Source organism: Polypterus senegalus, chromosome 1 (assembly GCF_016835505.1).
Source record: "Polypterus senegalus isolate Bchr_013 chromosome 1, ASM1683550v1, whole genome shotgun sequence".
Classification (NCBI taxonomy): domain Eukaryota; kingdom Metazoa; phylum Chordata; class Cladistia; order Polypteriformes; family Polypteridae; genus Polypterus; species Polypterus senegalus.
The window spans coordinates 247,920,516-248,064,694 of NC_053154.1; the positions used below are offsets into that span (position 1 = coordinate 247,920,516).

Genomic DNA, 144,179 nt, shown 5'->3' on the forward strand with positions numbered 1-144,179 from the left:
TTTTTTATTATTATTAATATTTCTGATTTTTTGTGGGCATACTGACTGCACTAGGCAGCAGCAGTTTGGAGAGAGAAATGGAATCAGGAAATGGTTATGGTAAAGTAAACTAGCAAAGGTAAAAAATTGGGAGAGCAAGAATGGAGTACCACGACCACGAGTGCCCAGAATGTGAGACAAAAATTATAGCTGATATTTGAGAAAAGTCAAAATCAAATATTTACATGTAAACTGAGCTAAAACATAAGTCGTAGATCATGGACAAACAGAAAAAAAAGTTCATAACAAGAATTCAAACTAAAATTAAAAGAAAAAATAGTGCTACACGTTTTAGATTGTATCCACAAACATGGACAAACTAGGAAGTGTTCAATGCTGACCTTTATACCTACGGTCCTGTGATATCACCCATCTCACATTTCCTGTAGACCCTGCCCAGACAACATTGAGCACAAAATGTCAGCCCTCATAATAAATACAAAATGGCCCTGAGGGAGGAATTAATTCATTTCACTTCACTTCACACTTCAAATCCAAAAAAAATGTAAGCATTATATTCCTTGACCTCTCATATTCCCAAAACAATATATCAGATACACCACATAGCCACAACTTTGGGGACACCTGACCATCTCACCCATATGAGCTTGTTGGAGATCCCATTCAAAACCATGGACATTAATACGGAGTTGTTTGTGGCTAAATTAGCCTCCACACTTCTGGGAAGGCTTTCCACAAAATTTTGGAGTGTGTCTGTGAGAATTTGTGCCCTTTTGTGAGGTCACATACTGATGTTGGATGAGAAGAACTGGCTCATAATTGTTGTTCCAGTTCATTCCAAAGGTGTTCAATAGGTTTGAAGTCAGGGGACTCCACGGGCCACTTCAGTTGCTCCAGATTAAACTCTCCAAACTGCATCTTTATAGAGCTGGCTTTGTGCACAGGGCCACAATAATGCTGGAAAAGGACAAACTGTTACCACACAGTTGGAATCAAATAGTTGTCTAAAATGTCTTTCACAAATGCTTATTGTTTTGTAACTAGTAGACTGGATCTGTCTACTTAGATTCTCAGACTTTGATTCTTTGATCTTGTATTGGGCTTCTTTCATGATAGTTTGACTTTCTGGTAACAAATCTCATTAGTATTTGAGTAAAGATTAATCTTCTGGTTCTTTTTCCCTTTGCACCTGTGGCCTGCCAATATTCCAATAAATATGTTGGAACAGTAACAGTTCAAGGTTATGGGAGGCCAGAGCCCTTTCTGGCAGCCCTTGATACATGGTAGGAAGTAAACATGATGCCTATCTATTTCAAGGCCTACTCATGCACACACTCAAACAGGGCCTATTTGGAATTGACAATTAACCTTTTTTTTGAGGAAAACTGGAGTACCTGGAGGGAAACCGCAGAGACACAGGGAGAACTTACAAACCCCACCTGGACAAATGACTCAATGGGATTCAAACACAGAATAGTTACAGTATGTGAAAGGTCAGTGCTACACACTGTCCCACTTTAATTACAATGTTCAGAATGATTTGCCTATGGTAGTTCAACATTTCCACAGTGAATAAAAATATTAACATATGCAAAATAATCCTTCATGATCTGATTGCCCTGTTAGCCTGGGCCTACCTGTACTTTTGCGCTAGAGGAGTGTAGCACAGACTTCTGTTTCTCCAGAAAAGGCCTTTAGTTCTCTCTAATAGAACATATTCTCTGGTTTCCCTTTTGGAAAAGGGTTTTTCACACTAATCTGCCTGTCCAGAGCTGTTGCCCCCATGTTTCTTGCAGAAGTGAAGAAGTACATTAGACAAGACAACCAAGAATATCCAGCACCTTCTATATTTCCAGCTAGCTCTCCCTCAGCATTGCCACCGCACCAGCATGGTACATTTCCATCAGTATAATAACCTCTGTCACTGAAACATCTAAAGTGCCTCATATTAATTTTGGTATGCATGTCTTCCTCTTCGCAGTGGTACCACAGCTGCCACATAGTTCATGTCCCAAGTCCTCCCCGTGTCTTGTTTCCATGTTCTCCCAGTGTCTGCATGGGTTTCCTCCGGATGCTCCGGTTTCCACCCATAGTCCAAAGGTATGCAGGTTAGGTGGGTTGGCACCACTAAATTGGCCCTAGTGTGCATGTGCGTGTGTGTGTGTGATGTGTGCACGTGTTTGAGTGTGTTCACCCTGCATTGGACTGCTACCCTGTCCAGGAGATTTTACCTGCTTTGTGCCATATGCTTGCTGGGAAAGACTCCAGCCCTCCTCGACCCTACTCAGGATTAGGAGGGCATAGAAAATAGTATGGTATGGTATATCCACCTCATTAACTTTGCCTCTTTCCCTAGTTTTGGTGTCATAAGACAGTTCTCCGATCTTCTGTGTGGAGACAAGAGTCAAACTATATTCTACACTGCTTAATATCCTGCAAAAACTTCACTTCTCCTGTTTTTGTGAAGTTACATTCCATGTTCCTGGAGCCATGTGTTCTCTGCTCTTTTGCATGGCTCACTTAACTCTTAAACCTGGCTCCATGGGTCAATATCATTTTTTGTTTGAACCATTATGGGAGTGCATTTGTATTTACTTTTAAAGATGTTTTTTCCTTTTGACTGATTTACCAAGGGTAACTCCACCAGAAGCACATGACTCCCTGCAGGAAAACTGTAAGAATCCCACAGTGAAAGTAGGCACTTACTATGTTCAGTTATGAAGTTGCCAATTTTTCAAAGCAATCAAGTTACTCCTACAGTATTCATCTACAAAAAGGGCACAGTTTGCTTTAATTACCTAAATGATTGTTTTATAGACAGAGCATCTAATTCATTAAGAAATGTGTTCACTTCATTAGACAGAATAAAGTCAAGTTGACAAAAGAGAACAAAATAACTCCTGGACTCTTACATTGCAGTTAAATTCTCAGAGTTGTTTTCTTTTCCTGCCATCTATAAACATGATAATGAAAACAGAGTTTGACAGCATGCTGACTGCACAGATGACAATCTTTCACAATATATGTGCTCTAGCTTTAAAACGTCTGTCACAGGTTTTTTTTTTTAATTTGTCAGCATTAGAATATTTACTGGGATTATGCCATACTAAACATTGTTGTATTATTAACCTCACAGTTTGCATCAAACAATGAATGTTGTGTAGAATATAAATATTTTAAATGTCACTGACTGACTTTACAAAGCCTTTTTTGCCTTTGGTAATAGAAAATGCATGTTGTACAGCAGGTTTCTAAACTGTGTGGTGCAGGAACATCAACAACAACAACAACATTTATTTATATAGCACATTTTCATACAAACAGTAGCTCAAAGTGCTTTACATATTAAAGAATAGAAAAATGAAAGACACAATTATAAAACAAAATAAATCAACATTAACATCGAATAAGAGTAAGGTTCAATGGCCAGGGGACAGAAAAACAAAAACTCCAGACGGCTGGAGAAAAATAAAATCTGTAGGGATTCCAGACCATGAGACCGCCCAGTCCCCTCTGGGCATTCTACCTAACATAAATGAAACAGTCCTCTTTGAATTTAGGATTCTCACGGAAGGGCTTGATGATGATGATGGTCACGTAGACTTCTTCCTTTTAATCCGTCCATCATTGTTGGAGCATCATGAAGCTTTGAGTAGGTGGAGGTGGCGCAGGCCACCACCACAAAGAAACCGGAAAAAGAAACAGAAAAGAGAGTAGGGGTCAGTACCGATTTTAGAGCCACCATGAATAGTTATTATGATGAATTGAACATACAGAGTATCAGGATTAAGTTAAATTACGATTAAAATGAAGTTATAAAAAGGCCATGTTAAAGTAATATGTTTTCAGCAGTGTTTTAAAGTGCTCTACTGTATCAGCCTGGCGAATTCCTATTGGCAGGCTATTCCAGATTTTAGGTGCATAGCAGCAGAAGGCCGCCTCACCACTTCTTTTAAGTTTTGTTCTTGGAATTCTAAGGAGACACTCATTTGAGGATCTGAGGTTACGATTTGGAATATAAGGTGTCAGACATTCCGATATATAAGATGGGGCGAGATTATTTAAGGCTTTATAAACCATAAGCAGAATTTTAAAGTCAATTCTGAATGACACAGGTAACCAGTGTAGTGACATAAAACTGGAGAAATGTGTTCTGATTTTCTTTTCCTAGTTAGGATTCTAGCAGCTGCATTCTGCACTAGTTGCAAACGATTTATATCTTTTGGGTAGTCCTGAGAGGAGTGCATTACAGTAATCTAGTCGACTGAAAACAAACGTGAACTAATTTCTCAGCATCTTTCAGTGATATAAGAGGTCTAACTTTACTTATGTTTCTTAAGTGAAAAATGCTGTCCTAATGATCTGATTAATATGTGATTTAAAATTCAGATTACAGTCAACAATCACCCCTAAGCTTTTTACCTCCGTCTTGACTTTTAATCCTAATGTATCCAGTTTATTTCTAATAGCCTCATTGTATCCATTATTGCTGATCACTAAAATTTCAGTTTTCTTTATTTAACTTGAGAAAATTACTATTCATCCATTCTGAGATACTAGTCAGACATTGTGTTAGTGAATCAATAGAATCAGGGTCATCAGGTGCTATTGATAAGTACAGCTGTGTGTCATCAGCATAGCTGTGGTAGCTCACGTTGTGCCCTGAGATAATCTGACCTAACGGAAGCATGTAGATTGAGAATAACAGCGGACCCAGGATAGAGCCTTGTGGAACACCATATTGGATATCATGTGTCTTCGAGTTGTAATTCCCACAACTAACAAAATATTTTCTCCCTGTCAGGTAGGATTCAAACCAATTTAAGACACTGCCAGAGAGGCCCACCCATTGACTAAGGCGATTTCTAAGAATGTTGTGATCAATGGTGTCAAATGCAGCACTCAGATCTAAGAGGATGAGAACAGATAAATGGCCTCTGTCTGCATTTTCATTTACTACTTTAACGAGTGCAGTTTCTGTGCTGTGATTTGTTCTAAAACCCGACTGAAATTTATCAAGAATAGCATGTTTATTTAGGTGGTCATTTAACTGCATAATGACTGCCTTCTCCAGAACTTTACTTAAGGAAGGCAGGTTAGAGATGGGTCTAAAATTTTCAAGAGCTGAGGGGTCAAGATTATGTTTCTTAAGTAGGGGTTTAACTACAGCAGTCTTAAGACAGTCTGGGAAGACCCCAGTATCTAGTGACGAATTTACTATGTCAAGAACATTATCAATTAGCACGCCTGATACTTCTTTGAAAAACCTTGTTGGTATCGGGTCAAGGACAGGTGGAGGGTTTTAATTGAGATTATTTTTTTGTAAATCAGGTAAATCTATCCTAGTGAAAGAGTTTAATTTGTTTATAACAGGATGTTGGGGTTTAGGGGATCCTTAGTGTTGGGGAGATATACTATGTTATTTCTAATATCATTAATTTTTGATTGAAAATACAGCGACAGCCTCACAGGTTTCACTGGAAGCACTTAGGAGGCATTCCTTTGAGCTACCTGGGTTTAGTAGGCGATCAATTGTTGAAAATAAGACTCTGGGATTACTAGCATTGTTATTTATAATCTTGAGAAATAGCAGCGTCTCTCAAGACGGACAGTGTTATTGTATTCTGTTATTTTGACTTTTAATATTTCGTGGTGGATAGTAAGTTTAGTCTTCCTCCATTGACGCTCAGCTCTACGGCATGTTCTCTTTAAATCAGACACTCTTTGGGTCTTCCATGGTATAACAATGCTAGAAGATTTTTTCACTGTCTTTTCAGGTGCAACTATGTCAACAGCAGCTCTCACTTTAGAATTAAATCTTTCCACCTTACTATTTACATTGTCCTCGCTATTATAGCTGGCACTATAAACGGACTGATTGCTTAAAATGTTTGTAAGTTTTAAAGCTGCTGCCGAATCAAAGAAGCGTTTTTTAACAATATGCTTCTCATGAGTGTTTTTATCATTATTTCTATATTAAAAGTAGAAGAAAATGGTCTGATAGACCAATATCAATGATCTGTTTTATATCAACTTTCAGTCCTTTAGTAATCACTAAGTCTAATGTATGACCTGCTTTATGTGTAGGCTGATTTATGAGTTGTCTCAAATCAAAAGAATCCAGGAGGTTCATAAATTCTTTTACTTTTAGATCACACTGATTATCTATATGAAAATTAAAGTCGCCAACTATTAGGAGTGTGTCATAGTTAGTAATTAAAATTGACATTAAGTCAGAGAATTCCTCAAAAAACGACGCGTTATATTTAGGAGGTCTATACACGGATAGTACTAGAACTTGAGAATCTCCATGAATAACAACGGCGAGATACTCAAAGGACTTGAACTTACCAAAACTGACATCTTTACATTTTAATCAGCTCGAGTAAATGTTAGCCAATCCGCCCCCCCTTTTTCCCTGGCGGTTTGCATGAGTAAAACTGTAATCCGGAGGCGCAGATTCGATTAAAACTGCCGCGGCATCTGAATTCAGCCACGTTTCATTTAGTGCAATAAATTGCAGGAAATTGATAAGTAGTGTGCATAGGTAGAGGTGCAGCAAGACACCTAGAAGGGGAGAACATCATTTAGTATTAAGTAGCCCCACTGACAAAAGAAGGACTCATAGTCATGGAGAAACATAGTAACTTTAGGATTCAGCAAACCCATCTTATATAATTTATCCCACAATAATATGGTAGAAAATAAAATTATCTTAGATCTTAATACATTAAGGCTAGAACAGAGATACCTGTTGTGCTGTGAACAAAATTCAAAAAGAAGACTCAAATTAAAAAAATAACATCAGGCTGTACAAGGAGGAAAACTCTGAATAGTAGAAGAGACTGGGAAAAGAAACAAAAAACAATACAAACAAAATTATGGTAACCAAGAATCAATCTTATATGTTGTTAAAGACTAACTGAAAATCAAAAATCAAAGTTGAAGGCAAAATGGCGTCTAATAATACTAATAAAGGACAAAACATCAGCTACACAGAAATAATTATCTGCAGACTGATGAGGAAAGATCATCACAGGTGACCTTTTAACTTGGTGCATCAATGGCATTAGGTCCTGCAACCTCCAAGGCCTTCAACACCTCCAATGAAGAATAAAAACTGTGGACTAGGTTTTCCCTTGCCCGGACGCGGGTCACTGGGGCCCCCCCCTCTGGAGCCAGGCCTGGGGGTGGGGCTCTATGGCGAGCGCCTGGTGGCCAGGCCTGCACCCATGGGGCTCGGCCGGGCACAGCCCGAAGAGGTAACGTGGGTCCTCCTTCCCATGGGCTCACCACATATGGGAGGGGCCTAGGAGGTCAGATGCAGTGTGAGTGTGAGTTGGGTGGTGGCCGGAGGCGGGGACCTTGGCGGTCTGATCCTCAGCTACAGAAACTGGCTCTTGGGACGTGGAATGTCACCTCTCTGAATGGGAAGGAGCCTGAGGTAGTGCGCGAGGTCGAGAGGTTCTGGCTAGATATAGTCGGACTCACCTCGACGCACAGCTTGGACTCTGGAACCAATTACTAAAATGAAGCCCACTACTTGTTCCCTAGATCCAGTGCCAACAAAACTAGTAAAAAGTGCAATGGATGTTCTTGCAGCGCCTATTTTAACCATTATCAATAGTTCATTACTGCATGGCACCGTACCTGATGCACTAAAAGTGTCAGTCATTAAACCTTTACTTAAAAAGTCAGACCTAGACCCACACATACTAAATAACTATAGGCCTATTTCAAATTTACAATTTCTCTCTAAAATACTAGAGAAAGTAGTCGCCAGTCAGCTTCAGTCACACCTTACGCGTTACAATTTATTTAAAAAATTCCAGTCTGGCTTTCGCACTGGTCATAGTACAGAAACGGCACTAACACGGGTTGTAAATGACATTCTGATATCCTCTGATGAAGGAAATTCCACTGTAATTATGTTGTTGGAATTAAGTGCAGCATTTGACACCATTGACCATTCTATTTTACTGCACAGGCTAGAAAACGATGTTGGGCTTACAGGCCCCGTGCTCGCTTGGTTCAATTCTTATTTATCAAATCGATTCCAGTATGTACAGAAATGTGCAGACAGTACTCCATCATTATACACAGAAGTTCAATATGGTGTCCCAGGGCTCAGTACTGGGACCTTTACTGTTTTCACTTTACATGCTTCCAATGGGATCTCTCATTAGGAAACATCATGTTAATTTTCACTCATATGCAGATGACACCCAGTTATACCTTTCATTTAAAACAAATGAAGTTTCTCCGATGTTGTCTTTAATTAGTTGTGTTAGTGAATTAAAGGAATGGATGAATGAGAACTACTTGTCTTTAAATACAGTGTCACACACGTGTGCATGGGAAGCAGCTGAAGGGCTTAGGAAATACTGTTTATACATCTGCCAAGGGGGGGCGGGGTGCACTGACGCTCTTTCTGAGTTCTCTGCAGGTCTTACCCGGGAAATCCCACCAGGAGCCGCCATTTCCAGGAAGGACACATCACTTCCGGTTCCGGCCCCCAAGAATGAGGTCACTTCCGGTTCCGGCCCCAAGGATGATGTCACTTCCAGTTCTGGCCCAGAGGACGACATCATTTCCGCCCTCTGTGCTATAAAGCTCACTGCCTTTGCTTAGGCAGGCAGTTCTGTTTTGGACTCTGTTGTGTAACAATGCCTCAAAGACTTTTGCAGCCGGGAAACCGTAATAAACGGGTGGCTGCCCCAAACCTTTCCACGTCTCTGGTCTCCACTTATTACAACAGATAAAACAGAGATGTTAATTGTTGGAGGGAATGACGCTGATCACAGCAATATTTTGTCATCATTTAACTCAGTTGGAATCCCAATTAATTTTACTGAATCAGCCCGCAATCTAGGAGTTATCTTTGACTCTAGCATGTCATTTAAAGCGCATATTACAAAGTCGTCCAAAACATCTTAAAAATGTTAGGAAATTAAGGCGCTTTCTAAATAAACAGGATTGTGAGAAATTAATTCATGCATTTATCTCTAGTAGGATTGACTACTGCAATGCGGTGTTCACTGGATGTTCAAACTGTTCTCTATACAGCCTCCAGTTAATCCAAAATGCGGCTGCAAGAATTATTACAAGAACAAGAAAATATGAACACATAACTCCAGTTCTTAAATCTTTACACTGGCTCCCAGTTAAGTTCAGGGCAGATTTCAAAATCCTCCTTTTAACATATAAAGCATTACATGGCCAAGGTCCGGCTTACTTGTCTGAACTTATCATGACTTACAAACCTGAGTGCACATTAAGATCTCAAGATGCCGGTCTGCTTAGGATTCCAAGGATTAATAAAATAACAGTGGGAGGTCGAGCTTTTAGTTACAGGGCTCCTAAACTGTGGAATGGTCTTCCTGCTTCCATAAGAGATGCCCCTTCAATCTCAGCCTTTAAATCCTGGCTGAAGACTCACTACTTAAGTTTAGCATATCCTGACTAGAGCTGCTGATTAACTGTACAGACTACATCTCTGTTGTTAGTCATTAGCACTATAACATAAGTAATATGATAATTATATTTGAATACTAACCCTCACCTATTCTGTTTCTTTTCTCGGTACCCAAATGTGGCCATTGGTGCCACGGCCCACCTGCCAAGTTGTTTGCCTGCCTATGGTAAAGTAATCCCTGATGGAGGATCACAGGAATCATGGGAAAGAGGGGTCCTTTCATCGGAGCAACGTTTCAGCCGTGGCATGGCCAAATGGGGAGGCAGCTAGATGGATGAGGTCTCCAGGACTCTAAAAATATCCAAACCTAATTATGTCATATTATCTACTGTTAAACCGTACTTCTAAAATTTTTATTATTATGCTGTCTTAAGGAATTGTTCTGTTCTGTATATTGTATTGTATTGACCCCCTACTTTTGACACCCACTGCACGCCCAACCTACCTGGAAAGGGGTCTCTCTTTGAACTGCCTTTCCCGAGGTTTCTTCCATTTTTCCTACAAGGTTTTTATTGGGAGTTTTTCCTTGTCTTCTCAGAGAGTCAAGGCTGGGGGGCTGTCAAAAGGCAGGGCCTGTTAAAGCCCATTGCGGCACTTCCTGTGTGATTTTGGGCTATACAAAAATAGACTGTATTGTATTGTATTGTAATCTCCTTGAGAGGGGCTGGACTCTCTACCACTCTGGAGTTGCCCCCGGTGAGAGGCGCCGAGCAGGTGTGGGCATACTTATTGCCCCCCGATTTGGAGCCTGTGCGTTGGGGTTTACCCCGGTGGACGAGAGAGTGGCCTCCCTCCGCCTTCGGGTGGGGGGAAGGGTCCTGACTGTTGTTTGTGCGTATGCGCCGAACAGCAGTTTGGAGTATCCACCCTTTTTGGAGTCTCTGGAGGGAGTGCTAGAGGGCATACCTTCTGGGGATTCCCTCGTTTTGCTGGGAGACTTCAATGCCCACGGGCAATGACAGTGAGACCTGGAAGGGCGTGATTGGGAGGAATGGCCCCCCCGATCTGAACCCGAGCGGTGTTTTGTTATTGGACTTCTGTGCTCGCCATGGATTGTCCATAACGAACACCATGTTCAAGCATAAGGGTGTTCATATGTGCACTTGGCACCAGGACACCCTAGGCCTCAGTTCGATGATCGACTTTGTGGTTGTGTCGTCGGACTTGCGGCCATATGTCTTGGACACTCGGGTGAAGAGAGGGGCGGAGCTGTCAACTGATCACCACCTGGTGGTGAGTTGGCTTCGATGGTGGGGGAAGATGCCGGTCAGACCTGGTAGGCCCAAACGTGTTGTGAGGGTCTGCTGGGAACGGCTGCAGAAGTAGCTTCAACTCCCACCTTCGGCAGAACTTTGACCACATCCCGAGGGAGGTGGGGGACATTGAGTCGGAATGGGCCATGTTCCGTGCCTCTATTGTTGAGGCGGCTGACCGGAGCTGTGGTCGGTGCCTGTCGCAGCGGCAATCCCCAAACCCGTTGGTGGACACCGGCGTGAGGGATGCCGTCAAGCTGAAGAAGGAGTCCTATAGGACCTTTTTGTCCTGTGGGTCTCTGGAGGCAGCTGATAGGTACCGCAGGTCAAGCGAACGCGCTTCGGTTGTTGCTGAGGCAAAACTCGGGCATGGGAGGAGTTTGAGAGGCCATGGAGAACGACTTCGGACGGCTTCGAGGAGATTCTGGTCCACCGTCCGCGCCTCAGGAAGGGGAAGCAGTGCAGTGTCAACACCGTATATGGTGGGATGGTGCGCTGCTGACCTCACTCGACGTTGTGGGTCGGTGGGGGGAGTACTTTGAAGACCTCCTCAATCCCACTAACATGCCTTCCAATGAGGAAGCAGAGCCTGGAGACTGAAGTCACCGAGGTTGTCAAAAAACTCCTTGGTGGCAGGGACCCGGGGGGTGGATGAGATACCGGAGTTCCTTAAGGCTCTGGATGTTGTAGGACTGTATTGGTTGACACGCCTCTGCAACATCGCATGGACATCGGGGACAGTGCCTCTGGATTGGCAGACTGGGATGGTGATCCTCCTCTTTAAAAAGGGGGACCGGAGGGTGTGTTCCAACTATAGAGGGATCACACTCCTCAGCCTCCCTGGAAAAGTCTATTCGGGGGTTCTGGAGAGGAGGGTCCATCGGATAGTCGAACCTCGGATTCAGGAGGAACAGTGTGGTTTTCGTCCGGGTCGCTGAACAGTGGACCAGCTCTACACCCTTAGCAGGATCCTGAGGGTGCATGGGAGTTTGCCCAACCAGTCTACATGTGTTTTGTGGACTTGGAAAAGGCGTTCGACCGTGTCCCTCGGGAATCCTGTGGGGGGTGCTCCGGGAGTATGGGGTACCGGACCCCCTGATAAGAGCTGTTCGGTCCCTGTACAACCAGTGTCAGAGCTTGGTCCGCATTGCCGGCAGTAAGTCGAGCCCGCTTCCAGTGAGAGTTGGACTCCGCCAGGGCTGCCCTTTGTCACCGATTCTATTCATAACTTTTATGGACAGAATTTCCAGGCACAGCCAGGGTGTTGAAGGGGTCCAGTTTGGTGGATTCAGGATTGGGTCACTGCTTTTTGCAGATGATATTGTTCTGTTTGCTTCATCAGGCCGTGATCTTCAGCTCTCTGGAGCGGTTCGCAGCTGAGTGTGAAGCGGCTGGGATGAGAATCAGCACCTCCAAATCTGAGACCATGGTCCTCAGCCGGAAAATGGTGGAGTGCCCTCTCAGGGTTGGGGGCGAGATCCTGCCCCAGGGGAGGAGTTTAAGTATCTCGGGGTCTTGTTCACGAGTGAGGGAAGAATGGATCGTGAGATTGACAGGCGGATTGGTGCGGCTTCCGCAGTGATGCGGGCTCTGCATCAGTGTGTCGTGGTGAAAAAAGAGCTGAGCCGTAAGGCAAAGCTCTCAATTTACCAGTCGATCTACGTTCCTACCCTCACCTATGGTCTTGAGCTATGGGTAGTGACCGAAAGAATAAGATTGCGACTACAAGCGGCTGAAATGAGTTTCCTCGGCAGGGTGTCTGGGCTTTCCCTTAAAGATAGGGTGAGGAGCACAGTCATCCGGGAGAGGCTCAGAGTAGAGCCGCTGCTCCTCCACATCGAGAGGAGTCAGATGAGGTGGCTCAGGCATCTGATCAGGATGCCTCCTGGACGCCTCCCTGGTGAGGTGTTCCGGGCACGTCCAACCGGGAGGAGGCCCCGGGAAAGACCCAGGACACGCTGGAGGGACTATGTCTCCCAGCTGGCCTGGGAATGCCTTGGGATTCTCCCAGAAGAGCTGGAAGAAGTGGCCAGGGAGAGGGAAGTCTGGGCTTCTGCTTGCTGCTACCCCCGCGACCCGACCTCGGATAAACGGAAGAGGATGGATGGATGGATGGAACCTCCAAGGCCACTAGGTGTGTCTCCTAACAATGGGACTAGTAAAATGGTGACATGCATGAAAACCAAGATGGCATTGAAAGAAGATAAAAATAATAACTCTCTAAAACTAAATTTTAAAAAGTAAACAATTTCAGAAACAAATTATTTGACAAGCAAAAAAAACTATAGTTCTATATAAAGATCAGCAAAATAGGTTCTGAAAACTTGTAAAAAATAATAAAGAATGTTTTTCATAATACTAGCCTCACACGTTCAAAGTAAGACTGGCCCTCAATACTCAAGAAGCAAGCTTTATGATCCATACACCCCAATTGGAGCTAAAGCTTATAAATCTCAAAAAAGAGCGGGAAACCTTAAAACCTCTGGGACAAAAAGACAAAACACTTCTTCCTATAATAAAGATGTTTATTCAGAAAAAAGGAAGATTCCAAAAAAGCGAAAAAAGTAAGTTGGAAAAAGGAGAAAATGAATTATAAAAATGTTACCTCAACAAGGCAACACCAGGTAAATTAATCCAAAATTTATGACTAAATCTTACATAAACTAGATCCAAGCAGAAGAAAACAGAAAATCAAATAGTAAATATACAAAACCTGAATGGTAAAATACAAAATGAGCCAAACAACATATGTGAAAAGCTAATGTCTCAGTGATCATGTTGAAATTTCCTAGCTCTTAAATAGGGCTATTTCATAGCTGCAGCATAAGGGGGCCCTGTCTCCTTAGGTTTCATAGGAGATGACCGTGGATTTTAGGAGAGATCCCACAATACTATCCCCTCTCTCCATACTAAATAATGCTGTGAAAGTTGTGGAAACCTTCATGATTCTGGGATCTATAATCTCCCAAGACTTGAAATAGGAGACCAATGTAGTATCCATCATTAAAAGGGTGCAACAGCAAATGTACTTCCTGCAACAGCTGATGAAGTTCAACCTTCGTCAGGAGCTGCTGATTCAGTTTTACACAGTAGTCGTTGAGTCTGTTCTCAGCTCATACATAACAGTGTGGTTTGGATCAGTAACTAAATATGACAAAAACATTGAATAATCAGGTCTGCCAAAAATATCATTGGTACCAGTCTGCCCACCTTACAGGACCCGTATTATTCCAGAATCATGAAACAAACTAAAAAAATCATTACTGACCCTTCACACTCAAATACATTTATATATGTCAAAACAAAAAGATATAAGAACAGTTTTTTTCCTACATGCCATCATCCTCACAAATGGTTACTTTCATCTCCCCCCCGGCCTCACAGGGTCTTGTAAACACAAATACTGTTCACATTTTGTTAATACTTGTTTTTTCCCCAGTGTTTATTTCAGCATTTCTTGTACTGTGTTACAACAACAACAACAACAACATTTATTTATATAGCACATTTTCATACAAAAAATGTAGCTCAAAGTGCTTTACATAATGAAGAATAGAAAAATAAGAGACACAGTAAGAAAATAAAATAAAATAAAATAAGATACACTCTACACTTTGTAGTATATTAATATATTTTTACATTCTCTGGCTTTTTTATCTAAGGTGTGTGATTAACTGTTGTGTGTATGTCGATTATGTAACTTGCAATTGGAGAGTCACCAAAACCAGAGTCAAATTCTTTGAATGCATTCATACTTGGCCAATAAATCTGATTCTGATTCGGATATGCATAGAACATAGATAATGCAAGAGAAATAAATATTCACAAAAGAATTTAACTACAGAAAATTACTTAATAAAAAAAAACAAAAATGAAAAAAATGAAAGTAACAAAACTACATTTACTAATAAATACACTAAGTTAAAATAATACATACTGTGATGGATGGCCAGGGCCATTACCCAGCCGGGATGCTGGCTGGGTGGAAGGACCGAGGGAGAGACTATACTGGAGTCACTGTCTTCCCCAAGACACTAGAGGGCAGCCCCACAGATCCCCGCAGGGCATGTCGGGAGTTGTAGTTTGGAGCAGCCATGTTGGGCTCTGTGGGTGCCGCCAGTGGGTGCTGCAGGTGCAGCTGAGTCATTGGAGGAACCACGGTTTCAGAGCAAATTGTTTAAATGCGTATCAATAGACTATGCTGAAACAGTTGGTGGTGTTGGTGTGGAAGATGAAAACATGAACTTACAATATCCCATAGAATATCTACAACCATTAACACCATCCGGTCTTCCAAATTACTGTTGAAAGAATGATGTATCGTAATATTATTGCGTAATTTATGTATGAGTGATGGTCTACACAATAGGACAAGATTAGTTGTATTCAAAATTGGTTGAACAATTCTGACGTAATATTTTAACAGGAGACAAGATGGGTAATGTAGTACATCTTCCGTGGATAACATTAGACACCAAAGGAGATCTTGATCTGCCATTCATATAAAAATGTTTACAGTTTCCCGTTAGAATAGCTTTTGCTATGACAATTAACAAATCACAGGGACAAACATTAGAAAAAGTTAGTTTATACATTATATGTTGCGTTGTCACGATGTAAGTCCAAACACGGAATCAAAATTCAATACGATATTGACAAAAAGTTAATTCCAAATATAGTTTTTATTGAAGTTTTACAATAAAAGTGTAAGTTTAAAAAGTATTTGCGTGTTAATTTTAAAGCCAAACAGAACAAAAATGTATAATGCAACGAATACCTCTAACGCAACATGAAACATAATTTTCTTTCAATATATTACATTTTACTATTTTTTACTATGGTTAATTACTCCATCCATCCTCTTCCGCTTATCCGGGGTCAGGTCGCAGGGGCAGCAGCTTAAGCAGAGAGGCCCAGACTTTCGCCTCCCCGGCCACTTCTTCCAGCTCTTCCGGGAGAATCCCAAGGCGTTCCCAGGCCAGCTGGGAGACATAGTCCCTCCAGCGTGTCCTGGGTCTTCCCCGGGGCCTCCTCCCAGTTGGACGTGCCCGGAACACCTCACCAGGGAGGCGTCCAGGAGGCATTCTGATCAGATGCCCAAGCCTCCTCATCTGACTCCTCTCGATGTGGAGGAGTAGCGGCTCTACTCTGAGCCCCTCCCGGATGACTGAGTTTCTCACCCTATCTTTAAGGGAAAGCCCAGATACCCGGCGGAGAAAACTCATATTCGCGTTCTCGTTCTTTCGGTCACTACCCATAGCTCATGACCATAGGTGAGGGTAGGAACGTAGATCGACTGGTAAATTGAGAGCTTTGCCTTACGGCTCAGCTCTTTTTTCACCACGACAGATTACTCACCTATTACTCACTGTAATGTAAAATAGTTAGTTCTATTATGCATACGTAACAATTCCCATGAAAATAACAATCTGTTTAAATTGTACATCCGCTTCCCCATACGCGAGCGGCAGAGCCATGAACTGGCTAGTGCATAGCACCTGCCCAGGGTTTGGTGAGCGAAACGAGCAGGGAGCAATACCCCCAGTCTTCAAAAACAAGATCTTCAAAACCATCCTAAATCAAAACCTTTAAATCCCTTGACCACTATAATCCCCAAAATGACATCTCCATTATTTTCAGAGGCCAACAAATAGGCTATAAAAATATAAAACAAAGTCCAGATCATGACAATGCCTTAGTGGCCTGCCATGTAAAATTTTGGCAGAACACTAGGAATAACATTAAGCCAAAATACCAAAACCCAATTTAAAAAAACAAAAATTGGAATCAAGAAACACATACAAAGTCCAAACAGAATGTTGGACACTGAGACGGGTGTGTTGCTATCTTATACAACTGCAGGACAATGTCACAATATGTTATATTGCAATCTTAGACAATATGGTTATGGCCACACAAAAACACAGAAAATTGCAGTACCCACAATGCAAACTTACAATCCAAAATAGCCACTCTGTAATTTAATAGGACAAAATGACAAAAAAAAATTCAAAAGATGAAATACACAACAAATAAGGACAGAACTGAAATCTGCACATGACAACATTGACAAAAGTTGAAATCATGACAAAATGTAGTTAAAAAATGGAAACAGTAAAACGTACAAGAGGAAATTATACTCAAGTTGAAGTAAAGCCTGAAGATGTGGTCCTTGTGAAGGACTGGCTCTCTGTCTGGGGTTGGTTTCTGCCTTGTGCCCAATGTTGCTGAATCACACTCTGGGCACAATGAATATTAGAACATTAGAATATATTAACAGGTTTGTGAATATGAAATGGATTAAAAGGGTTTGAGACCTTTTATGGGGTGTTGATGTCACCAGTGGGGTACAAAGTGATGTAACCAGAAGTCAGGGTCTTCAGGAGCACAAGGACAAAGAATGGAAAAAAATGAAGGAAGACAAGGTAAAATACCACAACATGACAGGCACACTGGGCCAGCTAGGTACAGTATTTTATGCTTTTTTGTGTTAAATCAAAGCACTATACCGTATTACATTTTGTTTCGTCTATGCATTGTATCCATAGCACCAGATCACACAAGTTATTATACAGTTTTGCCTGCTTTTGACATAAATTAAAATTTGGTACATGTATCATAACACTGACACTGCAATCAAATTTGCCAAATTGTCAAGAGAGAAAAAATGTTTATTACCTTATTTTATTGCTCATTACTAAATTATTATGCAGTAGAGACTAGAACTTAGACAATTATTTTTCATTTTTGCAATTAGCCGTACCATGGTGCACAAGTAGGTAACATAAGAAAGAAACTACCTATTTGTCCCACACTAAGGATTATTGAGAGAGAATATTACAGAAGTCCATCTTCTCTGATTAATGTCTAGAACAAAATAAAATTAAAAAAAATTTGATTTCTTGTGCTCTTGAGCCAAGATTTTTTATATGAGCTGGGTATTCTGTGGTGCAAACTTAATAAACTACTCTACCAAAAGATGCCCCTCCGGCTGCTCAGACTGCTTCATATTGAGTAAACAGTTTTCTTTTTACTTCTTGCTTGTCCTTCATTCAGAGAGCACTTGACATAATAGCTAGTCATTACCAGTTCAACGAATATTACAGTTTAGATATTATAAATCATATAGGGGTATGGGACAGCATGATGGAGCAATAGTAAGTGCTGCTGCCTGAAGGATCAAGTGGTTTGGCTTGTAATCTTATGCTAGGTTGTTGTCTCTGTGGGGCTTCTTCATTCTTCTAAATTGGTCTATTGTGAGTGCATTTAAGAATGGAACCTGTAATGGACTGGTGCCCATTTCAGGGCTATTTCCTGTCTTGAACTCAGTGCCTCCAGGACAGGCTTCAGGCCACTGTGACCTTTACTTGGATTAAAAAGGTTTGAGGATGTTAGGTTATAAAAAGGATATGTCTTTCAGATGAATCAGATGAATTTGCCCTTTTCTTTTTAAAAATTAAAATCATTATTACATATGCTTCAGACAATAATGACAAATGAAAGGCTTTGGGCTTCTTCATATCAGTTAAAAATAACATTTGAGAAATAGGGTAGAAGTAGGGTGGAACAATGGGGCAGTGTAAGAAGCTTCTTCTGGGTGCTTCAGTTTCTTACCACAGTCCAAAAAAAATCTACTAAAGTCAAAATTGGCCCTACTTTTTGGTTCTGTGTGTGTGTTTGACCTGCAGAGGACTGGTGGCCTGTCCAGGCATTGTTCCTGCCTTGTAGTCTATGCTTTCTGGGACAGGATTTAGCTTCCCTGCGAACATGCCCTAGATAAATGGGTCAAGAAAAGAGATGGATCTGAAAAGTGGAGCAGCACAACTAATTCGTTTGGGAAGTATATACTTTCTGATTTATTTGACTTTCCAGGCCATTGAATATAACAATAAGATAACATTTACAAACAAAGAGAGACCACTCAGTCCAAATTTCTAATGGCTAGATAATACAATTACAACAACAACATGCATTCATTAACTTTCTGTAACTGCATGTTCTGACAAATGTCTTACTTTCCTAGAGAAACATTTTTTTTCAATTTATTAGGGAATTCTGATACACTCCCAAAAATAATCTCCTCAGAAAATCCATGTCTGCTCATGGGACTGTTAATCGGAGTCAGGAATGGCCTCCTAAAAGCCCCTTCTTTGTCTCCAGGTGTTTTTGCTGTCCTGTGTCCAAGCTCCTGGTGAAAGCACCAGTCTACCCCAGTGAGACTTGCTCATTATAATGGATTGCAGGGAGCGTGCGTAATGCGGTGGACTTCCCAAATGTTTTTATAACACTTGCCACATTCAGAAGGGATAGCACCTCCTGGATTAGCGTCACTATCAAGGCCAGAGTACTAGGGTGTTTGTACCGTGTTACCCATTATGGATGTAATGAGAAGTCAAGCAAAATGACACCTTTTATTGGCTAACTAAAAAGATTACAATATGTAACCTTTTGAGGCCTGAGTTGCCTTGAAAGCTTGCATATTGTAATTTTTTTAATTAGCCAATTAAAGGTGTCATTTTACTTGACTTCTCATTATATTAAGGCCACACAAATTGCAACTGCCAGTGCACACACCACTAGGTTTACTAAAAACACGAATTGTAAAATATGAATATACAGTACTTGCATCTCTTGTCATATGGTAAGCCAAATTAACATTTAGAGATATTTCAAAATGAATTTCAGACATTTTAAAATGTAATTTACCTTTCATGCATTTTAAGATATCTTAAATGCATTTCAAGATATCTCAAAAACATTTCCTGTAAAACTGCCTATTATTTCAATGGGACTCCCTGTTTATTATAAGATATCTTAAAATGTATTTGAGATATCTGGAAATGTATTTCAGATATCTTAAATTGTATTTTAGATATCTGAAAATACTATTGAGATATCTTGAAATAATTGAGTGTCTTTTTAAAGATATCTTAAAATGCATTTTTGATATCTTGAAATACAATTTGAGATCTCTTGAAATACATTGTTAGATATACTAACCAGAGTCCTGTGTCATACTGTACCAACATCAGTATGAACTCTTTTTTTAATTTTAAGGATTACATTAGCATCACACCTTATTTATATCAGAAAAAATATAAGACTGTACGATAAAAAAATAATTTTAAGCTAATAAAATCTGTGTTGAGAACAACCCCAAAACATGGGTCCCATCAATTGAAACTCTTAATAGTAAACATTCAGGTAAAGCATGGTTGTGTTGCTTCATCATTTTGCCTTGTGTTTAACTTATTCTCTATAACAAAGACCAGTAACAATTGTGTTGGCTAATGTTCTAGCTTTTACAAGCTTTTCGAATCGAAGCTGCATAATGTACTTTATTGTCTCTCTCACAGTCTGGTGACAGTGGTGTCATGTGAGATTCTCTAAAAAAAGAAAAACACCTTTGTGAAAAAGTTTGTAAAATCAAATAGGAAACCAGATCCCTCTGTTCTTCGTTGAAAACCAAAAAACCTCTAGAAGAACTTTAAACAAGCTGATTCCATTTTTTTTTTGCCTTATTTACCTTGCATTAAATATTTTTGCCTCTATATATAGCGATAATTCAAGCAAAATGACACCTTTTATTGGCTAATTAAAAAGATTACAATATGCAGGCTTTCGAGGCGACTCAGGCCCCTTCTTCAAACAAGATGAGTTGGGGCCTGAGTTGCCTTGAAAGCTTGCATGTTTTAATCTTTTTAATTAGCCAATAAAAGGTGTCATTTTGCTTGACTTCTCACTAAATCCCTAACACCCTTGCCTATGTATAAAAAATTACCGTTTTTTATTTTTAGTATTTTTAAGAAAAAAAATATATTATTCGGTTTCTTTTATCAGTGTCATTACTATGAATTAATCTTAACAGTCAAGAGTCCTTAGCCATATTGACAGGTAAGCAAATGTAAAATTGGAGTCTTACAGAAACTCTGATTAACTATTGGCTTCATTAAATATGAAGAAGAAAAAATAAATAAAAATAAAATTCAGTTTCCATAGTCCCTACACTAATAAATAAAGATTCTCTTCTTGGAGTCAGTTGTGACATGCCAGTTATGCTCTTCCAGGTATCTTTGTCATTCATCTCAAGAGTGATTTCTGCAAGGAGGACATGATAGTAAATATTTGGTAATTCTTTGGCTATTACACCAGTTGCCTCAAGAAAGATGAACTCCTTCAAACAGTGGAGTACATACAAAGAAACTGAAATAACTGTTTTCCACTAGCACAGACTTCAGCTGTACAGGAGGCTTGTGAGTAAACCCACATCCACTTGGAATGTCCCTGACAAAGCAACATGGCAACATTAGCACATGGCAAGATAACCTTCATCAAGGAATTTGGTTGCAGAGTATAATGAATTAATTACAAATCTGCATGTTGTATCATTTCTTTAATAAATCATTTTTAGTATTACTGTTTACTGTTATATTTCTGACATCATTATAGCTGTGTTTTTAACATTTCCCAAGACTGTAGCCATTTTGTGTATTCTTTCATGGGCACCACTTTATTCTTCACAGCAACCTGAACCCAGTGTTATTGCATGCAGGAAGAGTTATTTTAAAATCATGACTTTATGGTGTTTCACAAACATGATACCATCTAGTTATGGTTATTTACTGTATGTAGCATGTTGTGGATCTAAATAATTAAAGGTTGTTTCTGGAACCTTCAAGTCTTTTGGGCATTGCTCTGAAGAGCTATTCTGGTAGCTTTATTTTCAAGAGTGTAGACACATAGGCTGAAGGTGATGCATCATCACACCATCATTATTTATAAATGATGGTGTACAAACACCAGCTTCCAAATTTTGGATTGAACACAAAGGATAGACCTTGTATTAGTCTAAACTAAAGCAATTCTACAAAGCAGCAAACAATTAGGGTAGAATGTATGAAACTACAAGGGTGTCCATAAAGTCCTTGTGCAATTTAAAATAGTTGTAACTTTGTAAGTATATGTGATAGAAAGAATTCGTAAAAAGGATTAGAAAGCTTGATGTATCTAGTTTTTGTTTGTCTTTAAAAGTTTTATTTTTGCTTTATTTGGAGAACTGAAAATCCACATGAGTCTGTTGAACATGAAAGAGATTCTCCCAAAGTTAATGTGTGGTGTGCTTTGGGAAAAAAATCAAGTCATAGTGCCATTCTTTTTGAAGGGTGTGTTGTTAATGATGATAGCTATTTAGAAATGCTGCAAATTACTTTATTCCTCAAATTGAACAATTAGGAATAATAGAGAATACAGTGTTTCAACAAGATGGTGCTCCTTGTCACTTTGCTTTGCATGTTAGACTGTTTCTACATGAGAAATTCCCTAACAGATGGATTGGAAGAAGTCGACCATTTTCTTGGCCTTCACATTTGCCAGATTTGACTCCATTGGATTTCTTTTTATGTGGACATGTGAAAAGTAATGTTTATTCAACCAAACCTCGATCTTTAGAAGACTTGCAAGTTAGGATAACTGATGTGATTGCTGGTATTACTGAAAATCAGCTTGAAAATGTTTTCCGAGAACTACAGAATTGTATTACTCTTTGTATTAGTAATGATGGTGGACATGTTGAAAATTAACAAGAACAATAAAAAATATAAGTGTTTCTTCTTTCTAATCCTTTTTACAGATCCTTTCTATCACATATACTTATAAAGTTACAACTATTTTAAATTGCACATGGATTTTATGGACACCCTGTACTTTATATTTTGTATTTCAACTTTGAATATGATTTTTGCATTGGTTTTGGTAGTCTGATGGTCCTTTTTAATTTGTATTGATCTCAACCTGTCCTTCAGTTATTCTACTTGTTTTCTCATACATAAAGACCTTAATCTGCCTAAAATCCTAAAGCCTGTATGGGTCTGTTAACTTCTAGGACAAACTACTCCAGTAGGGAGCCAATGCTATACTTCCTGATAGGACGTTTCATAGGCTCTGGCTCCTGCTTTGTCAAAGACATGACATTCCACATGTTAAGAGCCAGATTTCATTGCCAAGTTTTAGCCCATCTGGATTTGTTCGGCTCATATCTGTAAATCAACAGGAGTAGAATCAACGCCACACCCCCAACTTTTTCCCCTGTAACTGGTGAGCTCACACAACAGCTGTATCATGGCTACACAATTGGGGTCATCAGCCACAAGGTGTTTGTGAGCAAACTTTATACTACAGAGTGCATCTAGGAAATGTGTCTGGTATCCCTGTGTTGAGTTGCACTTTGTATGGCTCATTCTGTTAGGCCAGCTTTTCAAGCGTAACACTGCCTGGAACAGATGTCTACTAACCTCGTAGCCCTAAGGATTCCCAGTACACGAAAGACTCTTCATCAAGGTAATTTTATTTAATTGCAAGTGACTTTCAACTCATAAACCAAACTGAAAGTGTGGTCATACAGTAATTTCTGTTACTGTTCTCTTTGACATAATTTTGTATGAATTATATCATTTATTGATTTTTTTAGCCTATTGAAAAAAATATGTAATATAATTTGCTAAGGTGCTTTATTCTGGCTGAGCTCCTCAAAGGTTTCAAATAGACTAAATCTGCCTCTACTTGCTGAGCTAAACTAACTGATGTGATGCCTTGCATGATAAAAACAAAATTTCAATATCTGTGTTAACTGAAATGATAGCTTTTTACAAGATAAAAGTATACTGTTTTTAATACGTTTTAAAGGTGTTTTTTAAGCAGTCATTACAGAAAAATGGTTTATCTAGTAACTTACCTATAACTGCAGCAGATGAAAAGAGGTGCTACTCAGGAATGCAAATTTGTGAGAAGACATGAACCAAACTGAAAATGTGTTTGCTCCCTATAGAGCTTAACTCTGATTTATCATGAAGTTTTAGGCTTATCTTTTTTATATCACCTGTGTTCCTAATTCAATTATAATTTCGACTAAATGTAAATTCCACATCTGCAGGTTCAACATCATAACTGCAGTAGCATGACTTATTTGCATTTTGCTAAATTAACAGTGAGAAAACATTCTGTATATCTAAGTTAACAGATAATTAGCTCAATTATGCTAATCGGGAGATAAAATGTGGCATGCAAACTAGCAAACAGTGTGATCCACGCGGACAGCAGTTGTCAGACCTGTTCTAGGTAATTTGAAATTACATTGGGATGAGCATATTATAGAATCACCCAAAACACAACCTGTCAAATGTTTCTCCTACAAGGTATTGAAAATAAACAAGCACATCTGCCTAAAGTTTCATCCACTACAGGCAAACATAACTCTGTTAATATATTTTTCTTACACTGTTTACTTTGATGACATAGTAATTTTGTGGGATGCAAAAGTTTGGGCAACCTTGTTAATAGTCATTATTTTCCTGTATAAATCGTTGGTTGTTACAATAAAAAATGTCAGTTAAATATATCATATAGGAGACACACACAGTGATATTTGAGAAGTGAAATGAAGTTTATTGGATTTACAGAAAGTTTGCAATAATTGTTCAAACAAAATCAGGCAGGTGCATAAATTTGGGCACCACAAAAAAGAAATGAAATCAATATTTAGTAGATCCACCTTTTGCAGAAATTACAGCCTCTAAACGCTTCCTGTAGGTTCCAATGAGAGTCTGGATTGTGGTTGAAGGTATTTTGGACCATTCCTCTTTACAAAACATCTCTAGTTCATTCAGGTTTGATGGCTTCCGAGCATGGACAGCTCTCTTTAACTCACACCACAGATTTTCAATTATATTCAGGTCTGGGGACTGAGATGGCCATTCCAGAACATTGTACTTGTTCCTCTGCATGAATGCCTTAGTGGATTTTGAGCAGTGTTTCGGGTCGTTGTCTTGTTGAATGAATGAAGCTTTGTCACTGATTCCTGGACATTGGTCTCCAGAATCTGCTGATACTGAGTGGAATCCATGCGTCCCTCAACTTTGACAAGATTCCCAGTCCCTGCACTGGCCACACAGCCCCACAGTATGATGGAACCACCACCATGTTTTACTGTAGGTAGCAGGTGTTTTTCTTGGAATGCTGTGTTCTTTTTCCTCCATGCATAACGCCCCTTGTTATGCTAAAATAACTCAATTTTAGTTTCATCAGTCCACAACACCTTATTCCAAAATGAAGCTGGCTTGTCCAAATGTGCTTGAGCAGACCTCAAGCGGCTCTGTTTGTGCTGTGGACGGAGAAAAGGCTTCCTCTGCATCACTCTCGCATACAGCATCTCCTTGTGTAAAGTGCGCAGAATGGTTGAACGATGCACAGTGACTCCATCTGCTGCAAGATGAGGTTGTAGGTCTTTGGTGCTGGTCTGTGGGTTGACTCTGACTGTTCTCACCATTCGTTGCTTCTGTCTATCCGAAATCTTTCTTGGTCTGCCACTTCGAGCCTTAACTTGAAGTGAGCCTGTGGTCTTCCATTTCCTCAATATGTTCCTAACTGTGGAAACAGACAGCTTAAATCTCTGGGACAGCTTTCTGTATCCTTCCCCTAAACCATGATGGTGAACAATCTTTGTCTTCAGGTCATTTGAGAGTTGTTTTGTGACCTCCATGTTGCTACTCTTCAGAGAAAATTAAAGGAGGACGGAAACTTACAATTGACCCCCTTAAATACTCTTTCTCATTATAGGATTCACCTGTGTATGTAGGTCAGGGGTCACTGAGCTTACCAAGCCAATTTGAGTTCCAATAATTAGTTCTAAAAGTTTTGGAATCAATAAAATGACAACGGTGCCCAAATTTATGCACCTGCCTGATTTTGTTTGAGCAATTATTGCACACTTTCTGTAAATCCAATAAACTTCATTTCATTTCTCAAATATCACTGTGTGTGTCTCCTATATGATATATTTAACTGACATTTTTTATCGTAACAACCAACGGTTTATACAGGAAAATAATGACTATTAACAAGGTTGCCCAAACTTTTGCATCCCACTGTAGTTCTTGGCCTCTAAGTATGATCAAATTGACTTCACTTTTCAAAAATAAAATTGTGCCAGCTGTGTTGTCTAATATAAGCATAAGCTTAGTGTTCATACAACTGAAAACTGCTCAGGGCTTCTTATTCAGATTTTGATTGAGGACATGTTGGGTTTAAATACAAAAAAAAAAAACAGCTCCATGGCCATAAGTAATTTACTTGGACTTTTAAAACAAAATGAAATAAGGTAATTGTTGCAGCCTAAAAATGAGACTGGTCATGTTGGTTGGAAAATCTGTCCTCTAACAACTGTCACTCAAAGGAATTAACAGACAGAGTCACCCTAAGGAGCAGAGTACAGGCCATCCTGTTTTGCTGCTATATATTTACTAATACTGATGTCCATCCACTCTTTTACTGAACCCTTTAAGTCCAATTCAGTTTCATGGGGACTTTTAGCCTGTAGTAGAAAAACTGATACAGAAACCAACCCTGGGCAGAACAACAGAAATACATACAGGAATAATTTCAGATAGCTAAATTAACCTAACATGCAAGAGAGAAAATGGGGATACCCAGGAAAAAAATCAAGATAAAACACAGGGTGAATATACACATTTCACAAAGGCAGCAGTTGGGCTTTGTTTTGAACCTGGTTCATTTGAGCTCAGAAAGCATTAGTGCTAAAACACCGTGCCATCATGCTGCACCATAACAACAGGTGCTTTGTAATTTGACTTCTCTCTGTTAATGTCTTCTCTTTATATTGCCTGTAGGTCACAGTGTTTTATGTTAATTGATGTATTGTATTTCCAGCAGACTGCCAGCAAAATTCCCTACATTGATTGGCTTTCACACTTCCTCAAACTGCATGAAACGTGTTGATTTCTTTTTCCCCTAATACCTATAAAAAGTATTCACCGCCTTGGACGTTTTCACACTTTATTGTTATATAACTTTGAATCACGCTGGATTTAATTTGACTTTTTTGATAATTATCATCTGAAAAAGACTATTTAATGTCAACGGAAAAACAGATCTTAGCAATATAATTTAAATCAATTACAAATCTCTCTATTATAATAAAAAAATCCTGGGACGAGACGAGACTTTTTAACCTGGGACGAGATGAGACTTTTTAGCCTGCAACGAGACATGACTTTTTCAGGAGATACTTTCACGTCCACGAGATGAGACTTTGTGCCAAGAGATTTAACCATGCCCGGGACCAGAGGTAAAAGACAAAGAGTAGATGACAAAGTAGAACGTTGTAAAGAATTCAAAACTGTTGGCACAATACACATGCAGAGCAGGTTAGAGATAACAAAACTACAAAAACTCAAAAGTCTCAAACAAATGATAGTAAAGATCGCATTAGCACAAACAAACGGAAATTATTACTCGGTGAAATAACGGAACAGTGAAAAGAGATTGAATATATTGTTCAGATTTAAACTTTAAGTCGGAGAGTTGTAGATTATCTAATTCACGTTGCCATCAGGGAAATGTAGTGTTTCTTCCCAATGAAGAGGCATATCCGCGAGAATTAAGATTTGTTGTTTGTGAAAGTGAAATCCACATACGCGAGTAGCAGAGATGCGAAGTGGCTGGCGTGTAGCGCAGGCCTTTGGAGTTTGGCAAGCAGAACAAGTAAGGGGCAAAGCCACCTAGTATAAAACACAAAATAATTGATTGCATAAGTGATTATGCAAGAAAAAGACTAGTGAGGGAGGCCATCAAGAGACCTATGATAGCTCTAAATGGGTTACAAGCTACAGTGGTTGAAACTGGAGAGACTACATACAGCAGTTCCTGTCTGCATGATTTACCAGTTGCAACTTTATGGGAGAATGGCAATGGGAAAGTCACTGTTAAAAAAAAAATTGCATGGATAGTCTACCAGAAGGTACATGGGAAACTCTGAACTCAGCCTGAAGAAAGTTCTGTTGTTTGATGTGTCAAAAATGTAGATTTTTGATTATTAGACTAAACACCATATTTGTCTTAAGCCAAACACTGCACCAAAAACACACCATCACTACTGTGAAGCATGGTGGGGCAGCATCATACTGTGGGGGTGCTTCTCTGTAGCAGACCTTGGAAAGTTTGTGAGGGTAGAGGGAAAATTAAATATAGCAAAATACAGGTAAATCCTGGAGGTAAACCTGATGCTGTCTGCAAGAAACATGCTCCATGAGAGAAAATTTGTTTTCCAGCAAGACAATGTTCCCAAGCATAAAGCCAAAGATACAAAGGAATGGCATAAAACTAAAAATAGGAATGTCCTGGAGTGTCTGAATTGAGAAAAAGTAGTTGGACTTGAAAAAAGCTGCTCACTCATGATCCCCATGCAACCTGACAAAGTTTAAGTAGTTTTGCAAAGAACACTAGGCAACTGTCTAGGTGTGCAAAGCTGAGAGAGACCTACAGTATACACACAGAGTCAAGGCAGACATGGCTGCTACTACAATAACAATAACATTTATTTATTTATATAGCACATTTTCATACTAATAGTGATTTGAATGAGTGCATACTTGTAATTAATTTAGATAACTTTGCAGAGATCTGTTTTCACTTTAACATAAACATTTTTCTGTTGATTAATGTAAAAGAAAACACATTAGATCTCCTGTGTTTCAATGCAGTGCAATAATAAAATGTGAAAACATCCAAGAGAGGTGAATACTTTTTACAGACACTGCATCTACATTAAAATACAGACTATTTTTATTCAAGACCTATGCATGCTAGAATTAAGGACTTCATTGTCTTTCCATCCATCCATCCATCCACAACCATTGTTTGAGCCTTTTTAAATGTTTTTTGGGGCCTTGAAGCACTGGTATCTACTTTGGCAGCATCAGGTGTAAGGCAACAACCAGTGGTCCGTGCACTGCTGGGCTCATACACACACCTACACTCACTCATGTCTTTGGAATATGGAAGGGGGAATTACTAAAGAAGAATCTGCACAGGTATGGGCAGAATGTGCAAATGCTACACAGAAGATTGTTTCAGGGCTCTGGGGTGGTCGGGCTGTAGGGTTAACTAGTGCAGTACTGTTTTTATTTTATTAATATAGTTATCATTGTGCATTAAATAAAACAAACAATAGATCTGGTGAAGCAGTTTGTGAATTATGAAGGATGTATATGGTTTGTTGTATATGTATCTATTGTTACTTTAATTCAGATGTTTTACCTGAATTCATATAAATTATTAACCTTTAATGGTGGTGCAATGCTTAGTGTAGGTCCAAGAGCCTGAATTTGATTTCTGGCCCTAATCACTGTCTATACAGAATTCACACATTCTGTGCATCCGTTTTCTCTAGGTACTCCAAGTCTTCTTCTATAATACAATGACATGTTAGATTAGTGGTGTCTTTAAATTGAGTGTACATGAATGTGCCCTGCATTTTTTTTCCATGAATGATTTCTGGCTTGTACTCAGTGCCACCAGGATAGGCTTCCTACCCTCCTGCTATTAAACTAAGTCAGTTGAGACACTGGATGGATAATTATCATTTTCGTTTTGCTTATCCTGTCATCCATAACAATAAAAACAGCCTGAGGAGCCAACAGCTGTGGGTGCCCCGGGGTCTAATAGCCTAGCTTTGTACCAGTATGGTGTGTAGCTAAGACACAGGACATTAAACCTCAATTTTGCAGGTTAAAGGTCACCCTATGACTCACCGTGTGTCCCTGAGCAAGTCACTTAATCTGCCTGTGTTCCCATTGTAAGAATGTATGTAAACAATCATACTATGTTCACATTTTGTACATAGCCCTGGATAATGACTGTAGTGCTTTACTGGCCAATTATATGAGTCATCTAATTAGGAAATGGCAACTGTTATATTCAGACTGAGCTCTCTGGGATCTAAAAGTTGAAGCAATGAAGCTTACTGTTGAGATTTTAACATTCTACTTGGATTTATTATCATGGTTTTATTGCACTGTAATGTTTTTTTTTTCTTTAATTCCTGCAAACTATGAAATGCATTATATAAAATGAATGATGATAAATCTAAAGGACGGGTTTGACGTTTATTAAGTCGTTTTCCAATGGTATTCTCCTGTCTTGTCTTGCATGACACTTCAATACCATATATAACAATCTCCACCTGAACAGCAATAATCCCAGATATTTTAGGCAATTATTTAGGTAGCATACATTGCAAAGGCCAGCAGTGCTGACGTTCTTTGTCTACATTAAATCTCTTAGCATGTCTGTCGTCTCTGACTTCTATTAACACTTAAAACAGTAATCTGTTAACACGGATTGACGGAAACCAGGAATGGAAACTACTGTCAGCGGCTCAGTCTGTTGCTCGCGTCGTACTCGAACTAAACAGAGCCGGGCACGTTTGACCTTATTGTGGGAAAAGTGGTCCTTCAACACTTAAGTGTATTTCGAATTCATCTTGTTTATTTTTTAGAACTGAAATAAAAATCCTATCATTTCACCCTGTAATAAACTATTTAAAAGTAAGGCATCATGCAACCAATGTAAACCCAATCAGTTTAAGACATCATGCAACCAATGTAAACTCAATCAGTTTTGCGTTTCTTAGGGCTGTCCAAGCTAAACATTAAGACTTTGCATACGTCTTGCACAACACTTTTACGAAGCCCTCTGTTGCGCCGTTCGGCTCACTCATTACGACAGTAAGGGAAACAGTGATACGGCTTCTGGCTTCAGAGGGTGGCTACGTGAAGAGGCGGGGCTTTACGACACTGGTGGAAGTTCCGGAAGTGTTGCTGATACTAAGTGGGAGAAAGTCATATGTAATATCTTGCATTGACTGGAAATTTGTGGAAAGAGCAGAAACGCTGTAAATTCTGGAGCAGCCGCGGATGTAACATCTTTGCGAAATGCTAAGATTCAGATTTAAAGCCAGCATATTGCGTAGCGGAGTTTAAAAATGGTATTTGTTTTAACTGGAAAGAAACGAAACACTAACGCCATCGATAGGATTAAATATCGCAGTAGCGCGATTACTGGATAATATCTATGAATTTCGTTGCAGCGGGAAAGCGAACATAATTCTTAATTTTAATGTTAATCTTACTCATCTGAGACGGAATGTAATTTCGTAATGCACTGCATCTCATATTACCATTATTTCGGGTACAGAGCGGGTGTTGCAACAAGAAGACTATATAGGTACTGACGTTGCGTGGCGACAAAGTGGGATGTGGCCGGACTGGATTTCGTGTAGGTGTGTAAAATGTAAGTGTCATTTAAGTTGTGAAGCTGAGAGGGGACTTTGTCACACTGCTGTGACGTTGTGCCGGCAGACTAGCAAGTGAATGATTACCAGGATGAACAAGCCCTTTGGCGATCCTGTGACTCGAGGTGCACGCGCGTCACCGGGCATTTAAAACGGGAAGAAGGGGAGGGGGGGATTTAAAAAATTATACATTAATATATACAGGAGAAGCACATCATCTGAAGGAACTTTTATTTTAACATCTGCTTTCGCAAAGAAGTACCAATATGACCACCACGCATCCCATTAACGACTCGTCGCGAGCCCTGGGAAGACTGGAAATAAGCCATCAAGTTGTCAGCTGCGAGAAAGACGGTGAAAATGAAACGCGGAAAAGCCAGGAAGCCTCTCGGAAGCGCCTGAATGGATGTGTGCCCCTCTCTCATCAAGTGGCCGGACACAAGTACGGAGTGGATAAAGTAGGTTAGTAGCCAGCAGCCGTCACCCTCCCTGCTGCACGTAACGAAGGTATTCTTCTAATTACGGAGATGCCTCTTGCTAGCGCTTGTGCAGCTATTGATTTGCTTTGCAAACTTTGCCCAGTTGGTAACTAATCACACAAACTTGTGTGTATATGCTTAGATTCAGAGTCTTATTTAATGTCTTTCATAGAACGTTTTCTCATGTACATATAATATTTGTGAGTTTTGAGGCACAGGTAGCTTGAGTGTCTTTTGGTGGGTTCACACAGTGCATTTAGTTTTGAGACTTGAGCGAGCACTGAATCACAGTTCTTGCTGAGGTGACTTTTCCTTCTGTTAGTTACTAAGAACCACTGTGGGTAATATTCTCTATTGACTTTGGAGTTGCTTTAAACGAAAGTTCATAGTCCAGTGATAATGGTGCCCATGACTCACTAGGCAGAGTATGCCCACTCCCCTCTGATAATAATAATTCAGTATTGTATTCATCACTAGTGGACAGGGCACTAATTGGTGGGTGGGGTGGCTCCTTAGGCTCTTTTATAGAGCATCACATATTTTTAGATTCAAGGAGTGTCTTCAAAATTAATGTTGGTATTCACATAGTATCATTTGCAACTATCAAATGATAAAAATGTCGGAGTTTACCTGCCACCCTTAGTGACCAAGTACGTATATACTTTAGTTGTTATGGTGAAGACTAGACATTTGTAATTAAGTGATTGCTAGGTATACTTATAGCAAGATCAGAATAAGTGTTGACTTTACTTGATTCTGTAATGGTAAAAGGGATATGGTAATGCTATGGTGTTTGGTGCTTTGTTTGCAAGACATGAGTTATTACAAGATAATGGAAACATTTTAATATTTCACAGAGGTTTCTGTTGACTTAATAGGTAGGGTTGGTACTTTGTTTTTACAGTTCATTGTCTTGGTAAGCTGCTAGAAGCAGTACAGAAGTATGGATTTTTCTGTGCTGCTTGACTTTGTAAAATTCGCCCAAATAGTTTTTTGCAAATAATTTTATAATCTTCTAATCATCTGGATATTTTCAGAGTGCATCACAGAGTTGGGCAAGGACCAACTTTGAATGAGACACCACCACATTTCTGAACGTGATTACAAGCATTGGCTCATTTGTAAAGTCAGTCTGCACAGGTCAGGGTTATTGGAGAAAACTGTAATATCTAGAGATAACCAGGGAGAATGCACACTCCCATTTGGACAGTGAAAAGACTAGGCGTTGCCTATGGAACAGGCTAGGCTAGGCGTGGTCTCTGAATTGGCCTTGTCCCTGGTGCTTCCATGGTTGGGTTCTGGTCACTGCAACCTTGAACTTGATCATGCACGTTCAGTGGTACATACATGGCAATTTTAATCTAAGAATAACAATCCTTAATTGTCACTAGCTTCTCAAAGTGCCCTACTTCACGTGAGCTGAATTATTCTGGTGCATGGGTTGAACAAACTGTGTTGTTGACAGATTTATTGGCCAAACTTTTAATGCATTTTTCAATTTATGCCTTTAAAAGGAGTGTTTACTGAATTATAATTTTGTGTACCTTTAATGCATTCATATGTACCTGGCAGTTTATAACATATTTGTGTAGGGTGTTTCAACATGGATTCATATGGCTTATAAGTAGTGATACACCAAAATGAAAATTTTAGAAGTTTTAGAATCCACTGGGCAGAATACCAAATAACTTTTTTCTAATTATTTTTTGCGCATTGTTTTTATGCCATTGCTCAAGGTCTTAATGAAATAAGTTTTACATTTTTGTTTTTAAATAAAACTGAATTATAAAACTGCAAGTTGATAAAAACTTATTGTATTATTATTGAACAACAACAACAACTTTTATTTATATAGCACATTTTCATGCAAGAAAAAATGTAGCTCAAAGTGCTTTACAAAATGAAGAATAGAAAAATAGAAGACACAATAAAAAATAAAAATAAATCAACATTAATTAACATAGAATAAGAGTAAGGTCCGATGGCCAGGGTGGACAGAAAAAACAAAAAAAACTCCAGACGGCTGGAGAAAAAATAAAATCTGTAGGGATTCCAGACCAAGAGACCGCCCAGTCCACTCTGGGCAATCTACCTAACATAAATCAAACAGTCCTCTTTGTATTTAGGGTTTTCATGGAAGGACTTGATGATGATGGTCACGTAGACTTCTGGCTTTCAGTCCATCAATGTTGGTGCATCATGATGCTTTGAGTAGGTGGTGGTGGTGCAGGCCGCCACCACAAAGAAACCGGAAAAAGAAAACAGAAGAGATTGTTGGGGTCAGTACGGATTTTAGAGCCACCATGAATAGTTATTATGATGAATTGAACATAGAGTATCAGGATTAAGTTAAAGTGAAATTAGGAGAAAGCCATGTTAAAGTAATGTGTTTTTAGCAGTTTTTTAAAGTGCTCCACTGTATCAGCCTGGTGAATTCCTATTGGCAGGCTTTTCCAGATTTTAGGTGCATAACAGCAGAAGGCCGCCTCACCACTTCTTTTAAGTTTAGCTTTTGGAATTCTAAGGAGACACTCATTTGAGGATCTAAGGTTACGATTTGGAATATAGGGTGTCAGACATTCCGATATATAAGATGGAGCGAGATTATTTAAGGCTTTATAAACCATAAGCAGAATTTTAAAGTCAATCCTGAATGACACAGGTAACCAGTGTAGTGACATCAAAACTGGAGAAATGTGTTCAGATTTTCTTTTCCTAGTTAGGATTCTAGCAGCTGCATTCTGCACTCATTGCAAATGATTTATGTCTTTTTTGGGTAGTCCTGAGAGGAGTGCGTTACAGTAATCTAGTCGACTGAAAACAAAAGCGTGAATTAATTTCTCAGCATCTTTCAATGATATAAGAGGTCTAACTTTTGCTATGTTTCTTAAGTGAAAAAATGCTGTCCTAGTGGTCTGATTAATATGCGATTTAAAATTCAGATTACAGTCAACAGTTACCCCTAAGTTTTTTACTTCCGTCTTAACTTTTAATCCTAGTGCATCAAGTTTATTTCTGATAACCTCATTGAATCCATTAATACCAATTACTAAAATTTCAGTTTTCTCGTTATTTAGTTTGAGAAAATTACTATTCATCCATTCAGAAATACCAGTAAGACAGTAAGACATTGTATTAGTGAATCGAGAGAGTCGGTGTCATCAGGTGCTATTGATAAGTACAGCTGTGTGTCATCAGCATAGCTGTGGTAGCTCACGTTGTAACCTGAGATAATCTGACCTAACGGAAGCATATAGATTGAGAAGAGCAGCAGACCCAGGATAGAGCCTTGTGGCACACCATATTGGATATCATGTGTCTTTGAGTTGTAATTACCACAACTCACAAAGAATTTTCTCCCTGCCAGGTAGGATTCAAACCAATTTAAGACACTGCCAGAGAGGCCCACCCATTGACTAAGGTGATTTCTAAGAATATTGTGATCAGTGGTGTCAAATGCGGCACTCAGATCTAAGAGGATGAGAACAGATAAATGGCCTCTGTCCACAAATCATTTACTACTTTAACGAGTGCAGTTTCTGTGCTGTGATTTGTTCTGAAACCCGACTGAAATTTATCAAGAATAGCATGTTTATTGAGGTGGTCATTTAATTGCAAAATGACTGCCTTCTCTAGAATTTTACTTAAGAAGGGCAGGTTAGAGATGGGTCTAAAATTTTCAAAAGCAGAGGGGTCAAGATTATTTTTCTTAAGTAGGGGTTTAACTACAGCAGTCTTAAGACAGTCTGGGAAGACCCCCGTATCTAATGACAAATTTACTATGTCAAGAGTATTTTCATTTAGCACGCCTGATACTTCTTTGAAAAATCTTGTTGGTATTGGGTCAAGGACGCAGGTGAAGGGTTTCAGTTGAGAGATTATTTAATTTAAATCAGGAAAATCTATCCTGGTGAAAGAATTTAATTTGTTTATAATGGAGTACCGGGGCTTTGGAGGTTCTGCAATGTTGGGGAGATATACTATGTTATCTCTAATATCATTAATTTTTTGATTGAAAAATACAGCAATGTTCTCACAGGTTTCACTGGAAGTATTCTGGGGGCATTCTTTTGTGTTACCTGGGTTTATCAGATGATCAGTTGTAGAAAATTAGACTCTGGATTACTAGCATTGTTATTTATAATCAGAGAAATAGCAGCGCCTCTCAAGACGGACTGTGTTATTGTATTCTGTTATTTTAACCATCAATATCTCATAATGGATAGTTAATTTAGTTTTCCTCCATTTACGCTCAGCTCTACAACATGTTCTTTTTAAATCAAACACTCTTTGGGTCTTCCATGGAATAACAATGCTAGAAGATTTTTTAACTGTCTTTTCAGGTGCAACTATGTCAACAGCAGCTCTTACTTTAGAATTAAAGTTTTCCACTTTACTATTTACATTATCCTCGCTATTATAGTTGGCACTATAAACGGACTGATTGCTTGAAGGTAGTCTTTTCAAATAGACATAGTTTTAAAAAGCTAAAATCAAAGTAGACACAAATGTACAAGTACAATAGAAATACAATATGAAAAGAGTAAGCTGTGTCTATTTGTTGTCTGACAGGTCATATATGATCCTCACTGTTTGTCGAACTCAACTTGTGTACACAGAGTTCTTTTGGTATGATCCCTTTTTCTTCTTCCTTCCTTTGTCCATTTGCTTTTGCTTTTGTAAAAGCATTGCAGTTTCTTGCAATGTGTCATGACTGTGGGAGTTCCTTGTTTTGAACCAGCCTAGTACAGTCCTTCGTAGATGATGTTCATACTCTCCACAATACAGTGTACGTGATGTATCACCTATTTCCTTTAGAATTGGAAGCAATGTTTGAAAGCATCCTCAATAACCAGTGCAGAAGTGCAATAGAAGAGCACTACATATTCAGTAGACAAAAATCAGTGCATCCCTACATCCATTTCCATTTTGGAACTTATTATTTCTAGAGTTATTTGTAGAGTTATCTTTCACTTGTAAGATTGACAAGCAGTGACACACTCCATTTTAAAAGTTTTACACAAGGTTTCACAATGATTAGTTGGTGTTTGGGTGTGGTCAGAATTGTAAGGTATCTCTAAAATTTTAGTCACGAGAGTTGATTTTTTTAATTTCTAGGTTAGTTAGAACATGGGAAAGTGTAAATATTCTTCATAAAAACAGAACTGTATTCTCTTGATCATCTTATTGTGTTTTTTTTCCAGTATGCACAGAGTAACAATGGATATTTATACTATTATCATTCTGTTTCATTTCCAGAGGAAGTAAATTGCTTGTAATTTAAGGTTGAAAACATTTGAAACAGCATCTCTGTACCATTTTGGTTAATTATTTTCCTGACGACTACCTATATTTTTAAAGTGATATTCAGCATAACCTCTAATAAATGAATAAATTTAATGTGTATATATTCTCCATCAATAAACATCCATTGAAGTATCTGTAATAGAGATTACTTATTGATGCACTGATTTATTAATAAAATGGATAGGCCTGATTTGCTTCTGTGATTTTTCTTTTTCAGTGTGGTTTGAAGAATGAGACAGCAACACATATATTTGATCAAGTGTTAAAATAGATTCATGTGCCTTATTTTCATCTTTGTTGAAACATAAAATCTGGCATTACTCATGTACAATATATTGTTGTGAAGGACAACAGCAGAAGCATACTGGTTTTACTCAGCACTGGGTTCTGCTGGGACAGGATGACCCAGTATGTTGAAAACCTCCCAAGCTTCTGGTGTGTCTTCATCGTACTGTCACAGGTTATCTGCAGCAGCTTAGGCTCCTCACCTGGAGGTTTAAATTAATCATGGAATCTGCTCTTTCAAACTTAAATAGATTTCTCACTCACCTCTTTTCTCACAAAATAATTAATTTTTTATCTGGAATAAGTGTGTAATAAATGCCATGGTGCATTGAAGTGTCTTTCAGTAAACTGCATCAAACTAACAAGTATTCATATGAGCATCTGATTCCTCGGTATGTTTTATCATTGTGTTTAACATAGTAAAGACAAATGGGTGTTATTTGTATTTTCCATATTTTAGTTGACTTAATAAAGGCAATTAATTTGTCCATATTTTCCAAAAAAAGTGATGTCTTTTTTTATAGATTCAAGTTAGAGTTTTGGCAATATGTGAGAGGCTTAGGAGTCAACTTTTATCAGTGAATAAGTTAGCCAGAGGACACTCTTTTACTTGAAAGAATATGTGTATTATATTTCTTGATACACTCTGCCTGTACTGTAGTCTTTACCCTTCAACGGCTACTGCACATCTGATTGAGAAGAGCAAGTGCAGGTTTTCTGACCACATTTTGGAACACAGGACCCCAAAAATGTGTTGGTTGAGGGTGCTGCCTTTTTTACATCACTTTGTTTGGCTCAGACGGCATGTGTTTCAAAGCCAGGGCTTCATAGTGAGTAAAGCAGTGAGTCCAAGCTACTTCCAGATTTGCTGCCTCCTTAATCCTTTTCATAATGCTTCTGTTGTTCCCTGACATGTTGGCTACCCCGTGGTCACTCATTATGCTTTGCAGCTTGACCAGTCTAGCCTGCATTTTACCAGAGTTATTTAAATCCTCAAAAATCTGTGCTCATGACATGCTGGTAAGTAATATCAAACAGCCGTGAAGGTCCTCGTGCAACTGTCTCACCCAGACATGCTAAACATATTTAAAGAAATCAGCAAGCAATGCAGTGTTTGTGTTTTTATCCATTTATATCGCAAAATGTCCTGCTGATTTTGTGCAAGATAAAATCTGTTGCTCCAACTTCTGAGCAGTGTTGCTAATCTAATGAGACACCATGTAATTGCTCATTGGAACTTGTCTCATTTATTTTTTTTCCTTTTATCTGCAAACTTTTTGTCTAAGATGCTTTTTACCATGTCTGCTGCTAAAGGCAGAATTAATCCCTCTGCAATAGTGTATGCAGCTTTCTGCTTAGCTGCACTGGAACAAGAAATATAGGAGGCTAACTGCAGTTTGTCATTGAAATTAAGATTTCTGCTGAGCTCCTGAGATGTCATTTCAAGTCTTTCTTTGAAAAATGGACAGTGGCTTGTGTTTCAGACAATATGGAGGAGTCAGTAGATGTCTTTCTAACGTATTTGTTTTTATACTATCATTTGCCAGATTTATGTGACATGTAATATATAAATGGGTATAAATGACAAGCCAAATGTTATTAAATAGTTATGGTAAACTCTAGCTAGTTACCTAACATGGCTGTTCCACTGGAAAGCTAGCAGTCTCAATATCATTGTTGCATTTGTCTGGGCACTTTTTTTTTTTTTTTCTTGTAAAAGAACAATTATTTGTCTTTGGCCTATTTAATTTCTTTTAGATAGATAGATAGATACTTTATTAATCCCAAGGGGAAATTTATTTTCAATAAAGATAAAGTATGAGATTGTTTTACCAAGTCAATTTGTATTGAATTAAATATGCTTGGTTATTTGTGCAGTTATGGCATTCAGTTGCATTTGGTGTTGGGAAAGCCATTGCATAATTTAATGGGCTAAACTGATGATAACATGTTGCAAGAATATACACCACTACGGTTTTTCTTTTTTTTTCTTCATCATGCAAGCCCAGAAAAACATTAGATTAACCTGAATGATACTGTCTCCATGAAAAAAACTACTTTAATTCCTTCCTGACTCACCTAAGGGTAAAAACCAAGGGTTTTATGAGCTTAAAAAATTATATATATAAAATTAAAATGATAGTTTTACTGTAGGTAAAACACAAAAAACACTTGAAGCAGTTAAATATCTTTGGGAACAATTTTTGATTCTACACATTGTCCAGGCCTGTGTGAACAAGCTTAAAAACTAATTTCTGAACACCTTGACATTTAATTTTTAATGCTCACATAGATCCTCAGGGAAGCAAACACTTTTTTTTTTGGTATACTGTATTAATCCCGATGAGGAAGTTCTCTTTTCACATAACCTTTGGGGGTCAGAGCACAGGGTCAGCCATTCTATAGTGCCCCTGGAGTAATTTTCAGGTTAAGGGGTACATATCAACACAAGATAGCATTTTCAAAGCAGTTTAACCCAGTCCAGGGTTGTTAGGGTCTAGAGCATATTCTGGGAACATCGTCCTCAAGGGAACTGCAAGCCCTGGACACAGTCCCAGTCCATCAAAGGGGCCCACTTACACATATTCTTTAACAATTTAGAATAGCCAATTAACCTAACATTTAAGTGTTTGAAGATATGGGAGGAAAACTAGAGCTCCTGAAGAAAAACACAAACCAAAAAGAGAAAATTGTACAGACAATAATGGGTCATGTGATTTGCACCTGATCTGTGAGGTGTCTGTGCCATCCATTGTGCCATCATGTCACTCCCAAGTAAATACAGTATATGAATAAGCATTTCTCACTGTATCGAAAATTGTGCTGCCAACTTAAAGAAAGTTTTCAAACACTGTCACAGCAGAGAAATGTGATAGACCATACAGCACATCAGAGTGTAGCATTTAATAGTGTTTTTATTTGTTATGGTATCCCCCTGCCCCTTTGCAAATACTGATGGGGTACTTTTATTCTGCAGAAAAGTAAATCATAGTTTAATAACTACTACATTTTAGAGTCCCATTTATAATTGTATCTACAGTATATACAAGTCTGGCAAAAGTTTTTTAGCTTAACTGATTAATTGAATGTTAGTGTCAATTGAATGGGAGATGACTAGAAAGCATGCAAGAAAACTACTTGGGTAATCTTAGCTATGGTCTGGATTTGCAATGTTTATAACAGATAGTGGTCCTTTTATTTAGGAACAGAACATAACATAATAACAAAGCACAACCCTGTCAAGCATATAAAAAATAACATAGCAAGTACAATACAGTAGAATGCTCTGAAGACAATCCAGAACTCGACCCCCATTTAAAAATGGGAGGTGTGCAGTTCCTGATAAGTATCTTTAGGGGAGCCTAATGATTTGCTTCACTTACGGTGAGAGGATTGTCATTTATGCTTCTGTTTTTTTGTCATCAAAATTTTCTATAAAATGAGTCATCATCTATGAAATGTTCTGAATATACTTCTGCAATTTGACATTAGTCCATATCTTGCTGCTCTTTGCCAGATATTGTTAGATGCTGAAGTAGTACAAGAAAAAATGGAATTTGAGTGGAGTGTTCAGTTTTTTCTTCCTTATAAAACCTTTGCTACAAATGTTTACATCTATAAGAGCAAAGGATGACTAAAGTTATCAGCACCCATTTTAGTTTTTAATAAATGTTAAGTTCAAATTATATTTACTATTTACTTTTTATTTTGAAATATTGCATATATTATGATATACTCTATGTATCACTCTGTATAAATTAAAAAATGATTGATATGGTCTAAAAGGTAAATAACATGTTATTATGATTTTTCTACGTTTCTTACCAAATTGTAAAATGGATTATTTTTCATGATTTTTATGAATAGATTGTAAAGCAGCAAATTCAGTCACACTTACACCATTAGACAGATTTTACATACTTAATGAAGTTATAGCTCATCATATATTTGAGTCTAAACAGAAGAACAAAAAGCAGATTAATGTGGCCTATTTTTATTTTGCACTTTCCATTGACAAACTATAAAACTAAATATGCATTAAGTTATTTTAAATATTTAGGGAAGGAAGGGTTATCTTTGCTGGTTGAAATCTCTGAAACCCCTAAAAAATAAAAATCTTTTGAGTAGTCACTCAGCCAGTTAGTTAATCAGTCACATGGTGTTTGAGTGTGATTGTGTTTTAAACAGCCATGTGGAGATTTTTATAGTATATAATATCACCTCTCATCAGTTCAAAGCAATTAACCTCCTTAGCATTATGTGTACCTCAGGAAAAACTAGTCAAAAGTTTTTAATTTTTTAACAACAAAAATGTTGTGTAACAGAAACATACAAGTACAAAACAGCAGCATAATTACAGTAGGAAAGATAATGTCTAGTGTCTACTACTGTATTGATGCAGATTCAGTGTATGTGTCAGTCAGTTAGTCATCGTCCAACCCGCTAGGTCCTAACACACGGTCACGGGGGTCTGCTGGAGCCAATCCCAGCCAGCACAGGGTACAAGGCAAGAACAAACCCCGGGCAGGGTGCCAGCCCACCGCAGTTAGTGTATGTGCTTCATGTGAAATGTTTTGAAACAGTCACCAACGCACACAGGTACTATTTGAGAAGATGTCCAAAGATTTTTTTGTAGGATTTTTTTGGTTGCTTGCACGTGACAGGGTAGAATGTCCGTGCCTGACTCGCACAATCGACACCACCTGTTGTGTTATTGTAGTCTAAAACAGTAAAAGGCAAAGTGACTTCCACATTTCCCCTGACACAATCATTGACAGTTGCTGCATTGCGAAGAATGCTTAGGAGGCAAATGTCTGTCTTCGCCTTCCATTTCATCGCAGCCATTTTGCCTTTTTGCCACACAACTACTGCACCATTTTGCAGCTTGACGAGTTCACATGACTGGAGTATTGCAGTGGTTCGGCTGCACAGTACCATATGCATCAGGTTTCCTTTCATACTAAAATGTCAAGCAGTTTAGGTGAGATATAGGATCTGTCTATTGTTATACAGTAAGCTTGGTCAAGCAAAGGGTCTGCCAGCAACATTACAGGTGATGCAGCAACGCTGTATTGACTGTACAGGTACTTGTCATACCATTTGGTCCCCCTGGCAAGGAAAAGTATGAAGTTTCAGATGTATCCAGAGCTTGCTTTGCATAGCATATAGAAATTCTTATTTGTTACAACAACTATATTCTCCACCAGACTATCAATGAAAAATTGTAAGTAGTCCATATAATCATGATCACCACACATTTTTTGACTGGGGTTAGCTGTAATTGTGCAAAAAGGGGTTGCAGGATTGTTGGCAGTAGTAGTATGTAGCCAGCAACAAACATCATTGAAACTTGGCAGGTCAGAATCTACCAAACCGGTGTCAGTTTCACTGTTTGTGTCAACATCTGATGACCAGTCCACATTTTTATGATTGGTTCGAGGAATGGTTCTGTTTCAGTTGTAAAATTGGCTTTCTGGGTTTTCATTTGCTACTGTGTTTTTGTTGGAGGCCCCACCACACTTATGAATATTGATGAGCTACCATAGCGTTACCATAAAGTAGCAAAATACATAGAAATATTCATGATGTTTTGTAACAAACATGATGTTATTTCATCCATTAGATGGCAGCAGAATACTACCCTGAGAGTTAATTTGGGCTTAACACTGTAAAGCGGATCTTTACACGTCATCCCAAATTATGCTGGGTTTATGCTTGATGCTCGTAACACCTATGCACATGCATCATGGCTTCCTCATGTTCCCAGCGATCTTTTGATGTGTCCTCTGAGCATGTTGTCAGAAATTAGCATGACATGTGCATGAGTTGCAGTAGCAGCAAAAATGTGGGTGGCATGTATGTTCAAGTTTTGTACATGACGTCAGCATCATTGTTTAGTATCAACATCTCCATAGTTATGGACATGCCTGTCAGAACAACTGGGATCAAACTGGCAGTTCTTTGAAAGTGGATGTGGAAATGTGCACGACAAAATGGAAGTAAATTTGAGACTAATATGTCCATACAACACATAAAATGTCAGAGGAAAAAAGTGAGGATTCAGTCTCTCAAGATAATACAGTGTGACAGCATGCTGCATTGCAGCGCCAACAGGATCAATGTGTGTGCTTCGATGCTTGATGAATGGTGTGTGCAGTGAAGCAAATCATCAAACTTAAATACTGGCATATGAAAGTACTTTCATCCATTTCTCATGTTGGCAATACAAGTGTTGCATATTCCCCATTGTAATGATGCAATACAGTTAAAGGTCTCATATACCATCTGAGGTGTCACTTTTGCCATTTTTTGCACCTTCGCAACAGCATCAGGATGCAAAAAATTTTTGTCTTCAACATCTTACTTTCACCAGCTCACAACACAGTGATGTCTCACACTGCCATCTGGTGGAATCCTCCAGATTTACATAAAGTTACGCATGCAAGTATAGACAGTACACTGCTTACGTAGCAGCAGCATCTGCAAGCATGCACATCGTGTGGCGTTAAGCATATCCTGGATTTTAAGCTTAAATGTATTTACATATAATTTCGAGTTTGCAAAGTTATTGCCAAGGAGGTTAAAACATGCCACAATTGAGAGCAAAAAAAAAAAAAACAACATAAAATGTCTATTAAAAATCAATGGATTTAGGTGTGGATGATATTAAACATTTTTTTTTTTTATTGTGACAGTTTGAAGGTGTATATCTTGTATTTAAACAGGAAGACATGAAGAACATTAAAAAATTGGGGGCAAAAAATTTAGAGACCAGGAACTACAAAGCTAAAAAAGAATGTTATGTTAAAGTTTGTTGCCCTACTTACCCAGAAGATGAACATAGTATTATTGTGGTCCCCATGGTACCCTTGCCAGTCCAAGACTATATGCATTGAACTTTTCATTTTATGAGATGTATGAAAAATGGATGTTTTTATGAATGAAGTGGAATCAGCTTAGTAAGATATTAGTGTGCTCTGTAGAATTTCAGTAACTGCTCTTCAAGCTGATTTGCACACCACCACCGCTGCATGGTACCCCTTATAATGCTGAAATGTTGAACTGCCTTTGCAGGCACTAAAAATGTACAACTGTAAGCGGAAGAATGCTGACATGGTTACTTGCAGGGATTGTGCCATTTGCTTTGTTCTTGTTCTGGCATGTGTTATGACATCTTTTTATGGCAGCACAGCCCCTATCATACATTCCATGTGCGGCATTGGCAGCCTTGAGACGGGCAGTGTTTGATCAGAATATGAACAGTAGAGAGCAGTGGGCTTCTGAAGAACAGGTTACGGGAATGCTGAAGATTAAAATTGTGTAGGCTATAATAAATATACTATATACCAGTGTTACATAGCTATAACAAAGTGGTATATCGTTCACTACTAGCAGCTATTTTTGAAGAGCAACCAGATCAGCTACCTGCATAACAACTGGTAAGGATACCAGTCACACCTGACTTTGGGCATTTCATTCCATCACGTGGCCAGATTTTGGAGCTGACAGCTTATGTTATATTAAAATGTTAAATATTAGTGGAATTCTCGCATAGCAGATGTAAAAGATTAATAAGATGTGTCTTCTGAATAAGTTAGCTAAATAGGGGTACTTCATTATTGATTGTTTTCATAGTGTAAGCTAACCTGTGGAGTAAGACCTGTTAAAGTGGATAAGAGCAAATGTTTATTGACTTCCTATGTTGCAATGGCTCCCAAGAACTCTAAAAATGCAAGTGAGACCAAGATATCTCATAGCACAAAAGACAGCTTATCCCTTACCCCGGACTGGATCTTAGCCCTGAAGTTCACACGTCTTCAGCAATGTGGACAACTACATACGTACTGGTTGAATTAAAAAATGACTTATTTAGCCAAGCATTTAGCACCTAATTTATTATTAGGTCTGATATGTTAAATTAGGTCTCTGCATGTTAAAATTGTATCAATATTATACTGGATGTATGCTGACTGGAGTGAACTGAAGACTCTGCGAGAGCAAGAAGGTGTGAGATCAAACTGCGGAAGCCGGGCTGTAAAATTAGTTCTGAAAAACACCTCTGCAGGCAGTGTAGTGCATTCTGATACATGCCATGTCATGGCTGGCAACAAATTTACAGCATTACTAACAAAGATACTTTTTTATATGAGGTAGGATGCCTAGTTCTGTCTTTAGATAATAAAACAGCAGTGCTCTGCTTTCTTTGCCAAATTGTAATCATTTTGGCATTATTTGAAGCCTTGGGTTTCTAGTCTACATTATTATCTCTATGTGTCTGTTTCACAAAGGTATGGGTGATATCTTTCATGAAGAGGCAGATTAATGACCTTTACCAACCAGGATGTAAAATATGATTTCCATATTATTTAGGATTTTGGGACATCTTTTGTTTTTTTCTGTTGTTTTTTTTCTCTTCTTTAGTTATCATACAGGTTATGTGCATTTGAGCCCATTTAACACTTGGATAGGTGAAATATTAATTTATTGCTATTAATCTACGCTCAATAAATACCACATTTTATGTAAGTGACATACATGTATAGCTAATACAATGTATACAATAAATTTTGCAAGTTGTTGGTTTGTTCCTACTTCTGCTTTTTAATGGAAACATTTAGTATACTAGAAACAGGAATTAGCTGAGTCATGAGTGTTGGTAAAGAATTATTTTTTAAATAAGTTTGAAGATGAGCTTTCTTGTGTTCAGTAAGACATCTCTCATTTAAATCTTACTGCAATCAATTAGTAATTTTTTAAAATAGTTCTATTACATTTACTGACCTGATTTTCATTGCAACTTTGCAGGCCCAGTTTGTGTAGATTATGTGATTTTAGGATTTCCCAAGGATTTTATTTTAATGCATCCAGTATATGAATCATGATTAATGCATTTTCACCAATCCTCTTGTAGCAACATAGAGAATTAACTTGAAAAGTAGGCTTTGAAATATTTGTGTCTGAATGTCCTTTTTCATGGATAATATTGAATCTGAAAAATAAGACAAGCTTTTGCCGCATTAAAAATGAATACACTGTCTCCTTAAATGTACTTCTGTATCAGAGTTTAATGCAGTCTTTGGTAAGACTGGGTCTTTCAATTGCATCCCTTCTAGCAGTAATAATAAAATAGCACAATTATTACATTGTTAGCCCTTTAAAATCCTAGCACACCTTCAGTAATGTATTTTTTTCCCAGTCACATTAGTTTTTCTTCTGCTGCTAATATGTAGTGTATCTGGATCTTATTCTTTCACATCAGGCATGGAAACACACTTTTTATTAGGTCAACTGTGGCTTGCTTTTGGAGTGAAGGTCACGCAGTGGACAGTGGGAAGTCATTAAATGCCACTGCCAAGATTAAATCTTTGATATGTAAACCAGTAGTTAAAAAAATTGTGACATTAAAAATCAAACAGTTAGAATTTGTTTTACAAAGCATGTTGGAATATTTCAAAGAGTGGTACAAAAATATTTAATGGTTTGTTTTCCTAAACATTTTTAATAACCATATTTAGGGATAAAGCAAATCTTAAACACAAGATTAGTTGTGAAACCAAAACTAATGTAGCATTTTCCAGAGATACAAAATAAGCTTTGTTGCCTCATATTACTGGGAATTGATAACTGGGCATGTGTATGAAATTTATGCCAGTTGTCTTTGGGAAGTCTGCCTTCTGCCTGCAGTTCAAAGGATTAAAGCCTTCTTGGGTGTTTGTGTGTGTGCGTGCGTGGCTGGATTTTGAATATGCAGTGCCATCCACAGAATATGCCTGTCTTACTCTGTTGGTTCTGGGGCATGATTATGAAACATTTTAAAAGCAATCAATGAACTGGATGGAGTCATAATGCATATAAAGAACTGCAAATAGAAATTTACTTTACTATGACATACTTAGCTTTGAATGTATTCTACATCACCTAAACACAACTTTAAAATATACAATATTTCAAGAGTTTCCCTTCCAGTTAAGGTATACATTGTTGTGTAAACTGCACATTATATGTTTAATATAAGGAGTTAAGCCTTGACATTTTTATATTTTTTGAGTAGTGCCTCATATCGTGTCTTGCGTTTGTGATCTGTAAAAGTTGCTGTATATTTGATAAAACAGACTTAATATAACAATGAATGTTGCTTATAACCAAAAATAAAACTGGCATCTTACAGACATTTGTAGAATACAGTTTTTGTAATGTTCACTGACAGCAGCCCCCCCTTTGCTTTAACACACACACTTCAGAGTATATGTATATTTTTTATGTATCTCTTAATTTATTTTTAATGTATGTTTCCATCATTCCACATTTTAATTCCAGGAGGGCTTCTTTTAAGATGTGTAAGTGCCTGAGTATTGACTTTTTTCTTTTTCTTAACATGTATTGCTGGCGTTGACTAACTGGATTGAAGTTGTTATCCCTGCTTTATGCTACATATGGATAATGACTTTGGGAATATCCAGGCTTACAAATATAATCATGTATTGTCTGATATTAGAATTGAAATTTTGGTTACCAAAGGGATAGCCCTGACTTCTGGGCTCTTAAAATTATGTTTGCACAAGATTATGCTTGAAATCAGACTGTGCTTAATTTTTTGTTTAATCTTTTTAAACAGGTATATTACAACACCCAGATGGCACCGTCTTAAAACAGCTGCAGCCTCCACCACGTGGGCCCAGAGAACTGCAATTCTACAGCATGGTAAATTAGTACAGACAATATTATCAGATCATATTTAAAATCCCTTTCACAGTAATGCTCCATCTTGAGTATATTGTATGAAAATGTCCACAGGGTTTGAGGAGGATTAACCTGTTTTGGAGTCAAATCACTCTTCTAAAATATGTAGAAATTGTGACAAAGGTAGTAGGTGTGTGCTGAAAAAAAATCACTTGAAAAGCTGCCTGGCCTGAGAACAAGAGATATGTTTTTCAGAAAACTACTGTTTAAAAATACACTTTTGCTTGAATTGTTGTGTTAGGCATAATTAAGGACACAGATTGATCTACTGTGATATTTTTCTGCCAGACTACTTTTAAGACCCGCCCAGACATCTGTATAGAGTAATGATTTTATGCATTATTTCTGGGCATATTAGATTTATGTCAGTTTATTGCAGTTAATCTATTTTTTACAGACATAAATAAGCTAATATATACAATTCTTAAAAGCATACCAATAATCTACAATTCAGTTTATAATTTAAAATGAATAATAAAATATGTCTAAGCACAATATCAGTCAAAAAGTTATTTTAGTGTATCACAAAAAGTTAAATAAAGTTAAACAGGGCTATTATAATCTACTATGCTAAAATGCACAAGCAACAATTAAGCACCTCAGTAAATCCCTACTATAGTCTATGTTAACAACTGTTTGGTACTCACTTTTAATATGGTATGAAAGGATTTGAAATTAGCAGATTTATTATAAACATTCATCCATACTTGTTGGTACTATGTAATAACCTTCCATATTCATTTCAGCATTAAAAAATATTTTTTTGTGTAACATTACTCAATTCTATGATGTTAAAATGAGGGTAGAGATTTTTTTAAGGTGCTAGTGTATATCTGTGGCCAACACCAACATTCATTGTTTATGCTGGACCATTTTAGTGCTTTTTCTGGCACTGAAAGCTCAGAGTAAGATTAGTCATTCTCTCTCGAAGTGTATTTGAAGCTGTTTATACTGTAAATGTATTCCATGCTCAGGGCAGCATTTCTTGCCAGATGTGTTCATAGTTGTTCATTCATTGTACTCATCTTGCGTTCTCTTACAAATATAAACCATGTTGCCAGTGAATGTTTTACATGCTCGTAAAATGAGATTGCAGGTTTACAAAATGGTCATTAGCACACAAAAAGATCTATCTTATAACTCCTGAGCTTTAAATCAGCAATGGGTGTTTTTATAGTTGTATGCAAGCAAATACAGTTGTGCTTGAAAGTTTGTGAACCATTTAGAATTTTTTGTATTTCTGCATAAATATGACCTAAAACATCATTAGATTTTCACTCAAGTCCTAAAAGTAGATAAAGAGAAACCAGTTAAACAAACGAGACATAAATATTGTACTTGGTCATTTATTTATTAAGGAAAATGATTGAATATTATATATTTGTGAGTGGCAAAAGTATGTGAACCTTTGCTTTCAGTATCTGGTGTGGCCCCTCCTTTGCAGCAATAACTGCAACTAAAAGTTTCTGGTAACTTTTGATCATTCCCGCACACCGGCTTGGAGGAATTTTAGCCCATTCCGCCGTACAGAACAGCTTCAACTCTGGGATGTTGGTGGGTTTCCTCACAACTGCTCGCTTCAGGTCCTTCCACAACATTTCAATTGGATTAAGGTCAGGACTTTGACTTGGCCATTCCAAAATATTAACTTTATTCTTCTTTAACCATTCTTTGGTAGAACGACTTGTGTGCTTAGGATCGTTGTCTTGCTGCATGACCCACCTTCTCTTGAGATTCAGTTCATGGACAGATATCCATTCTCCTTTAGAATTCTCTGATATAATTCAGAATTCATTGTTCCATCAGTGAAGGCAAGCCGTCCTGGCCCAGATGCATCAAAACAGGCCCACCACCACCACCATATTTCACAGATGGGATAAGGTTCTTATGCTGGAATGCAGTGTTTTCCTTTCTCCAAACATAACGCTTTTCATTTAAACCAAAAAGTTCTATTTTGGTCTCGTCCGTCCACAAAACATTCTTCCAATAGCCTTCTGGTTTGTCTACGTGAACTTTAGCAAACTGCAGACGAGCAGCAGTGTTTTTTTTGGAGAGCAGTGGCTTTCTCCTTGCAACCCTGCCATGCACACCATTGTTGTTCAGTGTTCTCCTGATAGTGGACTCATGAACATGAACATTAGCCAATGTAAGAGAGGCCTTCAGTTGCATGAAGTTACCCCGGGGTCCTTTGTCCTCTTGGAGTGATCTTTGTTGGTCGACCACTCCTGGGGAGGGTAACAATGGTCTTGAATTTGCTCCATTTGTACACAATCTGTCTGACTGTGGATTGGTGGACTCCAAACTCTTTAGAGATGGTTTTGTAACCTTTTCCAGCCTGATGAGCATCAAAAACTCTTTTTCTGAGGTTCTCAGAAATCTCCTTTGTTCGTGCCATGATACACTTCCACAAAAATGTTGTGAAGAGCAGGCTTTGATAGATCCCTGTTCTTTAAATAACACAGGGTGCCCACTTACACCTGATTGTCATCCCATTGATTGAAAACACCTAACTGTAATTTCACCTTCAAACTAACTGCTAATCCTAGAGGTTCACATACTTTTGCCACTCACAAATATGTAATATTCGATCATTTTCCTCAATAAATAAATGACTAAGTATAATTTTTTTGTCTCATTTGTTTAACTGGTTTCTCTTTATCTACTTTTAGGACTTTAGTGAAAATCTGATGATGTTTTAGGTCATATTTATTCAGAAATATAGAAAATTCGAAAGGATTCACAAACGTTCAAGCACAACTGCATCTCAGTTTAAGTATAGTATTTTAATTCTGTAGAATGTGTAAAAATCTGATGTACAACTTTCAGCATTTAAAGTTGTAATGTTTTATTTGATCAGTGGTCTGTGCTTAATAGGCTAATAAATTATGCCTTATTTTCATTAGATTTTGTCTTCATGTTCATTTGTAAATAAACTAAAGAATTTACACTAGCAAACCAATCACTAACACACCTTGATTGTAATTGTGTAAAACAACTTATCCAGCTTGGAGTTAATTCACTTTAAGATACGGTTTGACACAAGTAAGTAACACACAAAAGTGAGTGTGCAGGGAGGAGCTGTGGATGTAGGTGTTTAAATTGAACATGTGCACATATTTTTTTTTTGTAATGTTCAAAGTGTTACTTTTCCTTGTACTTGAACTGAAAACCAGTCAAAAAAAGCATTCATTTTAACTGCCATTGTCAATTTAGTTTTTAACTTCCTGCCTTGCATACTGTGCTCAGGTGATGGGCTATAGCCCCTGCAACCTGCAACCGTGAACTGGATTATGTGGGTCCAGAGATACATGGATGGATGCTTTAGAATTGCTTTCTTTCATTTGTTTATTTTCTTAATACACTTAGTCCGAAACAGGCTCATGGAGTGCTTATCTTGTTGCATCTGAGCAAAGCAGGAATCCACTTAGGAAGGGATTCACATTCTTTTAAATGTACAAACACATACCTAGAGTCCATGTAAAGGTTGACTAGATCCAGTAACCTGTCTCCCAAGATTTCTAAGGTAGTAGAACTAACGGTGTTTCTATACCACCCTGCATATGTTATTCACTGTTTATTAATATTAGAAAAATTAAATTATAGGTTGTTAATGCCAAATGTTTAAAAATAATGACACACTCAGACCGTGGCAAATTTAGAATTAAAAATATTTTCGTTTGCATACTTTGATTACTGCATGCTGAAAGCACATTAGCATTGTAGTGACAGTTCACATTGGAATATGAAGCCTACACATTTCAACAGTGATATTAAATAGGCATACATTAAAACATAAGAAATCTGGCAGCAAAAGGAAATTATTCAGTTAATCAAGAACATTTGTTTAGCTAATAGTTAAGATGTCCCAAGATCTAATATAGATATTTCTTAAAGGTTATCCAGGTATCTACATGACTCTGTAATTTGTTCCAGATTATTATATCTTTTTGCCTAAAGAAGTGCCTTCTGGCTTCAGTTGTGAATGCTGTTTTACTTAATTTCTGCTGGTTTCCTCAGGTACATGATTCATTAAATAAATTCTGTTGGATCTACTTTATCAATACCTTTCAAGTGTTTTGAACACCCCATATAATCTCCTCTGCTCAAGACTAAATAGGTTTAATTCTCTGAATCTGTCTGAGTACAATTTGCTGCAATGTCTCCCTTGTAGTGTGGTGACCAACATTGTACACAGATACAGTCTCACTAGTGTATTATATAGTCTGAGCATAACATCCCTTAACTTACATTCAACAACACTTTACATGTCATTATGATAAATACTGTTGTCGATAGCTGGTAAGAGGGGCAATGATTAATCAGTTGGATATACCTCAGTTTCAGTGTAAATGACCATTGCTTTCATAAATCACATGGACACATGGAGACCAAATCATCTTTAATGGAGATTATAGTGATAGGGATCCCTTTATATTTTAAAGTCAAGAGGAATGTTTTGAGTGATTATGCTGTGTTTTTATTATATTATTTATTTCATTTTATTTGGTAACTTTTTTATATCTTAAAAACTGTAAGAGTGTTTCCATTGTGAAGGTCCTGTTTAACTTGTCTTGTGGCTAATAGTTACCTCTTCTAAACAGACACACAGACTTTAGCTATGTGTGCCATGTTCTTGCATTTATTTTATGACATCCCCACCACACTAAAGGCTCTTCTGTGGGTGGGATGAATTCTTTGTCATATTAGTCTAAGTTTTGTCTATAAAAAAATAAAGCAAACCTATCCCAACATAAAAGGATAAATATATTGCCTAAGTAAATGGTTTTGTTAAACCACTGTTTTCTCAACATTTTTTCTTATACACACAGATACAGGCTGATCTCCAAGAGATCTTAACTTACTTAAGTATTTAAATGTGTGACACAGTTGGAAACACAGAAATCTTCATGGAAATCCCAGTGTCCTTTTGTCATTAAGTAGTCTGTACCTAAGAAACTGTGCAGTTCATCAGCATGTTCCGAATGTTTTTGTTACATTTTTAAGCATTCACTTCTTAAAAAAGTTTTACAGAAGTAACTATGGTCAGTTTTGCCATTATCATCTTAATGTAGACATAAATGATCATGACTTTAACAATCAAATTACAACTCCTGTTACCATATCTTGTAATTGTAGTCATTGTATGTCATTCATTTAAAAATACTTTTCACTATTAGAAAAACAAGTACAACTGATACATTTCCTAGTGTTTGTTTTGGATAGTTGCCTTAATTTGTAACCGTATCTGTTAAAAACCGTGTACTTGCAGTATTCCTTCTAACATTTGAGCTAAAGTTTGTCAGTGACCTCCAAGAACATTCTGGTGTCTGATTATGCTGTATTGGTATATTTTACATTTATGTAGCTGTGCTTAATTATTTTGATCTGTTTTACAATTGATGCTATACTGTTATTTTCTTTGCTCCATAAAGTACATTGCAATTTGGCATACTGTTAATGGCATTGTATAAATACTTAATTTATTGTATTTTTTTTCCCTTTTAAATGTGTAGTGCTGGCATACAAAATAAGCACACTCCTGAGTTTCACTGTACAAATACTGTATACTTTATAGGTTTCCCATCATCTATCTGCTTTATGTTTTAAGGATTTTATTTACATGTTTTTACATGTCTGTCTGTATCATACCTTGTGTCCTAAGAGAAAGAAAAAGTAGGAAAGCTAAGTCACTCCTCAAGTCTTAAAAACAATTCTTGCGTAACTACTCATTGTAGTTTCAAAGTTGTCACCTTCACCTATAAAACATTGTTACGTAGGTTGTTTGAAATTTCCTTAAAGAAGATGGTGGATAGTGAGATTGCAGCCGACTTAATTGATATTTTTTTCCATCCATCCATCCATCCATCCATTTTCTGACCTACTCATTTAATTAATGCTTTGGTGTACATTTAAACACATACTTGCATTCACTCATGTTGGGGCAATTTAAAGTCAACAATTAACATAACATGCTTGTCGTTGGGACATGGGAGAACAACCCATACAGACACGAAAAAAAAAAACAGGCAGACTCTACACATTGCTGAAACAGGACATGGCCTATAAGTTACCTGATGTGTAGTTCATTCTACATTTTTGAGTAGGCTACAATTCTTAATAGTTATACACTTTTATAAAGAAGGGAGCAGCTACTGAAATAAAATATGGAAAAGAAATGTCCAGCCATTTCTCTCTACACCAATAAAGAAATATGCTTGTTCTTAAATGTACCCTTAAGTATTAAGTATTACTTAATGTTAGTTTTTCCTGTCATTCAAACATACTTTAGTAGCTGATTAGGATATTGGCTTCTGGAATTCTTTCAAAATCTTCCATAAAAGTGTTTATGCATATGCCCTTTCTTTGGGTATTCAGACGTTGTGTGCATATTATATACATAATAGGATTATATTGTTCGCTTCCTAATGTTTGTCTAATAGTGCTATTCTCCCATTCTTTATTTCAATTTTTAAAATGATTAATAATTACCACTTCCCAGAAACACTTTAATCATTGAGAGAGATAAACCTTTAATGATTTAACCAGGGGATTATAACTCCCAAATGGGTCAAGAGAAAGAATAGTTCAATGGTAACTAACATTGATGACAAAAAGGAATGATGTTCTTTTACTGAGGTGATCTTTATCAGACTGCCTAGATACATTGTTGAGGCTGTTTTTTTGAAGATGTCTTAGAATGATGAAGAGATAATTGGATTAAGTAGTTTGGTTTTAACCAAATAAACCTGATGGGCTAGATGGTCCACTCTTCTTTTGGAAAAAATATGTTCTTATTAAAAAAAGGAAAAAAAGTTACATCTTTAAGAATGAGACAAATGTAACTTGATTTGAAATAAAAATAGAAGACAATGGTGAGATTTCAAGAAAGTGTTTAGGGCTAAGTAATCAAGAAAAAAGAAGAAGTATTATGAATGAGTTGTCTCCTGAAACAAGTGGAAAAAATGAGTAATCATAACTTTAAAGACAAGTAGTTTGAAACTGATATAAGTTACAACAGACAAGATTAGATTTTCATTGATTTTTATGTTAGATAATCTAATCAGCACCAAGATATATGCATAAAATTAAATTAGTCATTTGAGGGTTGGCAGGCAGAATTAGCTGAAGTTAAATTGAAAACTGTATGCCTTTTGCATATTCTGTTTGTTGTGTTAGTGCAGTGTTTGCATATCTTATTCATCAGCTCAGGTTACTAGTACACTCTTAATCTGGATAAAAGTGTTTAATGTGCAGGATGTACAATATGCTACTTGCAAAGTATCTTGCAAACAAACCTCAAGAACCAGCTGAAGAATTATTTGATCCACTGCATGAATTCAAGTCTACCTGTGCACATGTCAATTTATTATTCCACTGATCATTAACATCAACAACTTTAGAAGTGTAAGTGAAACTAATTTTAGCAAAGAGAAAATGGATTTTTTATTTCTCGAACTAGATCAACTTATCTAGCAAAATGAGAGCTGTTTACTTTTTTTTCTTTTTTATTTATTTAACATTCTGCTGAGGTAGGTAGATGATACATTTGGATCATGAACAGTACTGTTTTTAGCTTTTTTGTGCTGTATAGATAGCTAATACAATCAAACTTTGGCTGCATGCTAATTTATAGCAGGAAAATGTAATAAACTAAATGGATTTAAAAATATGGGATATGAAGATTAGTTTATATATACACATATTTAATTTTTATCAGTTTATTTGACATGCCAGGAAGAAAATAGTTAAAGTACAATATGAACAATGTAGGTAAATCTGTGCATTGAAAAAGAAGGTTGAGTAATGGTCTGTATTACCACGTGTACCCTCAGTGATGTAAATTATTTTAGTTTGATAAGCTTCAAATCATAGATTTTATACTGCACAATTTATTTTGAAAACATAATAGTTACACCAGCATGATCAAATACAGTTGGTGCAACTATTACAGTTATTTATTTTGGCAAAAATATCTTTTTTATTTTCACAACACAATAATAGCATTAAGTTTCAAGTATTGTTCTGCCCATGAACTGGAAATAGGTGAAACTTTTAATAGTTATTAAAATTTATTGAAGCATCAAGCAATGATCTTAACAGCCACACTCCAGTGCCCTTGGCATTTACTCAGATTAGTGTAAAATTAAAGTTATTTACTGTGAACTTTGAAGCTAAATGAGTGTATGCAAAAAGTTACATCCTGGTCTAACAGTTTATTAACATATGTTGGGCTTCAAATGATTTTATTAGTTTACATTATATAAGTACTATATTATAACTGCTGGTATGTTTTTTTTCCCAGTCTTGTTTATTCAAGATGTTGTATTGTAATCGCAAAGATTTTAGAATGCTGTAATTACAAAATGTTTAGTACAAAAAGTTTACAAAAGTTTCTAACATAAATTACATTTTAATTGAAAATATTCCCAGTTTGCTGAAGTTTTTGATAGACTGATATGTAACTTAAAAGATTTAAACTGGCTTCAAACTTGATTGGGCCAGATCCCCTATTAATGTAGTGGAAGTGTAGAAGGCCATTGACTTTATTATTGAATTTCTATTTTTTTTTCCCTTCACACATGCTGTGTGCTACATTTATTGTATTTTTCAGATTGACAAATTGAATTATTCAGTGAGTCACTGTACTTGACATATTTTCTTGTACTTTTAGGCCTATGGTATAAAATAAAAAATTAACGTGTTAATTTACAGATAGTCTCTAAAACTAAAAAGATGATATAAGAGAAGTCAGCTTTGTACACTAAAGTAAACCCTGACCTAAACTGCCATTTAATGAAGAATATAAATTTTTCATGTTGAAATGAAAGACTTTAATGGAATGTCAAATATGTTTGTATACTTAAGATGCATTATAACTTTCACTTTATTTTGAAGAACTGAGTTTTCCTAATTTTTTTTTTGATTTGGTACTGTATATGTCTTATGAAGAGATAGATGTACCTGACAAATTGTAAGACATTTGGTGGTTTGGAAATTGTCAAATTGAAACTAATGTTGTATTTCTCCAATGTAGCTTTTGGGATTGGCGAGAGCTACAGTTTAATTTTATTTTTCCACAAAAATCATAAGAATATATATATTTTTGTGGGTCTGGCTGTTTGATGGGCTGGCACCATCTAGGGTTTGTTGCTTACTTCTGTCCTGTTAGTCTGGAATTGGTTTTGCACACTGACCCTGAACTGGATGAAGCACATTGCACTTGAACTTTAAAATTTGTGTGCTCTGAAACTATTTTTTTTTTCTGCAATGATATTTCTATGTGTTACCACACAGTATGGATTCTCATGAAACGTTTAACTAAAAAAAGTAATCCATCCATTTATTGCCCCGATCAAAATTTAAACTGAACACCAGATTTTTTGCTTCCTGATTGTTCTTAGCAAATTAAACCATGAACTGTACTGTTTTTTACATTTTAGTTACATGCTAAAGATTGCAGTGATCCTGTCTTGTTGGACCTCCAGCTGCATTTGCCAAAGTATTATGGTACTTGGACCCCTCCAGATGCATCAAATGGTACGCTAGATTCTTGCAGTCTTTCTGTGAACTTTAAGAAGTGAATCTTTTATAAATAATATACATCTTGTGCTTTAATTATTATATATATTTTAATGCAGTATCAAGAAAAAGTTTCTCTATTATATATAGTTGTGCTCATTCGTATTACATACCTTGGCAGAATTTGTGAAATATTGGCCATTGTTTGTAAAATATAAGTAATCATACAGAAAGTTTTCCTTTTAATTAGAGAGTGTGCTCAGGTGCAGCAATTTATTATCACATAATTGTGTGTGCCCTTTTTAAATCATAATGATAGCTGAAATCATCCAAATGGGCCTGATCAAAAGCTTACATACCCTTGAATGTTGGGGCTGGTAATGTACACACTGGTTGGCACACACAGGTTCAAATTAAGTAAGAGTATCCACACTTGTAACTTCTTTGATTGTAATCAGTGTCTGTGTATAAATATTCAATTTAAATTCATGGAGAGCTGCACTTTCTTTTCTGGATACTGAAACATGGGGACAGCAAAAGAACTGTCTAAGGACCTACGAGAAAACGTTGTTGAATTGTATAAATCCGGAAAAGGATATTAAAAGATCTACAGATCTGAAAATGCCTGTCAGTAGTGTTCAGACTCTGATTAAAAAAGTGTAGACCAACCAAGATTTCAGCCAGATCTACCAGGATCATTTGTCAGGATGCCAAGAAAAACCTACAAGCCACTTAAGCTGAAATACTGGCATCTCTGCAAACAAGTGGTGGTGTAGTTTCAAGATGCACAATAAGGAGGTACTTGAACAAAAGTGGCCTGCACGGTTAAGTTGCAGGAATAAGGCCTTTACTGCGCCAATGTCACAGAACAGCCCACTTACAATATGCCAAACAGCATCTAGACAAGCCTTCAAACTTCTGGAACAAAGCCCTTTGGAGTGATGAGACCAAAATTGAACTTTATGGTCACAACTATAAATGCTATGTTTGGAGAGGCCCACTATGAAAACTACACCATTCCTACTGTGAATCATGAAGGTAGATCTCTACAGGTAACCTAGTGAAAATTGATGGCAAGACAAATGCAGCCTGTTACTGGAAAATATTAGAGAACAACTTGCATTCATCAGTCTGGAAGCTGTACATGGGACGCACTTCCAACATGGCAATGATCAAAAACACTAGGGCAAATCAACCCTTCAGTGGCTACAGCAGAAAAAAGTGAAACTCCTGGAGTGGCCATCACACTTGCCTAATGTCCGTTGGGCCACTTTGGGGAGATCTCAAATGTGCAGTTCATGCAAGACAGTCCAAGAATTTACAGGCATATAAACTTATGAACATAACTCTTTATGTACACAAGTTCCACTGGACACGTGTTCAGCTGGGACACTTTCAAAGTAAAATTCAGGGCCAATGCTATTATTGCCAGAGAGCTGGCTGAATTGTGGTTTTCTAATGAAATGCCATTAACTGACACTTGGACTTGAACCCAGCAAATGCAGGCTTAAAATGAAGAATACCTAAATAATAAAGAAGACTTTATGACTAACACCTTCCGAACCCCACCTTACTAATATATATACAGTATAATATATATACACATTCATATACATCCATCCATCCATTATCCAAACTGCTATATCCTAACACAGGATAATGTGGGTCTGCTGGAGCCAATCCCAGCCCACATGGTGCAAGGCAGGAACAAACCCTGGGTAGAGTGCCAGTCCACCGCAGGGCACACACACACACTACGGACAATTTAGGATCACCAGTGCACCTAATCATATACAGTATAAGTACAGTAATCCCTCCTCGATCGCGGGGGTTGCGTTCCAGAACCCCCCGCGATAGACGAAAATCCGTGAAGTAGAAACCATATGTTTGTGTAGTTATTTTTATATATTTTAAGCCCTTATAAACTCTCCCACACTGTTAACATTATTAGAGCCCTCTAGACATGAAATAACACCCTTTAGTCAAAAGTTTAAACTGTCCTCCATGACAAGACAGAGATGACAGTTCTTTATCACAATTAAAAGAATGCAAATAGATCTTCTTCTCTTCAGGAGCAGAGAATTTCAGAGGGAGAGAGAGAGAGAGCGCAAAGAAAAGCAAACAATCAAAAAATCAATACTTGTGCTTTTAAGTTTGCCGCGGCATTTTAGAGGAGTGTTAGTAGCTTCTGTGCAAACAGCCCCTCTGCTCACATCTCCTCCGTCAGGCGCAGAGAACGTCAGAGAGAGAGCGAGATTAAAGCAACAATCAAAAATCAATATGTGTGCTTTTGTGCTTTTAAATATGCGAGCACCGCAATAAAGCGTCATTTTTTAGAGGAGCGTCAGTATCTTTTAAGCAAACAGCACCTCTGCTCACAGCCCCTCCGTCAGGCGCAGAGAATGTCAGAGAGGGTGAGAGAGAGGCAGAGACAAGCAAACAATCAAGCTCCGCGCGGGATGCATATCTTATAGCATTGAGGAGTTTTAGTTAATATGTAATACATGCTCTGATTGGGTAGCTTCTAAGCCATCCGCCAATAGCGTCCCTTGTATGAAATCAACAGGGCAAACAAACTGAGGAAGCGTGTAGCATAAATTAAAAGACCCACTGTCTGCAGAAATCCACGAACCAGCGAAAAATCTGTGATATATATTTAGATGTGCTTACATTTAAATTCTGCGATAGAGTGAAACCGCGAAAGTCAATGCGCGATATAGCGAGGGATTACTGTATATGTTGCTTGGGATGTCCTTTTTTACTTAGTTAGATAAGGTGGCACGCAGCATAGTACTATTGCTTTGAAGTTTCAGAGCCGAATCCCAACACAGACAGTTTGCATATGCATTTTAGATTACTGTAATTGGTAACCTCATATTGACCTAGTATGAGTGAGGTCGTGTTTGTGACCTTGCCCAGTGAAGAGCTGGTGCCTTGTCCATAGTAGTGTAGTTGGATATGTACTACACCCTGTAACACTGAATGATATTAGGAAGAGCTTAAATGTTTTTAAAATAAATGCAATTGAATAAAAATCACAAAAAAACTTTTGAAATACATTTTTAACATTACAATTTCTCAAAATGATTACATTTTACATCTAAAACTAGGGCGTTCCCCCCCATGCTCTCTTTGCTCGCTAACCCCCTCCCCACCTGTGCTATGCAGCAGCCACTTCACGTCTCTGGTGCTTGCATTGTGAAGAGGGGGGCTGAACGCACCCCAAGGAGATGCGGTCGCTCCTCCGAAACCCCCTCTTAAATGGTGATAAATGGGAAACAAATACAGTTTTTTTTTTTTTTAACCTCCTCTTTGCTCAATCAGCTTCTGGGTTGCTGCCATGCTGTGTGATCTGCATCTCGCACGGTGCTTCGAACATTTAAAAGCCTGTACAGCAGCTGTCCTACTCTTTGACTTTTATTTTTGGCCCCAGGTGTGGTTAAATCTTTTGGCACAAACTCTCATCTCACGAGATGAGAGTTCTTGATGTTTTTTTAGTTTATAATTTTTAAATTGAATAAGAATCTGAAAATCTAACATCACATTAAAGTTTGATACATTCTTAAAAGAATGATACCAAACATATATATGTAGGTTTTAAAATAAGCCCAATTTAAAGTGTGACATAAAAACGTCACATAAAATTGTTGCACAAAATCGTTCCACTTTTAGGCATAGGATTTTATATATGTAGAGTAGATATTTGTCTTCAAAATCAAAAGCCCCCCTTTAGCACTTGTTTGTTTATTTATTTATTTTTTACAATGCTTCAATTCTATTAATGATTCCAGAATTATTTACAGAGAGTTGGTTTAGTCATTTTTAATATTTGTTGTTGACATGCTGTAGGACTTAATGACACAGTAATGTAAAAAAAAAATGTTTTTAATGTTTCTCATGTTTTAGTTTTTGCAATAATGTTTTACTTCCAGAATTTCCATTCTCTGCCAAAATACGTGCAGTGAAGTATGCAAGGGAAATTTTACTTAGTTTTCCATCCATTTTATGAATACCATTTTCCATTACAGTGTTTCAGGGATACTTAAGGACCCTTTATAAATCTGAGGAAAAAGGATTCTTTAACTCCCTCTGCTGGCTATACTCATTATTGCTGGCCTGTATAACATCTTACTATGAATCACTAAATGTAGCTCCTCACAGTGTACCTAAGACAACAGATAGAAAAGGTCTTAAGGAATCCATATAGAAAAATAATTATAATTTAACAAGTTAAAAAAGTAAAGTACAATACATAGAAATTGAAAACAAAGTGAAAAACATGCAAAGCCTTTTTCATATAAAGACAGAACAAACATATATAAAAAAGTAGAAAAACTTGTAGTCAGAATAACACTGGTATTATTTTATAAATTCATTCAAAACCAAGATTATTTTTCAATGTCTTAAGTCCTTAGATACGATAGTCAATCAACTTTGCTATTGCGTTTCAGGATGGGACTCCCTTACTCAGGGCAAATTCACCTTCTGGTCACTGTGGTGTATGGGTGAAGTAGAATATACAGAAAAAAATAACAGTGAACAGAACAGTACAGAAAGTACTCATAGGCCAGAGGTGCACATAACCTTCACTATATATAAAAATCTAAAAAAGTGATTACATAGTTGTTAGTATGACAGAAGTAATTGTAGTACATTGAAGAAAAAGGGGAGTAAAGCAAAGAACTAATACACAATAAACACAATATTGTTTTTTTTCTTGTTAAGATTTGAGAAAGGGACATTAAATATTAACAATGTTGAAGTAAACAAGTGTAGAGAAGATGAGAAATGTTAGCCTAAAGGCTACATCAAATGCAAGTAAATAGAGACCCCAGTAACCAACTTCAAAGTAAGCAAACCAAATTAATCAATTATTTTAACCTGGATAGGGATATTATATTTAATTAAAATGGGGTGTGGTTTCACCATTTCAATTACAAATAGTGGTACTGTGTATAGTTGTGGGATTTATCAATGAAATATCTAGAGATGCAGCGGTTGATAGATTGTGTATGTAAATTATTTTTATGTTCAATAATTGTTTGATGGAAATGAAAATTATCAACCTACAGAGGGCTGAATTCAAAGACTAAGGCTAGTCCATTTTGTCAAAATTTAATTGTAGCAATTCAAAATTGTATTCAGTAGATTCTATGGCTCCCATGTGCTCGTATGCATGCCTGACAACCTCTGGGCATGCTTCTAATGAGATGTTCAAGGATTACATCCCTATATGTGATAGATAGATAGATCTTTATTGTCAATGTCACTTTTACAAAGGAACAACACTCGAGTATAGGAGTAGGAGTTAAAAAGACAAGAAGAGAGAAAATAATAACACACCGAATAGTAATAAAAGTACTTTACAAAATATACAAAATTGCACTTGTTATGTATACAAATTGCACTGGTTGACTTAAGGTCTATATTGCACATTGGGAGAATGATATGGAGCAGTTTTATTCTGAGTTCAGGGCCATGATTGTTTTTGGATAAAGCTGTTTTTAAGGCGGTTTGTCCTGGTTTTCATTGCTCTGTATCTCTTGCCTGATGGCAAAAGCTGGAAGAGGCAATGACCGGGATGTGATGAATCCTGTGAAATGTCTATTGCTTTTTTGCGGCATCGGGAGGTGTAGATTTGTTCCAGAGTGGGGAGGGTACAACCAGTTGTTCTCTCTGCTGTCCTGACGACCCTGTGGAGCACTTTCCTTGCAGCTGCCATACCACACACACAGTCCGTACATAAGCACACTCTTGATGGAACAGTAATAATAGGCAAGGATCAGTCAAGGTGCCGTTGTCTAGCCTGTAGAGGTCTGTGCGTCCCTCCATGGATATGCTTGCTCAGACCATCACTGACCCACCACCAAACCGGTTATGCTGAATGATGTTACAGGCAGCATAACGTTCTCCACAGCTTAAACAGACCCTTTCACATCTGTCACATGTGCTAAGGGTGAACCTGCTCTCATCTGTGAAAAGCACAGGGTGCCAGTGGTGGACCTGCCAATTCTTGTTTTCTATGGCAAATGCCAATCGAGCTACATGGTGCCGGGCTGTGAGCACAGGGCCCACTAGAGGACGTCAGGCCCTCAGGCCACCCTCATGAAGTCTGTTTCTTATTGTTTGGTCAGAGACATTCACACCAGTGGCCTGCTGAAGGTAATGTTGTAGGGCACTGGCAGTGCTCATCCTATTCCTCCTTGCCCAAAGGAGCAGATAACGGTCCTGCTGAAGGGCTAAGGACTTTTTACGGCTCTGTCCAGCTCTCCTAGAGTAACTGCCTGCCTCCTGGAATCTCTTCCATGTCATCGAGACTGTGCCGGGAGACACAGCAAACCTTCTGGCAATGGCACGTATTGATGTGCCATCCTGGAGAAGTTGGACTACCTGTGCAACCTCTGTAGAGTCCAGGTATCGCCTCATGCTACCAGTAGTGACACTGACCGTAGCCAAATGCAAAACTAGTGAAAAAACAGTCAGAAAAAATGAGGAGGGAAAAATGTCAATGGGCTCCACCTGTTAAACCATTCCTGTTTTGGGGGTCGTCTCATTGTTGCCCCTCTAGTGCACCTGTTGTTAATTTCATTAACACCAAAGCAGCTGAATCTGATTAACAATCCCCTGTGACCAGATCAATATCCCAGAAGTTTCATTGACTTGATGCCTCCACTGACCAGGTACTCTATCTCTCCATAACTGATGTAAAGAGGACTCTATCCGGAGTCAATCCACGCAAGGCTGCAGGACCTAACATACCTGGTCGTGTGCTCAAAGAATGTGCCAGTCATCTGGCTGGTGTCCTCACAGACATCTTCAACACATCTCTGAGCCAGTCGTCCGTCCCAGCATGCTTCAAGTTGACCACCATCATACCAGTGCGGAAGAAGTCATCAGTGACATGCTTGAATGACTACCGACCAGTTGCACTCACGCTAATCATAATGAAGTGCTTCGAAAGGTTAGTCATGTCACACATAAAGACTGTATCCCTGCCTCCCTTGACCCTCTTCAGTTTGCATACCGCTCAAACAGGTCAACTGAGGATGCCATATGCTCTGCCTTTCTTCTCTCCCTGACACATCTGGATAAAAAAGACACATATGTCAGGATGCTATTCATAGGCTTTAGCTCTGCCTTCAACACAATCATCCCTCAAAAGCTGGTTGTAAAACTGAGCAGGTTGGGCCTGAACACCACCCTCTGCAATTGTATCCTGAACTTCTTGATAGAGAGGCCCCAGTCAGTTCGGATAGGCTGCAACACCTCCAGCAACATCACACTGAGCACTGGAGTGCCGCAGGGCTGCGTGCTTAGTCCAGCGCTGTTCACCCTGCTGACTCACGACTGCACAGCCACGCACAACACCAACCACATCATCAAGTTTGCAGATGATACGACGTAGCTGGGTCTGATAAGCCGGGATGATGAAACAGCATACAGAGATGAGGTGGAATGGATGTCTGCATGGTGTGAAAACAACAATCTATCTCTTAATGTTGACAAGACAAAAGAGATAATCATGGACTTCAGAAAATCACATCCTGCCCACATCCCACTCAGCATCAACGGTTTAGATGTGGAGACTGTTAGGAGTATCTGAGGAACTTACGTGGACACAACACCTCATCACTAATCAAGAAAGCCCAGCAGAGACTACACTTCCTGATGCAGCTGAAGCGAGCAAGTCTTCCTCCTTCCATCCTCACCATGTTCTACGGAGGCACCATTGAGAGTGTTCTGACCAGCTGCATCACTGTCTGGTATGGGAACTGCAACATATCCGACCTCAAGCGCCTCCAAACGATAGTGAAGACAGCAGAGAACATTATTTGGGTGCCTCTCCCTTCACTACAGGACATATTTTACAAACGCAGTGTCCACAAGGCCTGCAGCATTGTGCAGGACCCCTTGCACCCCTCACATGGTCTTTTCACACTTCTGCCATCCAAGAGAAGATACTGCAGCATCAAAGCCAGATCTGCCAGGCTGCAGGATAGTTTTTACCCCCAAGCTATCAGACTCCTTAACACCATGCTGCACCCTGGGATCTTCCACACTGCTTCAACCACTTCTAAAAACAGAACTTTGATACATGCAAGCCAGTTTCCTGCAAAGACAAGTGGGCATGTAGAAATTATCTGAAAATCTCATACTGACCTTTAAGTTTTTGGACACACTTGATATCCTTCTGCTGTGAAACATTCTGACCTGTCATTGTTTACAAATTTATTAAATAACTATTATCATACATTGATAATTTATGTATTATCTATATCTATTAATAATTTATTATATTACATATCTATTGACTATATTTATGTATCTAGATTGCAAATACCATACATTTCATCAATGTTCATATTGCTAACTACACGTCAGTATTGCTGCTACTTCTTTGTCTTGTCTTTGCACAGTGTCTTTTCTTGTTTCTGTTTTAATTTTAAATTTAAATTTTAATTCTTTTCTTAATTTATTATTTGCATGTCATGTTGTTACTCTGTGGACCCTGAGCTACGCAATTTCATCTATCTGTATACTTCTATGTAGTTGAGATGACAATAAAGTTCACTTTGACTATACTCTGATTAAATAATTTTTTGAGCAGTATATATATATATATATATATATATATATATATATATATATATATATATATATATATAGTATATATATATACAGTATAATCATCCATGACATTCTAGTCTACCATACATGTTAATTGCTTGCTCCTTGTTTGAGTTAACTTACTCCATGATATTGTACCTTGTGGCATCATATTTGAACACACTTGATGTAGTTAATTCTTTCCTTTTACCTATTTGTTACAATTCAGTTTTGTATACAGCACCTTTTATTACAATAGTTGTTCGATGGGTCTGACTGTTAGTATAATTTACTTCCTTAATGATTTATAAGGTAGAGAGCACAGGGTCAGTATTGATTTGCTCCTGATGTATGTGTGCATGTAGTCATTACTACTTTCAGCTAAATGTGCTGTTTTGTGCAACTTTAGATCAGTACCTTAAACTGGAAGATGTGACTCGTAAATTTATCAAACCATGTATAATGGATGTAAAGATTGGCCAAAGAAGTTATGACCCCTATGCCTCCAAGGAGAAGAAAGACCAGCAGATCAGAAAATATCCCCTCATGGAGGAAATCGGCTTTTTAGTACTTGGTATGAGGGTGAGTACTTTCAGTTAAAACATGTTTTTGATGGATGTGTTTATGAATTTGGGAGCACTGCTACATTCTTATTTTCTTCTAAAGCAAACAAAATAGAAAGCCGATGTAGTCAGCTAGCCTTTCACAGTCTAAACCATAACTTTTTTAATCTTTTCAGAGTATAGTGGTACCTTGAGATACGAATTTAATTCATTCAGTGACCGAGCTCGTAAGTCAAAATGCTTGTGTCTCAAATCAATTTTCCCCATTGAAATGAGATTAATTCATGCAGCTTGAGCAGAGATGCCCAGACTTCCCTCTCCCTGGCCACTTCTACTAGCTCCTCCGGGGGAATTCCGAGGCAATCCCAGGCCAGCCAAGAGCGTGTCCTGGGTCTTCCCCAGGGCCTCCTCCCGGTTAGACGTGCCCAGAACACCTCACCAGGGAGGCGTCCAGGAGTCATCCTGATCAGATGCCCGAGCTACCTCATCTGACTCCTCTTGATATGGAGGAGCAGTGGCTCTACTCTGGGTTCCTCCTGGATGATAAAGCTTAGGAATCGCTGCAGAGGAAACTCATTTCAGCCACTTGTATTCGCGATCTCGTTCTTTCAGTCACCACCCATAGCTCATGACCATAGGTGAGGGTAGGAACGCAGATTGACCATTAAATTGAGAGCTTTGCCTTTCGGCTCAGCTCCTTTTTCACCACAACACACCGATGCAGATGCCGCACTTCACTTTCACTGAAATTCTTTCATTTCACTTTTGCTTAACTTAATTTTCTTCTTCACTAGTGTTTTTCGTTTTTGCCATGCTTTCGTCACTTTCATTGGCAGGGTGTTTCAATAGAAACCTGTCCAAAGAACTTTGTTTCTTCCTCCCCTTTAGAATGTTTCTGAAATGAGTTAGGCAAGTTTCATTAAATAGCGCCGCTGCATGACCAGTTGCAACTTTTTCAGGGTGTTTCTTTTCAATAAAGTCTGAAACTTTTTCCCACATTGCCAACACTTCCTTTATCTCACTTGAAGAGATAACCTCCTCTGCCTGTGGCCCCTCTGTGATACCAATCTCTGCAGAACCTCCATATGTTGCTGCATATGTAGTTCTGTCAACTCCTCCGTCGTCATTTCCTCAAATTGTGCGGCGACAAGCTCTTTGATGGCTCATATCTTGAATTTTGGCTCGTAACTCAAGGCAAAAAATCGACCTAGTGACAGCTCGTATCTCAAAAAACTCATATGTTGGGGCACTCATATCTTAAGGTACCACTGTAGTTTAGTTATTTCCCTTCTAATTTGATTTGGTTTACAAAAGACATAGACCTTTAATTAGTGTACTGCTGTAATCTAGTTCAAGTGCTTTAAGACTTATTTTGAAATTTTCAATGCACATTAACTGTTGATATTGTATTATAGTAATCCCTCCTCGATCGCGGGGGTTGCGTTCCGAACCCAACGCGATAGGTGAAAATCATATCATAGAATCATAGAAACCATATGTTTGTATGGTTATTTTTATATATTTTAAGCCCTTATAAACTCTCCCACACTGTTTATAAATATTCCCTGCACAGTTATACAACATAAACCCTTTGTATTCTCTTAGATATTAGGTAAGATTCATTGAACTTATGTATGTAAACACACTGTTTATATACAGTAAATCCTAAATATTATTTTAAAGATATCGAGTGTCTCCAATATCACATGTTACAGCCATTACGATAGACACTTCACCAGCAATAAATACGTACAATGCAAGAAAAATTGTATACAGTAAATGTGTGTACAGTGACACTAAACATACGTACATGTACTAAGTACTGTAAGTAGAAAATTAATTATGGTTAATCACCAACAATGACACGACTTGTCTGATAACAATGAGTTTCATTTTACTGCACAACAAAGGAGAGCGTTACAGCTCTTCTAAAGGAGCCACTTCAGGTTACTGTGTAGCACCGCCGTTGTTCTTCTTCAATCCAAATCCCTAAAGCAGATTCCATCCAGACTACTGCCTTATTACATCCACTTACAACTCGTTTTGCACCCTGGTTAAAAGGACACTGCGGCCGTAGATCTTATATTCCTTTCTTAATTTTTAAATATAAAAGAATCGTAGCCTCATTGATGCTGTAATGGCGTCCTACAGCTTGGGCACGTCTCCTGAAGCAGCAGCAGGAGCAGATCGTTTTGGAGCCATAATGAAGGGCTTGACTATGCACAAAGATAAACACAAAAGAGCACAAAAGTTAACTCTTTACACAGCGAAACACGTTGATGCTGAATGAGCGAATTCAGCGCTCCGTCGCTGAGCCATTCAGCACACAGGAACTTAACTGCGTGCTCTGATTGGTTAGCTTCTCAGCCATCCGCCAATAGCGTCCCTTGTATGAAATCTACTGGGCAAACCAACTGAGGAAGCATGTACAGGAAATAAAAAGACCCATTGTCCGCAGAACCTGCGAAGCAGCGAAAAATCCGTGTTATATATTTAGATATGCTTACATATAAAATCCGCGATAGAGTGAAGCCGCGAAAGTCGAAGCGCGATATAGCGGGGGATTACTGTACTACATTTTATCTGCGACGCATTGGGGACATCTAAGGGGAATGTGTAGCTGACAAAGAATTGACATGGAAATGGATGCCACTACAATGCAATATTCCAGAAGACACTGCCATTGTGTCATCTATCAATCTATGCATGTATATTGTTTATATTTAGCATTTTGAAGCATTTTATTTTAGCATTGTAGGCACCATGTTTTTTAATTTTATTTTATATAGTGGAACCTCGGTTCATGAACGCCTCGCAACACGTACAAATCAGTTTACGACCAAAAAGTTTGCCAAACTTTTGCATCTGTTCACGACCACACACTCGGTATACGAACAAGCCAGTTTCCCTTTCGGTTTGCACGCGCAGTACGTGTCCAGTCTCTCCCTGTGCAGCGAGAGAGACGCACACATACACACACACACACAGGTGCGCGAGAGAGACACACACATGCACACACGCACACACACACGCGTGCGAGAGAGAGAGCAGACTGGGCGCATAAGGTTGAGAAGGCAGTCAAAGAATGCACTGGGCTTGTTTTTGTTTTCACTTCTGTTTACAGCGATCGTTTCGTAGCGTGCATTGTTGCAATGTTACTTTTCTTGGTTGTTTATTAAATTACAGATTTTTCAAATGTTCATATTTTTTTCCCTGTGCTTAAAACTCATTAAAAAAAAGTGTTTTTTTAGCGAGCAGTTTGTAGCGCTATAGCGCAAACTCTTGCAGTGTTAGTTTTCTCTGTTGTTCAAGGTTTTCTCAGTGTTATTCAATATTTTTACATTTAGTTTACTACAAGCAAAATACCCGCGCTTCGCAGCGGAGAAGAAGTGTGTTAAAGAAATTATGAAAAAGAAAAGGAAACATTTTAAAAATAACGTAACATTTGCTTTCTATTTGTTTGCATAAGCACAGTGCTTCACTAGCAATTATTTAATGTTAGCTCAGACCCGGCACTTAAAAGTTTCTGTCGCACTTTTGCTGAGTTTGTGCCAAACATGTGCCAAACACTATTCTATCCCTGACCATCTCATTTTTGTTTGCATAAGCACAGTCCTTCACCAGCAATTTTAAAAACACCAGCGGCAGCGTGTCTATAAACTTAATTTAAACTTACGGTTTACACCGTGCTTTGTTTCCAGCGTAGCTGCACTAATGAATATGCTTGTATGTGTCACTCGCTTCATATTCTTTTGTTGCCTTCTCAATTGTGTAATGTGTTTTTTGTTCAGCGCTCTTTTGAGCTCTTTCTTGTTCTGTACATACTTCGTTCACGGTCAGTTCACGTGAGCCGCTCTCTTGTGTGATCTTGCGATGTCCACAGCTTTATTTAATGTAAGCTAAGACCCAGAACTTAAAAGTTTCTCGCTACAGCAATTTAAACTCTGTTACTAAGTGATCCAAAGTCTCGTTTATACCTCGTGTCTTCTCATTAAACTTTTATCTCGCGAATATCGTATTCGTCGTAGGCATGACAAATGCCAGCGGCAGCGTGTCTATAAACCTAATTTAAACTTACGATTTACACCGTGCTTTGTTTCCGCAGTAGCTGCACTTATGAATATGCTTGTATGCGTCACTCACTTCATATTCTTTTACTGTCTTCTCAAAAGTGTAATGTGTTTTTTGTTCAGCAATATTTGAAGCCCTTCCTTGTTCTCTACATACTGCATTCACAGTCGGTTCACATGAGCCGCTTTCTTGTGTGATCTTGCGAATATTTACCTTATTTGGGCAGGCACTCAATTACGTGGGAGGCGTGATGATGCGGGACGCAACTACGCCACACATGGCGACTGAGCTGCAGGCTATGGCCGTATATATGGACGAAAGTAGGTTCCAGTTATGACCGTTACGCACAGAATTTCGAAATGAAACCTGCCTAACTTTTGTAAGTAAGCTGTAAGGAGTAAGCCTGCCAAATTTCGGCCTTCCACCTACACGGGAAGTTGGAGAATTAGTGAGTGAGTCAGTCAGTCAGTTAGGGCTTTGCCTTTTATTAGTATAGATTACGCTGTGCATTCTATGGTATAATTAACTATATTTGTGCTTAAAAATCTTTAAAATATATATACATATACAGTACAGTCTGTAACGGATTAATTGTATTTACATACAATCCTATGGGGGAAATTTCTTCAGTTCACAACCGAATCAGGTTACGACCAGAGTTTTGGAACGAATTATGGTCGTGAACCGAGGTTCCACTGTATTTATGTAATTTTAGGGTTTATAGTGTTCTTTGGGGTTCAAAGCTTTTATCATTGTATTAAATGAACAGTATGAAGCTTAAAAGTTGGTGGAAATGTCGACTTTAATCTCGACATAAACAGCGAGAATAAAGTGGAAACGTCGACTTTAATCTTGACATAAACAGTGAGAATAAAGTTGAAACGTCAATTTTAATCTCGACATAAGCATCAAAATTAAAGTGGAAATGTCAAGAATAAAGTCAACATGTCGACTTTATTCTCGACAAATTGTTTTTTTCTTCCTTGTTCGCGTATTTTTTTTTCTTCACCATGGCCCTAATACGATTCCGTAGGGCTATACCATAAATGCAAGTTGCAGTTTTATTATTTATGTATATAGCTTAGTTTGAAGCAAGGTCCATATTAATGCAGTTTGCCTAAGTGATGGTTCAATTGGTAAAGATGTCATCACCAAGTTGCACTTTTATTTTATTTTAATTTGGTGAATACTGTGTAATGCACCTGGGCTTGAAGTCTCGAAGTAACAGTGCAACTATCAGTAATAATACTATTATTTATTTTATTGTTATTATTTATAAGTTTAAATATTATGCAGTTTAATGATGGTAAAGTTGTTTAAAAAGTCACTTTAACGTGTCAGTGGACAGAGATTGTTAACATTAACAGAAAGTGTAGTTGGTTTACAAAAAATATTTACTATTTATTCCTTTTCTAAGACATGTTCAGTGCAATACAACTTTTAACAAGCACCTCTGGATATTTTACTAAGTCTAAATGCCTCTTTGGATGGTTTAAAATATGTCGTCAAAATTATAGTTTAAGTTTTTGCAAAATTTGTTCAATAAAAAGGTTCAATATTTTGACTGCATCTGTCATGCAATGTGATTCCTTATCTTCATTAGTGCTACCCCCTTCAAAACGATCACTTTATGGGGCGATGCAAACCTGTATGTATTATGTGCAAATTAATTTTTTTTTTTTTGTACAATGTACAATTCTCATGACAGTGGAAAAGGTTATTCTTAGCCAGTCTACTGCAGTAATTGCAGTGGAATATGTGGTTAACACCCATTCATGCATGGGAAAAAAATACCTTTGAATACCGTGAAACTGGGATAATTTAGAAAAATACCGTGATATAGAATTTTGGTCATACCGCCCACCCCTATCTTCAATTCAAAAGTTCAGTCCCATTTGAATGCGTTTTGTGCAGTGCACTGATTTTCTTTAAGTATTTATTAAAAATATTTTAGCAAATGTGTGTGTTTTGCATGTTGTGACTATACAACCAGATGAATTGACTGTGGATTGTACAACACAAGTAACATGAGATTTTATTTGTAAAGGACATTTTTTATATTGTTTGATGTCCAACATTGGTCTCAATAGAAGACAGTCAGCCAACAGTCATCCATTCTATCAGAAACTTTATCTCCAATCATAAGATTAGACATTACATTTTTTCTTGTTTATCACAAACCACATGGGTTATATAACATATTAAACATATTTTTGAGTGGGGTATTCCTTCAAGGACTTGGTTGGTTTACATTTGGAATTAAATATTTCACCTTCCAAGCAGATGAAAGTTGTAATTACTTTTTTGTAATTAATTTTTTTATTAAAGGTGATTTGCATAGACCAGGAGACTCATTTTTAAAAAACTTTGTGTGGATTTGAGTGAAAATATTAACATACCTCAAAAACAGGAAAATGTGTTTAGCCAAAAAAACACTACAGATTTATAAAACCTGGTGTATGCACATTTCTATGCAATTTACCCTTAATAAATCACAACCACCTTGAAAATGTGCTTTTGTGTACATACCTGGAACACTGTTCTTAAACATCCATATATGGGGCATGCTAATCAACCTCACAAATATGCAATCACGATGCTGCAGACATTCATTGGATGGTAGAGCAGCCTGTCACATGACACATCGAGACACTACCACTTGCATTCAACATTATTTGGTGTCTCTCTACAACCGAGAGAGTAAGATCATGTATGGCATTGTAATACCTCTTCTCTGTGTTCTGGGGGACAGGGAAAGGCTCAAGACACCAGCGCCTGAGTGGGTAGATGCTATAAACTGGCACATGTAATGACATGAGTGTTATTACAGTGAAAGTGTAGTCCATATAAAAAAAGTGAGGGATCAGCCAGTTACCTTACCAATAAACTAGCCACCATGTACAGTACCATCATGTCTGTTGAAGCTACTTTGCCTCAAAATAAATGAATCATGATTTGACCCAGGCCACTGGGCCACGTTTGTCAGATGAGTCTTAGCATCACAGATGACTTGTGCGTTAATGGAATGTTACTGCACAATATAAACAAAACCAGCTTCATTCTTGCTAGGTGTCCTTGTTAAAAACACAAGTACATTGTTTCAGTTATGTTTGGAGAATTGGACACTGCTGCAAACTGTCTTTTCATGTTAGCAGAAGCATAATATGTTTTATGTATGTGCACCCACACCATACAAAAACTGGATATAGCACATGGCTGGTCGGTTAAAGGCTTCTGGGACAGGAGGCTTGACAGGGTGAGTCTTGGCAGAGATATTGCTGATCTGTCGTTCAGTTCACTGAGAAGTGGCAACAGGTAGTTAATACAAACTGATGAAAAAACAAAAAAGTTCTTCACTGAAAGTATTCTGCATTGGTCATCTTAAAAGGGAATCAAGATATAGTCTGTATCATATTCATAACTTTTATGGTGTAAAATTTTTGTTGCGGGAATGAACATTATAATAATAGCTGAGTGATATGAATTATTGTACGTGAGTCTTCATTTAGCTGGTTTGGCTGCATTTCCCTACTGGATCAAAGGTGTTGTCATTTCCATTTTCTCTGAGAAGATGCATATGCATGGGTCAGAGCTGCTATAAATATACATATATCCCCCCATCAAGTTTTCTTTTATACATTCTGGCGTTTATGTGGGAAGTTGCATACACACATTTCAAGCCTTTTTTTGTGTGTGTGCAAGCTTTATAAATGAGGCTTCAAGCAGTGGTATAAAAGGAAATGTATATATTAAACATTTCTCCATTATCTATATAATACATGCCTCAGCAAGTTTATTGAAATCATTTATGCTATCAGAACATTTTACACAGCTAGAGCCTCCAATCATATAAAACTTCTATAAAATGCTATGAAATGGAAAGTGCAGTTAACATGAAAATATGAGTACCAATTTTAGTTTAAATAGATTTTTTTTAATTTTTTTTAAAGGAGCTTCTAAAGCATGATGTTGTAGAATCTTTATGGTTCTTTTAAAGAAAGTGCCTAGTAAATAATTTATCAGAGGCATTTTTCTGTTTCATATAAATATTACTGTAGTGTCCGAGCAAAATTTACTTCATTTGTTTGCTATTCAGAAAAGTAACATCTAAGTGTATTAATAAAGGTGCATTCATCTTAAAAAAAAAAACAGTACAATTGTGTTAAAATGTTAAAGTGAAATGCAATATAGATCTCTTTATTTTCATGTTACTGCTTTTTCTTAAGAACAGGTGTTGAAAAATAAGCTGAGCTTCAGTAATGTTCCAAACAGAATCATAGCTCCATCTGGTGACAAAAAGCAGAAAAGCTGTGTCAGTAATTTGCACAACTGAAGTCGGTTTTATTCCTCAAGTGTTAACAACAGCACATCTCATTCCTTCGTTTGCTAAAGTGCACTTCTTAAAACTGAGATCATTGAACAAGCCTGTACTGCTGGAGAAAGAATAAAAAGATTTTTTTTTTTTTTACTTCTGCATAAAATTTTGTGATTTAAAAATGTTAAATTATTTTGTGTAGTTCATTCATTTTCAGATGTGTGAAATATTGCATTATTACCAGTAAAATCAACAATATATAAAAAGATTACTATGTAACTATTTTAAAACATGTTATTTACTTTTTTAGGTTTCTGTTTTATATATGCTTATAATTAAACTACTGTAATTCCATAGCCAATAGTCAGTTATGGTATGCGAATGTCCTGTAGGTTTTTGTACTGTTCATTCACGTTCTCACCTTGTCAGACTCAACAAGCATTATGTATATTTTCAGTTAAAGCCATTGTCCAGCGAATGATAGATATGAATTTAAGACAACTCAGTGGTGCAGTAGCAGTAAACATATTGCCATTTATTAGTTGCAGTGTTTAAATTGAATTTGTAATCTTATATTTATTGACATTCCATTTTTTATTCAACTATTACTAAACAATTTTGTGCAGTAAATTTTTAGTTTGTACCAAGAAATGGGATGAAATGCATGTTTCCTTATTTATCAATACAATATATATATTTATTTTTGTCTAAACTCAAATACAGTATCATTCAAAAGATAGGGATCACCCAGAAAGTTTCATATTTTGATAGAAACTAACATCTTTTATTATCGAGATACCATTAAAATGATTTAGAAATATAGCCAAGGCATTATAATGGTTATAGTGCTTGAAATGACTGAATTTATTTATTATTCACATATGGCTGCAAAGCTCCACTTACTTCAGTATCCTAATTGCTAAACTCCTTTAGCTGATCCATAATTTGTCTTATTTGCATGCTAATTCGTTATTATTATTATTCTGTTCACTTATTCTGACATTCCTGAAGTTGCAGTTCTGGGTTCAAAAATGACCAAAGTGAAACAGCTATCTTATTAGACTGGAAGCTGAAGATTTCATATAAAGGTGTCTATTATTGTCTTGAGAGAAGAGTGCAAACTTGATCTAACCAGAATAGAAAACAAGGGGAAGGCCCAGATGGGCAACTGCATAAGAATATAAAGACATCAGATTGTGTAGTTTGAGAAACAAACAAACTTGCAGGTCTTCAGTTGTCTTCTTCACTAAATACACACCAAGTATCAGTGTTATCTACAGCAGAGAAAAGACAATTCCAGGATGTTGACCACAATATGCTTTTCCAGTCATCTTCTGTCCAGTGTCTGTGTTATTTTGCTCATTTTAACATTTTCTTTTTAACTGACATTTTCACATAAAATCTTTTACTTTGAAAATTTCCCTCTAACGCCAGCTTCCCAGAATGGTCTTTCTCTGATGCAAATGATGCTGGTAGAATTCAACTGAGAGATCAGTAAGGCATTTGTTTCTTAAACTATAGATTATGATGTTCTAATGAGGTTTCTCTTATAAAAAATTAGCATGTAAAGGTGACTAATTAAGGATAAACTTATCATTAGGACATTGAAGGAATTGCTACTGAAAATGGGGCTTTGCAATCATATGTGAATAATAAATTAAAAATCAGTCTTTTCAAGTAGAAAAGAAATTTTAAACACTAGTAATGCCTTGGCTATATTTTTAAACTAGTTTAATGGTATCTTGATCGTAAAAAGTAGCATTTCTTGTCATAAACTTGAACATTTCTGGGTGATCCCAAACCTGCGAATGGTAGTGTATAGTGATGAGCGAGCACCAAAGTGTTTGGGTGTTCGGTCCGAACACATCGCGTTGTTTGTGTGCTCTACCGAGCACCCGAGTATAATGTAAGTCAATGGGAGACAGCCAGGCACCCCCTGCTCTGAAGAGGGGAGGGTGCCTGGTCCATTGGAAAAGGTCAGAAAGTGACAGAAACACCACCCAAATGGACTGGGAACAGCATGGGGACAATGTCTGGATGCATCTTGGACTCTCAAGTTGCCGAACTGTACGCCACTTTTACAGCCTGACAAAAACACGCCCAAAACCCCCCCAAAAAATCAATTTTACAGGAAAAATGACGCTCTAAAACATTATATGCCAGGACCTGCAGGTGAGCTGATGCTCTAAAATATTATATGACAGTGCCTGCATATATAGCACCCAATGACGCGTTCCGGCCAGCCAATCACTGTAATGCCAGCACCTGACATGGCTACTGGCATTACAGTGAGGGCAGTACTTACCTGCCCCTTGATTGGCTGTCTCCATCCAGCGAAACGTGAGGGTCAGAGACTCGAGCATGGCGCACGAGCATAGGTACATTTTTACACATTTTATTTTTCTTCAATATATTATTCACTTCCAGCATATATAATGCTGTGAGTGTGCTATTAATTTTATTTACCTTCATTATGTATAATGTAACCCAACAGAAATTCAAAATGTTACATGGCAAACTGAGATTCCAAATCTGTTCTCCCCATGTACATAGAGCCAGGCTATACCATAGCAGACATTGCCATTGCTGGGACTTGATTCTTGGCCAAAATACCATAAACAATGACACTTAAATTATCCCTGTGCTGTCTCAATGCATACATTGTAAGTTCATCGTGTTTTTAAACATACACTCTTGTCTATTCCAGGGACATGAAGCTGGACTCTTTCAGTGCAGCATTAATCACAGGGACTGTATCAATCTTGGTTATGACATTGGTTTATCACACTCTTTGGTGCACTTTCACATACATGCATGCATACTTAAACAAGACCAGTTTTGTGAGGTGAAGAAGTAAACCAGAATACCCAGAGAGAATGATGAAATAGGACCTAAGTAAATGTGTCTGCTAAACTAGCTGCTGCACCACCACCAAGTGGTCCTTTTGAAGCTTTTTCCTTGGCTGTTCTGTAACATTTATATGCTCTTTTGCTTTCAGTATATTAATTATACGGAAGCGTATTAGGGCTATGATGAAAAAAAAAAAAAATGTCGTGATTAAAGTCGACATGTTGACTTTATTCTCGACATTTCCACTTTAATCTCGACACGTATGACGAGAATAAACTCGACATGTTGACTTAATTCTCGTAGTTTGTCATTAAAGTAGAACATTGTAAACTAAACTTCATCTTAAAATGAATATGTAATTTAGTAGATCTTCCCAAACCCCGTCATAAATTATGTAGTGCATGAAATGCTTTGTGTTAAGCATTCCCCGTGCCATATTAATCACTACGTGTTTCTTAAACTGATTTCCTCTGCACTAAGAGGAGGTGCAAGCTGCGATCACCACACAGAATACATTAATTTCGTGATATTCCTGCACTGTGAACATTTACAATGCTAAGATAAATATGTGATATCATTTTCATGATGAAATGCATTAAAGCATGTACTAATCATATGGGGGCATGGTGACGTAGAGGTTGCACTGCTGCCTGGCAGCAAGGGGGACCTGGGTGTACCCTGCCTTGAGTTTGCATGTTTTCCTGGTGGGTTTACTCTGCGTGCTTCAGTTTCCATTCAAAGTCATGTAGGCAGTGGAGTTTTGTTATACTATATTGACCCTGGAGTATGTGTGTGCTCATATTCACCATGCAATGAGCTGGCATCACGTTCAGGATTTGTTCCTGCCTGGCACATGAGGCTTGCTGGGATGGCCGCAACCCTGAATGAATGGCATATTTAAAAATGTATAACCAAGATTTTTTAAAGTTCTGAACACTCCGTGGTCTAAGTTTGTAACTAGTTTTAATTTCACAAAGACATTTATTGTGTGGTGATTGGTTATGTAGAGAATGAAAAAGGAAGAAAAAAAATACGGACACAGTGAAGAAAAAAAAATAAATGTCAAGATTAAAGTCGACATGTCGACTTTATTCTCGCCATATATGTCGAGGTTAAAGTGGAAATGTCGAGAATAAAGTCAACATGTCGACTTTAATCTTGACATTTATTTTTTTTTTTTTCTTCACTGTGTCCGTATTTTTTTTCTTCATTGTGACCCTAATACGCTTCTGTATAATTAGGATATTTGTGTCCTTAAAAAAAATAATAATAAGGAACTAAGTTCATGTTATTATCTTTTTTTCTTTCCTAGAGCAAATTAGACTAAGTGTTTTGTTTTTAACTGAAGCTGTGTTTTTCAAGCTGCACTTTAGTGATTTATTAATTATGTGAGTCTGGTTTAATGTACCTGATTCTACATTTATTCAATTTAGTAAATTATTGAAATATCAGTTAATTTACCTTCTGGTTTAGTATTGATTTTAGTTGACTAAATCAGTATTTCAGTGTTGCTTGTTTGATTAGATTACTGTAATATGTTTGTGATCTGCGAAATGGGGATTAGAGACCAATTTGTTTAAAAGTGTCAAAAAATTAAATGGTTTGGGGTAGAGGAATGGTATACTTGATTTCTTACAGCATTCTAGATAGAAAAGATGCTGTTTAGCATAGACAGGGGAGGGATTTATGCATCTGTTTAAGATGAAAGACAGTTATTTTCCCTTTAATGAACCTGTGAAGGTCTTATCATTTTTATGTTAAATGTTTTATGTTTGTCTGTGAACGCACAAACCTGTGTAACCTATAAAGTATCTAATAGTCCAAATATATGGTATATGATTTTACATCTTTTTATAATTAATTTTTAGATCTATCATATGGATACTGATACCTATGAAACCCATGATCAACATTATGGAAGAGGCTTAACAAAAGAAAGTATAAAGGATGGTGAGACTAGACATTTTATACTTTCAACTCATTATTTTTATTACTTGTAGTGTTGCTATATTGATGTTTATCTTATTTATTTAGAACAAGTAAATTGTGTATTTATTTCTTCTCATATTAATGGCTAACATTTCCTTAACAGTTTCAAAAAGAGTGAAACAGACATATTTGTCATTACAGGTTTAGCAAAATTTTTCTATAATGGATGCTGCATCAGAAAAGACGCAGTGGAAGCTAGCATTCAGAAGGTCCAGATGATATTGCAGTGGTTTGAAAATCAGAGTCAATTGCATTTTTATGCAAGCTCTTTATTGTTTGTATATGAAGGCTCCCTTGAGCATGGGGTTTCAAAATTGAATGATAGAGGCTTGGAAGATGTAACCATTTCTTCTAAAGGTTGCCAACCAGACAGGGAAATGCTTGAGTATAACAACAATGTTTGTGTCTTTGGATCCACTGAGAATGGAAGAACAGAATCTTCAGTTGGGCAGAGTCTTTCACATATGTATGCTCTTCATAAAAAAGCATGCACACTTGGGCATCATGACATTCCTCTTGAAATAAAAACGGATCCGCAAGACAACAACATATGGAAACCAACTTGCATTTCAATGGAGCGGCCAAATGGAAATACTAAGTCCCAACTGGAAAAGGAACGTCACTGCACACCAACATTAACGCCAAGAAAAAATGAGGTAGAAGTGAGAATGATAGATTTTGCTCATGTATTTCCAAGTACCACCAAGGATGAAGGATACATTTATGGCCTCAAAAATTTGCTAACAGTGCTGCAACAAATCTTAAATAATTAAATTCCCATAACTGATAGTGGTGGTTTTTGCACTTTTCTATTGGGGCCAACTGTCAAGTAAATAAAGTAGCCACAACAGGGGAATTCTGCACTAGAAATGATGCATAACTTGTTTGTAATTCTTTGTGTACATTTGCTTGTTTTGTACTACTGGTAACTATATAGTTTAATTTTTCTATGATTATCTTACTCAGGAAACTAAATCAAAACTTTCACTTATACAGTTTTGGCTTCTAAAAGGAACAATTAAGAATGAAGCTTGGATTAATCATATCCTAGACAGGTATAGCTTTTCCCTGAAGGAGCCAGGATAACCTAATTTAAAACTTGTAGTGTGACCCTTGCCAACAGGAGATATTAGGCCACTTTTGATTATAGGTTGTTAGTCTCTTTGATCGGTGGCTTGCAAGGGGAGTCTTAAAAGGCCAATGTTGAGTTCAGTTTTCTTTGATTTCTCTAGTCCTGTGGACCTTTGTATCCAACAAGCTTATGCACTTCAAGTCCTTACAGTGCAGGATATGCGTTGATGTTCAGGAGAAATGTAACTTAATGTTCAATTAGAATGTAACTCCTCTTAAATTTACATCACATAAACAGAAAACTACTGACTAATTAAGCATAATTTCATAATGTTTAAATGTTCATTATGATAAGTGAGGCAATATAGTTAATATTTAGCTGAAAAATGAATCTGTGTCAGCTTTTTTTTTTTTTTGGCTGCCAAATTAAATTATAATGTTTTTATGCCAAAAGTTGGAAAAATCACAAGGGCTCTGTTTTATTTGGAAACAACAGAATTATTCCTTTCATTAAAAATAGGTATTTATTTGTTGGCAATCAGCATTTACTGTAAATATGTAAAATAATTGCTGCTGTCCTGCTAAGGAATATGCTGTGGAATGGAGCATATCCATGGATTTTTTTTCAGTACAATTTTCTGCTCCTTACTTGGCTGTACTATGTATTGGTGCAGTATCTGTCAAATACAAATATTTTTTCTGTTTCAAAATTATTACCTCTACAATTAGAAATTCTGCCAGAGCTGGTTTTCTGTCTGAATACTTCATACTATTTTGTAAACATTAGGTAAATTTTGACCTTAAATAATTATTTGGCTTTGTGAGTAGAAAACCAGGCCGCTTAGTTTTTCATATAAAGTAAATAGCTATATTTCTGTTTACCTGTAGCATCCACAGAATCAGTTTTTAATCCCATCATTTGGTTATTAAATTTAAAAAAAATTATAGAGCTGCTCACAGTTTGTATTATCACAGTAAGAAAGAATTTGATATTTTTATATATTGGTGGCTAAACCAAAAACAAAAAAACAAGTCCTGTCCATGTGTAATTGCAATTAGAGGTACACAAAGCACTACCACGTTTTTTGTAATATTTGTGGTGTATATTTGTTTTTTTTTTTGTTTGTTTTTTGACTGTCATGAAAAATCTGTTTTATCAACTTTATACAGGATCATCTCAAAGGCAGTGATAATGGAGAAGTTTGCAGTTTAGTTTTTTAAATGCTGGAGGCGGTGAATGTCAGCATGCTTAATAGCCATGTGCAAGCAGGGCTGCAGAGGGAAGGCAAACGATACTGCCATTAGCAGCAAACCCTCCAGCTCTCAAACATACTCTAGCCATTGATTTTTCTTCATTTTGAAATGCCTTTTTCCTTGCTATAGAATTGACAAGACCACCACCAGTGATGCATCTCTATTTATTTAGAAGTGGAAATGACTGAGTCTCTTAAGCTTTTAAAAAAACATCTCCGTGTTTCACAGAAAGTAAATAGGTTTTGAGCAGAGTGATGTGCTTAATGTATTGATCTTTCACCAAGTGAGGGATGAAAGTGCAGTAAGGATCATTGGTAGCTTATGGGCTATGCAGTTATTTATAAATTTAGGTGTGCGGTGAAATAATAAATATTTTAATATAAGGTTACTGGAGTGAAAACTTCTGAAAGGTGTTAACTAAAATAAAAAATGAAAAAGAAAAAGCAGACAAGCACCTACTCAGAATACTATAAATTTATCCAAGAAGAGAAATATTTACCTTTATGAAATTTTAATTTAGCATTTAGTAGGGTTTTGGTATCCTTGGGTCTTCTATTAATACTAATATTATGATTTCTACTTGTCCTTTTATAAATGTATTTTAATTTTACATTTACTCCATTTTAGTATGTATTGCAGTGGTGTTTTATGTAACCTATTATGGAGGTGAAAGCACGAGAATCATTTTATTATTAATGTTAAAAGGTTTACTGCAGCATTACATTTCACATACAGTAGTCCATTTTAAGTACTGAAAAGCAATGCAAATGGTAAGCCATTATTTCGAAATGGTAATGGTGGGCAGAGGGGGATCAAAATCTGACCACTTATGAGCTATGCAGAAAATACCTTTATGTCATTCTGGAATACATTAATACAATTTGCAGAGGAATCTTTATGCCGAAGCAAATGTGCAAATTTGTGAAATGTGGGAAGACGTTTTTGAGACCAAGCCATATTAAATGTATGGCCCTTACTTTGTTAATCTCACCACACTTTTTACCATCTCTTTTTATGAATTGCAAAACCTATCTTGATTTTTGGCAACATGCAAAGTTCAGCACTTTTTTTTTTTTTTAATGTCTTTTAAGTGGGAGGCACTGACTAAAATATAGGAGAGCTTCCAAACTCACACTTAAAACGTGGAAACTGGTGCATATCTGATCAATTTCAGACTTTGAATTGTCTGGCAAATTCTGTGTTTTCAGATGCAGCTAATAATATTAATATTATTATAGTCAAAAGTTATGTTAAATGACATGCACAACATGAGCAGCTTATCAATTGATGCATTGTGGCTTCAGAAACATTATTTGTATGCTAATTCATTTATGAAAAGTATCAAATTGCATCATGTATTGTTTACAGTTCATATATTTTGCCAGTTTGTTGTTTTCATACATGTGATGAATCAGTTCTGTTAATACGGAATTAAACATGTATTTGGGTTATTAGTTCTTCTAAAGCTTTTTACATGAATTATACTAAGATGTACTTAGCTGTTTCCTTAAATCTTTTGTGAATGATTGTGTTTTCCTGATGTGTCCCAAATCCTAGAGCTATGACCACACTAATGGATGGATCTCATTTTAAATTTAAGCAAACAGTGCACAGAAGCACTTTAATAATGCAGAGGATGTACTGGATGTGAAGTAAAACTATCAAAGAGAGTTTAATTTTGTTGTGATTGTTATTTTACATTTATTTTATTAAATACATGTTTTTCACAGTATAAAATAAATGCTTGTTGATAAAGCTATATTTTTTGATTGTATGAATATGAAATCTGGCATTTCGATATATGAGTCTTGGTTCTGGAAGTCTTGCCTATTACGGTTTCTTGAAAATGCTGTTTTGCAACCATTGTGCTTTTCCTGAATGTTTTCCTTTATTCCCTTTTCCCATTTTCTTGGTTACATTTGTTTAAAATATGAATTGTATTTCTATTTTGATTGAATATTTTTTATGTCTTATATAAAATAGCAGGGGAAGTGTATATGTGTAATCATTTCTTGAAAAACAAAGGAATCAGCTACATTAAACTGATGTTATTCCTAATTTTGTAAATTAAAAAAATATATAATATTTAGATAAAATATAATTGCTGTATATTTGGCTAATTTAAATTACTAATAAAAATCTGTCATAACTAAATGTTTACTGTTATAGTCATATTTTGTACTATTTTTAAATCTGCATAAATTAAAAAAAAATTGTCTGAATTAGCAAAATGTCAAAATTCACATGCACCATGTTTATTTATTTATTTTTTTTTTACAATTGGAAAAAAGTAAGAAAAACATTAAAATATGTAGTGGGGGAAATGATAAAAATATGAGCTCTCTGATTTTATTTTAACTGCTTATTGCAGGGAGAAGGGATGTTTGTCCAAAAAGGTTTACAGGAAAAAACGTTTTGTTTTTTTTTTTTTTTTAACCCTACCCCATCATTTTCTTTTTAATGCCAGACTTACAAAGGTGACTAATGTGAAGTACTGAGAGTTTTGATGGTGCTTTGAAATAAATACTGGTTACTTATTAGAATCTATCCTTCCATCTTGTAGCCCACATTTTAGAGGTTCAGAAGGAACTGCAGTCAATCATCGGGCCCAAAACTGAAATGGAGTCCAGTCATTTGCAGGGTACACTCATCCATTGCTCACACCATCCATCCATCCACCCATCCATTATCCACCGCTTATCCGAGGTTGGGTCGTGGGGGCAGCAGCCTAAGCAGGGAAGCCCAGACCTCCCTCTCCCCAGCCACTTCCTCTAGCTCCTCTGGGAGGACCCCGAGGAATTCCCAGGCTAGCCAGTACATATAATCCTTCCAGCGTGTCCTGGGTCTGCCCTGTGGCCTTCTCCCAGTGGGGCATGCCCAGAGCACCCCCCCAGGGAGGTGTCCAGGGGGCATCTTGACCAGATGCCTGAACCACCTCAACTGACTCCCCTCAATGCAGAGGAGCAGCGACACTACTCCAAGTCTCTCCCGGATAACTGAACTCCTCACCCTATCTCTAAAGGAAAGTTCAGCCACCCTGCGGAGAAAACTAATTTCGGCCGCATGTATGCACAATCTTGCTCTTTCGGTCACTACCCAAAGCTCTTGGCCATAGGTGAGGGTAGGAACGTAGATCGACTGGTAAATCGACAGCCTCACCTTTTGGCTCAGCTCTCTCTTCACCACGACGGACCATTGCAGAGCCTGCATTACTGGGGATGCCGCACTGATCCGTCTGTCAACCTCCCACTCCATTCTTCCCTCACTCGTGAACAAGACCCTGAGATACTTGAACTCCTCCACTTGAGGCAGTACTGTGTTCCCAACCCGGAGAGAGCATTCCACCCTTTTCCAGCTGAGAACCATGGCCTTGGATTTAGAGGTGCTGACTCTCATCCCCACCGCTTCACACTCGGTTGCAAAGTGCTCCAGTAAGAGCTCTTTCTGATGAAGTCAACAGAACCACGTCATCCACAAATAGCAGAGATGAGATTCTGAGGTCACCGAACCAGACCTCCTCCGGTCCTTGGCTGTGCCTAGAAATTCTGTCCATAAAACTTATGAACAGAATCGGTGACAAAGGGCAGTCCTGGCGGAGTCCAACCTCAACAGGAAATGAATCCGACTTATTACTGGCAATGTGGACCAAGCTCCTGCTCCTCCTGTACATGGACTGAATAGCTCATAACAACGAGCCTTGTACCCCGTACTCTTGGAGCACACCCCACAGGATGCTTTCAGGTACAGGATCAAACACCTTCTCCAAATCCACAAAACACGTGGACTGGTTGGGCAAACTCCCAAGCCCCCTCCAGGATCCTGGCCAGGGTGTAGAGCTGGTCCAGTGTTCCACGGCCGGGGCGGAATCCGCATTGTTCCTCTTGGATCCAAGATTCGATCATCGACTGAACTCTCTTCTCCAGCACCCCTGAATAGACCTTACAGGTTAGGCTGAGGAGTGTGATCTCCCTATAGTTGGAGCACATCCTCCGGTCACCCTTCCCGAGGCTGACCGAAAGTCGTTTTCCATGGCTTCACCAAACTCCTCCCATGCCCGAGTTTTTGCCTCTGCAACAGCCGATGCTGCCTCACGCTTGGCCCGCCGGTACCCCTCAGCTGCCTCTGGAGTCCTACTGGTCAACCAGACCTGATAGGACTCTTTCTTCAACTTGACGGCCTCTCGAACCTTAGGTGTCCACCACCGGGTTCGTGAATTGCTGCTAATTTCCAGTAGCAAATTAAGCGAAAATGACAGTTTTTTGGAGTGTTGGGATATTTTGTTTCCCTTTGAAAGTGGTGGCTCTGAGGGTGGGGATCTGCGCCAGCAATCAGAAAGCTGCTGGTTCGAATTCCGTAAACTCCAGAAGTGACTCTACTCTTTTGGGCCCTTGAGCCAGGCCCTTAACCTGCAATTCCTATATTCTGGTTATGACGTTAATCTACATCCAGACCTGTAAGCAGGTCCTCCAACTTGCTGGGAAAACTTGTGGGTTGGTGGCAGGATTGGCATTTGAGGCTCCTTAAAAATCCTTACACTGTCCCAGTGTGATGCTGAGGTGTCACCCACTGCACTCTGGTCTCAATCCAGGTCATTCATTATGTGGTGGGTGTAGCAACGTGCTGTCATTGCATGCTCCCAACCTCTTTGAAAGGCTCACTCATGACTAAACCTATTGATAGAATTAAAGTATGCATATCTACAACACTTTGGTCCTCAACAAGGCTTAGAGTTTGTATAGAAAAGAAATCACCCCCTTCAAAATATTCATATTTTGTTACTTTGCAGCTAGAAATGAAAAAGGTGTAATGTCATCAATTATCATTCTTTTTACAACCCCAATTCCAAAAAAGTTGGGACACTGTGTAAAATGTAACTACAAACAGAATCCAATGGTTTGCAAATCTCATAAATCCATATTTTATTCACAATAGAACACAGAAAACATATCAAATGTTTAAACTGAGAAAATGTACCATTTTAAGAAAAGGATAAGGTCATTTTGAATTTGGTGGCAGCAACACATCTCAAAAAAGTTGGGACAGAGCCATGTTTACCAAGCATCCCTTTTTCTTTTAAAAACAGTCTAAATGGCTGGGAACTGAGGAGACCAGTGGCTGTACTTTGGGGAGAGGACTGTTGTACCATTCTTGTCTAATATAGGATTCTAGCTGCTCAGCAATCCTGGGTTGTCTTTGTCATATTTTTCATTTCATGATGTGCCAAATGTTTTCAATTGGTGAAAGGTCTGGACTACAGGCAGGCCATTTCAGCCGAAATATGCAAGGTCTTCCCTAAAAAAGATGTCATCTGGAAATAGGAGCATATGTTGCTCTAAAACCTGTTTACACCTTTCAACATTGATAGCGCCTTTCCAGATGTGCAGCTGCCAATTCTATAGACACTAATGTGTCCCCGTTTCATCAGAGATGCAGGCTTTAGAACTGATCACTGATAACAAGTTGGATGATCCCTTTCCTCTTTAGTCTGGATGATGTGGTATCCATATTTTCCAAAAAAAATTTAAATTTTCAATTTGTCTGACCACAGTATAGTTTCCCACTTTGCCTCAGTCCATTTCAAATTAGCTTTGGCTCACAGAAGACTGCAGCGTACCTGGATCATGTTAACATATGACTTCTTCTTTGCATGACAGTGCTTTATCCTGCATTTGTGGATGGCAGGGCAAGCTGTGTTCACAGACAAAGATTTGTGGAAGTGTTTCTGTGCCCATGCAATGATTTCCATGACAGTATCATGCCTGTTTTTAATGCTGTGCTGTCCAAGGGCCCGAACATCATGGGCATCCAATATTGATTTTCGGCCTTGTCTGTTGTGCACAGAGATTTCATCTTTTGACGATATTATGTACTATAGATGATGACATATTCAAAGTCTTCTCAATTTTACTCTGAAGAACATTATTTCACAATTTGTAGATGTGGTTTTTTGTAGATTGGTGAACCTCTGCCTCACTTCTGAGAGACTTTACCTTTCTAAGATACCCTTTTTATACCGATTGTGTTACTTACCTACACTGAATTAGCTGCAAAATGTTTCTCCAGGTGGTGCTTTTTAGTGCCATTTTAGTTACATTTTTCAGCCTTCTGTTGCCCCCACCTCAACTTTTTTGAGACCTGTTGCTGCCATCAACTTCAAAGTGAGCTAATATTTTTCATGAAATAGTAAAATGTCTCACTTTCAACATTTGATATGTTTTCTGTGTTCTACTGTGAATAAAATATGGGTTTATGAGATTTGCAAATCATTGCATTCTATTTTTATTTAAAATTTTACACAGTGTCCAATCTTTTTTTGGAATTGGGGCTGTAGTATGTAGGCTGCAGCATAAAACATCTGTTTCTAGAGTATTCCACTTTTCTAGTTTTCCTCATATTGCCTCTGTCCATCTGTTTTCTTTATAAAACATGGTAATAAATGACAGTCATTTATCCTGGTATACTGTAGACCAGAGGTTAATTTAGGGTGATCCTTCCATTTTCTTCTAACATGACTTACTCATTTTAATGTCTTTGGGAGCCACAGTCTGCCATGGGACAAGAACTAACTCAGTCTGTCCCTGGGCACACTGCACCAATTTACTGTCACCAAATATGCTCGTGATGTGGGAAGAAACTGGAATTCTGTGAGAAAGTCCATAAATCCATAAGAAAAATGTGCAAAGTTCACACAGGGGCCTTGTAAAATGATATATGAACAGATTTAATCTGTAATTTAATGGATCAGGCTTGGGACAGTTTGTAGCAAATAAAATTAATGGACATAAATGTAAAGTATTACATGTAAGAAGTAGCAATGTTAGACTTGATTACACAATGGGAGGTCTGAAACTTGATTGTACGCCTGATGAGCAGGATTTAATTGTCATGGACTCATTAATATCTACATCCATACGGTGTTAAGAAGGCTAGCAGAATGTTAGGTTATAAATTTCAATGTGTAGGGAGATGAGGCCTCGCCTGGAATACTGTTTACAGTATTACAAAAAAAGACATAGCAGCACTAGAGAAAGTCCAGAGGAGATCAACTGGGCTTAGTTTGGAAGTGAGAGGTGTGAGCTATGATCAACAATTGAAGGAATTATGAAGGGAATTAGTACAGTAGATCCAGGTGGATATTTTAAAATAAGTTTAACAAGAGAACACAAACATTAGAAGGTTTGAATCCAAGCCTTTCAGGAAAGACGTCTGAAACAGAAGTACAGACACACTGTAGGCATTTTCAAAACTCAACTTTTGATGGATGGGCTTAGGTAGGAAGGATTGGTAAGTCTTGTTGGCTTTTTCTTGCCAAACTTTTTCTAGTGTTCTAATTCCATGCCAGCTGGCCAACTGTGTATGACCATCTTATTAAGGGGAAAAGAAAAAACAACCAATTGGATTACCGTGATTACTGAGCATAAGGCAACATTCTTAAACCTGCTTCATTCAGTTTCAGGGTTAAAGGCGCTGGCAGGAAACGGCCGTAACAATTCGTATTCCCAAATTCAGAGTCAACAGGCATGTCAATGGAGGAAGGATCGTCCCATTTCTAATTTCTTTTTCTTTCTTTCTCTCTTTCTCGCTTGGCCCTTCTGTTACATGGCAGATTTGTTCCACTTCCGCCTGCTTCAGACTTTTACTCTGAGCATGTCTTGTAACAACGCTACTTTACAAAGACAGGAAGGGGAGGCATTCTGACATATCGCTGCTTAAAGGTCGATTTAACAGATGCCATTTCAGGGATGGATTAATTCCCATAAAACCTCCCCTTCCAGGTATGCCACTGACTGCAACAAGCTCTTTAGACCGGGCAACAAAAAAGCTTTTCCAAAATATTCAAGATAAATGACTCTAACCTTATACTTCTTGTTGTTTTCTATCTTTGCAGATATTTCAAAATCACGTTGGCATTAAATATTTTAAAATAACTGCTGATCAATCCATCTGGCCCATTCTGTTTTTGATTCTAGAAAGCAACTTTTTGCCTTTAAAAGATTCTGGGTCAATCCATGGCTCTTAATGACTTCTGCTTTAAGAAATGACAGTGGCGTGTTATCCTACCACCTTGTTAAGCGCTCCTTGTCAGCCTAAGCAATATTGAACTTGGCAATCTCAGGTGGCTCCAGCTTCAGCTCGAGTGACTGGATAAATACTGAGCAATTTACAACTACTCCTTTGCTGTAAATTATTTTTACTGCAAGCAATTTTACCCAGTAGCTGCTTATGCTGCTTTTAAATCTCTTATAATTAAGCACTACAATGTGGTGCTATGCTTCAGTGTACGCTTTTAATGAAGGTTTTTTTTTTACGATTCAGATTTTGCACAGCACTTTCACTGTCAGATTTAAAAAGACAAATGAGGCTTGTATGTCGAACAACCAACACCTTTTACAATATAATTGTCTCATTTAAGAGGTGGAAACCATGAAGGTGCTTTAAGGAGACTTCACACTTGGCAAAAATGTATTTGATTAAGTTTCTTTTCAAACCAGATCTTCTAGTTTAATTAAAAGTTCAAAATCAATTTAACTATGAGTTTTAACTTTGAGTTTGAGTGACTTCAGACTTAGGCTAACCTCTGCTCTGACCTTTTTAGAACAAAATGGGTGTCCCTGTAATTACACAGCTCCAAAGCTGTGGGTCCGATTTGCCAGACTTGCTGAAGTCTGCTTTGGCGTTGGCACATTCTCTGTAAACTCCAGTGATGTCTCAGTGAACAAGATTTGTAAGATGTGAGCCTGTAAGTACTCACAGTCCAAGAGGCTGAGGGGTTACAGACCAAATGATTTGTTTATACCTATGAAATGAATCCTGTTCTTGGGTGATTGAATGAGCAGACTTACTTGAGGTGAAACGTAAGCGTCCAGAATCAACTAGGGCTGTCATTCTTAACCTTTTTTGAGTCATGGACCCCCTTCCCCAGAAATATTCACATAAACACAACTTTGCATACAATGAATATAATGTACTTTATTTTTCGAGATTTGATTTGTATAGTATATGAGAAGATAATCAAGCTGTCGTAAACTGTGGAAAATGAGAATTAGCACTTGCTCTTATGGAGTGACACAAGATGACGGTCGTGCAGAGAATGATTACACACATCTAAATGGTAAACATGGGCCTACAGCAAGTCAAGAGATGCCTAGCGGTTGTCGCTCTAAGCAGTGGCAGGGTGTGTTTTCTTTCATTTCTTTCAATGGGAAACTGTTGATTTGGACAAGGGGGAAGGCTGTATGGTGACCGCTATTTTTTTTTGCATGATTTTACTCACCGTTATTTTTCTTGTGCATTATTTTGTATCTCATGCATTAGGCTTAGGTGAGATAAATACTTGGAAGAAAAATAATCCGTGAGAAAAGTAACGGTGAGTGATGTAATGCATGAGAATAATCACACAAGAGAGTTGATGTGAGAAAAATCAACAGTACCAGGCTGTATAGTGAATATATATATATGTTCATTTTTTTCTGACCCTCATGGATCCCCTGAAACCCATCCATGGACCCCCTAGGGGTGCACGGACCTCAGGTAAAGAACCCCTGAACCTTCTTGTTGGACAGAATGTTTTCTGCCATTTTCATCCATAAATCATTTTTCAGGTTCAGACTTAAAGGCATACTCCACTCAAAAATGATCCCTTTTCATATGTTACTTACCCTGTGTAGAGAGACTATTTTTTAATCTCATGTCTTCATGCAGCACAGAGATAACAAAACTTCTGATAGACATCAATAGTGACCAGCTCTGGAAAACAGTAAACCACATCAAAAATGGCAAAAAAAAAAAAAAAAATCTCACATTACACGTTGCATAATCCAGTCGTAACATCTCTAACACATATTTTCACTAAAACATCCACCTTAAAAAAGGAACTAGTGTCTGTGTATCTGTTTGTGTGTCCATCTGGTTGCTATGTCTCTGCTGTCCAACAGATGGAGCATGAAAGACAGTAGCACTGCTGCTACGAATCCAAATGGTGCGTAACAGAAACGTAGCAACCAGATGGACGCACTGCATTGCAAACGTTAATGCCGAGGTCTGCGTTGATTACTTAGGGCTCATTTATACTTCACGCTCAGAACGCGTACACGCCCGCATCATGGCTGCCACATGTTCCCAGCGTTCATTTCACGCGACCACTGAGCAGGTCCTCAGAAATGAACGCGACATGTGCGCGAGTTGCAGTACCAGCAAAAAGTCGGGGGGCGCAGTGTGCTAAAAGTCGGAACGTGACATCAGAGTCTCTGTTTACTATCTACATGTGACAGCAAGCCTCTATGGAGATCCTTCGGGGATCGATGCGCACTTTGCTGTTTGATGAATGGCTCAAATACAGCGCTATACATTATGTTGCCGATGTGAAGTTGCAAAAAAAAAAAAAAAAATAGATGGCACAAAAGATGGTATGTGAGACTTTTAAAATGTATCGTGTCATTTATATATGTCTTTTTTATTTTTTAATTTTTGCAACTTAACAACAGCAACATAATGTATAGCGTTATATTTGAGCCACTGAGAAAAAATAAAGGACACGGTGAAAACGTGTATTTTGTGATTAAAGTGGAAATTTCGGCTTTAATCTCGAAATGTCCACTTTAACCTCGTAGTTTACTTTATCATTAAAGCAGACTGTCGTAAACATCATCCCAGTTTTTAATCGCTACGAGCTTCTTGGACCTGACAGCAGGTAAAGTAAAACAATAAAAAATAGATGGCACAAAAGATGGTATGTGAGACTTTTAAAATGTATCGTGTCATTACGATCGGGAATATGCGACACTTGAATATAAAAGCACCACGAATGCATCTTTATGTCGGCATTTTGCTTCAGTAGTGGAAAGCAGCAATAGATCGCCACACAGAACAAATTAAAAGTATGATATTCCAACTCTCTGCACATTTAGAATCTTTAGATTTATACTTGATATCACTTTCATGATGAAATGCATTAAAAGATATGCAGATTTGGGGATTTGGTGCCGCTAAAATGACGCTAGTGTATGTGTGTGCTTGTATTCACTTTGCGATGAGCTGAGGCCTCGTTAAGGGACTGTTTCTCACTTGTGCTCAATGCTTCCTGGAATGGACACATACATCCCTGGATTTATGGATTTAATCAATAAACATCCTTTTCAGAGATATTGCGGTAAGGTGTTATCGGAATTTAATAGGTGTTTTAGGCAATTCACAACACAGAGAAGCCGAACATGTTCTCACCACGATAATATCTCGCACTGCCACCTGGTGGATTCCTCCAGATTTACGTAAAGTACGCGCACAAGTATAAATACTACAACGCTTGTGTAGCAGGATCGTCCGCTGCAGCATGCGTCGCGTGAAGTATAACTCCGGCCTTAGATTTCAACCCATTTTTGACAGAGAGCACAGCTAGTTATTAAATAAACCACTTCCGGAAAAAACTCTTGTGAGGTAAAATTGAACACGCTTAGACGCCAATAAACATTTGAATTGTAGAACCTCACCCTATTACATTTATATCCATATTAACAACTTTGGATTACTATAGTAGTTTGTGAAACTACAAGGGTGAATTGATCTTCTACTTGTTGAAGCATTTCAGATATGTACAAACATGAGGCATATTCTCTTCCTGATGATTAATTTACTTATCTGCTATTGTGCAGTGCTGGTCACCATAAAAGAATATTCTATTAGAAACTTTGCGATTTTTTATCTGCATGAAAACATGAGAATAAAAACGTTTCTTAGCCAGTGTCCAGCAGGGGCGCTAGCTCCCTAGGAATGAGTTCTTTCGTAATTGCGGCATGTTACTTATCCAGAATCTATATAGATCTATACTAATAAAAGGCAAAGCCCTCACTCACTCACTCACTCACTCATCACTAATTCTCCAACTTCCCGTGTAGGTAGAAGGCTGAAATTTGGCAGGCTCATTCCTTACAGCTTACTTACAAAAGTTGGGCAGGTTTCATTTCGAAATTCTACGCCTAATGGTCATAACTGGAAGGTATTTTTCTCCATTAACTGTAATGGAGTTGAGCTGGAATGACGTGGGGGGGCGGAGTTTCGTGTGACATCATCACGCCTCCCACGTAATCACGTGAACTGATTGTCAACGCAGTGCGTAGAAAACCAGGAAGACCTCCAAAAAGCGCTTAAGAAAACATGCATTATATAATTGAGAAGGCAGCGAAAAACAATAAGAAGCGAGCGAGTGACATATACTACCATATTCATGAGTGTTGCTGCCTCGGAAAGAAAGAAAGGTGTAAACCTAAACTTTAAATTAAGTTCATAGACAGGCTACCGCTGGCGTTTCACATGCCCACAGGTAATGCGGGATACAAGTTTAATGAGAGGACGCAGGATATAAACGAGAGTTTTGATCACTTTGTAACTAAGTTAAAATTGTAGGTGAAGGGGTGTGCTTATGCAAATTCGAGACTGTGTTTGTGGGGATTGACAGTTAAGGCGGGTGGGGGAGTCACGTCATCATCTCCCCTCCCATTCATCTAATTTCGGTCTGAGCTGAGCTCCGCGGCTAATGCCGTCTTTCAAGCAACCGTCAGACTGCCACCAAATACTCACAGAAAAATCCACAAGTTAATACACACGCTATCTCTCGAGTTTCTCCACACTGAATCCTCCAGGCACTACTTACAAAAGGTCACATTGACAATCGTGTTACGTTATTTTTAAAATCTTTCCTTTTCTTAGCACAAGCACAGCTGAGAAGCTTGATGCATGTGCTCCATAACGTTAAAAATAATGCATTTAATCACACTTTGCATTACAAGCAAAGGGAGCTTTTGTCAATGCATGATTTCCTGGTACACGGATTACATTGATCAGCATCCCGATTCATTTTACCCTCGCACCACCTTAGTTTGAGAAGAAGTCTGAAAAATATGAGGTTAACACAGAAAAACATCACCAATTCAAGCTTTATGAATAATCGATTCGCCATCAATAATTGTTTTGGTAAAGCCATCCTCCTTCCATTTTATAATTTTTCCGCCAATAGCCATGATTAAATGAACGGTAAATAAAGTAAGAGCAAAGCGAGGGTGACTTATTTAGGCAGGCATATATATGACAGCAACACTCATGACAATGTCAATCATGTTACGTTATTATTAAAATGTTTCCTTTTCTTTTCATTACTTCTTTAACACACTACTTCTCGCTGCAGTAGCGGGATTTTGCTATATATATATATATATGAATGACCTCCAAAGAGCTGAGACTTTTGATATCATGAGCGTGTGTGCAAAAGGGTCTCCTGCCCAGCAAAAGTCGAGCAGCCAGTGCGCGTGCATAGCTGTGCCGGCCTTTGAGACGCTGACTGCGCTTCTGCCTTAAGTCAAAGTGAGCACTTTTAATTTTTTTCATCCTCCCCCTGCGCTATAGCCCAGACAAGTGCAAACACGGGACCCCTTTTCTACACCACGGAAAAATAATATTAAGGCGATTCACACTTTCTTTTGCACGTATACGATTATGAGGTCATCACCTCGGATTATGAAGACACGCACACGAGTGGAGGACTGACAGTGCCATCACAGCTGATTAATGGCAGGGACGTCTCACCAGTCTACACAAGACCCACGCGACTGTCCCCAAAAGGCGATCATAACGTCAGCGAACACATCTCTCTATACTATATAAAAGAAAAGGCAACTTTCCTTTCTTTACACCTTTTATCCCAAACCAAAGCCTTTCTCTCTTAACAGTGCAGAGGACACAAAACTAATTTTCTTTAAATGCCGGTAAGGCACATTACCAGAGGCACAAATTTGAGCGTTCACATAGAAAATGTAATTTCTATACCACAGCCGTCGTGTAGCGCCTTTCAAAAGGGATCTACTACCGAGAGATGATCCATATATATTTTAGCTGCTGTTAGTTACTTACCTGTTGTGTTACACAGTCTTTAAAATGTAGTTTACCCAACCACTCCAGTAGTGCTCAATGTACCTGTACTTCTTAAAACGTTAATGTTTTACTGTTTAATAACTTATAGACTATATTTTATTATTTTTCCCTTGCACTCAGTGACCAAAGCTATACACACACATATAGACACATACAAACATACACACAAGTATATATATGTGTATATATATGTATGTATGTGTATATATATATATATATATACACACACACACCCCTATCTACATTATATATATATATATATATATATATATATATACACACACACACACATACATACATACACACATATATATAATTTGTGTGTGTGTATGTATGTATGTGTGTGTATATATGATGTAGATAGGTATGTATATATATATATGTGTATATGTAGATATGTATATATAGATATGTAGATATGAAGATATGTGCATATATATGTGTGTATATATGTATGTGTGTGTGTGTGTGTGTGTGTATATATGACAGCAGCAATCCAAGCTTTGAGAAAACAGTAAAAAGGAGGCGTGTCAGACATCGTGGTACATTTTCTGATGCAGCTAGACGAAAAAAACTTTGTGACGCTGCCGCCAAATACACAAAACAATTACTTTGACAATCATGTTACATTATTTTTAAAATGTTTCCTTTTCTTTTTCATAACTTCTTAAACACATGACATCGCATGGCTGGTATTTTGCTATATATATATATATATATATATCACAGCGACACTCATAACAGTGACAAAACAATTACATTGACAATCATGTTACGTTATTTTCAAAATGTTTCCTTTTCTTTCTCTTTCCTTCTTTAACACACTACTTCTCCGCTGCCAAGCAGTATATATATATATATATATATATATATATATATATATATATATATATAGATAGATAGAGATATATATATATAGATAGATATGAGAACAACATATATATATATATATATATATATAGATACTGTAGATAGATATATATATATATAGATAGATAGATATGAGAACAACACTCATATCAATGACAAAACAATTACATTAACAATCATGTTACGTTATTTTTAAAATTTTTCCTTTTCTTTTTCGTACCTTCTTTAACACACTACTTCTCCGCTGCAAGGCGCGGGTATTCTGCTAGTATAACATAAAAGGCGACACCCTTCCTTAGTGATATGGCGGTAAGAAATCACACAGGAGAAATAACTTAGCTTTGTTTAAGGTCGGCTTACACTGCATATCAGATGAATGAAGAAAGTGACAAAACCTGGTCTGGGTGTGGGGGCCTGAGGCGTAGAGTCTGTCAGTGTCGTTGGTGCAGTGGAAGGCATTTTCAGGAACAGTTGACGCTATCTCCCATCTGTTCATTGCCAGGTATGCTGGAAATGTTCTAAAGTGTTTATACTGTTTTCTCCACGTGCAGGCCCCTCCATAAGCGAACATGCAATTCCAAGTAAGGCAACGATGCTTAAACATGGATACAATTCCATGCTGACTGAAAAAATAGAAATACACACAGTCTGACTGCACGTTGACCATTTGTTCCAATCTATCTTATTATTATTATGTCATACTTCTTGCCTAGAAGTTCTATGCAGTGAACTGCTGTGCATAATCTGGCTATGTGTGTAAACTGAAAAAAAGCAAACTTATCAGATATATTTGCACAGAGCACAGTGACATATTAAACTTACACTGACACAGCCATCACTACTACATGTGGTGAATCAACATAAAAACTGATTTTTTATTTGTTAATATTTTTTATGTGTGGGGTATTCCTTTCACTGCACTTTGTGTTGCCTGGGTTGCCTAAACCTGGCGTTACCTTCTTGAACCCGGGACACTGACAGACATAAATCAAGGACGGCCTGGGTAATGAGGACACATCATCAAAGTGTTTTTATTCTTATAAACAAAACAAACAGTGTCCAAATCAATAAAAGTGTGGTACAGTATTGTTCAATAAATAATCAAGCCATAAAAACAGAGTGGATATGAGGGTTAAAATCCAAATGAATAAATAAACCCAAACCTCAGTTAACAGCAGGTCTTAAACACTTAAACAGGATGTGTCTCTGTTAGCAACTTGTGCCCCAGTGTGGCTTTTTCATGTCAATATTATGTCCCTGTAGTTCACTTTATGATGTCTAATCAGCTACAGGAGATACCCTCCCGTATATGTGGTCAACCCTTTAAATGGCTTGTAAACCCACCACCATCCCTCAGCATCTTTGGGCAGCTCACCCAAGAGTCCGGCTCTATTCTCCCATCATCACACATGGGTACTGTTGATGCAGATGGTCTCCCTTGCTCAACTTTGATGTTCAGTAAGAAGTGACTGTACCCCCAGAGTCTCTTCCCGACTGTTGTGCCTCCTCTCTGTTGCACCAGCCCTGCCACAGTCTTTGCTTTCCTCCCATCATTGTCCTCCATGGATCTCTCTAGCTCTTATTTGCTTTCTTCCCCTACTCACTTATCCTAGGCTTCTATTATCCCATGTAGGCATGGATGGCTCAATTATAGCACTAATGAGGAAACCAGATGAACTCATTGCATTTGCATGTGAATGCATAATCTACCAATTTCTCCATCAATACCTTGGGGCTACTTGGCTGCACTACCGCATGCACCAATGCCCCCTCAAAGAGCCTGAGCACACTGTTTGTAAGTTAAAACAACATCACCATTGACCCCTAAATATGCTTTATTATAATCCATTCAAAACTAGTGCAGTTTCTCCATACCCAGTGACATCAATACATTTTGCTGAAATTCCCAAAAATTTCATTCTTTTCATTGAACTCAAGGCAAACCAAATTCAGTTGGATCTTCTCTATTTCACACACGTCTCCTTTTTCTGGGGAGTGCTTATGCACATTCAGTTTGTACCTTTCACTTTAATTTTCAGATTCAGCCATTTTCTGACTGTGGAATTTTCCATTAAAATAATTTGAGCATTTGCTATTTAAGTGAGTGAGATGTGCAAGTACTTCCTACGACAGAATGTGCTCCTGCTTCATTGCAGCTCCTCTACAATACAAAAAGTGGGTTTACATAAACAGTGTCGCATAGGCACATTGGAGAATCACTTTCTGGGCTCATCAGAAGTGTGTAATACCACTCTGAGATGAGAGCAGGCACTGTCGCTAACACTGTCAGCTCAGAGAAGACGCCCAATGAGGGCAACTGACCCTGCCCTTTATGCGCAAAGTCCTATAAAGCTGGGCATCCCCAGATGATGGAGTCTCACTTTGGTTTCGAGCCAACAGAAGATGGGGCTCCTCCAAGCTATTCAACCAAGCAGCATTTGTAAATCTGAGAAGGCTAATATCTGTATGTCTGTTGTTCGATGCCAACGTGTGTTCATTTTGGTTTTTATTGTTTTAAATTAAATGGGACGAACTGGCTGGTGTCCCAACATTTATTTTGGACCCGAGCCTTACTTGCACTCTACCACAACAGTATTAAGCAAATGAAAATAAAGCAAATAGAAGTGTGGACCAATACAACCTGTGTATTTTGTCATACTTGTGCAAATAATGGAAACTGGTCACCTTTTAATTGGACATAAGAGGTCAAAAACATACTGATCCCTTCCAAATAGGTATGGCATATGGCGATACTCAATTTCTGGTCTGGTCACTGTCTTTGGGGGGAGTTTCTTTGAGTATTCTTGCTTTACCCTCCACTTCCAAGTCCTCAACCCAACTTGATTTCTACCTTGTACCCAGTTCTGCTGGGGATTGCCCTGTGACCACGAATGGATTAAGTGAGACAAATTCAAATTTAAATACTGTATATAAGTTGTGTTTTTGGCAATGATGCGATTAACATTACAATGAAACAAGCAAATGAGGACTGCAAATTATAATGATGCATAAAATGTCTAATGTAAGTATATCCACTGTAAGAACGCTAGGAGCCGCTGTCACCCCATTAAACCCAACAGACAGAAGCTCTGGACACACGTTAAAAGCATCAAGAAGTATTTTAATTTTTTTTTTCTTCTCTAAAGGTGCCTTCAAAGCACCACAACCACAATACTCACAATAAATAATTACAATAATCATCTCCTCCACACCTCCCAGCAAGTGTTATCCACCTCCTCCTAACTCCGGCTTGCTTGCTGGGTCTCCAATAGTCCTTTATATAGTTATTGACCCGGAAGTGCTTCCTTTCTTCCATCATCGTGACTTGCCAGCACTTCCGGGTCAGATGGAGAACTTGAGTTTTCTTGTCTGCCCAGAACTTCTGGGCTTCTGCCCATGTGATCCACTAGTACTTCCAGGCAAGGTGAGCACTTAGACTCCCACCATCTTCCCATAGCGTCCCCTGGGGGCACCCAGCAGGGCTGTGTTGCTGAACTCCATGTCCCATATTCCCCTGCGAGAACCTGGGACGCCGCTACAGTCCAGGGGAGCTGCCATCTAGCGTCTTGGGAGAGGCAGTGTCCTAGAAAAGCTGCCTTCCCCCATCCTTTCATCTTAGGGGCATTCCGGTCGGGTTGAGCTGCCGGCTGTCTCTGACACCAATTATTCTTATAGTCTAAGGAAATGAAAATCATAATATAACATTCTCAAACACATAAAACAATTCAAGGTTGCTTTGTTCTGGGGAGCCCATTGTGATAGGACACAACAGTAGACAGGGAATTGGAATTGGCAGTCAGTCAACCTAATGGGCACATCTTTGGGAAACTGGGAAAAAACCCAAACAGGCAAACTGTACGGGGACAATAGCCAGCTGAGGGATGTGTGTGGGAGCAACGTAAACCATTGTGCCAGCATGCCACCCTAAATGAAAACCTGTTATTTCATTATTTTTGGGTTCTACACTGGATATGATATAATAAATGCTGTAAGTACTAGGCGTCAATATTTCAGAAATATAAAATGGTTTGATAAAGCATTCACGCCCTTTTTATTTCTTTCTGGATTAGAAAAGACCCCCAATATGCTTAATTCCAAATTGTACATGTATAGCAGTCACATGCTCAAATACTTTAAATGCAAAGTTAGATGCTACAGAAAATATCTTCAAATGCAAAACTGAAATATACCAGGCAGGTATTAAGACCTTACGTAGTGCAGCAATTTTGCTGTAATAACTGCTCTAAATCCTCTGGGTATCAATTTCTCTCACCTTTGCTCACAGGTTAGGAGTCATTTTTCCTTCTGCCCGCAACTCATCTCCCTCTGCACATTTCTTCTGCTCATTCATGTTTTTAGAACAGAACTTGTAGGCAGTCATCTGAATACAGATAGTTAGGATGTCTTTACAGACAAATGTCTAAAAATATAAAGTGAAATGTGTACCTGGTGACGCTCAAAACACTCCAGAATGAATACTGGTCAGCTCTGAACAGGGATGTGACTTTTAGTTCAACATTTTTGACATCAGTTAGGACATTAAAACCAGAGCCTCATATGACTTATAAATCCAAAGGAAGATCATAGAACTTTCATTGTATTTATCATGATCAGATAAAAACTGTAGCTAATATGCATTCTATTGAAAATATATTTAGGGTCTTGTATAGTTCAACCCACAGCACGGCTGTCAAACTCTGGTCCTGGAGGGTCACAGTGGCTGCAGGTTTTCATTCTAACTATCTTCTTCATTAATGACCAGTTTTTGCTGCTAATTAACTTCTTTTGCCTTAGTTTTAATTAACTTGACTCAGGCGCCTTAGTTGTCTCTTTTTCCTTAATTAGCAGCCAAACGATAAGAAGATACAAAACGCGCCGCCACATAACCAGCTCACCAGTGCCCGTCACACAATATCTGAAAATAAAGAAAGGTGAAGGCCTCAGTAAGGTTGATCTCTCAGGTCACCAAAACATTTTGATGGTGTTCTTAGAAAAAACAGAAAAAATCAACAGTTTTGGAAATGTCTGCTGTGGCAGAATGAGAGCAGCAACAAGCCATGGAATTAAATAACGGGTTTAACTAACAGCAAGAATTGGCTTCTCGTTAAGAGATTGGTTGGCATGAAACTGGTTGGAGTTTGAAATCCCAGTTTATCTGGTCATCTGTTGGCTCGTTTCACATCTTATTTCTGTTTGGCTGTCATTTAATGAAGAAACAAATCAACTCAGAAGACTGAATCCTTAAAAACAAGGCCATTAAAATGGAAGGAAAAGAGCTTAATTAGAAGTGAAAAGTGGTCACTGATTAAGCCTCGAGTTAGACACCACTGAACTACAGTATGCATGTGGGATGTGAGTATTTGGGAGCAACAGTGCCCGATGATTAGAAACAGTGAAGGAAAGAGAAGAAGTAGGGAGGGAAGTCCAACACAAAATGAGTCCAACTTTGAATTATACAAGAAGATAAAGGGAGGAGGCAAACATTCTGTAATGCTGCAAAATGAGGTGGCTTTACAAAGTGTGCAGAAATAAGCAGAGAGACTCTCAAAAGGTCTGTCAGGCTGAATGTGTCATATATGTTAAAATTAAATTATATCCCCAAACCCATAATGTGCTTTGGAGTGACATCTTTTTGGCATACAGTATACAAAGCTGTCAGTGCATGTAACTTTGAACTTCTCAGAAGTCAGTCATTTATCCACCCATCCCACTGTTTAGACTGCACAATTTTAGACAGTCTAAGTATATCATGGCAGCACTGGGTGCAAGGCAGTTATGGATTGCAAAACACCACACTGCTTAAAGCTGGGCCAATTCAAAGTCACCAGTGATCCTAATGTTTGTACCTCGGGGAAAAAACACGCAGACAAAAAGAGAGCATGCATATTTCATGCAGGCCAAGAACTAAGTCCAACTCTGAGGAGCTGTGAGCTGCCACCTTTACTCATTTATTTCAAGCTACAAGTCTGTTAGTTCTTGATACATCAGAAAAAAATAATACTTAAGCCAAACCAAGAACTTATTTGAATTAAATTCGGACTAAACAAAGGCTTGCACGTGTATATTCACACAGTTATTTAACTGATTTAACTACTGGCAATTCTTCCAACTGTCTGTTCAATAAATTAGCTGTGTTGCAACACACATCAGAAAGTGCGGTAAGGAGTAGTGCGTGACTTCCTTCTAGAGATACCAAAATTGAAAAAAATAAAAGGATAAAAGTACACTTCTAATAAATATAGTAGAATACACAACCCACACACCTCAGACATTTCTAATGTACATTTAACAAACAATATGTAATATTGGCTTGTACTTAATTTTTCAGAAATATAATAAACATGCCAGACTTTTTGTCTGTTTCAGTTAATATTACAACAGTCATTATTACAAGTTGAGGTAAGTCTTTGGAAATTAGGGAGCGGTTTATTTCAGAGTAGTTAATCAAACTGAGGATATTACGCTGCAGTATAACGTATCATTCTAAAATGTGCTTCCTATAAATTAGGGTCAGAGAAAGGCAGAATACAGCCCTAGACAAGGACTTGGGCCTTTACAGGATTCACTCTCACATACAGAGCTAATTTTAATTGCTAATTAGCTCATCATATACCTTTTTTTGGAGAAATGGGAAGATTGTGCAAACTCAACTCAGACAGTAATCAACCGCAGGATACAAACTCAGGATGTTGGATCTGTGATGCAGTTGCGCTAATCACTGCAGTGCCAACGGTCTATAGCTGATTTATTTATTTTTTTTAAGGGAGGTAACTCTGGTCAATTTGAAGGAATAGCATATAGTCCTGACCAATAAAGATACAGGAGACATAATTCCATTAATCGATATTCAACACAAACATTATAATATTACAGCACACTAAAATGACGATTGATTGCTCTCCACCACTTCATCTCTATTCATCCACACCACCTGCCCTGTTGAGCTCATCCTCTCACATCTTCAATCTCTCTCTCCCCTACTCATTTCTGCCATTACACAGATCAACGCCTCACTCAACCCAAAAACCTTTCCTACTATGTTCAAACTACACTTCTCTAAAATCACACACTCGATCAATCTCATACTAGGCAAATGCAGATCAGTCTCTCTCCTCTCCTTCCCACCCAAGTCACTTGAATGTGCTCTTTTCAACCAAGTCTTTTTGTTCTTTCCAAAGAAAAGATTGCTTAATCCTAATCAATCGGGTTTCAAAATGGGCCATTCCACTGAGACAACTCTGCTGACTGTTGTCAACACGTTACAGCCGGCTAAGACTACCAACATGTCATTCGTCCTCATTCTTTAAGATTTTTCCTCCATCTTTGATACAGTCACAATCAGATCCTCCTTGCCCCCATCTTGACCTTGTTACCAGTTACCAGTATCTTACCATTCGAGCAAATCCTACCATGTGTCCTGGTGAGGAGAGATATCAAGGGTGCATCCAGCAAACACGAGGATCCTGAAGGATCAATACTAGGCCTCCTCCTCTTCTCTCTGTACACCAGCACACTAGGCCCTATCATTCAGTCCCATAGTTTCTCATATTAATGCTATGCCAATGACACACAACTGTACTTGTCCAGGGGACCACACAGTATCAGCTAGAATTTTGAATGACCTCATCTGTGAAAAAAACCTCACACTCTTTTACTCCATTCGAACTAGTGTGGTACTAAGGCGTCACCTGTTGCACAGCTACACTTGGGTCCTAATCTGGGATCCTGAGGTGGTGTATGATGTGGTGGGTGCAGCAACTCTCTGTATCAGTGCATGCTCCCAACCCGACCTCTAACTGATATCTCCAGCTGCACCTGGCAAAGATGAACCTCCTTGTTATCCCAGCCAGCCCATCTATTCAACACCCCATCTCTGTTCACCTTGGCTCATTACTGCTAACACACACCAAATCAGTAAGCAACCTCAGCATGGTGATCGATGACCAGCTATCCCTAACAACGTCTCTGTCTCTCATTCTTGCAGATGCATCTTGTACAACATGTATAAGATCAGACCGCATCTGACAGCGCATGTAGAATAACCCCTGGTCCAGGTCCAGATTTTGGTCTTGTCATGTCTAAACTATTTCAACTCTGTACTGACAAGAGTAACTACATGTGCTGCCAAGCTGCTACAGATGATTCAAAATACAGTGGCACATCTTGTGTTCAACCAACCAAGACAGGCACATATCACTCCTCTTTTCAGTTTGCTACACTGGTTGTCTGTAGTAGAATGTATTTAGGTTCAAATCCTTGATGCTTGTCTACAGAGTATTCAATGGGTCAGCACCAATGCACATGGAAATACTTGTGAGGTCCTGTGCTCCTTCTGGCCCACTCGTGTCTGCTAATGAACAGAGGTGGTCTCAAATCTCAGTCCAGATTCTTTTTGTATGTCGCACCGAGATCTGGTAGAATAAGCTGCCCACCTCTACCCAAATTGCTGACTCCCACAATGTGTTTTAAGAAGCATTTGAAGACTGTCTTGCTCTGTGGATTTCTGTCTAGTTGATAATGGTTTTGATAGGTTCTAATAACTTAATATTTCCTAAGTAGGCTTGTATTCTACTTGATTTATAGCTTTTCACTTATGATGATGCAGCCTGGTAACACTGCTGCCTGGCAGTAAGGAGACCAGGGTTGGCACCCCGGGTTCTCTTTCCATGGAGTTTGCTTGTTCTCTTCATGTTTGTGTAAGTTCTTCTGGGTCCACCTGTTTCCTCCCACTGTCCAAAGACATGCAGGTTAGGTGAATTACCCATGCTAAATTGGTCCTAGCATATTATATGTGAAACATATAACATAAACAGACACCTGTTTACAACATCCCTGCACATTACATTGACTTAACCACCCAAATGGCACAGTCCAAGTGGTCTTCTTTAATGTACATTGCTCAGATAATGGATAAAAATGCTATAGCTGCCAAAAGTGAGTGTGAATGGGAGTCAAATTTCCAACAAATCACTCCTAATCCACTCTTTGAGAAAAATGGCCAGCAGAGGTGGCCAAAACACTGACATGTTAAAGTCGGGCAGGGCCAGAATGCTACCTGTTACAAACAGCTGCTGTTGTTCCAAATTCACAAATTTCTATACAAAATCTATCCATCCATCATCCAACCTGCTATATCCTAACTACAGGGTCACGGGGGTCTGCTGGAGCCAATCCCAGCTAACACAGGGCGCAAGGCAGGAAACAAACCCTGGGCAGGGTGCCAGCCCACCACAGTTCTATACAAAATAATAGTACAAATTAAGTTTGTATAAATTAATATTTTTTTCTTGGTACTATGCATTGCACTAAAGCCTCTAATGTCTTTCTGTGTTAGGGACTCAAACCTCCAACCAAATCTGTACACCAGTCACAGAACATTTGGCACTCAAATACTCTTTTATGCAACCATTACAAATGCTTTCCTTATATCGCCTTTAAGAATTCTATCCCCATTTATGTGAACTTTTTCATTTTCTCTGACCTTACAAACCATTTTGAAATCCCTGGGTTGATGGCAGCCAATGCTTCTCCTAATAGGACAAAAACACCAAAGAGTTTGAGCTTGTCATTAAGGTGGTCTCTTGTGTCCTTCACTTTTGCTTGCTTTATTGCTGTACATCAAAATATGTTCCTACAAAAATGACAATTATCATGAAGAAGGACACTTCACACTAATCTGATTTTCAGTCATTCTGATTCTTCCTTTTTGCTTTGGTCCCCTTCAATGAACTGGAGGAGTGGAGACGATGGACCAGCTGATTCCTCTTCTCACAGCTACTAAATCCCCTTCGTCTTTCATCTCTTCTTGCTTCACAGCTGTCTTTTCACAGTAAATGCAACCTTTAATTGATATTTGTCTTTTATTAAACACTTTCAAAGTTATTTCATGTCTTATAATATTATATGTGAATTTTGCAAAACCACAGTAGTCTAGCTTACCCCTTGTAATATAATCCTCCACTCATCTGCAGCCTCCATAATTATATTTCGTCTACAGAGGGTGATTAAGGCCAAAGTTAATGTGCACTCACACGTCTTCATTGCTTCATTGAATGACTTTATTGCACATCTTCACCAAATCAAATTCCATGCAATTGATACTGTTACGGCAATAAAACAGAATGTAAAATAAAGTAAATCTCATATTGCATCTTGGAAGCATGACCTCATGTTTCAAGTACACATTAAATTTGGCCATAATCATCTTTTACAGATATCTATAATTTGATTTTCTGTGATGGACTGGCACCACATCCTGAGTTGGGGCCTCACTTGCTTCATGAAGCACAACTGGATTAAGTGGAACTGAATGGCTGAAAGTAAATTGTACTTTTATTATTAAAAAGAAAATAAAGATAATTTTTCCATTGACGTCTATGGTAGTTTGAATTATGTATTTATATTTTGACTAGTCAAAGTACAAACTAAAAAATAACTAAGTCTAAAATAAAAAAAAAATCTCAAAATTGTGTTAAAAGTGCATTTTATATTTATGTTTTACATATTTTCATTCAAAATGATTGAAGATATTATTTAAACTTTGATGAGTAAAAATGTGCAGATATCTCAGAATGAAAGATGATATCTGAAAAAGATGACAGGAAATGGTTTACAGTCAACAGGTAACCTGACCTACATACAGTATCTTTATGACGGCTACATGGACTAAGAGCTTACGTAGACTCAGACAGAAAACGTTCAAACTCCACAAAGGCAGTGTCCCGGCTGGGATCACATTGGGCTGTGTGTTAGCATGATGGCTTCTTATAAGACAGATCAATAATTTCTGCTTTGTTGCTTGTTTAGAATAAATGGCTTTACATAACAAGAAGATCTAAAAACATCCAGATTTGATGTTGAGTATCCAGAAATTGAACCGCTAGTAATAAAGTACAACCATCTTAATACTGGAGGAAAAATGACGCCATGGCTTCTAGCTGTGACATGATAGTAACTGAAACACTGTTGCCAATAACAACATGGCTGCTGTGATGTGAGAAAACACAGAATAGCAGTGACTGCAAGAGGAAACAATCAACAAAATGGTGACACAGTGATGCCACTAAAATAAGGTTTAAATATTAATAAAGGGGATTAAATTAAAATATCAATACAAAATTCTCAGAATAACAAAAAGTCTTAAAATCCTAACACATAGTAGGAGCCCCAGTTGCACTGATATTAGGAAGCACATCTCTCCTAGTGCTCCAGGTACAGCAGTGTCATGGGTCAATCAAGAATGGGCAACTACATAATACACATCCACTCAACAGACCACTGATGAATGGATTAGACAGACGCAGAGTAACAGGTGCCCTACGGTCAGTCCGCTAACACCTATTAATAAAAATGGCACCAAAAGAAGGGTATTTGAAAGTATAACTGGGTGAAGTAAGACAGATGGCTGTTAGATGAAGACCAGTCTGTCAGTGCAAAAACAAGATGAGTGGCTAAAGAACACAAAACATCCAATAATGGAGAATTTGAGAACAAGTCTGGTGGGTTGATGAATCCTGCTTCCCTTTGATTCATGCTGATGGGGAGAACAAGGATTAGGTGAAAATCCAAGGACAAAGTGGATTATGATAAAGGAAAAACAACATATTGTTAACTTAAATAAAAATGAAAGTACAGTACATGCCGAGTGAAAAATGAAAATAGAAAACTAAACTAAAATGGAAACTGCATATTCAAAAACTAACTGAAATAGAATTCTAAATTGTGTGGAGTCCTATCCCTGACACAGACAGGCAGGAGACGATTTTGCCAAACAGCATACAGTCCAGCATACAATGCTCACAGGGCAAAGCACAACAGAGTCCCTTTGCCGCCAGTCCTTACGCCTCCACTCCTCCTCAAGAGCTTTGTTGACTTCCTCCCGACTCAGGCCATTGAGTGGTGGTGACTGGCTCCTTTTATAGGGCACGTAGTAAGGAGTCCAGGTGCCCAACAAGCTTCTTCTGGCAGCACTTCTGGGTGGGGCGAAAGTGCTGCTAAATAGGGCCCTGCAAATGTCTAGGTGCCTCCTGGTGGTGGCTACACACCACAGCAGGGTTGAGCTTCCATGCTCACAACCCGTGGCCCTGCTGTAAGCCGAGGGGGCTGCCCTCTGCCAGTCCAGGGGAGAAATGGTCCTGAAAATACTCTTTCCTCCGGTCCTTCCATACTCAGGGTGTCCCAGCTGGGTAAGGGTTCCGGCCATCTGCCACAAGTGGAAACAGTAATGTATTGTGTCCAGTTTTTAAATAAACCAGTTGCCAGTAGCCTACTATTGGCTTTATTTTTTACTAACCAGACACTGCTATACAGACTAATGAGAATGACGACTGCTCGGTGCCTCTGTTCTTTTTCCGGTTTTCTGTGGTGGCGATCTGCACCACCACTGCCTAATCAAAGTACCGCGATGTCCTTACATTGATGGATTAAAGGCCAGAAGTCCATATGACCGTCATCATCAAATTTTTCCATGAGAACCCTGAATACAATGAGGACTGATTGAGGTCATTTATGTTAGGTAGAATACCTAGAGGGGGCTGGGTGGTCTCGTGGCCTGGAACCCCTGAAGATTTTTTTTTTTTTATCTCCAGCCATCTGGAGTTTTTTTTTGTTTTTTCCATTGGACCTTACTTTTATTCTATATTAATTAGTGTTCCCTAACTTTAATTCTTATTTATTTTGTAATTTTTCTCTTTCTTCATCATGTAAAGCACTTTGAGCTACATTGTTTGTATGAAAATGTGCTATAGAAATAAATGTTGTTGTTGTAGAGAGAGCCTGTTTTTAAACATGGATACCCTGTAAGGAATTGGTCGCAAATGAGAAGGTCCTGTCTGATGGGGATATTTTCAATATTAACAAGAGAAGGTGTGCAATCAATGTTGGCAGTTAGGGTTGTGGAGCTCAATTAAAGGGAATTTAAACTAAATGAAAATGTACTTGAATTAGTTTCATAAAGATGAATACAAAGAGGTTAAGGACTGTGACTTAAAAACACAATCCTACCAAATAAGGTAAAACAAGAGGCTACATTGTTCAAAAACTTTTACTGTGATATATTCATCCAGTCCCAGCGATTTATTTAAATGTCTACATGTAGCAGGCCTATTTGATTACTCACCTTCACCAGGTAATGTGAAGTCCTTGATCCAAGGTGTAAAGGTGAACACCCTGCTCCTTGAACATATGATCAGTGCTACAAGAACAGTGACACACATTTTATACAACTTCAAGGAGGGAACTCTCTGAATGGATGGATGGCTTGCTGCGTCTTTTATGGCTATGCCTACAACCCTTCCACCATCAATGCAAAGCATGCATTTCTTAATCTTCACTGACTAGTCATTGTTTAACCTTTATTTAAATAATTCTCTCATAATAAAAAACAATTGAGGTGATGAGTAAAACAATTAATGTAATCTTGACTTTGCAGTGAAATTCAGTGTTTCGCTTTGCAAAAACAATCTGGAAAATCCTGCCATTTAAACAATAAGAAAAATGTGCAGTTCACATTTCCAAGTGTTTTAATGCATTAATTCCACAACGTCTTCCTATGATTTAGTGCTCATATTTAAATACAGATGTCTGGAGATAACATAGTAATGTCCATGATGGTGCGTTTTAGTGAGTCTTTGTGTGGAAAGTATGTCATATTTTTAAAAAACAGACTGTAGTCCCCCACAGTGATGTGAATGAGAGTCATACATAGAATTGACTATACTGGAATGGTACAGATTACATGCTTTATGAAACCGCAGAAAGGAAGATAAGTAAACACAGATGTGTGAATGAGGCTTTAGGGTGCACTATTCCTTTTTTACACTCAAAAAACCTTTAAAGCCTCTAAAACCTTTTTTGTGAGTTTCGGGATTTTGCAATTGCATATCATATTTTACCATCAGTTTCACAAAAATGTACATGAATTGAAACTTGCCTGTTTTGCTCATCATTAGTCACCAATAATAAAACTGAAACAGAAAAGGTCAGAGGTTCATAAAACTAACTTGAACTAATGGAAAATGATTTGACAGGTGAAAATTGCACAGAAATAAAAACTAATTTTAAAAAGTAAAATCTACTAGGGGCCAACAGTGACATTTTTATGGTTTTCATGATATGTTGGGCTTGTTTATACAAGTAGAGCAATGTCTGGGTATCTGAAAATCATCCCACAGTTTAATTGCTATGATTGTGCTTTTTGAGGGGGGTAATGTCTCATACCACAAGGCCAGAAAAGAATCTGAATGGTTCGAGGAATAGAGCAGTCAATTCACTTTAGTACTATGGCCTCCTCAATGACCGAATCATCTATGAGGTGAGATTCAATAAACAGTTTGGAGTTAACACCGTCCTGAATCCATGGCCTGTACTTTTGACATCTTGTATATTCTATGTCACAAAGAATGAAGGCCATTCTGAAGAAAATAACTCAGTAATAGTGATGAGTGAATCCCTTTGAATTAGTTTCACCTCAAGTTCTGGAAAATTGTGTAACTTGGCAAAAATGCACTCAGGTCAGTTGAGAAGGAGAAACAGAACTAGTTTTGAGTGAATAATAATAATAGTGCAATGGAGAAGCAAGTACAAATTCAATGTGGCTTGGCCCCCACAAGGCCTGTGCACACGAGTTACAGAAAACTACAGGTACAGCAATAGAAAGGGACAGATAAGAGACTCATCCATTTCATGGAGTCAGCAGTAGGGGACTGGAAATTTCTGAATATTTTGGATTGATTCACTTTTAGAAATGTTAGTTTGTCCAGAATGACCCTGCTCGCAGCACCAAAAGCCTACATAGACAGTAAGCTGGAATCTTTGCACTTCCAGCACATACTGTGCAAGCTTCTGGCTTAAATCCTGCCTCATGACTCAGAACTCCATGGGGTCATCAGCATACATAGACTCAGGAGCATTGATGCATCCCAGGGAGTCCCTCACCATGAGGTCTAACAGTGGGTGGCGACTGCTGCTATTGCCAACCTGTCTCTGACTGGGTTGTTGAGGATGGAAAAAGTCTTTCCACATGATTTAGCTCCTGACTCAGTCTGTCACCAATGTTCCCTTGATGCACTTTTCTCCACACATTCTGGGAATATGCCAGTATTGCAGTTCTCTCTCTCTCTCCTTCATTTCATTTCATCTTCCTCCATTTCTTTCTCTCCTATTATTCTGTTTCTTTTAGACTGCTCTGCTCCCTCTCCCCATTTTCATAAAATTATTTCAATAGCTACAATAGCTGCCAAAGTTCTTATAGCTTCCTGACAGAAGAACCCTGACCTTATCGCTTTCTCTGTCTGGAGCTCCTCTTTTTGTAACCTTGTGCTTTTAGAGCCGTCAGCCACGATTAAGTGATGGATGACAGTGATCCCATGATTTGACTTAATTTGTAAATTTTAGTTTAACTCGGCCAGACATGTGGGCCTTTGTTTGTCAATGACCTGCAAGTGCTACTAATGTATTTTTATTGTACGGTTGGGTTCAAATTTACATATGAACATGTTTTCTTTTTCTATCATTTTCTTATCTTTGAACTCAAATAATAAAATGTTGTTAAAAAAAAAAACTCTCCACATATCCATCAGATTGGCCCCACCAGAGCTGAGGCGACCGCTGCTATTGACAGCTCTCTGGAAAATGTGGAGAGGCCGCAGGGATTAGTGGGGTAGGCCTAAGGATAGAATGGAGGTGGTGCATCCAACATGGCTGCTATAATTCTGCACATTGGCCTTGCAAAGCATCATGGGTCACTGGGAAAAAGAAAGTTTGCTTAGTATGGCCACATAGTGAATTTTCAGGGAAAAAATCTAGAAAACAAGATAACCAGCAGACGCAGCAAATTCACTGCAAAAAAAACATTGTTGCCAGTCAGTTTTAGTGACCAACTAATAAAACAGGTGTCCTTAATAAAATGGTCAGAAGATGTATAAAGACACAAAGGATAATGTCTCTACCATCTAGTGCTTGTCAACCAAAATGCCTCAAATTACATTTTCTTTCTCTTTAGGTTTGCCTTTTACTTAAAGCTGCATTTTCAATTAGTCTTATTTTGTAAAAGAACAATTCTAATCTATTATGCATTATGTAATGTCTACTTGTATTTACTTTCTTTGCTTATAATTATTACTATCATTATTAAGAGCAACCTTTTTTAATCCTCCAGTGGAGCAAAACCTCCAGAAGGTCTAGAAATAATTTTCTCTCTCCGGCTTTATCTCTTTGTTTATCTGTCAATGAGGAATATTCAAGTTAAAAAAGCCTCGTCTCGCAAAGCATACTAAATAAGACGCACACAGGGCTCTCAGCATGAATACAAATCGCAATGGAAATAGACATTGATTTGTTTTGCACCCTTCATTTTTTCCCCTTACAACCAAAATCAAGTGAAAACTCCTTTGGCCAAGGAAATGATGGTAATTAAGCTGTAACCTTGGCTGTTGACTCTATTTTTGGATCCTCAGTCAGTCAAAGGGAATTAAAATGCTGCATGGAATCTCACTTTACTGACACACAGGGAAAGGTCTGGGATTTTAAGTGTGCATGTTGGTTACTTAGCAAGGTCTTCTGAGGCAACTGTGTGCTCACTCACCATTACCATCTCTCCTCTGACAAGCTCTGAACTGACAGCATCACAGGATGTTAGGAAGTTTCAAACTTCACTTTGTTTATCCTTTCGATAACAGCAAATCACTAAAACAGAATTGCATGTGTCTTTCTCATGCTGTCATAACATGTTGGCTTTTTCAAGAGAAATGGTCTCTATTGAAGAAGAAAACACTAAAAAAAAAAAATGACTGTACCAACTTGAGTGAAAGGGGTTTCTGATGAATGTCACTGCAAAAGGTTAAGCTGCTGTGAAAAGTTGGCAGTACGGCCTACTGACTAGGGGCCTTGGACTTTAAATAACTCCTTGTTCAGTCCTTGCCCGGGCTCACCATGTGACCTTGCGCACGTCACTTCAACTGTCTGGACTCCAGCTGTAAAAATACATGTAAATAATCACACTTAATACGCCCCCGCATTTGGAATGGTATTCACAGTCTACAAAATATGTGCCCACCTATTTGCTATTTGCATTCGTTGTCATAGTTACACATTATGTTGTATAAAAAAATGGAAAACAAAGAGATAAAGAAGTGATTAGAAATGAATAGTCTGATCTCTAATGAATAGGGACCCAGAAAACATTAAAGGCATAAAAGACATTATAAGGGTAATATCCTGCTATTATTAAAACGCTCCTTTAGATTGTTAATCTTGCTCTCTGTTACTTAATTAAGACATACCATAATTAAGGTAAGACAAAGTTAGCTGGAGGCTGTTAAATTTTCCCATTACTTTGCGAGTATTACATTAATATCTCAAACTAAATTACTAGGCTCCTGTGCTTCCACACCAGACCACTAGATGGTGGTAAATACCAATACACAGTCATCCCAAGTGCCGGGTTTCCTTAATCCGGCTAATCATTTTCGACCACTTTTTTATGGCGTGTCTTCTTCTCATTTCAACAGATTAAAGCAGAATGTCTAGAGATAGAAGCAAAAGTAAATATCATTTTATAATAACTTGCAAAATTACCTTACTGAGATGTTAAATTCTAAATTAGAATGTCTTCCTATCGTCTGCATTTTGCTTATGCAAAGGCACAACAGCTTAGTCAGTCAATTTATTTAATGTATCCCATTAGTATTCTTCAAACTCTCACCCACTTCAGGGCAAAATACCTAATCCTGCAATATTTTTCATATTCATTCAATTTTTAATAATTTAGCCTCATAATTTACAGTATGCCCTCTGAACATGAGGGGAATTACACTTTTGTTTCGAGCATTCATTAAATATGCTGGAAAAGTGGACATTTTTCCCTTTGAATTATGGAAGCCATGTAAGTGTGCCATAGCTTTACTCTTCAAAATAGAAAATGTATTTTTCATGAGCAAATATTAAGAATATGGTGCTTTTGAATATGCTTTGAGGGCAATTAATTTCTGGTACAATACAGTGCAGGGTCTATCAGTCATGTTCATTTAAAAAGACTAAAACATCCACCATTTTCTGAACTCATTCTTCCTATTACAGAGTTGGGCAATGGAGCTTCCTAGAAACACTGGGCCAAAGGCAAGAACTAAAATGTCCAACGCAGCACACACCAATGTCAGTTTGAATCCATTTGAGAAGAAGGAGGACTGAGGAGTGAGCACCTCGAGAAAAACTCATAGAGAAGCACAGTAACCTTGCTGGGATTGAGACTAAACCCTCTGGAGGTGTGCAGTAGCCATGCTAAATGTTACATTGCTGTGGTGTTATCTAAAATAACTTATGTGGAGAATGAGAAAACTCCGCAATGGCAGTACACTGGGCAGAACTTAAACCAGGGCCCTTAGAGGCATGAGGCACTGCTGCTGCCCACTGCGCCACAGTATCACCCATCACATAATACTAGTCTGTTGTCAATGATTTAAATGCATTCTCTTTTTAATCATAAAATCAGTCCAGTCTTTCTACTTCTGGTATGTATTTTCCTGTTCAGGGTTTTGGGGGGCCTGGTACTATTTAATAAAATCTACAATAAAAGAAGTGGCAGTGATTTTAAAGTAAGAGATGAGAAGCTAAAACAAACTCAAAAATGGGTAAAATTTGAAACCATAAATTCTAATCATTAAAATGTCAAAGTTTAAATACAAAAACCTAATTTACAGTCAAGAAAACACTGAATAAAGTCTAAAGTCAAGAAGTCAAACAAAGAAAGCACAAGAGAAACATTTTGAGCATTCACAATCTTGAACAACTAGGAAGTGCACAACGCTGCCTTTTTATACCTTTGACCTGACGATGTCACACTTCCTGTTGACCCCACCTAACAGCAGTTTAGTAACAACAATCAAATGATCTCAAAATGGCGGTGCCCCTTAAAAAACAAAATGGCGTCACAAGAGAATGCAATTCAATTTTTAGCATTGTTAAAAAGAGCTCCAAATAAAATGTAAGAGTTAAATATGAATTCATTAGGTTTCAAAACTTTAGTTTACATGCATACTTTTTATTTAAAGACCAATGAAAGCTCATACAAAACTAAATAGATCGGCTGATCACAACAGGCACACAACAGGCACCATGTCTACACGAGACACAAGTCCATTACAATGTAATACGCCGTGCTGGCCAGGAGTCTTAGACCACCCATGAAAATTATTTTTAAAGCTAGTTATCTGAGCAGTACGTGTTTATTTGTACTTAAAATATCTCCTTGTTTTTATTAGATTCTGTGAAGTAGCGATTCAACAGATCGGACATGTTTATGGAAAAAAAAAATACAAAATGGAGTGGTAAAAGGAAATACAGATGTAAAAAAAATTAGGTAAAACAATAAATAAATTACAGTCACATATACAAACTCAAAGCAAAAAATGAACAGTTGTGTAAAAAAAAGTACAAAAATGTAAAAAAAGAGGAAAAAAAAATCAGTATGAAATGTTCCATCCAGTACTTCCATGTAAATTTCATTTTAGTAATTCTCAATGTCATATTTTGCAGTACAATAAAATTAGATTTTACATTAACTTATATTTATTATGTACACAAATAAAAGTAGTATAAAATGAACAAGAAATTGAACAAAGTGAAGAACGATAATAATATGTAATTTGACTAAACTAAACATATTGGATCAAATTAAGACATTCCGATTGGTGCAGGGGTGGCTTAATGTGTGTCTGTGCACATCGATCTTTATAGATCTATTGTGGTGTGTGCGACCTTGTGTGTGTCTGTGTGTTCACTTCTTTCTCTTCATCATCCACCATAGGCTCTGGCAGGACAAATAAGCAGTCCGCTGTCTTTACTTAAACCTGTCTTTGAGTGTAGGAGTGGGATTGTGTGCGCACTTGCATGTGCCTCTGTGTGTGTGTGTATATATACACTCACCTAAAGGATTATTAGGAACACCTGTTCAATTTCTCATTAATGCAATTATCTAATCAACCAATCACATGGCAGTTGCTTCAACGCATTTAGGGGTGTGGTCCTGGTCAAGACAATCTCCCGAACTCCAAACTGAATGTCAGAATGGGATAGAAAGGTGATTTAAGCAATTTTGAGCGTGGCATGGTTGTTGGTGCCAGACGGGCCGGTCTGAGTATTTCACAATCTGCTCAGTTACTGAGATTTTCACGCACAACCATTTCTAGGGTTTACAAAGAATGGTGTGAAAAGGGAAAAACATCCAATATGCGGCAGTCCTGTGGGCGAAAATGCCTTGTTGATGCTAGAGGTCAGAGGAGAATGGGCCGACTGATTCAAGCTGATAGAAGAGCAACTTTGACTGAAATAACCACTCGTTACAACCGAGGTATGCAGCAAAGCATTTGTGAAGCCACAACACACACAACCTTGAGGCGGATGGGCTACAACAGCAGAAGACCCCACCGGGTACCACTCGTCTCCACTACAAATAGGAAAAAGTGGCTACAATTTGCACAAGATCACCAAAATTGGACAGTGGAAGACTGGAAAAATGTTGCCTGGTCTGATGAGTCTCGATTTCTGTTGAGACATTCAAATGGTAGAGTCAGAATTTGGCGTAAACAGAATGAGAACATGGATCCATCATTCCTTGTTAGCACTGTGCAGGCTGGTGGTGGTGGTGTAATGGTGTGGGGGATGTTTTCTTGGCACACTTTAGGCCCCTTAGTGCCAATTGGGCATCGTTTAAATGCCATGGGCTACCTGAGCATTGTTTCTGACCATGTCCATCCCTTCATGACCACCATGTACCCATCCTCTGATGGCTACTTCCAGCAGGATAATGCACCATGTCACAAAGCTCGAATCATTTCAAATTGGTTTCTTGAACATGACAATGAGTTCACTGTACTAAAATGGCCCCCACAGTCACCAGATCTCAACCTAATAGAGCATCTTTGGGATGTGGTGGAACGGGAGCTTCGTGCACTGGATGTGCATCCCACAAATCTCCATCAACTGCAAGATGCTATCCTATCAATATGGGCCAACATTTCTAAAGAATGCTTTCAGCACCTTGTTGAATCAATGCCACATAGAATTAAGGCAGTTCTGAAGGTGAAAGGGGGTCAAACACCGTATTAGTATGGTGGTCCTAATAATCCTTTAGGTGAGTGTATATATTATTAAGTACAATACAACTTACTTTTTGTACAGACAACTTGTTTGAAAAAGACAGATTTCCACATCTGGGCCGGTTCTAGACAGGTATATATGAGGGTCAGACAGAAATGTGAAGGGGGCACATGGTGACGACGGAGGCGGGAAAGGGGTGGGGTGCTCTGGATAACTGTTTTTGTCATGTAATTGGATTGCACTTCATCAGGCCTCTACCCTAAGACCGGTCCAACTTGGGTGTCCCACCTGAAGGCTAAGCTTCTGCTGGTGTAGCTCTTAGGGTCACTGAGGCACGCAAGCCCCCTGACCACAATAAGGTGGCAATCCCTCAGGAGGAAAACTGAAAAATAAAACAACAAAAAGTAAAATAAAATATTCCTCATCAAATTATAACAACTAAAAACATGACATTTACCTTAATTTTATGGCCTATATCAAATATATTCGAAACCAACAATAACACTTCTCAATACTAACAAAACTAAAAAGAGTTTAATTCACCAAAATAAAATAAAGAATAAAATAAAATATCCATCCAGATCTTTACAACCAACAACATAAAATTTATCTTTATTGGATGGCCTAATTCTCAAATATATTTGCAAAATAAAGTAAGAATAAAATAAGACCTCTCAGTATAGCCAATATTTGCAAAACTAAAAAGGGTTGGCATAGTAATTTAAATAAAAACAATTCACCATGTCTTTCCCTACAATTCTCAAACTAATTTGTAGAACACAACAAATTTAGAACAGAACATTTGAACTTTTTTCTTCTTTTTTTTGTCTCGTTTTAAGCTTGTTTGTTTTGCAGTCAACTGAACTCTCTGTTTGTAACTAAACAGCTCCGCTCTCCTTTCTCCTCAATCCACTCTACAACAGTCTCCTGTTTCCCTTTGCAAACACTCTTACAAACTCCTCCATATTCAAGTTATTTGTTATGGACTTCTCATGGGCCAAGATCACCAAATTCCTCTTTCTTTTATGTAACATGGTGTGACGATAGGGGGCTAGGACCCGTGACAAAGTGGAGAAGGAACTCTCACACGATGCTGAAGACACACCAATGACCAGGGCTCTTACATACAATTTACTCCTTGTACTCCTGCAGGAGTTTACACACAGTGGACAGGTCTGTTTCCTTTGAACATTTTTTGAGCAGCATCTGTTTGAGCAGACTTACAACATCTGCTACAGTGCCAACCATCACAGCCAGAGGGTGCAGCAGGGTGGGATCTAGAAAGGCGCTAGATTAGGGTGCAAGACTAGATGTGGCTCTCATCAGGTCAATATTCTTGTGTGAAAATCTAGTTTCCATTTCTGAAATGGCCCTGTCAAGGATGTTGAGCAGGGATCTTTTCAGAGACTGATGGGGGAAATGGTAGGGTCACCAGAGTCTGTATGGCCCAAAGTTGAGAGCACAACACTTTGACTCTGGTGATTGCTCATTGTTCTCCTTCTCTTTGTTGGATGTGACTCATCCTCAGCAGGAGATGACACTCCCCAACAGTCATCCTCACGGATGTTTTTAAGAGTCCGTGCTGTACTAACAACCTCAGAAGCACTGCACAGATCAACTGACTGAGACTGTAGAATAGCATTTGCTGGTTTCAAGACACCAAGCACCCGCACTGGGAACTTTCCAATCTCAAAGAAGTGATGCCTCTTAATTTGGCATAGCAGGCCTGATTCCTCGGTGCACAGGTCAACTGCAGCATCATCATCCTCTGTCATCTCAGATAGGATACTAAGGATTTGTTCTTGATTGTCCACAGTGCACCTTGTCACCTCACCTCATAGTGACTTGTCCATCTGATCTCAAGCAGCCTTTTTAGACAAGGTGCATCATGTTTATTGAGCACATAGTGGTGGTGAAAAAAGTTGTAGAGTGAACTAGATAGGCTAAAAAATCTTTTTGCACACGGCTCACTCTGCATGGCATGCACAACCACTAAGTGCAGTTGGTGGTTGTAGCAGTGGATGTATGGGACATATCTGTCAAGCCTCTTTTGGAGCAGAGCTTGTACACCACCTCTAACCCCACTCATCACAGAAGCTCCATCATAACACTGGTTAAGTATACTGTCAGCACTGTAGCCAGCAACACAAAGGTGTAACAGGATCTCAGGGGTGATGTACTCTGCATCAAGTTGTTGCAAGTCAAGCAACCCAATAAGATGCTCCTCTGGCATGGAATTTCTGACAAACCGTATCATCACAGACAAATTTTCCACAGTGCACCTATCCCTGGTCCCATCACTTTTGAGGCAAAACCCTGCAGAATCAGCACTTTCATATTTTTCCTGACCGTTCCAAGCACCATGTCAGCCAGTGTTTGGATAATTTCATTTTGGATATCCTTAGATGTGTATTTTGCATTTTATGGGACACCCTTAGCAATGCTTGCTAGCTTCTCATCCTTCTCTAAGGTATATTCCATCAGTTTTAGAAAAATACCTGAAGCAATGTCATCATCATTACCCGCTGCATCATGTCTCAAGGTTTCTGTAGTCCCATGGACCCCCAACTCATTTACACAGAGAAGCCTTACAGCACTGCTGATACTCTTGACATAGTAATGGTTTTTATCAAGTTGTGTTTTACCAACCAACATTGAATCCACTGTCCCACTCCCCCCTGTGGCCTCTCTGCTGTTATGCTCAGTCCAGATGGTTGAACAATGCACATGTTTGTGGCTGGACACATGCCTCTGTAGCCTCTTGTCTCGATCAAGTGCTGCTCTCCAGTTGTTAAAACCAGTTAAGGTAAAAACTACATCCCTCTCATTAACAGTGCTGCCATATTTCTGACAGGGGAAACAGAAGCATGCGTCCCACACAACAGAGTACTCCAGCCATGGTCGTGTGCGGTACCAGGCAGGATTGAATGATCTTAATGTTGTACCACCAAATACACATTTGGGGTAACTACCAGTATTGGCTGGGATGGTGTATTGCCATTTCAGTCACTGGGTAGCTGAGCGGGTTGCTTTGGGGCACCAATTGTTGGCAGAGGTACAGGAGAAGCAGTGCCTGTTGATGCCACAGGAGTAGACATGCTAGTTGCTGTCTCTGATCATTGCTATTGCTATTGGTACTGCCAGGAGCAGCGTCACACGTTTTAAAAGCTTGGAAAAAAGGATGCATCTCACAGCATTAACTTCCCTTTGTGAACTGCTGGAAGCTGGGGTGGAAAGTGAATCAGCTTTACTAAAATCTCTGTCATTACATCAGTATATGAAATGAGAAAACTTGAGTGCAGAGTTGAAAGCTGGGGCGAGGCTTTGTGTCGGGGTCTGACAGACAGACACAGGTCCTCCAGTCGGCTCTGTGCAGCAGACAGGCTCAAAGTGGTGCTTGTGGGATCGAGAAAGAAACACTTCTCTACCAGACTGAAACTGTGAGAAGAACAATGGACTAGTCCCCCATTGACTGTACAAATATAGATGTATTTTTTAGTTGTTGTTAATTATTTCACGAGTTGCTAAGACTTTGACAACAGAGATTTGCTGCTTCCTCAAAGCCTCCTGCAGTTGACAAGCTCATTTCGCTCTGCCCCGCCTACTGAGAAACCTGACACCGGGTCATTTGCATACTAACAGTGATTGGATGTTTAGCTGGGGGGAGGGTGAGTGGGGGATCTCTGCGGAGTGCTGTGTGAGCTGCGGACAAACAGTGCACGGAGGGAAAGAGTGAACAAGACGTGAAACCTATCATCTCATTTGTGCCTTTTCCAGTGGATTTTTCAGCTACTGTAGTAAATCTTGTCAATATTCAGTTTGTGGGTAATCTATTATTTTCTTTCTCAACCTCTAAAAGTTTGATTTAAGGGGGTAGGACATTTGTTTAAGGGGGCATTGCCCCCTTTTGCCCCAGCGTAGAGCCGGCCCCTTTCCACATACACATATACAGTACAGACAGCAGCTAAAATCATCTTTTTTCAACATTTTGAACATCATAAAACAACAACATTTATTTATATAGCACATTTTCATACAAATTATGTAGCTCGAAGTGCTTCACAAAATGAAGAAAGAAAAAAGAAAAATATAAAAATAAGAGTAGGCAATACTAAGTAACAAAGAATTCAGTAAGGTCCGATGGCCAGGAGGAAACAAAACTCCAGAGGGCTGGAGAAAGAAAAATAAAATCTGCAGGGGTTCTGAGGCCACGAGACCATCCAGCCCCCTCTAGGCATTCTACCCAACATAAATGACCTCAATCAGTCCTCATGGTATTCAGGTTTCACATGGAACAATTAGATGATGACGGTCATGTGGACCGCTGGCCTTCAATCCATCAATGTAGGGACTGCATGGTGCTTTGATTAGGTAGTGGTGGTGCAGATCACCATCAAAGAAAAATGGAAAAAGAACAGTAGAGAAAGTAGATGTTGGTACAGATCATGGAGCTATGAACAAATGACAATTAAAAGCATATACAGAATATCAGGATTACATTAAAAAAGAAGCTATGACAAAGCCATGTTAAAGTAATGAGTTTTTAGCAGATTTTTAAAATGCTGCATCGTATTAGCCTGGAAAATTCCTATTGGTCAGCTATTCCACATTTTAGGTGCATAACAGCAGATGGCTGCCTCGCCACTTCTTTTAAGTTTAGCTTTAGGAATTATAAGCAGACATTCATTTAAAGATCTAAGGCTACGATCTGGAGTGCATTCTGAGATATAGGATGGAGCGAGATTATTTAAGGCTTTGTAAACCATAAGCAGTATTTTAAAGTCAATTCTAAATGGCACAGGTAACCAATGTAGTGACATCAAAACTGGAGAGATGTGCTCAGATTTTCTTTTCCTAGTTAAGATTCTGGCAGCTCCATTCTGCACTAGTTGTAATCGATTGATGTTATTTTTGGGTAGCCCTGAGAGGAGGGCGTTACAGTAATCTAGTCGACTCAAAACAAAAGTGTGAACTAATTTTTCAGCATCTTGCAAAGTAGGGATCTAATTTTTTACTATGTTTCTTAAGTGGAAAAAATGCTGTCCTAGTAATCTGATTAATATGTAATTTATAATTTAGGTCAGCGTCAATAATTACCCCTAAATTCTTTACCTCTGTCATGACTTTTAAGCCTAATTGATCAAATAACCTCATTATATCCAATTTTGCCACTAAGATTTCTGTTTTCTCCTTATTTCCTTTGAAATAAAAGCACAATCTGAACTTAACTGAATAGTGAATTTTTACCCCATCACTAAACGTCTATTTATAGGGAAGTGAAACAGGAAAACAAGTGTTTAAACACCCAACAAAAGTAAAACATTTACTTAGACAGATTATATAAATAATACAGCAAGACTGGCAAATAGATTGAGAACCAAGAATGTGTAAAATGTTTCTGACATATCTTTCATATTTTTCTTCTATTTATATGTATTTTTGTTAATGCTATTTTAACCTTTTTAACGTTAGACCCGAGTGTCACTAGGGCTGTAAAAACAGTGCTAAAAGCGTTAGTCCCGAGTATCACTCTGGCAATGGTATGGACGCATCTCATGTAAGATCAGAGGACTACTTGGGCTGTAAAAGTGTCAACAGCATTAGTGCTAAGCATTACTCGGGCAACAGTATAGGCATGTCTTGCGTAAGCGTCAGGCTCGACACAACCCATTCCCATTAAACACAATGGTGAGTTGCGACCCTCCGTGACCCAATAATGGAACCAATAGTTGAAACTATGCTATAAACTGACAACAAATGACATATATGTAGACTGCAGTCTAGTTGTCAATTTAAAGTAACAATGTTTGTTGTCCCAGTTCGTAAAAACACCACAACAAGTGATGATTGACAGCAACACCAGCTTTCCCAATCCTTATCTATCCATTCATCCATTCATACCTGGGTAATGGTGTAGACTCGTCCTCTCCTAGCCTCATAATGGCATCTCGTAAGAAATGCCTCTCATCGGCAGTGATGACAAAGTGAATCTGTCTTCAAATAGTGAATTGAAATGGTCAGTGGAACCGAATGTGAGACTCTCGTCACTCACACATGTGCTGTTTACCAGTTTATGTAACTTACACCATATTATTTCATTTTGGAAATTTCATTTGTACTGTTTATTTGGAAAATTAGATTGTTTTGTTGATGTTTGTTCACAGTACCATTATTATATTTAATTAATTAATTAATATTTCCTGATAAATTATCATTAAAGGGTACTTCTATAATGGAGAGAAAGATATTCAGTGAAGGGTTTGCTCAGCATCTGGCACCAAAATATTTGCTTCAACTATGGAAAGAAGTTACCAAACAAATGGTCTTGTGTGATGCATTGTAGTTGTGGAGTATCAATAAGCATAAAAGGATGTAGAACATGAAGAACAATAAAGCATGGCACAACAAGCAATAGAAGAACATCGTAAGCAGTGATAAAACCACAGTTGAGGAAGATGCCACTTGGCCACGAGAACAGTTACTAAGAAATACATTGATGGCTGTCCGCATGGTGGGTCTGTCATGGCCTGGGGTTGCAGTACAGCTAACTTGCACCAGTAGATTCAGAGAAAGCCTCTATTCGTTGTTCCAACACAATTAAACAGTGTGCCTAAGATTTATTGTGAGCTAAAAGCAACAATCAGGAAATGATTCAGGAACCAAAAAGTGAGGTCATAAGAGTGCAAAGATTAAGCCCAGAAAATCAACAGCAAAGGGCAAGGCAAAAATCAAAGGTCAGGAAACAGAGCAGAAGTCAAAAACCCAAATGAAACACTAGAGGCGACTTGGAAAAGAAGCTAACTATTTTTAAATGAAGACCCATTTGATATCGACTGGCTGCTAATGAATACACCACATTATATTTATATCAGAAGTCCTGCAAAAACAAGAATGGAAACATGACGACACACAGCCAAAATGGTGTTGAGTAAAAATAAAATATAGAAACAGTAACAAATATCCAATAAATGAAACTAAAAATTTAATGTCAGAAATCTCCATGTAAGAAATTTCAAATTAGACAAAAACATGTATAAAATTGATCAAATACCACATCAACAGGTTGCAGGGTTAATGAATAACCAGTATTAGGAACAAATACTGTATGAGTTCCTGCATATATAGTGTGTGGAATATGGCTGGCAGTTTATCCCAGCCAAGACCCCCAAGCCGCCAGATGGAGCCCTCCCCGCAATGTGGAGATGCCCCGAATTCCAGTAGGGCATCATGGACTGTGGAGTTTTAATACACAGCCCTGCTGGATAATGTTGGGGCCGCCAGGGGATGCTGCAGGAAGGCACAGAGACGTTTGTTTTCCATACAGCCCGGAAGTACATCCCAGTCACATGGATGGAAGAAATAAAGTGCGTCCGGGCTGACGAAGAAAAGGAGTTTTCACCTGACCCGGAAGTGCTGGGAAATCACATGGAGTGAGTGGTCGGAAGCACTTCCGGGTCAAGGAATATAAGAGACTGTGCGAGATCCCAGACGGCTGAGTCGGGAGGAAGGGTGGCAACGCGTCTGGGAGTAGGAGGATTGATTATCCTATTGTGGATTTGTTATTGTATATGAATAAAGTGGAGTGGAGGGTGTTTTGTGCACTTATTAGTTATAATAAAGTCAACTTTTGGACTTTTATCTTATGCGTCTGATCTGAGGGTTCAAGGGGACGACAGAGCCCCCTATCTGTCACAAATGGTATATAATATCTTATATGTTGTCTGTTGGTATTTTATTACTGCCACTACTCTTAGGAGACATGCAAGTAAGAGTTCCATTGAACTGTGCTTACATGACAATGAAACTGAAATTGATCTTGCCAAAAACGATGGAACAATGACGGCTGAGAAATAAAAATAGAATTACATTCATTAGCATCAGACTGGCTATTGCAGCGCCCTGAAATCAACATAACTGAAGCTGTGTGGAATTACTTGGACAGGGGAAAGAACAAAAGCAACTACAATCAATAGAAGTGTTATTGATTTAAGTGCAATAATCTTGGAAGAATTTACAACAGGACTACTTGGTAAAATAAATGCAGCAATGTAACAAAGTGAATTGCTTCAGTTTTACATTCTAAGAGGGGCCACACCACACACGGACTTGTTTTAAAACACAAGATATTGCTGTTACTTTCTATAACATCAGTATGTTTTAGGAATATTCTAATATCATAGTAACAAATAAATACATATTTGGTGCTCTGATAACTTGAAATAAAAATAAATTTCTCCTCTGACATAGGACTTTTGCACTGTACTGTAAGAGTCACATAAAACTCGTTATGTTTTGTGTTATGGATTACTGCTCTGGAAAGATACAACAGCAAAGCTGCAGTATATCCGCCATATCAATATTTAACTTTTCAAAACTCATTTTAATTTTAGATCAACATCATTGTGCTATGGAGACTTAAAAAAGGTGGCAACATAATTCATGCCTCTAGAGTACAAGGCCTCATTGTATTTCCAATTCTTAATGCATCACAGCAATAAAAACAAAAGGCAACCTTAGACTGCTAGGTTCATATTAAATAAGCACTGATGAAAAATGGCAAAATGGGGAGTGAAAGATGCCCAAAACTGTTTACATGCACAGTACAATATATCAGTGACCTTCAGTGCACAAACTGAACTCTAGCTAAACTGAATAACTATCCATCCATCCATTTTCTAACCCGCTGAATCCGAATAGGGTCACGGGGGTCTGCTGGAGCCAATCCCAGCCAACACAGGGCACAAGGCAGGAACCAATCCTGGGCAGGGTGCCAACCCACCACAGAACACACACAAACACCAAGCCAATGTAGAATCGCCAATCCACCTAACCTGCATGTCTTTGGATTGTGGGAGGAAACCCACGCAGACACGGGGAGAACATGCAAACTCCACGCAGGGAGGACCCGGGAAGCGAACCCGGGTCTCCTAACTGCGAGGCAGCAGCGCTACCACTGCGCCACCGTGCCGCCCCACTGAATAACTAAATTCTGGGAAAAACATTTTTAACGTTTCAATCAATTGATGTTTCTGTAATACCATTCGCTCTTTTTTTTTTAACAAACCCATGAGTACAATAACAATTATAAGCATGAAGTACAAGAACAAACAAGAGCAGGAGGTGACATCAAAGCTAAAGAACAGCAGGCTTATAGGTTTAAAGGGTCGCTATTGTCAATATAGCATAACAGAACATCACATTTTAAAAGTCATGCATGGTTCAGACGTTCAAGGCAGCAACCTGTACGGAAAACAGACCAAAGAATTCAGAGTGAAGAAGCAGTAGCACAATAACACATGGCCCATTTCAGAGACAGAAGACTCAACAGTGAAGAGGTAGACCTTCAGATGTTGCAAGTGATGGAAATCCAAAACAGACCAAATGTAAAGAGGTGTCCATGGTGTAGGAGCCCGCCAAAAAAAGACAAACGATATTTTTATTTTCTACACAACAATGTCCGAAAGTCTCAGCTGTGTTTTGAGTTTGTGTTGTATCATTAAACAAACAAGTGCCCTGGGTTACAGCATTTTAAATTTTATATATGATGATTGTATATACAGTAATAGGAAGTCAGTGCAGTTGAGTCTTGTAATGGGTAATACAATCAGAGACTCCACCATCTCCCTTTTGAGCTATGGGTTACATTTGGGGATTCCTCATAGCTCCAGATTTGTGGATTTGCATTCATGCCCTGTCACCTCCTGTCTGAAGTTTCCATATTTACATTTACGTTTATATTTGTTTTTTTGTCAGGCACTTTTATCCAAAGCAACTTACAAAAGAGGTCAACATAAAACAACAAATGTGGATTGCCACAAGTGACAAGAGGTAATAACTAATACATTTACAATCATAGATTACAATTAAACTTAATCTAACAACAAATTAACCAAACAATATAAAAGATCACAGCAATTTTTTTTCTTCAGTCATTTAGACAGATATTCACAGAACAGATGGGCCTTCAATTGCATCTTAAATACATTGAGGGCATCAGCAGTAGGGATGGAGGTAGGCAGCTGATTCCACCAACTAAGGAACTATACAGGAAAAGAGCCTGGTTTGAGAATTGATACCACGCAAAGGTGGCATCACCAGATGCTGTTCACTGGCAGACCTGAGTGGGCGAGATGGCGCAAAGCACCTCACCAGTGCCTTCATATACACAGGTGCTGACCTGCTGACTACTCTGTAGGCAAGCATCAGGGATTTGAATTTAAAGCGTGCTGCTACACGGAGCCAATGTAGCAACCTCAAGTGACGAGTATCATGTGCCCCTCTCAGCTGGTTAAATACAAGATGGGCATTCTGGACCATCTACAGTGGTTTGCATGGTCTCCACGAGCCAAAATAGGCTCATCTTAGTTGTAACATCAATTTGTAACTTTACTTCCTGAACCCAGACATGGCATGAGACTAGCAATGGCATATTATCTAGGTGCCACCGCCATCAAGAGAATTCACCAAAACAATTACACCACAACTAAAACACCATGAGAAGATAAAATATTGCGTTTATACTAAACTAAACTTTAGTGAATACATGAAACATATAAAAGCATGTAACAATGTCAATGAACTGTTATTTCAGTCATTAGTACTGTTTCTGTCAACGTGTCTTCCAGTTTCATCTTCACCACCAATTTCTATGATTACACATGGATCCTTGGGTAATGTCCACTGATATCCTGCAGCTTGACACATGTGTAGCCAGACAGCATGCAGGGAAGTGACGTAATAGAATTTTGTGACTCTCTGTTGGTCTTCTATCCGCCTGTAGACTCTCCACTCATTCGCCTTCACCTGGGGCCTCACTTTTAAGATAGAAATGGCATGTTATTTCTTGGCTGGAAAACCAAGAGAAATATCCCTTCCATCGCTAAGCAGCCCCTAAATACCATATCAATGTTCTAATCATTTCACTTTTGTGCCCCCTGACATTCTTTTTCAATTAAGGCCGATCACTCCAACATTATATACCAGGGTTTCTTAAAATGTTCTTTTGTTGTGACTCAATCATGCAATTCCTTGTTGACAGTTGGCTGTTTGTTGGGTAATCAAAGATTGTTAGAGCGTGTAGATGTCCCCCTTGAAAAATCATCAGAATGGAGGGGGATTCAGGATGATTGTCAGAGCAACGCAATGTTGATTGCTTAATCCACCAGTGGCAAACCAACACGACCCACTTCACAAACCATATGCAACGCATTCCCATTAAATACAACAGTGACTCACAATCCAACGGTGGCAACCTGCGACCCATTTTGGATTGTGTCACCATAGTTTAAGAAACCCTGGTATATACAAAATAAAATGAATAAATGAGCCACTAATTTAGCATCTCTACAAACTGGCATCTGTAAAAGGAGTGAATGTGGGTGTACAGCATGTCTAAGTGCACCCTCTGATGGCCTTGTGCCTGGTGCTTCCATAATAGGCTCTTGCTCCTGTGATCCTTAATTAGATTAAAATTAAATTTTTCTTGAAGATGAATAAGTACATGGATATTAAAGCTGGGCACAATTTTCATAAAACTGAGTGCTGGCATCAGGTGAAATCCCACTAATGGCACTGGTGATGAAGATAATATGTGTATTATAGATAAGGTTTTGCCTCACAGTAAGGAGCCCTGGGTTTGCATGTTCTCCCCATGTCTGCTTGGGTTTCCTCCGGGTGCGCCGGTTTCCTACCACAGTCCAAAGACATGCAGGTTAGGTGCATTGGCAATCCTAAATTGTCTCTAGTGTGTTGGTGTGTGTGTGTGTGTGCGCCCTGCGGTGGACAGGCCCCTGTGACCCTGTAGTTAGGATATAGCGGGTTAGAAAATGGATGAATGGATAGATAAGGATTGGGAAAGCTGGTGTTGCTGTCAATCATCACTTGTTGTGGTGTTTTTACGAACTGGGACAACAAACACTGTTACTTTAAATTGACAAGTAGACTACAGTCTACATATATGTCATTTGTTGTCAGTTTATAGCATAGTTTCAACTATTGGTTCCATTATTGGGTCACGGAGGGTCGCAACTCACCATTGTGTTTAATGGGAATGGGTTGTGTATGGTATGTGAATGACATCGGTGGCAATTCTCCATTGGGGATACCAGCCCCCACCACCACTATCACTGTCGGTGACTGAGTCTCGAAAACACTAAAAAGGACAAGCTTGGGTCATGAGAAAAAAAGTTCAAGAAACACTGGTCTATGGGACTAGTTTTCACTTGCATAACTCCTCCAGCTCCTTGTCTTTTCAGTACATTTTAGTAATACTTCTGAGAGAAGATGCTGCACTGCAGTATTTTTAGATCTTACTTATTTACTTTATGCAGGGTTGCATTGAGTTTTTGTTTCATTAATTATTCTGCTATTCTCCTTTTCTTTTGTACCTCCAAATCAAAATGTTAAACTACACGTAGCTTGAAGGTGCACTTCTGAATTCAGTGTCCTTTTGTGAAGTAAAGCTTCCTGGAGGAATACATTAGATGGCAACCTCTGCACAAGGGGACTGATTCCCTGCAGCAGTCCAAGTCGCTCCAAAATTCACGGGAATATAATAGAACACTTTTTCTCATCAATAATATAAAAGCAGACAAAATTGATGTGTTTGGAGCACATGACTATGTAAATGTAGAACAGCTAGTTTTGTTTTAGAATTTAACAGTTCATGCTGATTTAATTTACTGAAGTCATTCATTCATTGATGTTCTGAGTCTAGTAACTCCGATACATGAAGTCTATCCCAACGGCAACTGTAAAAAGGACATGGCATTCCAGGCCATTGCTGGATACATTCACAGAATATGTTGGCTGTCCCGATATGTGATTTTGGAAATCTGGCAACCCTGATCAGAAGGTGAACGTACAAAGGGCAAAAAAAAGTAACGTCTTGCAATGGGCCCACGTCAACCCAGAGAGTCAAACAACAGCAATGGAAATCAAATGATACTAAGCCAAAATCCTCTCTGCCTTATAACCCAATCCCTATATAGCTACCAAACATGCAAAATGTGTTAGCATTTAATCTAATCTTCTTTGGGTAATAACATGTACCTTAAAATGACCACAAAACAAAAAGAGGTCTTGTAAAAGCAAAACATAAAAAATATCATTTACTAAAATAAAAATAAAACACAACATAAAATAAAGACAGAATTCAAGATATATCAAAACCTTAGAAAATCCATAAAACTTAAAAACTTAAAAATAAATACAAAATTTAACAAACAAACAAAAATCATAACAAAGATCCCTATCTTAATAAGTATTGCCTTACAATAAAATTCCAGGTTTGTCCTTACAAGCTGAAGAGGAATGCCCTAATGAGGACACAGGTGGACAGGAGATTTTTGGTCACCAGTTAACCAAATCCTCAGGTCTTTTGGATGTGGAAGAAAATCAGAGAATCCTGAGAAAAAACATCCTCTTGTGACCCAGACCAGAAGAGACATATTCAGAAAACTAAGATGACTTTTTTTGCAGTTTAATAGTAATGGCTGGTCATTTGTAATGCGTAATGCCTTAGGGCCGGTCTTTACTTACACGCTTAGAATACGTATATGCACACGCATCATGGCTGCCACGCGTTCCCAGCGTTCTTTGGACGTGTCCTCTAAGCATGTCCTCAGAAATTAACACAATGTGTCCTTGAGCTGCAGTACAAGCAAAAATATGGGTGGCGTGTATGTGCAAGTTTAGATATGGTACGTGACGTCAGCATCATTGGTTACTATCAACACGTCATTGCAGGCTTGCAGCTCCGACATGATCAATCTGTGTGCTTCAACGTTTGATTAATGGATTGACGAGGTGAAGCAAATCATCAGACTTAAATGCTGACATGCAAATGTCTTCACGGTGCTTTTCTTCATCCATTTCTTGCATAGGCAGTACAAGCATCGCATATTTCTCATCGTAATGATGCAATACATTTAAAGATGTCACATACTGTCTTGACATTCTCTGTCGCTGTTCTTTTTTTGCATCTTTGCAACAGCATCAGAATGCTAATAGTTGTTATTTGTAACATCTTTCTTCCCTCAACTAACAACAAAGCAAAACCGGATGTAGTTTTCTCCCCGTAATGATTTTTCGCACGGATTTACCTAGTGGAATCGTTCAGAGTTACTTAAATTACATGCAGAGGTATAGACCGTACACTTTTTGCGTAGCAGCAGCATCATGCGTCACGTAGCGTTAAGTATATCCCAGCCTTACTGTATTTGTAGAGATCTAGCTGTAGAGTCACACTTTTTAACTAATCATGAGAACAGGCATCTATCTTTTACTCTAAAAATGAACAATAAAATTCAATCACTAATATGAAGTTCTTGATACACACACTTCTTTTGGGAGCAATCCAATGAAAGTTTGTGAAGGTCATTTAATTAAAATAAAAGGTGGTAAAGTTGTGTCAAAGTTATGTTGAAGTTATACAAATGGTAGAAAGAATATCCTGCATTGTCATGTTTTTTATCAAGGTGGTGAAAGTCACCAAAGGGTGTGTTTTATTTGATGGGTTTGTTGCAGTGCATCATTTATACATGTATCCATCTTTCCGCCTGTCAATCCAGTTCAGAGGTACAGGAAGCGTATGAAATGCCGTGTGGTCCCAACAATGCTCCAGTGTTGGCTGTGTGGGCAGATTAAAGTAGCTGGGTTGAGAACCAATGAGCTACGGTGACAACCTACCACAGACCAGCGCTAAAGGTGCAGCTAGTTAAGAGCATGGATGGCTGAAGCACATTATTTTGAGGGTAAAGCAGATTGGAATAAAAGAAAACATCCTGACAATGCCTTTGTGAAAACGTTTGAGCATATTATAAAGAGCACCAAGGTGAAAGGACTGATGCTCCCAGTGAATAACGGTTCAAGCACACTAACAGCTTTGTTTATTGACCAATAATAAACAGCAACACTACTCTAAAAGACTTAAAAGGATGAAGTAGTTGTCTTCCCATTGTTATAGGCAATGAGAAACACCTTCAAAAATGAAACATAAGACCTAGGAATCATCTGCACAATGTGAACACTGTCTCTATCAGCAGCTATCATCACTTTCTGCAAATCTCCATCACACTCTTTCGAATTACTGCGGCCAACAACTACACGAGGCTCCTATTTATTTATTTCCTATGAACATCTCCACCCTCCTTCTCCCTCCCAAGGCTTGTCAAGCAATGTGCTCCCCACTCACGTATCTAGCCCACCTAGCATTCCCACTCTACTTCAGATCACATTTCTGTCCAGCGCCTTTCTAACGGTGGACACACCAACACTGAATTTAGCCTAGATGAGAGAGGCCTAAAGAGCTCTAGAGCTTCTTGCAGAGATGTTTGTAACGTTATGGAAAAGTTTGTTCCACAAGAAATTTCAGTGAGTAACTTTGCCTGCTGTCCTAAACTTTATCCATGTAGACAGTGTGTGGTTCAATAAAGCTCAGAAGTTGGCTTTCCAACCTTTTTCAAAATAAAAATAATAAAATTAATTTATATAGGCTTTAATAAAAAATTTTTTTGTTGTGACAGGACACACCTCTAGAATTTATGCTGACAATGTCATCTGCTCTCTATACTGTATATTATTCAAGTATACAACATATAGAACAGGACAGACTAAAATCTGACCAACCAGATTATTAACCAAAGAATTAAATATGCATATATTTGTGTTCATTTTACTTGGAGCATAATAATTTTTTTCATGCCTAAATATTGAAAGTTTGCCTACTTTACACCCCAAGAAGGTAAAAGAAGAACCAAAATGTGGTGTGTCTTAAACATTTTTATACTCCACAACAACTCATTTACTGGGGAAAAACAAGCAACGATGCAAGAAATTAGAAAGGAGAAAATGTTTTTCATGAAATTTCTCCGACTTCAGTTTTTTACCCCTAACCATTTATAATGTGCCATATTACATTATTTCAATTGGGATGTTTAAGTTTTAGATTTATTGAAATCAACTGGCCAGGTGACCATCTGTTATCGCATACACACGTACAACTCATTTTGGTTACTTGTTACATTTTATGTAAATCTGCAAACTTTACATATTATTTTTATTTTGAAAAATATTCCTATTCCAAAGAAATAGTCTTAAAAACAGTTAATAACATAATGCATTCTTTTCTCACCTAAGCATCTCCCAAAAAGTGTTATTAAGAGACTAGTCATTATGTACATGTGGTATGTTGATTCACAGATTCTAAAATAAATGTATTTCTGGCCTGCCAGCTAGCTGAGCAAATACTGCATTAAAAACGTTTTCAAAATTTTTTACCTTCACTTATGAGAAGAATATAAATAAGCTCATTCCATCCGTACAGTTGCATGGATGCTCATCACTTGAATCCAAATAATAAAGGGCTGAATTGAATTCTTTCCCTTATCCAAATAAAATAGATCTCTTTATTCTGGTGGCACAGACATTATGGGCTTTCAAGTTTTATTCCACGCTTATGCCTGTTCTGCCAAGGTCATAAAACAGCAAAATCAAGGTTTAAAACACCAGTAAATGAAGAGAAAAAAATAAAGTTAAAAGATAAAAAGATTGGAGCTAAAAAGTTCAAAATAAATGGTCAAAGCCCAATATGCAAATTCAGAGTCTCAGTCACAAAACATGTAAAGCCCTGATGCCCTAAAACAAATTTTTATACTTATCTCTCTCCACAAAAATATTTCAAAAAGTCTACCCAAACATGGCTGGCAGTATTGAAATAATTCTGCTTAACATATTGTTGCACAGCTCACAACATCCTGCTGTTATGTAGATGTTGCTTCCAAAAACAATAACGCTCCTGACACACCAAATGGCAGCACTGTCTCTTTTTTATTAAAGTGTAGTCTGTTTGTACTTTGTGGTGTTAATATCCATCCAGTTATTTTACTTTATGTACCTGCCTCATTCACTACATTATAATGGTGTCTGAAGTCTCCCTAGTAGAATGAATTTGCACATGCTGAAATCTACAGCATATTCCTTGGCTGAACAGATCACCATCAATCCATATATACATGATCCACTCTTAATTTAGCTACTGTTTTGATTTGAACGAAACATCATATTTCAAAGGACTGACATTAGCTAGGTGGATCAGAAGCACGGTTGCCAGATGTCCCGATTTGAGTTCAACAGACAAACCCACATTGCCTCTGAAAATCCTGAAGAAACACAAAATGGATGCAGAAAAACGAAATCTTAATTCAATTTTTATATTGAATATCTAGTTGGGTGGCACGGTGGCGCAGTGGGTAGCGCTGCTGCCTTGCAGTTAGGAGACCCGGGTTCGCTTCCTGGTTCCTCCCTGCATGGAGTTTGGATGGTCTGCGTGGGTTTCCTCTGTTACCTGCCTTGCTCCCTGTGTTGGCTGGGATCAGCTCCAGAAGACCCCCATGACCCTGTAGTTAGGATATAGCAGGTTGGATAATTGATGGATGGATATCTAGTTAAAGTGGCTTCCCATATTTTGGTACACAGTCTGGTGTACCATCTTGAATGAATAAAATTTGTAACTGCCAGCTGAATCTGAGTGTTTAAATTGTGTGTGCCTGTGTCGTTGTACATTTCTGTATTATCGTGGTATTTCCCTCTACTTGCCCTTTACCTGTTTCCTCAAGTGTAAGTGTTCTCATCAAGTTCGTTATTGGGTTGGTCTACTGTTGCACTTTAAGATGAACACACACACACATAGATAAACACACACACAGACCCTAACCACAACAGTGCCCCATGAATGACACACACACGCTGATTAACCCTTAGCACTTTAAACCACACAAGTGCTATAGGAATAACAGCCTGTCATTCAGCACTTCAAGAGACTTACTTATTTTTGGCACGAACAACATACGATATTTTAGTGATATCTCAGACCTAAATATTACTTTTGGTCTACAAGAATACATTTAAACATACAAAGATTCAGCACTCTTGACTATAGGCCATTTATTAGCCAAGAAGACCTTCTTTATCGTATTTGTCCCTTCTGTTGAGTAGCGCTCTCACTTTCACTTACTTCAATCACTCTAGACATTAAGACAAAGCATAGAAAGTTAAAAGCAGCATGGTATTTATTACAAGAATAATAATAATACCACTGGAACAAAGAATAATAGAAAACAGGTACTGATAGGAAAGTCTGAATATATATAGTCTTTAGAAAAAGCTTACGAAAAAGTTACAGATGATAAGGATGAATGTCCCAGAAAGGCGCTTGATTTAGCAATCGATGTTCATGATGCCTTTCTGATGACCAGTGCCGTATTCGTCCGTTCCTCTTCTTCTTCTTCTTCTCCTTATTCTTCTTTGCTTCTCTTCTGTCTCAAACCAAGGCATATTTATTATGAAAATGTCATGCCTTGGTTTCACAACATGCACCGGATTGGCTGGCTGTCAAAATGGTTGATGAATTAATTCCCCAGGTAATACAGTTCTTTGATATTGCCTCAGTTTCCTTTCCCAGGCCGTAAACCCAATTGTCGTCCCAGATGTCCATCCATAAAGTAATCAATAGCCTGAGGTATCAGCTCAGCATCCTTTCCCAGGCTGTAAACCAAATTAGCACTAAGCTATGAACAAGTGTTATAAAAGTTAGGTTTATGGGAAGAAAACCTGCTTTAATTTGTCTTAGTTCATCTATTGCCTCGAACAAAATATAATGGAAACCAAAATGTACAGATTTTATACACCATAACAGTTTCTCATGCTCATCACGGCCGCTCGTGCTAGTGTGTAATTCGTTTTGAAAGTGAAGTGATACTGATAAACATTTTTTGACTAACAAGGTAGGTTGTTTCTGCATACGTGCAATCTATTTACGTATATTGTGTCATATTATATGAAACATAAAACATGTTATAAGTTATATCAAACATACCTGTACTTCTGTGATTATTTTATATATGTTCTCTTCTCTATATACACTGTAACAAGATATATGTGTATATGTGCCTGACCCGACACAGACTGACAAAGGAGGCAAAATTAAACAAAAAAGATTTATTTTCTTCATCTGTGGGTTATGCCTTCCTCATACCCACAGACACAACACAGTCCCAGAAGCAAACAAACAAAAAGCAAAGCACCAACAAAACACCAAATCTTCCTTCACCCCACTCCTCTCAGCATGTGTTGTGATCCTCCTCACGACTGTGGCTCCCAGAGTGGTGTCTGCCGGCTTCTTTTACAGCCCACACGGGCTCAGGAAGTTGTGGTGCTCCCCCTGGCAGTGGCCATGGAGCCCAACAGGGATGAGTTCTGGTGTAACACAATTGTGGCCCAGATGCAACCCAGGGGGGCTGTGACCAAGTGTTCCGGGTGACATAGTGTGAATCCCATGGCTGCTCCCCTGGATCCAGTGTCAAAGGGGCATCCCAGCCATCCACCATAATACTTATTTACATATACTTGTATGTTTAGATTACATTTAATTAAAATGATCTATTTTTTTGTCTTCCTTAGTTCCTTAACATCTTTTTTTGGTTGCTGATTTTGGAAATCTGGCTACCCTGATCGGGAGGTTAAACACACAAAAGGCAAAACAAAAGTGACATCTTGCAATGGGCCCAAGTCAAACCCAGAGAGACAAACAACAATAATGGAAATCAAAAGAAACTAAGCCAAAATCCTCTCTGCCTTATATCCCTATCCCTAAACAGCTAGCAAACATACAAGTTTGTTTGTATTTAATCTAATCTAATCTTCTTTGGGTAATAACATGTGCATCAAAATGACCACACAAAACAAAAAGAGGTCTTGTAAAAACAAAACATAAAAAATATCATTTACTAAAATGAAAATAAAACACAACATAAAAATAAGACAGAATTCAAGACGTATCAAAACCTTAGAAAATCCAGAAAACTTAAAAATAAACACAACATTTAACATTAAATAAAATAAAAAAAAAAATCATAACAAAGATCCCTATCTTAATAAGCAGACTCTGGATGTTCCTACATGAAGACGACACTGTCTCAAAAAGGCATTTAACACAAACATGACCATAGGGAACCCTTTACTGCCCCACAACAAAATTCCAGGTTTGTCCTTACAAGCTGGAAAGGAATGCCCTAATGAGGACACAGGTGGACAGGAGATGGAGGAGTCAAGCAAAAGAGAAGTCAACAGGCCAAAACAAGTTTGAAACAAAAAAAGAGGTAAGATTCAAATGACGGGACAAAATGTGAAGCGAAATCAAAGGTTAAAAATGGACCAAAACAATTAATCAAAATACCAAAGTAAACATGACAAAAATGTTGTTTGCTTTTCTTAATACTAGAATAAGACTACTATCACATTGCTATGTTTTATAGCTAGAGGATAATGATGTCACACATTACAGGACATCAGTTACGTGAAACATGGTACTTCTGCAACATTAAAACAATATGCTGGTGTCAAAAGCTCATATAAAATTATGATGCTGTAAATACATAAAAATTGAATATATGTAAAAATGAATCCCAAGAAACATTACTTCCTAAAACTTATTACCAACATGATCAATCTTTAACACTGTAACCAGGCCAATGTACAAGATAACAGATCAGAGAACCACACTCTTGAAAATCCAACATGTTCTGATCATCACAATCATTGTCAGTGTGCACTTGGATCAGTGGAGTAAGAGAATACTTTTACTGTTGTTGCTGTTGTTGTTAGGAGCACAGGCTGATACAGCGCATTGCCGCACCCACCACACGACAAACCAACTCAGGATCCCAGATTAGGTCCCGAGTGCAGCCATGCAATGGGTGGCACCTCAGCACCACACTAGTTCAGATGGAATGGAACAGTGTGAGGTGTTTTATGGTGGCTGGAGTGCCAATTCTGCCACCAACCCCCTGGTTTTCCCCTGCACTATGGAGGGCCTACATGCAGGGCTGGATTAACGTCATAACCAGGATGAAGCAATAACTAAATGGTAAAAAACAGGCAATCTAGACACATTACTGAAGGGCAAATCTTGAGATTAGCTAGAAAAGCCAGTTTAAAAGTTACTGGACCCATCTGCTTATCAACCCTTAAATGGATTTCCAGTGTTATGAGCCACAAGTAGGGCTTTGTGCCCGCCCAGCGTTAAATACTGAAGATTTTATGTGTTTGTATTCTGCTCGCCATTTGTTTCCACTGGATGCAGATTCTCCTGAACTGAACTTAACCCATAATGTCACCCAGTCAAATACTCTTTCAGACTAGGTACAGAGGATCTGACTGATGGAAGATGCAGCAAAAAAGGCTTATAATCATACAAGCTTTAAAAAGGTGATATTTTATTAGGCGTTTGGTAGAGCACATTTCTGGAAAACTCAGCTGATGGTCACACAGGCTTCCAGTCTAATTGGAAACTATTCACTTTGCGTCGAAAATAATTTTACAAGTCCCATTGCACTCTTTCAGTTTGTCCATTGGAGTCCGGATAATATCCAGGAGTAAAAATTAATTCACAACCCATTTTATTAAAAAACAGTCATCAAAAGAAAGACAAACTGACTGTAGAAAGCCATTAAGTTAGACGACGTCTACAATAAAAATGGCAATGAACTGTCAAATAGACAGTAACTTGTGAAGAAATGTAAAATGAGCACATTTAGAAAAGCAATCGTAACAACTACAATAGTTATACAGTTTGGTGGGGAGGAAAGATTAGTGATCAGATCCATCAAAATTGCCTTCCAAGATTGATTAGGTGAAGAAACACGTAGCAGCAAACCTGTCAGAAAATGTTGCATGGATTTGGTCCTACAACAAGTTTCAAAAGTCAAGAATACAAATCACTTACAGTATTTTTGATACATCCAATATGCCTTCACTAAAAATACTGTTTAAGAAGGTCAGGGGTTTGGGCTGTACTAGGAAGACCAAAAATCTTTGAAGACAGTCCAGGGGCCTCATGTATAACGCCGTGCGTAGAACTCGCACTATAACATGGTGTAAGCACAAAAGCCGAAATGTGCTTACGCACAGAAAAATCCAGATGCAGGAATCTGTACGTACTCCAACTTCCACGTTCTTCCGCTACATAAATCCCGATCAGCGTGAAAACTAACGCTCGTGCACGCGCATTATGTAACACCCCAAATCCTCCCAGAATTACGCCTATTTGAATATGCAAATCAATATAAATCGCCCTTAAGCGCAGTCTTCTGTGAAAAGACAATGGGAAAAGCATGGGGAAAATATAAGAATTTCAGCCAATACCAAGTGGAGGCAAAGGAAAAACATACTATTTGTTAAAATAAACCGTGGTATAATCAACAAAATGAAGTTGATCGAGTGACATAGCGTGTTGGAGAAACTTGAAAGCTCACATTCACAAAATCGCACAGTGCCGGAAATAAAAAAGAAGTCACATATCAAAGTTGCCGTGAAAAGAAGAGTTGTAAGCCCACTGTTTGAGTGTCATATGAAAGTTTATTAGGTACAGAGAAAAAAGGCACACGGTGGGGAAAAAGCACGAAATGTCAACTTCAATCTCGACATTTCCACTTTAATCACGTAGTTTATTTTGTCATTTAGTAGAACATTATAAACTTCATCTTAAAATCGTTTAATTAACCAGTTTCTCAAATCACATCGTAATTAAAGTAGCACGTTAAATGCTTTGTTTTGTATTTGATCTTCTACTCGTATGTGATCTATGTGTGTGAATCACTACTTGCTTCTTAAACTGGCTCTCTTCCTCCAACTGGACACAGAGTCCATTACATTCGTGATATTACAGCTCTCTGAATAACTAAAATACTGAGATGTATACGTGATGTCATTTTCATGATGATAGGAGTTAAAGCACGTTATTTAACATGTGTTTCACTTCGATGAAATAATTTATTGTCGAAATTTGTTGCTGCGTTTTTAGCTGTGTTGTTATTTTCTCTTTCTGTGTTATATTCAATATATATTGGCGTAGCCGTCACTGCAGTCAGTGCTTTTCTTTCCCTAAGTGACCGATCGCCATACAATCAGCTCTGTAATAGACGTTAAGCCATCTGTAAGCTTAGCGCCGATTCTTCAAAACGCTTAAAGAACATTGAAATATCTTCGTAGTACATGTTTAATTATTCTATCCTTCACGACACTCCCAGTGAAGAATATAGATTATTTAAATTAAGTTAAAGTTTTATGTGTATAATTTAACAAACATATTTTGCTGCATTTCACCTTAAAAATGATATCGTCATCATATGTAAATACGCGCTTTATAAAGTGGCTCAGGTTGTGAGATGTTATAACTGTAGTGCAAGTTTACAGTGGGGTGATAGTACTTATAAGTACAAACCGTTCTACAAGGAGCAATTGATTAAGTGCATTTAAAGTTCTTGGGATGAAACTGTTTCTGAACCGCGAGGTCCGTACAGGAAAGGCTTTAAAACATTTTGCCGTGGCAGAGACAGTGTGTGCTTAATGCTGTATACCGATAATTCTCTTTCCGATCAGCTGCTGCTGTGATTCACACTCAGATACAGTGATATAAATACTCCGAGTGGTGTAGTGAGAGTAATATGGAAAAAGAAGATCCGCTGTGGCAACTCCTAACAGGAGGAGCTGAAAGAAGAAGAAGAAGAAGGAGAAGAAGGAGAAGTGAGAGTAACAACGCTAAAGCAGTTATGGTATTTGGAATACTATGGCTGTTCCCTGGACCATTATATTGTTACGAGTTAATTACAATCAGATGCATTACACTAATAAACAATATGTGGTTAGTTTCTGTGTATTTATAAAGCCGCGTCATGAAAATAATGTGTAATCACACAAGAACAGTACCACTGCTTTGACGCTGGGTGCTGCCAGTTTGCAAAACCGAGCGGAGAACTTGCGTACAACAAGGCATGAGGTACCGTGGAAAAGTGCGTGGCTTTACGCCAAGTGTAGGTTTTATACATCGCGATTTGAACGTGGAAAAGTTCTTACGCAACATTTCTGTGCGTACGCACCGTTTATACATGAGGCCCCAGAACATTACCTCAGGTGAATTCTGTTGAGCTTTCCTGATGAAGTTGAGGCAGTAATTCTAAAAGTGTAATCACCAGCGCATTTAACAATAATTCTTCTGTACTCATAGTGCCTATTGTAAGTATTAAATGTGGCTTTCCACTCATCCTCTTTTTAAGTGTATAAAGATGTATGCACTTCGTACATCCAGCTTTTTCTTTTTTAATATGGTAGAACCTGACACCTTATTTGATAAAGAAAAGTTAAGTAGAAGGTAACAATTATTATTTTTTTTTTTTAACTTTTATTAATTTTATTGCAATCATTCCATACAAATCAATCAATTTTGACAAAAAGTAGGATTGACAACAAGTCGACCCCCACCCTATGAGAGAGAGAGGAAGGCCAACAGAGTCAAACTTAAGGCTTGTAAACATACCTAAATTGATGAGCTGGATAAGCCAATAGAGATGAATGGAGAAGAAACAGAAATGCAGAAATAATTGCTTCCTCTGTACTTTAAGAGCTTATTCTAAAATATTACTGATTAGATCCTGCCATGTTTGGAAAAAAATCTGTACAGATCCTCTAACTGAGTATTTGATTTTTTCCAATTTCAAATAGTATAACACATCGGTTTCCCACTGACTTAAAAGAGGAGAGTTTGGGTTCTTCCAGTTTAGCAAAGTAAGTCTGCGTGCCAAAAGTGTAGTGAATGCAATCACAGTTTGTTTGTCCTTCTCCACTTTAAACCATTATTTTTAACTGAGATATTATTTAAATCTCTATACACCATATTCACCAAAGAAAAGTCTATCTCCTACAGAACTGCCTGATGGCCTAATAAATCCAGTTTGCAAAGTTACCTGAACATACTCCACCACAATTTGGGTATCTGGCTAGGAAAGAATGATGATGGGGTATCTGGTTAAAGCTCTAAAGCACAATCCTACATCTTCAAAATCTTTGTAAGAATACTGCAAAAAAATCAACAGCAATGTGTGAAGTTGTATGTAAGATGTTGGAAACAAACTGTACTTGAAATTTATGTCTGTTTCGAAAATAAATTAATATAAGGATTGTGCTTTGTAAGCCAAGAGAAACACAAAGCTACATGAGGTAGAGATCTGCTGAAAACAGAACATGTCAGGGATTCATGGTATAGAACACCAACTTGAAGTTTAAGGGGATCAATTCAAGGAGTCCAGTGCCAATGTGATTGCCATCAATAGAGACTACCCATGGGTTATATTTATAATTCCGAGAGTAGTCTGTCACCTATTACTTTTTCACAAAAGTAATGGACTTGAATCTTTACAGGGACCACTAAAGACTTTTCTGAGAGGATTTGACTGTAATTGCCTACTTTCATCTGTAGTTTGGGACAGCCTGCATATAAATGTCCCAAGCCGCCACAATAAAAACTCAACACCTCCCCTAAACATTTCTTTAATTCACTAGAGCTTAGTTTTCCTATTAAAGGGGATTTTCAGTTTGGTGGTGCATTTTTATCTCTTTTTTTTTTTCATTTGTAAGAGCCAGGAAAACTATCTCATTAAACATAGTAGATAATACAGCAGAGCTGAGCTGAGCTCATTAATTAGTTTGCTTTGTTTCTCTTACTCAGCCTGTCTGTCTTTTTAATGACAGGCTCCATCTCAGACTCCATAGTTAATTTAGATTCAAGATTATATTAGGATTTGATGGAAAAATCACATCCCAAAAACTAACATTAGCAACAAGGATCAGCACAATAAAACAAAGTCCAAATTTAGAAAGTCAAAAAGCCCGATTATGAAAATGATGAATGAGCATGTAAATTCAAAAAGAAACAAAGCCAAAATTCTTTCCTTAAATAGCTACCAAATGTGACACAGTTTGTTTGTGTTTGATCAAAACTTTTGGATGGTGAATGCAGCCACCACACTCCTAAATACCTTCTGGAAGATGATGTCATACGATGCAGCTTCATGGCTAACGACAAATGTCTCAAACTGGCAGTGCCAACAAAAAAACAAATACTGTATGTGATATATAGGTTGTTTCAGAACATTAAAAATAACCATAAGCTTTAAAAAAGTACAAATTTAAATATGCAACAAATTAAAAACTTACAAATTCATAAAAATGAATGACTTGGTCTTCCAAACTGAGCATTGTATAACAAATTCACAATAGCTTAAGCCATTTATATGGCTGAAAAATGGCACATTTCTTAAACCTGCATGGCCAAAACTGCCAAAACACTTTGCCAACACAATACTTTAAATATTTTGAGTAATTTAATAAATCGAATCATAAAATTATCATGGTAAATTTATTCAAATATTCACAAATTCAAATTTCTAATTTCCAAACAAAATAACAAAACACAAAAACCAAAATTCCAAATATCACGATTCAAGAAAAGAAGTACTATAATATAAACATTGTCAAAATGTCAA

General features: G+C 38.1%; 1 protein-coding gene across 1 annotated transcript; it reads left to right on the forward strand.

Moving 5' to 3' along the window:
- Nucleotides 1–30,385: 30,385 nt before the first annotated feature.
- Nucleotides 30,386–84,075, forward strand: ipmkb (inositol polyphosphate multikinase b). Its single transcript, XM_039771633.1, has 6 exons — nt 30,386–31,333; nt 47,558–47,643; nt 57,123–57,219; nt 66,218–66,390; nt 79,476–79,557; nt 79,738–84,075. Exons 1-6 carry the CDS (start codon nt 31,138–31,140, stop codon nt 80,367–80,369), a joined length of 1,266 nt encoding a protein of 421 aa, XP_039627567.1. The 5' UTR covers nt 30,386–31,137; the 3' UTR covers nt 80,370–84,075.
- Nucleotides 84,076–144,179: the final 60,104 nt, after the last annotated feature.

Coding starts and splice junctions, on each gene's coding strand:
- ipmkb (XM_039771633.1), top strand. CDS start 31,138: ATGACCACCACGCATCCCATTAACGACTCGTCGCGAGCCCTGGGAAGA. Junction 47,644..57,122: donor AACTGCAATTCTACAGCATG/GTAAATTAGTAC, acceptor TTTACATTTTAG/TTACATGCTAAAGATTGCAG. Junction 66,391..79,475: donor TTTTAGTACTTGGTATGAGG/GTGAGTACTTTC, acceptor ATTAATTTTTAG/ATCTATCATATGGATACTGA.